Source organism: Polyodon spathula, chromosome 7 (genome assembly GCF_017654505.1).
Source record: "Polyodon spathula isolate WHYD16114869_AA chromosome 7, ASM1765450v1, whole genome shotgun sequence".
NCBI classification, from domain to species: Eukaryota; Metazoa; Chordata; class Actinopteri; order Acipenseriformes; family Polyodontidae; genus Polyodon; species Polyodon spathula.
Genome location: NC_054540.1, coordinates 43,388,423 through 43,532,601, shown reverse-complemented (window position 1 = coordinate 43,532,601; position 144,179 = coordinate 43,388,423). Strand labels below are relative to the sequence as shown.

General features: G+C 40.7%; 3 protein-coding genes, 6 non-coding genes and 1 pseudogene across 13 annotated transcripts; 2 read left to right on the top strand and 8 right to left on the bottom strand.

Annotated features, from left to right (window-relative positions):
- The first annotated feature begins 35,424 nt into the window (after positions 1–35,424).
- LOC121318638 (55 kDa erythrocyte membrane protein-like) lies at positions 35,425–64,501 on the top strand. Its single transcript, XM_041255532.1, has 12 exons — positions 35,425–35,851; positions 52,510–52,659; positions 53,336–53,414; positions 53,749–53,834; positions 54,711–54,779; positions 57,692–57,888; positions 58,317–58,423; positions 58,744–58,824; positions 59,353–59,433; positions 59,898–60,100; positions 62,088–62,162; positions 62,678–64,501. Exons 1-12 carry the CDS (start codon positions 35,729–35,731, stop codon positions 62,852–62,854), a joined length of 1,428 nt encoding a protein of 475 aa, XP_041111466.1. The 5' UTR covers positions 35,425–35,728; the 3' UTR covers positions 62,855–64,501.
- A 115-nt stretch (positions 64,502–64,616) lies between these two features.
- Positions 64,617–74,472, bottom strand: LOC121318637 (H/ACA ribonucleoprotein complex subunit DKC1-like). 3 transcript variants are annotated; one of them, XM_041255528.1, is made up of 16 exons: positions 74,377–74,472; positions 73,477–73,535; positions 73,184–73,270; positions 72,598–72,689; positions 71,541–71,725; positions 71,357–71,421; positions 70,861–70,987; positions 70,182–70,312; positions 69,557–69,700; positions 68,677–68,797; positions 68,113–68,231; positions 67,728–67,831; positions 67,349–67,391; positions 66,503–66,628; positions 65,752–65,871; positions 64,617–65,212 (listed from the first exon to the last, which is right to left on the bottom strand). In XM_041255528.1, the coding sequence occupies exons 1-16, from the start codon at positions 74,390–74,392 to the stop codon at positions 65,144–65,146; spliced, it is 1,608 nt and encodes a 535-aa protein (XP_041111462.1). In that variant the 5' UTR covers positions 74,393–74,472; the 3' UTR covers positions 64,617–65,143. The 3 variants fall into 3 exon arrangements, with proteins under 3 accessions (XP_041111462.1, XP_041111463.1, XP_041111465.1); XM_041255529.1 differs by having other exon boundaries at positions 65,752–65,868; XM_041255531.1 differs by lacking the exon at positions 65,752–65,871.
- LOC121319059 lies at positions 68,365–68,444 on the bottom strand. The gene has a single exon (XR_005950646.1). It is a non-coding gene; the product is annotated as a small nucleolar RNA SNORD83 (small nucleolar RNA).
- LOC121319061 lies at positions 69,274–69,353 on the bottom strand. Its single transcript, XR_005950647.1, has one exon. It is a non-coding gene; the product is annotated as a small nucleolar RNA SNORD83 (small nucleolar RNA).
- On the bottom strand, positions 69,940–70,079 carry LOC121319067. Its single transcript, XR_005950653.1, has one exon. It is a non-coding gene; the product is annotated as a small nucleolar RNA SNORA36 family (small nucleolar RNA).
- LOC121319072 lies at positions 70,453–70,640 on the bottom strand. The gene has a single exon (XR_005950658.1). It is a non-coding gene; the product is annotated as a small nucleolar RNA SNORD17 (small nucleolar RNA).
- On the bottom strand, positions 71,072–71,299 carry LOC121319070. Its single transcript, XR_005950656.1, has one exon. It is a non-coding gene; the product is annotated as a small nucleolar RNA SNORD17 (small nucleolar RNA).
- Positions 72,883–73,110, bottom strand: LOC121319071. The gene has a single exon (XR_005950657.1). It is a non-coding gene; the product is annotated as a small nucleolar RNA SNORD17 (small nucleolar RNA).
- A 1,689-nt stretch (positions 74,473–76,161) lies between the features above and the next one.
- On the bottom strand, positions 76,162–80,478 carry LOC121317852 (annotated as a pseudogene).
- Positions 80,479–96,873: 16,395 nt separating this feature from the next.
- On the top strand, positions 96,874–122,322 carry LOC121318635 (transcription initiation factor TFIID subunit 9-like). 3 transcript variants are annotated; one of them, XM_041255526.1, is made up of 8 exons: positions 96,874–96,942; positions 101,642–101,723; positions 103,576–103,712; positions 108,455–108,589; positions 109,078–109,165; positions 119,091–119,207; positions 119,793–120,001; positions 122,304–122,322. In XM_041255526.1, the coding sequence occupies exons 1-7, from the start codon at positions 96,907–96,909 to the stop codon at positions 119,957–119,959; spliced, it is 762 nt and encodes a 253-aa protein (XP_041111460.1). In that variant the 5' UTR covers positions 96,874–96,906; the 3' UTR covers positions 119,960–120,001; positions 122,304–122,322. The 3 variants fall into 3 exon arrangements, with proteins under 3 accessions (XP_041111460.1, XP_041111461.1, XP_041111459.1); XM_041255527.1 differs by lacking the exon at positions 122,304–122,322 and having other exon boundaries at positions 109,078–109,159; positions 119,793–120,536; XM_041255525.1 differs by lacking the exon at positions 122,304–122,322 and having other exon boundaries at positions 119,793–120,536.
- The last annotated feature ends 21,857 nt before the right edge of the window (positions 122,323–144,179 follow it).

Sequence of the window (144,179 nt, the reverse complement as noted above, 5' to 3'; positions counted from 1 at the left end):
AGTAGTTCACGCTTTATCAGTTCTTCAGAACACCTACTGCGGTTCCTTTTCAATTCGATGATGGCTACCAAACATCGTTTATGGGATATGCTCCTGACTATTGGTAGGTGTCATTGAGCTCTTACTATCAAAGCTGCCGATAAGCCCCCCTTCCCTCGATGACCTCCTTGGCCCCGCCTACTGAGGGAATAAGAACATAAGAACATAAAAAAGTTTACAAACGAGAGGAGGCCATTCAGCCCATCTTGCTCGTTTGGTTGTTAGTAGCTTATTGATCCCAGAATCTCATCAAGCGGCTTCTTGAAGGATCCCAGGGTGTCAGCTTCAACAACATTACTGGGGAGTTGATTCCAGACCCTCACAATTCTCTGTGTAAAAAAGTGCCTCCTATTTTCTGTTCTGAATGCCCCTTTGTCTAATCTCTATTTGTGACCCCTGGTCCTTGTTTCTTTTTTCAGGCTGAAAAAGTCCCTTGGGTCGACACTGTCAATACCTTTTAGAATTTTGAATGCTTGAATTAGGTCGCCACGTAGTCTTCTTTGTTCAAGACTGAACAGATTCAATTCTTTTAGCCTGTCTGCATATGACATGCCTTTTAAGCCCGGAATAATTCTGGTCGATCTTCTCTGCACTCTTTCTAGAGCAGCAATATCTTTTTTATGGCGAGGTGACCAGCACTGCACACAATATTCAAGATGAGGTCTTACTAGTGCATTGTACAGTTTTAACATTACTTCCCTTGATTTAAATTCAACACTTTTCACAATGTATCCGAGCATCTTGTTAGCCTTTTTTATAGCTTCCCCACATTGTCTAGATGAAGACATTTCTGAGTCAACAAAAACTCCTAGGTCTTTTTCATAGATTCCTTCTCCAATTTCAGTATCTCCCATATGATATTTATAATGTACATTTTTATTTCCTGCGTGCAGTACCTTACACTTTTCTCTATTAAATGTCATTTGCCATGTGTCTGCCCAGTTCTGAATCTTGTCTAGATCATTTTGAATGACCTTTGCTGCTGCAACAGTGTTTGCCACTCCTCCTACTTTTGTGTCATCTGCAAATTTAACAAGTTTGCTTACTATACCAGAATCTAAATCATTAATTTAGGAATAGCAGAGGACTTAATACTGATCCCTGTGGTACACCGCTGGTTACCACACTCCATTCTGAGGTTTTTCCTCTAATCAGTACTTTCTGTTTTCTACATGTTAACCACTCCCTAATCCATGTACATGTGTTTCCTTGAATCCCAACTGCGTTCAGTTTGAGAATTAATCTTTTGTGCGGGACTTTGTCAAAAGCTTTCTGGAAATCTAAATAAACCATGTCATATGCTTTGCAATTATCCATTATCGATGTTGCATCCTCAAAAAAATCAAGCAGGTTAGTTAGACACTATCTCCCTTTCCTAAAACCATGTTGACTGTCTCCCAGTACCCTGTTACCATATAGGTAATTTTCCATTTTGGATCTTATTATAGTTTCCATAAGTTTGCATATAATAGAAGTCAGGCTTACTGGTCTGTAGTTACCTGGTTCAGTTTTGTTTCCCTTTTTGTGGATCGGTATTACGTTTGCAATTTTCCAGTCTGTCGGTACCACCCCTGTGTCAAGAGACTGCTGCATGATCTTGGTTAGCGGTTTGTAAATTACTTCTTTCATTTCTTTGAGTACTACTGGGAGGATCTCATCCGGCCCAGGGGATTTGTTTATTTTAAGAGCTCCTAGTCTCTTTAACACTTCTTCCTCAGTTATGCTAAAGTTATTTAAAACTGGATATGAACTGGATGACATGTGGGGCATGTTGTCAGTATCTTCCTTTGTAAAAACTTGTGAAAAGTAATCATTTAATAGATTTGCTATTTTTTTTCTTCATCTACGATTTTGCCATTTGTATCTCTTAAACATTCCAAAACAATGTTCTCTTGCTGTTGTAATATTGGAAAAACATTTTGGAATTGGTTTTAGCTCCCTTAGCAATGTTCATTTCTATTTCTCTCTTGGCCTTTCTAACTTCCTTGAATAAAACCTTCACGCAGGGAAGGATCGACCTCTTTTCACTTCTTAAGTTGGTAAGGTAAGACCATCTATGTTGCACTGAGCCCTTTTATTACTTCAAAAGTGCTGCATTGAGCTTGCTGCTAGTTCGTAGCTGGCTTGCCGCTTTCACAGAATCAGTAGCTCCTAAATTATAGCCCTTTTTCTTTTTTATACTGCCTTCAGCACTTGCTCGCTTGCATTGCAGGCTGCTTTGTCTTTACTGTCTGTCGTCTATCGCCTGCCTGTGCAGTATTGATTTTAAAGAAGTGAGTGTGTGTCTTTCACCCTTTTTTACTTGGGAAAGATCTGTTTCTCCATCGGGGCTAGGCCTGCCTTGTCCCCGTTGTCAAATTAGTCCACTAGCTGCCTTCGGGCCGCCGGTCGGGGCCTTGTTGTTTTGATTGTGCTGCGCGTCCTCGCTGTGGGTTGCGTAGAGGAGTAGCTGCAGCGCGGCTGCTTACAGCCCAAACTAGCCCCGTTGCTGAGTTGAGAAATCACTTACCACCACGTGTCTTGGGCCTTACAATCAAACAGACAGTGTGCTCTCCCCCATCTGTACTGTACTGTATTATTGTATTGTGTATTTTGCTGTATTACTGTCAATTGCCCGCCGTAGCTTGGTCCTTGTTTCCTCATGTTGTACGGTAAGTGCTGCCCAGTTGTGTGACCATGTGGTTAGGGTAGGCACTGTTGCCCCGGTGTTTTTTAAATACCGCGGTGCTTGCTCGGCCCATGCTACTTCGGTACCACGGTGCTCACTGACACACAGTACCCGATACAGGCTGTTCGCCGACTCTGCCTGGTACTTAGTGCAGGTGTGCATGCGATACTTGGTGCGCACAAGGAATCCCCTTGCACGGTACCCGTTGTCCAGTGCTTATTGCACTCGGTGCGCATGGTACTCGGCGCTGCACAGTACTCGGAGAACGCGGTGCACATTGTACCCTGTGCTGCACGGTGCTCGATGCACACGATACCCATTACCCCATGCTTAGTGCACTCAGTGCGCACGGTACTGAGCGCTGCAAGTTACTCGGTGCACGAGGTACGCAAGGCACGGTGCTCGGTGCACACAGTGCGCATGGTATCCACCGCTTCATGGTGCTCGGTGCACGCGGGGAATGCTATACCAGCGCTGCACACTACTCGGTACACGGTGCACATGGTACTTTTGTGCTTGGTGCAAGCGGTGTGCACAGTAATTGGTGCATGTGGTGCATAGGGTACTTGGTGCCTGTAATATACACGGTAATCGGTGCAAGTAGTGCATGTGCTCCCCGTGTTATGCACTTCCGCTGTGGGCACCCTTAGCACACTATGCAATCCAGCGATGACGGACAGGGCTGGGTTTTATGCCTGCTTGGTCTGTTGGACTAACATCCTGCAGGAAGATAGACAGCATCTGCATCTGTGCAGCTTTTCAGCCCGGGGTGTGCGCCAGACACCTGGTGAGAGTTGCACGGGGCGTTCTTTATCCCCTGTAGTGAGTCCTTCACAGCCATGCCTCTTGATGCCGTCAAAGAGCAACTCCAGGGGGATTCCTTGTGCACAGGTGTCTGTGTCCACTTCTAAAACAGAAAGGGTTCCACATGCTGACTCATACTCCAGTCTGTCTGGCCCTGCGACTGGTTCACCATGGTGGACTTACTGGACACATATTTTCACGTTCCACAGCACAGGAAATATTTCCACTTCGCCTACCAGGTCAACACGTATGAGTTTTCCATGCTGACATTTTGCCTCTCCCTAGCTCTCGGTACATTTTCAAAGTGCACAGGTGCTATCCTCGCCCCCTTACGACTAAAAGGAGTCAGACTGATGAACTACCTCGATGACTGGTTGATCTGTTATCAATTGCGGGAGGGAGCGGTGGCACACATGGCACTAGACTGGGCCTCACTATTAACGGTGCCAAGAGTCAGCTGACGCCTGTGCACTGCACAAAGTCTGTGGGGCTCCAGCTAGACTCCACTACGATGCGTGCATACCTGTCGGACGACAGAGTAGCAGCTCTCCAGCACCACCTCTCCCTGTTTCAACATGGACTGAGGGTTCCCCTTGTCTTGTACCAGAAACTACTGGGTCTGATGCCTGCTGTGATATTGGCCATCAAGCTGGTGTTACTGCGTATGTGCCCGCTGCAAGCATGGCTCAATGCATTTCATCTGCATCCCAAGCACGACAGACACCGTCGGCTGACAGTGTGTTTTGCATGCTCGGTGGCCCTGCACTGGTGGAGGACAACCTCTCACCTGCGCCAGGAGGTCCAAATGGGAGTGGTTTCCAACTGCCTGGTAGTGACGACGGATGTTTCCAACTTGGGTTGGGGTGCAGTCTGTGAAGGTAGAGGAGTCAGAGGGTCCTGGTCAGGCTGCTGGATGTCCCTGCATATCAATATGCTGGAGAGGTTCTCCTTGCCCTCCAGAGCTTCCTACCTGTGGTGCGCAACAAGCATGTGTTGATCCACACGGACAACACTTCAGTGGTGACGTATGTCAACCACCAGGGTGGCCATTGGTTTTTCAGGCTTCAGGCTTTTGACTTGGGCCCAAAGGAACTTGCTGTCCCTTCGGACAATGCATGTCCCAGGTCTGGACAATTGGGTGGCGGACCTCCTCTCAAGGGAGGATCTGCACTAGTTGGAGTGGCGGCTCCACCCTCAGGTTGTGAAGCATATTTGGGAATGGTTCGGGAAGGTGCAGGTTGATCTCTTCGCATCGGCAGAGACGACACATTGCCCCCTGTGGTACTCCTTTAGCGCTTGGCGGTCCACTAGGTGTTGACGCCCTAGCCCACATATGGCCCAGAGAGCTCCTTTACACGTTTCCACCTCTGCGATTACTCCCGGCCTTTCTCGAAAAAATCCAGTCAGAGAAGATGTCAGTTCTCCTAGTGGCCCCCAGGTGGCCCAGGAGAATCTGGTTCTCGACCCTGTGCCAGCTATGGAACGGCCCGTCCTGGGAGATCCCACTTCTCCTGGATCTCCTCAGACAGGCGAGAGGTGCGCTTTGGCACCCAGAGCCGAGCAGACTCCAGCTGTGGGTCTGTCCCCTGAAAGGGACTGCTGGTCAGCCTTAGGGCTGCCGGACATGGTTGTGGGTAATTTGTAGAATGCTAGGGTGCATTCCACTAGATCGTTGTACACCTATAAGTGGAAATATTTCCAGGACTGGTGCCAGACTAATGGTCATGACCCAATCTCTTGTCCCATGCCTGTCATCTTGCAGTTTCTGCAAGATCTGCTTGAGGCTGATAGATCACCTCCCTCACTGAAGGTATACCTAACGGCTATTTCTGCTTGCCATTCCACCATTGACTCTGTGTCCTCGGGAGCGCATTTTCTGGCTTTGCAGTTTCTCCGAGGCGCTCGGTGGTTGCGACGTCCTAGGGCTACCGTGAGGTTGTGCTGGAGGCTCTCACGCAGGCCCAGTTTGAGGCTATATACTTCATTGATTGAAGAATCTGTCTATGAAGACAGCCTTCCTCTTGGCTATCACTGCCGCAAAGCAGGTTAGTGAGCTGCAGGCTCTGTCTGTGCATAGCTCCTGCATGCATATTTGGGATGATGGTAGCAGAGTGTAACTGCGTGCAAACCCTGCTTTCCTCCCCAAGGTGGTCACAGCCTTCCACATTAATTAGTCTGTGGAAATGAAGTCCTTTCATCCACCAATGTTTACTTTGGAGGAGGATAGGAAACTGAATTTCCTCTGCCTGGTTTGGGCATTGAGATGCTACGTGGATAGGTCGAGAGCATTGCGTCATTCTGACCAGCTCGTTTTCTGCCACGGGTCACGGAACCCTGGGACAGCACCTTTCGACGCAGCGACTGTCACACTGTTGCGGACATAGTCTCGACTGTGTATGATGGTGCTAGCTTACCCCCACCCGGGCAGGTAGCCACACATTCCACGAGAGATGTGGCCACGTCATGGGCCCTCTTTAGAGGTGCCTCCATGGCTGAAATTTGTAATGCGGCTAGCTGGGCTAGGCCACATACTTTTTCCGGTTCTATAGCCTTAATGTGATAGATCCCTCATTTCCTTCAATAAGCACATGGGTCCTGGAGGTTGCACACTCGCACCGTTGACCTTTGGTCAGGCAGGGCTGAGGTGTCCCTTGTGTGCTGCTGTTCTTCCCTCCCTCACGATGGCTCTGGTATTCATTTTTCCATAAATGATGTTAGGTGGCCATCTTTGAATTGAAAGGGAACGTTTGTTTACCTACCGTAAACCTGGTTCCTTGAAAGAGAAGTTGGCCACCAACTGCTAGGTCTCGTCAGTCATCATCACGGTTTTGTCGCGAAAAGAGGTCGATCCTTCCCTATGTGACAGTTTTATTCCCTCGGTAGGCGGGACCGAGGAGGTCATCGAGGGAAGGGGCAGGCCTATCGGCAGCTTTGATAGTAAGAGCTCAGTGACACCTACGAATAGGCAGGCGTGTATCCCATAAACAATGTTTGGTGGCCATCTTCTCTTTCAGGGACCTAGGTTTACAGTAGGTAAACTAATGTTCGCATTCCACTTGTTCTGCATATGGGAAAAGAGGTGTTCAACATATTCAGTTGTTGCAGGAATTGTCTATACAAATGAGAGCACAGACAGCATGTTTGGAAGGGTGTCAGTGGCTTGAAATATGTTCTTCCACTTAAGAGAAGTGTTTTTCAGCTTCCAATCATCTGTTTTTTCTAGTTTATCAAGAATTGTTTTGAATGTTGAAAACTCATCATACAATTTATCCATATCCAACTGTAACCTGCTCACTAGATGAAGTCTTTTAGCATCATTCTTCACATTTAAGTAAGACATCTGTCCAGCAATGTGCCGTGACAGTGGCTTAGAGAAAAGAGCCAATTTTCCTCTGAAAACTTTAACCGTTTGTCCAGATTTGCAACAGCACAATTCAGAAATGCTCTTAATTCTTTCTTGGCTGTGGCTGTTTGAAGGAGAAAGCCCAGTCATCTTTGTCTTGTGGAAGTATTCATGAATTCATCTTCCTTCCTTTGGATCAGCTTATCTCCTAGAGATTTCATTGTACAATATATTTCAGGAGCAGTTGTGTCATTTCTTTATAGTTTTTTTAACTGTCTCCTCAAATATATTCAGAATGTTGTTGCAGAAAAGGAGGTACACTTCCACTATGTCCGGTCTGTCATCATCTTGCACAGTATATGCATTTTCATGCAGTTTCAGCACTTTCTGGATCTGCTTTGGACAATCACTTTTAATGCTGATGAAATAAGACTTGATGGCAGTCCAGTTCTGCAACATTCTACTGATGGCTGGATTTAGAGACAGGCACCTGGTAGTAACATGATGCAGAATTTCTCTCCATTGCACATCCAGGAAATCAAAGAATTGCTTCAGAGTTTCTCTTCTCTTTGCAGATGTTGAGAACTATATTTTTAATGTCCACTTTTTGGCATAATACTTCATCAGTTATTGAGAGCTTTACTGCAGAAGTGGAACAATATACATTCTTTTAAAAAAGCGTAATTCTTCAAATCAGTGGTAATTGCAAAGTATATATTTTGTTCACATTTTTAACACAGAAATTATGTCTATGCAATATTACTAAAACAATATTAAATCAAACCGTATCTTCGACAAAAGTCATATATTCATTACAATGTTAAAAAAAAAAAAAAGTACAGGTACATTACCCAGTGCAGGATTTCATTATTATTAGAAGTAGCAGTAAAATTATTAGCATAAGTTTTGTTATGAAATGCATTATTATTTAACAGATGCATTAATATAATAATGAAAAGGATGTTATCAGTAAATTAAAAGAAGCAGAGGTGGTGATTTTATTTTTTAATAGCCAACTAGTATGAAACATACATTTAGTCTTAATAGTATTTTCTTTAGTTTTATTAAAAATAAATTGTGTATATCATATCAGTTAAAGGCATATGGTGATCGATTTAATTAAGAATCAGTGCAGTTTAATAAAACATGGTGAGATATAAAGTATGTTGTGTACTATTTTATTTGGACAACACAGAGAGGTTCTAAAAAATACTGTACGTTATCGGCTTCTGATGAACCTTCAGTAACTAGAAATTTGGAGCTTGAATTTGCTCCCTCGTTCTAGTGTTGCGAATGTGATTTTCTCCAGTTGAATGTTGTTTCACATCGCACACTCCACCAAGTGAAATTGAAAAAAATCCCTCTTACACACACTGCAGCGAGTTTAAATAAAAAATATCATGCACTTAGTCAAGAGACCTCCTTTTCCCATTCTTCCTGATATTTCTGCATTCGTCTCACATTTTTTCTTGGAGGAGCGGAAGTTGCCATTATATAAAACATTGCATTTAACCAAAAACAAGCCGTCGTTAAAAGCATCCCTCCCAGAGTCCCATGCGAAAGCCATGAAAAAGGCACAACTACAGGGTCTCTCCACTGTCTTCTCGTTCCCATCTCAGTGGCTCACAGTAAAATCTAAAAATTGCCACTGCCTCTTTTTAGACCGGTTGCTAGGTGATTTCTGATATAATCGAAAACGCTCTGCTGTAGCGAACAATTTCATCACAAGGGCTAAGACATGGAGCATTATCAGGGTCAAAATTAAATAGTTAATTTGTTAATTAATTAGTCAATTAATAAGTTAATTCATAAATTAATTATTGTATTTATAAATTATTTTTTATATTTATGAATTCTTAAATTTCTAAATTAATTTGTAAGTTAATTTGTCGATCCTTGCGTTAAATCGTAAATGAGCTGTTTGCCAACTGAACTTTCAATTTCATTTGGCAATTTACCTTTTTAAAGCCTGTGTTTGAACGTTGTCAGTCACACGAGGGGCATCTACAATCGATAGTGCTGCCAAATGTTGTTCTTCCTAGTATGGCGTCAACTGAATTAAAAAAAAAAAAAAAGTAAGTAGTATATTAATTTGTAAACCTACCACATGCATATATTTACCCCCAGGCTGTAACAGACCAGCATAGTTAGTACAAATGTATTTTAAGAAGATGTTTTGAAAACATTGATTAAATATTTTTATATAATATTATTTCATATAATATTTATATTATATAATATTGCTCATAGCGGTTATCCACTATTGCCATCTGTCAGATGCGTGAGCAGATTGATTCAGAGATAAGTCCATGGATGAGCTGCTTATTTTTTGTCAGTAAACATTTAAAATAACATAATAACACTATGGAAGTTAACAGAGCTAGCATGGATAATATAGAGGACAAGTGCCCTGTTCCACCAATCAGCCCAATCTATGCCAGCTGACTCACCTGTCAGGCCACACATAATACCTCACCCACAAGAGCAGGTGTTTGCTAAGATTAGGTGGCTGGTATTACCAGCTAATGACGCCTGCACTGCATTTGTGCACCGTGCTCATACCCCCACCTTCAGGTGAACAGTGGCGTCCATCATCTGAACAGACAGGTTCATACTGCTGGCATGATCACACAGCACTGCATCCCCGAATTCAATGCATTCAGCTGACCTCAGGTACATGGTGGCATTTTTAGCTGTCTGGCTCATCAAAGTAATTTGTGGGATAATAACCCGTGCTCCAATTACCACCCCAGTACTACTGATCCTGACCACGGTACCCTGTGGGTCCTGACTGGTGGTGAACGGAGCAACTAGAATAAAGCATACATCATTGTGTCTCCACTTGTCCCAGCACTCTGTTTTAACTACAATATTATTTTGAAACTGGCGAGACACTGGAAATCCTGTCCACTTGAGTTTCTGTAAAACTCCTTACAAGACTTAACATTCCCTTATACAGATCCCTAATAGCAATTATGACATTTCTGGTCAAGGCAGCTTGATTTCTATAACATCTTTCTTCCCTTGTTGTTAGATTCAGATCCTCAGATATAACATGTGAAATTACACGTAAAACATTAACAGCAATATCAACAGCTTCTCAAGGCATTTGTTCTGCCGTGGCCAGCTTTCGAATGGCATCGCCTGTCTTCAAAAACTGTCCATGGTTTTCTTGTTGTTGTTCGATATTATTTACAGAGTTCAAACCAGAATTCACAGCTCCAAACCACCCTGCCATGTCATCAAAGAACCCCTCTTCTGCCTACCACCAGCATTACGCTGATAATTCTTTATCTCCTGTACTATGGTTTTATTTAATATCTCAACTAGTGGGTTGAACTGCCCACATCTATTAGCATATTGCGTAACTACACTACGGATATCTACTCTAACTAATGTTTGAAGCCAGTTAATCACAGTATACAGGGGTTTCACCCTTCCTACCTTCACCAAGCCGCCAAACCACAACTTCATGCCTCCTATATACCCATGGGTCTCCCACGTATAAAGACAGATAGTAATCACCTTCTTACTCGTAATATTTACACATTCCCACCCACTGGTGCTCCCATAGTTGCAACCCCCCTGCCCCAGAGTTCATTTATACCTAGACTATATGAGCTTGTCCATTAGTCCATTCCAGTTCTCCTGATACCAGTTGATGCATGCAAGTCCATCACCATCAGTGTAGTATCGAGTGCATATAGCGTGCTAGGTGAAAATGTTCGCTTTTACCTCACATTTGGGGCATTGTATGTCTCAGGCTGCCCGCATAGTGATGTTACCCCATAGTAGACAAACAGGCTGCCATGTCTCTTCTATGTTACCCTCAAAAGGTAGCAGCCTTTGTCGCCAGCCATCACAGACACTCTGTCTGAGGAGCCAAGTGCAGTTGCCCCATGGAACACCATGGGGCAAATACACTTGGCCATTCCCAGATCCATGGATGCTGAAACCGGTCAGTGTATGGAATGACATGATACCTGAAACACAAATCATGTTAATCGTCACTGTCTTCACCACCAGTAAGAGAAGGTTGGTCATTAGTTTCAGGGTATTGTGTTTCAGCAGATTCAAAGTTTGATGTGTCTACTCGAGTGTAGCATTTGGCTTGTGACCAGTGAACCCATTTTACGTGGGGAAGTTTGAACGCTGGTGTGTGCTACCATCAGCACTACGTAGGGGCCATGCCATCTGTAATCAATTGCTGGTTTTGTGCCTGTGTATACAATGTTTTAAGATGCTTGAACATACTAATAACATAGCTTTGCAAGCTGGAATTAGCCAGCAATAAGTTAGAGTCCCGTCCAGTCCAAATGTCCGTGGGGAGTCTCATACGCCTCCCCATCATCAGCTCATAGGGCGTCAGCCTAGTTGCCCGGGAGGGTGTTGCCTGCATGCGTAACAGTATTGCGGGCAGCTGAACCACCCATCCAGTACTCTTTTCAGTCACCATTTTCCCTAGTGCCTCCTTAATTGTTCTATTCATTCTCTACACCACTCCTGAAGATTAGGGGTGATAAGGGATGTGAAATCTCTGCTTCACTCCCATCAACTTGCATACTTCTTTCATAATTTTGCCTGTAAAATGTGGGCCCTGATCGGAGTCAATTTCCAGTGGGGTTCCCCACAGGGGGATCAGTTTCTCCACCAGGAGTCGCGCAACAACCACAGCTGTGTTTGTTTTACGTGGGTATTCCTCCACCCACTTGCTGCACTTATCAACAGTAATTAAGCAGTACCTATATCCTCTAGAGGGCGGTAGGGGTCTATCACAAAGATGGCTGTAGTGGGTGACATCAGACCGGAAACAGGGCCAAACACAGAAGAGACGCAGAGAGGTGGAGTTTGGTGAAGCTGAGCACTTGCTTGAGCTCAGCATTTAATAAATGAACAGATAGAAAATAAAAGGTTTGAAAGGCAAAAAAAACACAGGACACAGCACTGGTAGCCAAAACAAACAGACAAACAAAACATACTAACACTAAACGAAACACTGACACACAGGGACAAATACTAAACAAAACAAATACCGTGCTGGTTCTCCAACACGAAGCAGCAATAGATGTTTTACTATTTTTAATTCTCCTTCTCCACACCCTTTCCTTCACCCTGAACACATAACCCCTAGTCAGTGAAAACATGCTGCTTTTATGGAGCTGTACTGAGACTCGATTGCTAATCAATCATTCAATTGGCGTCTCAGTAGAACTGCATGTGAATTAATAAAATGCAATTCCCCGTGCTCACATATTATTACATTTTACCTGCATGTGAAGTGCTGTGCAATCCTCATGCCTAAATGCAAATATTCATTTTAAATCACTTGTGTTCATAACCCATGTTTAACCCGTGTACCAACTACAATACACCAACATTAACACACTACACGCAACATACAAAACAAATAAATAGCCCAAGGGCAGGGCAGTTTGCCACAGAGACCAATAAAATCAATCTGTATTTTCTGCCAGGGCTCCACAGCTGGAATGTCATGACCCATCCCAGTCTTAATTGGTTTACCAACATTATGCTGTGCGCATATTAAACACTGCTGGCAATATTTAGCCACATCCCTGCCCATCCAGTGCCAACACCAGTCTCGTTTCACCAGGTTCAAAGTGGCATCCCGACCCAGGTGGGCAAGGGAATGCACTGCATGTATTATTGACCACCTCAGGCCGTCAGGGGCCACCTTGGCTCCCCTGTGTCGCCATACACCATCTCCCCTTATAATACACTTCAGCTTGGTCAACTGACCCACCATTTTTTGGCTATTGAATGCCGCTTGGGCTAGTTTAACCTCAATGTCTGGTATAGCCTCAGTTGCAGCCACCCTGCTGGTGCTGCTGGCAGGAAGCAATGCAGCTTCTTTAGTTAACCTATCCGGTTCCTGATTACCCAGGTTCAGCGCACCCCCCCCCCCCCATGTGTGCTCTTACCTTTGCCACCACCAGGGGATACTCACAGTTAATTGCCAACCACCAAATGGCCGTGATGAGAGGTATATGCCTTACATTTTCTCCAGTTGATGTCAGGAACCCCCTCAGGGCCCACGACCCCATATAGTCATGCACTATCCTGAAGGCATACCTGCTGTCCATATACATGGTCAGTGGTTGCTCTGGTTCCCACATGAGGGCCTCCTTAAGTGCAGCCAGTTGGGTCACCTGAGTCGAGTCGCCACCAGGAAGGCTACCCTGCCTCGACTGTTGCTGTTGCATGTTGTACACAGCCCACCCCCCTCAAAGGGTTCCTCCTTCACTACCCCAGGCATTTCCATCTCTTTACATTAACACATCTCCCTAATATGTGTCCCTGCCATATAATCGGCGGAGTTAATAACCGTATCTCAAACCACAGTTATATTTTCCCATGCTGTTAACCTGATGGTCCATTTGGCCAGATTTTGGCTTGACACATCCTTAACCTTTCCACGGATGATTCTCTCTAGTGGCAAGTGGGCTGTGTGCAAAATAATCTCCCCAAACCCAACTATGGATTCCGTTACATCCAGCACCCAACAAGCACACTCAACAGCTGATAAACAGGGATCCAATCCACGCTCCACTGAGCCTTTAATGCTAGCATAATATTCCACTGGTCTCAATCGGTCTCCGTCCATTTGGCACAGGACTGCATTGTAAAGCGAGCCTGTGTCACTGCAATACAAATGAAAGGCTTTACCAGGGTCAGGCAGCCCCAAGCCTGGCGCTGCGCTCAGTTCCATTTTAATATGGTTAAATGTTCGCTCCAACTCATCACTCCTCTCTAGCTTGCTCTGCGGTCAGTTAAGCAGTTTCACTTGATCTTGCAGAGGCTTTACAATACTGCCATATCCCCATACAAAATTCCTGCTGTAATTCAACACACCCAGAATACTTTGCAAATTAATCGGTCGGGGGAGGGACATAATGGACTCCCTCAGATCCACCGGCAGCTCTTTTTTCTTTTGGGACAGTGTGTGCCCCAAGTATACAACAGTGCTCATCCCTACCTGAGCTTTCTTAGGGTTAATCTTGAGCCCTGCCTCCTTAACTGCAGTAAGGACTGAATGCAACATCAAAGCATGCTCTATCTCATCAGGGCTAGCTATTAAATTTACATACTGCAAGATTAAACTACTCTCAGGGAGAGGGATTTTATTTACTATTTTCGCCATTTCTCTATGAAACATAGCGGGGTTATTATGAACCCCCTGTGGCATCCGGGACCATGTTAATTGATGGTGCCCTACAGTAAAAGCAAACTTCCACTGATCCTCACATCTCACTGGGATACTCCAAAACCCATTACTAATATCTAAAACTGAAAACACCTTGTGTTCAGGGCGCAATCCTTTCAATACAGTACTCGGTTTAGCTGCTATCGGGTTCATTCGTGGTAGCTTGCTATTTTGGTCAGGCGCCATGAGTTATCAGGTTTCCTAACAGGCCAGATGGGGGAGTTTGCTGGTGATGTAGTTTCATACACTATGCCCTGTTGTTCTAATTCAGAAACTTTTTCTGTCACAGCCTTGACAGCTTCTGGCCTGATTGGATACTGTTTCTGCCCCACCCCTGGGTCCCCAAGTATTTCTACTGGGGCTTGACGCAGTAACCCACAATCTTGTTTATGTTTGGCCCAAGCCTCTGGGTTAGCTGCACATATAGCTCCCCAGTGTGTGGCCAGCCACTGCTAGTCATATGACTTTATGGCATTTAACCGGGCCGTCTGACTAGCTCCTCAGTGTAACTTCATAGGCATATCACCCTGTCGGCAATCAATAATAGCTCCTATTTCCTGCAACACATCATTGCCCAGCACTGTCCCTTCAGCAGTTTTGCATACATAAAATTGCGTTACTATATACATACAACCTAAATCAACTTCAACAGCTTGTGATTTATATGCTTTAATTAGACCTCCACCTACACCATTCTTCACCAAAATACTCTCAGAGGTGATAGGTAACAGGAGGTCTATGAGAGAGACCGTTGCTCCGGTATCTATCAACATGTTGCACAACCGGCCCCCTAATTAATTGTGCTTGTAAATACCATCGGCCCTCCCTCAACTGTACCCTCCCTGCTGCAACTGGGGCCGGACGCCCCTATTCTTGCTTCATTTGCTTCATCATCGATATACTTGCTCCATAGTAAACACCAGACCATCACCACTCGTCCCTGCAGGGGGGCAGGGGAGGTGGCGCCAAAGGAACCATGGAGGGGTCTATCCTAGTTGGCCACTGACCCTCCTTTCCTCTGCCCTTAGCAAAGCAATCGCCTATCTGATGCACTAGTTTGCCACAATTTAAACACTTAGGCTTACTAGGACATTCCAACTTCCGAGTCTACCACACCCATGACAAACCTAACTACACTTATGTTTACCTTCTTCACATCCCCTTTCGCTTCTTTATTCTCCTTTCTCCAGTTCTCAACCATACTTCCCCATGCCATCACCACATCATACGATTTCCCGGGGTTAACTCCAAGTTCAATCGACCTTTGCAAGTGCGGTCCAAGGCCACTTATTAACACTTGCACAAACCCTTGATCCTGTTCATTGGGGTCGTCTGCCCCTAAATAATCTCTGTATGCTTCCCACTTCCTTACTCCATAATCCTGCACCAACTCGCCTTCCTTCTGCCTTATTCCATTATCAGGGGCCAGTCAATCTGGGACCCCTCAGTGGCATTCTCTATTGCTGCCTTCAAATGTGCTCGACTATCACCCACAGCACCATCAGCCAAATATGCTCTATTTTTAGTTGCCGGGGGTATTTTAGCCAGCACTTTCGCATCACATGCAGCCATGGTAAGGGTCCATACATCAGTTTATGCTAAACCGTTTAATTTTGGGCAGGCATGCCCTAATGATTGCTTTTCAAGCAGAGTCAGGGGGTGGATTACCTTCTCTTCCTCCCCTGCTGCATTCCTTCTAACTCTAAAGGGAGATAGTTTTATGCCTACTCCTCCCTTATCTTCCTTCTCTTGCTTCAGCTTGCTGCGGGTGTAGGAGCTGGGCCCCAAGGCAGCCGCTCCCCATGCCCTGCCCCATCCTACCACAGCCAAATGGCCCTGACTCTTGCACACCACCAGTTATATCCTCCTCGTCTCCTATTGCTGGCTTTGCATTCCGGTCACCCTCGGATTCCTCATCTGATTCACCCTCACTATCACCCCCCTCATCTTCATAAAAATCCCAAGCATCCTCTCCGTACTGGGCTGCTTCCCACTCCAGCCCATCCCAATCTATATCATCACTCTTTCTCTGCAAAACACTCCCCTTACCCAGCCCAGTGACTGAGCACACCCTTCTTGTTACCTTTTTTGCCTTAGTCATAGAACACTGTATAAACTTCAATTGCTTTCTCAACAGAGCATTTTCCCGTTGGCCCAGCTTCACTTTCTCCAATGCAGTAGTCAGTGATCCCTGCACCTGGGGCAGCACACTACATACAGTTACAATCCCCTTATCAATACAATGTTTATCCTATTTTAACCAAAATTCTCAGTGCTGCACTGGGGTCCATTTAGGATTCCAGCCACCCTCCAACATTGTTTTTTTGCCATTTCACATACTTTGTTACGACATACTTAATAACTTCAGCCATTTCGATGGTCATATCTTAGCACTCCTTAACACTAACGGCTACAACCCAATCTACTACACACACAGCCTGCCTGGATCAGAACCAGTCCAAACTACAACAACCCAGTTGGGATCATGTCCCATCTGTACACACCATGAACCAAATATATAATGAAGAACTCCATAGTATTTTCAGCTATTAAAATACATTTGTACCGCCTGGGGGTAAATATGTGCATGTTGTAGGTTTACAAATTAATATACTACACTGTAAAAAAAAATGTTGATTTTACTGTAAAAAATCAGCTGGTGCCAGTAATATACTGTATAAAAAAACAGTATCACAGTACAAAATATTACGTTAGACTTTCTTGATAACCATCATTTGTACAATAAAAAAAATGTTATCTGGTGAGCGAATTACCACATAAATAATGTTATTACAGTAAAACCGTGTAAAAATAGTATCATACTTCATGTCTGTACATACATTAGGGAAATCTTTTTTAGAGATTTAAAAACCATATATTTACAGTAAAATATCATAAAAACACATGATTAAAGATCAGCAAATTAATTCTTAATAAAAAGCAGCAGCAGGAAGTTTCAACCAGCAATAATCTCGATTTGGATTTACTTCATAGGCTACGATACTGCCAGCATTAAACTCAGAAGAGAACGGAAATATAAATAAAGGGAATAGAAGGCCAGCTACTCGAAGATCTGACCTACCACAAGATGGTGACCACACAAAATATGAACAAAACACATAAAATGGTGAGGGAACACAAATGACATGTAAATTTACATATAATTGTGCAACCGCACATCACATTTAACACACAATAACACAAATAACAATGTTAAAACACTACTATTTGCAATCAGCCCTGCAATGGATTCTGGGATTCCAGTTTTAACGTAATTAGATGTAATATCTACGGTATTTAACTATCAACGCTACCCATGTTTTTTTAAAAGAAATGTGGTCTGTTAAAACAACAGAAAATATCTGGTTTTACTTTTTTAATGTAAAAACCTGTTTTTTTAAAGGAAATGTTTTGTAAAAATAAACAGCTTTTCTTCTTTTTAGTATGAAGGCAATTTGCTGTAAATTGTCATTTTATAAGAGAAGGCAATTTACCTTCACTGTTTACTATAATTTTACCATTGAATTGATGGACATTTTTTACAGTGTACTTACCTTTTTTTTTAGTCCAGTTGACACCACAGGTGCTAACAATCTTCAGCTGTACAGTTCATGAGCCTCTGGTCTGAAGACATACACTAGGAACTATAGGTGTGATTTACATGGGGGACATGTCCCCCTCACTTTTTCAATGATGAGGAAATGTCCCCCTCACATTGCAGGAGTACTAAAACTTTTATTTCTCGATAATTTATTGATATAATCAAGTCGGTATAGAAGTCAGTGGGATGAAAAATGGGATCAGATCCGGGATCACTGGAGCTGAATCATGAGGTAGTGTTTTACTATGAGGATCTGGACCGGGCTCCACTGAGCCCTAATGTTGATCTGATCCTGGAACTGCACACACCTTAACTAGGGAAACTGACCAATAAGCAATGGACATACATGGCACGTAGTTTAAATACACAGACTGACAAATTTGTATACACCCTGAAATCACAGTAATGTCAGGGAAAAACGGAAATGGATGGACAAAATAAAGGATGCACTATACTTGTGCATCCAAAACACAGGAAAATGTTTTAAGTTTGTAATTCACCATAGCTTGTGTCATTTATTATTGTTATCATGCTGAGGTTTCTGTCTACTTACAGTGTAACTTCTCATTTTAAATTGAAACAATAAACTTAAAACAGCTAAATGACCTTTGTGCAAATAAATATAGACATCAATAACAACTAAATACATTCCCACTTTTTACACAATTATACCAAATTAATGACAATATATTACTGAGTCTAAATTATTCTGCATGTTAAAATACATCGCAGACTCTTGCATCTCTATTTCTTAATTAAAAAAAAAATTGTCATATTTTACTAAACATTTTTAAACTACACTGAACAAAAATATAAACGCAACATGCAACAATTTCAAAGATTTTATTGAGTTACAGTTCATATAAGGAAATCAGTCGATTGAAATAAATTTATTAGGCCCTAATCTATGGATTTCACATGACTGGGAATACAGATGTTGCATCTGTTGGTCACAGATACCTTAAAAAAAAAGGTAGGGGCGTGGTTCAGAAGTATCTGGTGTGACCACCATTTGCCTCATGCAGCACGACACATCTCCTTCGCATAGAGTTGATCAGGCAGTTGATTGTGGCCTGTGGAATGTTTTCCCACAGGTTGCTGGATATTGGTGGGAACTGGAACACGCTGTCGTACACGTCGATCCAGAGCATCCCAAACATGCTAAATGGGTGACATGTTTGGTGAGTATGCAGGGCATGGAAGAACTGGGACATTTTCAGCTTCCAGGAATTGTGTACAGATACCTGCGACATGGAGCAGTGCATTATCATGCTGAAACATGAGGTAATGGCGGCAGGTGAATGGCACAACAATGGGCCTCAGGATCTCGTTACGGTATTCAAATTGCTATCGATAAAATGCAATTGTGTTCGTTGTCCGTAGCTTATGCCTGCCCATACCATAATCCCACCGCCACCATGGGGCACTCTGTTCACAATGTTGACATCAGCAAACCACTCACCCACATGACGCCATACACATTGTCTGCCATCTGCCCAGTACAGTTGAATCTGGGATTCATCCGTGAAGATCACACTTCTCCAACGTGCCAGTGGCCATCGAAGGTGAGCATTGCCCACTGAAGTTGGTTACGACGCCGAACTGCAGTCAGGTCAAGACCCTGGTGAGACATTTTCTGACAGTTTGTGCAGAAATTCATCGGTTGTGCAAACCCACAGTTTCATCAGCTGTCCGAGTGGCTGGTCTCAGACGATCCCACAGGTGAAGAAGCCAGATGTGGAGGTCCTGGGCTGGCGTGGTTACACATGGTCTGCGGTTGTGAAGTCGGTTGGACATACTGCCAAATTCTCTAAAACGACGTTGGAGGCGGCTTATGGTAGAGAAATGAACATTCAATTCTCTGGCAACAGCTCTGGTGGACATTTCTGCAGTCAGTATGCAAATTGCATGCTCCCTCAAAACTTGAGACATCTTTGGCATTGTGTTGTGTGACAAAACTGCACATTTTAGAGTGGCCTTTTATTGTACCCAGCACAAGGTGCATCTGTGTAATGATCATGCTGTTTAATCAGCTTCTTGATAAGCCACACCTGTCAGGTGGATGGATTATCTTAGCAAAGGAGAAATGCTCACTAACAGGTATGTAAACAAATTTGTGCACAAAATTTATGAGAAATAAGCTTTTTGTGCATATGGAAAATTTCTTGGATCTTTTATTTCAGCTCACCAAACTTGGGACCAACACTTTACATGTTGCTTTTATATTTTTGTTCAGTGTAATACATAAACAATTACCATAACGAACATTATTGTATTCATCATAGTAAAGTTGAGTTCTTACCTGTAAACAAGAACACATTTAAAGTGTGAAACTCATTGTCTGGAGCTTGGTGTTATTCACATTATCGTCAATATACTGTGGTTTGAGGTTCAAGCTACAAGCACATCTGCATATTTTAAGTGGATTTAAGCTGCAAATACTTTTTAAAAAACATTCTTTTCTTATATCAATACATACAAGCGTCATTTTAATAGAAAACAGTATTTATCTTAAGTATTTCAATTGTGGGGAAACCCTCAATGTTTCTAGAAATGTATTTCAAGGGCAATTCTCATCCCTCTCATTAAATCGGCACTGGGCCACACTCACTCTAGTGTTCAATGCTCAGGGGCCTAAGGAATCTGATCCTGTATCCAGGCTCGATCTGAGTGGAGCTTTGTGCTCTTGAAGACTAAAGTCATGGCTTCGTAATTCCATGACTAAGAAGCGACTGAATACAGCTATTTCCCACACACATGACAACATTGTGCCAACAATGTATTGTTTTGAATGATTGCTGCAGGAACGTCTTTGGATCTTTTAATTAGACATACAAGGGATACAATGTTTTGTTTACTTGTTTGTAACATATTGTATTTTTTCAGACAAAATAATCTTTGACATCACTAAGGCATAAACAACCGTTGGCAGCAATATCGTTTGAGAACACCCCTCGTGTGATTGATAATTTTCAAACGTAGGCTTTAAAAAGTTAAATTGCCAAATTAAATTTAAAATTAACTTATAATTGTGGCGGAGTGTCCCACGTTTGTTAAGTGTTTTATGTTGTCTGTAGTGTGTTAATGTTGGTGTTTATGTACAAAATACACAGGATATAAATATGGGTTACGAGCACAAGTGTTAAAATATATTTTTTGTATTTATGCACGAGGATTGCACAGCACTTCATGTGCAGGTAAAATAATATGTAAGCACAGGAAATTGAACTTTTATTAATTCACGTGCAGTTGTACCGAGACTCCAATTGAATGATTGATTGGTAATCGAGTCTCGGTACAGCTGCATAAAAGCTACATGTTTTCACGCACTCGGGGTTGTGTGTTTGTGAGTGGAGAATGGGTGGAGAAAAATAAAGGAGAGAAATAGTAATTGCTAAGGCGTGCCTGAGGGTCAGCAGGGTCAACAGGAGAGAGAAGGAGAATGCATTAACAATTGTTATTTCGTGCTGGAAGTTCCAGCACGGTACTTGTTGGGTTCGTCCACGTTTGTTTTGTTTGTCTGTTTGTTTGGCCAATGCACCCTTTGTTTTGTGTCTTTTGTTTTGTTTAAATCTTTTGTTTATTTATTATTTATTATTTACAATAATAAAACAGAAACGGGACAACAGCGCTGCCAAGCGTCAGACCAGGAGTGTTTTTTTTTGTTTGTGTTTGAGGAAAAAAAAAAGGAGAAAGCAGCAGCAGCAACAGTAGCAGCAGGAGGTGCAGCAACAGCAGCCCAGGTTATGTCACATCTCTACCACTCCGGATGTTTGCCTCGCCTGTCTGGATGAAGAAGGGTGGTGCTTCCTGTGTGGCGAGGTCAGGTACCGCCCACTCAGCCAGAGCCACACATGGCAGGAGATGGAGGAGCCTGAGCATCCGACATCAGGGGGAGAGGTCCCACTGGCTCAGAGGCCAACAAATGCCTTCTCTACTGAGGGAATCTGGGGATGGCTGCTGGAGCCTAGGAGGAATGCTGAAGAGGCCCTCCCTGATGTGATCAACCTCCTGTGGGCCAGAGATGGAGAGCGATGGGAAGCCTGGGAAAAGCAACACCTCCCAGTGTGCTTCCCAGACATTGCAGATATTGCAGGGCTCCCGCTATCTCCAGCTCCATCGGGAAAAGCCCCGCTGCTGCCATCTCCAACGCCAGAGGGAGAGGAGCCATCACTGCCTTCTCCACCAGCAGAGGGAGAATGCCTGCTGGTTTTGCATCCACAGCCTGATGGGCAGGAGCACGAACTTCCACAGCCCAAGAGAAAGGATGCAGAGTGTCTGTAGCCCAAGGAAGTGAAGCCCTCAGATCCACAGCCCAGGATGAGAACAGTGGAGGAGTGCCTGCTGTTCCCACCTCCGCCAGCAGAGGGTGAATGCCTGCTGGTTCCACATCCGCCACTATGGGAGGACTACATGTCATTTCCACCACCACCACTAGCAGAGAGAGAATACCTGCTGGTTTCACCACCACCCTCAAGAGAAGAGGAGCAGGAGATGTCTCTGCCTCCATCCCTACCACACAGGGAAGAGAACCATGAGCTGCCGCAACAGAGCCAGCACTAACCCCTGAGAACATCTTCCCTGCACAGCCGAGCACTGACACAGGCACCACGATTAGATTCCCGGGATTAGAGGGAGAGCCGCACCAGTACCCCGCAAGTGAGGGAGAGCTGCACCAGGGGGAGACTACATGCCACTCCCACCTCTGTCGCCAGGAGACTACATGCCGTTCTTGCCTCAGTTGCCAGGAGATTCCACTCTGCCTCTGCCTCTACCTCTGGCTACATCACCACCGCCAGGAGCAGAGCAGCAGGAGCTGCCTCTGCTTCCGCCACCGCAATGGGAGGACTGCTTGCAGCTCCCACCTCCACCAGCAGTGGATTCCTGCTGGTTCCGCCCAAGGATGCCACATCTGCATCACCTTGGGTTGCCCGCTGCTCCGCATCGCCTGGGGAGCTACCGGTTATGGGGTATGAGGGAGAAGTGGAGCTCCCGCTGCCGCCTCTATGGCCACGGGCTCCCATCCCGAGTTAGTCGCCTCCCGAGGGTCCGCCGCTGCTGCTATCGCTTCCCGAGGGTCCGCTGCTGCTGCTGTCGCCTCCCGAGGGTCTGCCGCTGCTGCTATCGCTTCCCGAGGGTCCGCTGCTGCTGCCGTCGCCTCCCGAGGGTCCGCCGCTGCTGCCGTCACCTCCCAAGGGTCCGCCGCTGCTGCCGTCACCTCCCGAGGGTCCGCCGCTGCTGCCGTCGCCTCCCGAGGGTCCGCCGCTGCTGCCGTCGCCTCCCGAGGGTCCGCCGCTGCTGCCGTCGCCTCCCGAGGGTCCGCCGCTGCTGCCGTCGCCTCCCGAGGCCGCTGCTGCCGTCGCCTCCCGAGGGTCCGCTGCTGCTGCTGTCGCCTCCCAAAGGTCAGCCGCTGCTGCTGTCACCTCCCGAGGGTCCGCTGCTGCTGCTGTCGCCTCCCGAGGGTCCGCCGCTGCTGCTGTCGCCTCCCGAGGGTTCGCTGCTGCTGCCGTCGCCTCCCGAGGGTCCACTGCTGCTACCGTTGCCTGGGGTAGCCGGAACTGCTTTGCTGGGGGTCAGTGTCAGCCCTGCGTTTCCACAGGAAATACTGTGGCCGGAGCCCCAGAAGGCGGAGCTGCCAGCTATGAAGAAGGGGGTATGGGTCAGGAGACCCCCACACCCCGCAGCACTTTCGCTGCAGGGAATTTGGGGGCCAGAGGCCCCCAAGGGGGGGCTGCTGGCTACAAAGAAGGGGGAGAAGGTCAGGAGACCACCCCCAGAGACAGCCGGGCCGCGACCAGGATTGCCTTGGCTGAAGGAGCCGGTCTGGGCACAAGTGTTTAAAATGTATATTTGTATTTAGGCACAATAATTACACAGCACTTCACGTGCAGGTAAAATAATATGTGAGCACGAGGAATTGCACTTTTATTAATTCAAGCGCAGTTGTACCGAGAATCGAATTGAATGATTGATTAGCAATCAAGTCTCGGTACAGCTGCATAAAAGCTGCATGTTTCACGCACTCAGGGTTGTGTGTTCGTGAGTGGAAAACGAGAGAGAGAAGGAGAGTACATAAGAACATAAGAAAGTTTACAAACGAGAGGAGGCCATTCGGCCCATTTTGGTTGTTAGTAGCTTATTGATCCCAGAATCTCATCAAGCAGCTTCTTGAAGGATCCCAGGGTGTCAGCTTCAACAACATTTAAACAAAATTTAAATTACAATTGCTATTTCGTGCTGGAAGCTCCAGCACGGTACTTGTTGGGTTCGTCCATGTTTGTTTTGTCTGTCTGTTTGTTTGGCCAGCGCACCCTTTGTTTTGTGTGTCTTTTGTTTGTTTAAATCTTTTGTTTATTTATTATTTACAATAAAACTCTGGACATTGTAGTGTCTCAGATTCACCGCCCTACCTTTGTGGTTCTTCGTCCTTCTTCTGGTCTGACGTCACCCCTGCAAAGCCATCCTGTTCACAATAATGCTCCATCTTTAAATTGGGACTTCAGAAGGCTGTGATGTGTGCACATGAATACATTACAGTTTTTACCAATTGTTTACACACTAAAATTGGAACTTGAAACGCAATCACCGAAACCTGAAAATCATGTACCAAATCCCTAAACCAAGTCTGCAAAATTGCAAGCACAATTATTGCTTTACGCTCAGTTTCCAATTCTATATCACACTTTTTGCAAAACACTACACACAGTTCTCTACATTAGGCACAACATTCAAAATTAAAGTCTCTGTAGTCCCTTTGGAAAGCAACGCCAATCACAATGCCAAGCTGTGTACATCAATTGGCAGGACCCACTCCTCACAGGTGTAAACATTAGTTGCTGAATTGTTCACTTAGAAATCAGAGCTTTAGCACTAGAAAAGGTCACAGATGAGCTCTCCTGTTTTGGAGGAAAATGGAAGTCAATGGTGAAGCAAGAACTAGAGGTCAAGGAGTGAGAGGAAGAGGAGGAAGAGGAGAACGAGGACGAGAAAGGACAGTTGTCTCAGATGAGATCAGGGCCACATTGGTTGACCATGTGCTCAACCATGGATTGAGTATGAGGGAGGCTGGGCAGAGAGTTCAGCCCAACCTGAGCCGCTACATGGTTGCATCTATCATCCGTACATTCAGAAATGAGAACCGGTAAGTTACCTACCATCTACACTATGCTCTTTATGTATGTATACTGTAGTATACTGCAGTCCGACATATCAGTAGGCCTATGTTACTCAGTGATTGTTGGTCAATGTTACAGTAATGTAATTTCATATTGAAAGAAAATAGATTATTTTAGCTTACTGTAACCAATCATATCATATTTGTGGATCTTCTGCAGAACTGAGAGACGGCCAGGCCATGGTGGAAGACATCGGCTGTTCACACCAGAACAGGAGACTGCTATTGTGAACATGGTGGTGGCAAACAATACGATTAGACTACGAGAAATCCAGAACCACATAATTGCAGACAACACAATATTCAATAACATTCATCAGATGGGCTTGTCTACATTGGACCGTGTATTACAGTGCAACCAAATCCAGATGAAACAGGTCTACAGGGTGCCATTTGAGCAAAACTCAGAGAGGGTTAAAGAACAGCGCTATGAATATGTGCAAGTAAGTACTATACTGTGAATTTACTATCATATCAGCACTGTATAGACACATTACAGTACTGTAATCCAGTGTATTGTGCCTCACCATATTGACTGCTCTTGGTCTATTTCACATATTGTCTTGTTGACTGTTTCAGAGAGTCTTGGAGCTGGATGCCGCTGCAATTCAGCACGTTTATATTTACATTGATGAAGCTCGCTTCAACCTAGCCAAAAGAAGGGGATGGGGACGGAACATTATTGGCCACCGTGCCATTGTGAATGTCCCTGGACAGCGTGGAGGGAATATCACCATGTGCGCAGCCATTAGCCAGCAAGGCGTCCTCCATCACCATGCCAACCTTGGTCCCTACAACACCGCCCTTCTCATCACATTCCTGGACACACTACATGGCATCCTCATTCCAGCCGAGCAGAGGGGTGGACCAGAGCAGCCCAGGTATGTTGTCATCTGGGACAACGTGAGTTTCCACTGGGCTGCTCTGGTCCGCAACTGGTTCATCGACCACCCACAATTTATTGTTCTATACCTCCCACCATATTCCCCATTCCTAAACCCAACTGAAGAGTTTTTTTCGGCATGGCAATGGAAGGTGTATGACCGTCATCCCCTCCCATGTATGCCTCTTCTCCAGGCAATGGAGGATGCATGTGGAGAAGTTGATGTGGGGGCTTTCGGCGGCTGGATCCGTCACTCCAGAAGATTCTTTCCCCGCTGTTTAGCCAGGGACAACATCGTTTGTGATGTAAATGAGGTGCTGTGGCCAGACCAAAATAGGAGGCGGGCTTTTGTTTTACATTTTACATGTGTTTTTGTCTTTTTGTGTTTAGAGTTCTGAAAGAATGAGCCACTTTCATTTTTTATTTTTGTACAGAAAACCCTTTATCTTACTGGATGTTTTTCCTGGTTTTCTCCTGTTGGGTATGGAAAGTGTTACATACAAAACACAGGTGTTCAAAAATACTGCATTTTGGAAATAAATGACAATGTTACTGTTGTTACTGTATTGCATTTGTGTGTGTTTATTTATATATATTTGAGTAGGTATACATTACTGTGACAATTTTTTACAACCGGCTACAGTGTAACACTGAAAATGCAAAAGGCATAAACCTACTGATGGGATATTCATAGTAGTGTTTTGTGTTGAGCACATCAGTGTGTTGCTGGTTGGTAGACAGATCTATTCATGTGTCATTTTGATGCAAAAAAAACATTTTGGAAAGAGATAAAACAGTTTTGAATGCAGTGTTGGCTTTTGCTAGAGATTTGTAGAGTTTTGCATTTTGTGTTTTGTGTTTAGAGTTTTGGGAAAATGAGCCAAAAATTCAACAAACGTGTGTAAACAATTGGGAAAAACTATAATTATTCTAGGTAGTAATTGAGTTATTTAATCACTCACAGGCTGTAACTCCCAACTCCACAAACCAACCAACATTTTTGTAAATAGCAACAATAGTAGCGTAACTTTGTTTTTAAAAGTGTGTGGGGGGGGGGGGTTGGGTGGAAGTGTCTGTACCTGATACATGCGTAAAGATTATTCTGTCTGAAATAATGAAAGTGAGGGGGACATGTCCCCCGTGTAAATTTCGCCTATGAGCAACACATGTAGCTAATTCACAAAAAAAATTCTCTCCTCTTTCTGAGAGGCTGTTCTGAGAATCCAGTACATCTGCATACAAGCACTGTGCTCTCCTCCTCTCTGAGCGGCTGCTCTGAGAATCCACTACATCTGCATACAAACAGTGTGCTCTCCTCTCTGAGAGACTGCTCTGAGAATCCACTGCATCTGTATACAAACGCTGTGCTCTCTGAGAGGCTGCTCTGAGAATCCACTACATTTGCATACAAACAGTGTGCTCGCCTCTCTGAGAGGCTGCTCTGAGAATCCACTACATTTGCATACAAACAGTGTGCTCGCCTCTCTGAGAGGCTGCTCTGAGAATCCACTACATCTGCATACAGACACTGTGCTCTCCTCTCTGAGAGGCTGCTCTGAGAATCCACTACATCTGTATACAAACGCTGTGCTCTCCTCTCTGAGAGGCTGCTCTGAGAATCCATTACATTTGCATACAAACAGTGTGCTCGCCTCTCTGAGAGGCTGCTCTGAGAATCCACTACATCTGCATACAGACGCTGTGCTCTCCTCTCTGAGAGACTGCTCTGAGAATCCACTACATCTGTATACAAACGCTGTGCTCTCTGAGAGGCTGCTCTGAGAATCCACTACATCTGCATACAAACGGTGTGCTCTCCTCTCTGAGAGGCTGGTCTGAGAATCCACTACATCTGCATACAAACGCTGCGCTCTCCTCTCTGAGCAGCTGCTCTGAGAATCCACTACATCTGCATTTCCCTCTTCTACATCACTGTTTTGTTCTTGTTTCATGTATGGTGGTTGTTTAGAAAGCGCACCATTTATATTTCTGCACATTACATCAATCCAGTCTCTCTTGGAGAAAGATTAGTATTTTTGTCAGAGGTGATTGGGATCAATGTATCTATTGTCAATATGATTGTGAAATGTGACTTGGTATTGTTTGGGGAGTAATAGAATGTTCATTCTATTGAGAGAAGCGGGGCGTCCATTATGCATGGAATCATTTTGAAACTGGTTTGGTTGTCTTAACTTGCTGTGAACATGTAAGGAGAATCCTACAGGCCAGGATTCAAAAGCTTTCCTCATTCCATTCAAGGCATGTGACAGTGTGACCTTTCAACTCTGCTGTCTCATTTCCGGAGAAACAAAGTGAAATGTAAAGAATAAATAAAATGACATAAGAAATCACTTTTTTGTACTTAGGAAATGGTATTGGTACAGTATCACTGTGAAAGTATATAATCACTGCCGCCTACTGTAAATTTCTGGCACTGCAGCAACTAAATAACACTAAACACAAGAGAACTGGGCACTCTTCAAAATGTAACAGTTTCTCACTGTTTTAGTTTTGTATGGACAAGGTTGGGTTTTGTTTGGTGATTTTCACAGTTTTCTCAGAAATGAAAAAAAAACACACCATAATGTTATCAAATGAGAAATAAACTACTGACTATATTTATTTGGGTCAAGTAGTCTTCACTTGTTTCTTCTCCATTGTTGAAAAATGTTAACAATTTGAAGAAAAAATGCTCTCAGAACTCACAATAACAAACTGCAATAACAACAGTAAACAGCAGAGGGCATCGGTTCAATACAAATGATGACAAGCAGCCTAACTTCAACTATATTTCTCAGAATACAACGTTCAGTTATTAGGAATCAAGAAAAAAAACAACCAAACAAACATTATCCAATTTCTGGCTAGCTATGTTGTCTTTGTAGTGATTACAGAATAAGAAATATTTAAAACTACATGAAGCCAGTCCAGTTACAAATCCAGCTAGAACCATCGTCGGAGGCAACCGCTAAAAGAAGATGTCTATAGTATTAAACAAACTGTTTTATAACTTATTAATGCATTTCCTTATTTTATTTACCTGCATGGCATTATACTGTAGTTTTATCATGTTCACTGAGTTTAAGAACTTAATGTTAAAATAAAAGCAACATAATTCAGTGTGATACTGTACCTCAACAAAAATGTGCTGAGCCGATAAAGGACTTTGTAGAACACATATGGTTGTACAGGAGTTCAAAGTAACACTGCAGTTAAAATGGAAGGCTCTATTTTTAATGCCTACCCCACTGCCACTAAAGATTGTACAGGATTTATCAAGACTACTTGTGACTTCAAGGTAATGTTGTATTTTATTCCCTGAAAATACATTTTACTCTCTGTGTTAAAATTAGAGGGTAAGTTACTCCCAGACCCAAAACCTTATCTGGAAGGCTGATGACAACTGCAATGTATCTAAAACAAAACAAGCAAACAGAAAAAGCTTGATATCTCTTACTCAAGTGCTCCACTGCTATGAAAGAAGTGCACAATTTTGTTTTCTAAGAATGTTGACTTTTGTTTTTCACATTTCTATTTATTTATTTATTTTATACATGGCCTTTTTATACTGTGTAAAAATCTACTGAATAAACAGCAGTTTCCAGTGTTCTTTTGGGGTTAGGATAATACAGTAAAAGTCAACAGATAAATAGCAGTTTCATTTTTATTTTGTCTCATTATTGCTGTAATTATATCATGTGGCTCTTATGAAGATGCCTGGTATAAGTACCAGAAAAATGACTATGGGCTCCTCAAGAAAATTAGGAAAAATATGAGCAATGTGTGTTCAATAGCAGAGGCATGCTGTATACAGCACTGCTGTCTACTCTCAGATAGAAAGGGGGCTTTCCAGGGTGTGAAGGGCAGAGCAGCAGAAGGGTTTCCCAAAAAAAACACAATTCAGCAATGAAATAAACAGCAACAGACCAGTCAATATGAAGCAACAGGACACACAGCACTGCACGCACGCAGTGTATTTGGAACAGCATTGCGTGTACACAGTGAGTGTATTTGGGGGATCCAGTTGCATGTGTTTAAAAATACCACAGCAGCTGCTTGTCTAGTGCAGTTATTGTACAAGATGTGTGTCCCCACAGGCTTCAGCTCTATGGCAAACACAAGCACTTGAAGATGGAGAGATAATCCAGATTCCAGAATGGATGGTAACAATTGAGGCAAATGGTCTTTGTGATGAAGTGTCAATGAAAGAAGTTTGATCATTCCGCCACTGGGTGTTGTGTGCCCTACACTAACCTCTCTCAAGTCTCGTGTAATTATTCAAAAATAGCCTGCGGGAAACCGAACACATAAATCATCTGAATCTACTCCCTTCATACGCTATGCAAATTCTGCTTTGGTCATGGCAGTGGTTTTGTGAGTTTGTCACAGTGGAAATGAAACAGTTGTTTTTCTTGGATAAACGATCCCTCAGGGCAGAAGCAGTGCACTGAAACCCCTATTCCAGTTCCACAACACAGCGAGCTTAAACAGATTCACATAAATAGGCTTGCTGGCATTTATTATTTAGTAACACTATAGTACAGGTGTGATCATCCATAATTGCCCTGAATACAATTTGTTACAGTTTCCTTAGAACTGTACACTGTAGGTAAGGTTCAGATATGATTAATACGAACATATAGAGCCAGCTCTTCTTATTTTAGATAAAAAATATTGTTTTCTCCTTTTAAACAAATATTTTGTGACCCTGCTTTTGGCATTTAACAACAAGGTGAGGTTTTGAATCAAGAGATGTTTGAACTTCAGTTTGATCCAGGTTTTGCCTTTCAGGTCCTTTTCTCTTTCAGCCAGCTATCAAGGGTTCATGTTTGAACTTTTAGGCAGCCCAGGACTTTAGAGCTTTACTTCTTTCTAGTCCCTCTTCTTTCTGGGTTCTGTTTGTATAAAGCATTGGTCTCTTTGTCCTATTCTTTAAGAAATACTGAAAACAATAAAAACTAAAGCACCTGCCATAACACAGTCAATAAAGGCAGGTCCACTGAGGGCCTGTAGAGTCATCACATTTAAGATGCTTCCATATGAAACATCAATAATTTACACAGTCTTGAGCATTGAATCACCTGTCAACCAAGCACTGACAGCCTTCTAGAAAAGTCTTTCCTATCACAACTAAAATTAACTTGCAACAGGGATACATTGCAGAATAAATGTCATCTTTGCAAAACCAATGAGTCAGCGGGACAGCCAATATACACAAAATTGTGTGCTGTGAAGCAGCACTAAAATACTGAATTTATTTAAAGGCTGTGTGTTTTGTAACACAGCATTTATGATATAAGCGAGTGAAAAAGGACTGATGGCATGGCATAAATGTGACTGGCTGTAGGTTGGCACACATGCCAGATACTGTATTTGTATTGTATTTGAAAACACATTGTTTTCTAATTGGTCACTACCATAAGGAGCTAATGTTTGAATGGCTGGAAAATATTATTGAAATCCAGAGAAAAACAATGTGTAGAAGAGGCTTTGGTTACTTTTACATGTGAAAAAACAATCAGTGTTTACCAAGGTACAATAGGAAATGACAACGTTCCTTATGGCTATGACTAATTCATGGACTCACTGAACTCCATTAAACAGTGAAACTGAGCCTGGGAGTGGGGTTGTGTAAAAGTCAAGCTGAGAAGAGCAGAAAGTTTTAAAGTACTGTTGTTCTGTGTATTGTCAGCAGGTGGTACCAAACCATTAAATCAAAGCTTATATAAAAGAGTTACTGCTATGTGCTGCTATGTTGTACCTATGTTCTGCTGACACTAACAATAACCAGTGAATGGTAGTGTTAATAGACTATAATCTAGAATTGAAAAGTTCAACTTCGCAATGACAGGGAGAGCAGTGAAGAGGGCACTGACTGAAGCTAATAATGTCTTTCAAGATTAATTTTAAAACTTTAGGGACCACAGGCTACATTCTCTATGCTATTTACTTCAAACATCATGAACAAAGATTCTTCTCCTAAGCTAGAAACACACCCAATAAAGTACTAACAAACAACTTCTGAAAGTTGCTGTTTGTTTATACAGGGTTTCATTTCCTTCTTTCACAGGAGCATATTGTGCACAGGAAGTCATGCTCAGCAACTTTGCTCTGCCTGTGGGACACAGCCCTGGTTTAAATTCCCTTTGTGTGAAATGGAAGAAATGTGTGACGTGCTTCATCTTGTGCTCTTATGGTTTCTGTGTTTCATTTTGTTTCTGTCACATAGTTTTGTCTTTGTGAGAACAGTGCCCTGTGCTTACAAAGTCAATGGTGCAAAGGCAAATGTAAATTGTCAGAGGTGGAAAACAACTGTAAGGGTTATTTCAATAGTATAACACCAAAAGGAAAAACAAAACAGCTGCAGTTAAATTGTTGTTCTGAGTTGTTCCTTTACTTGATTTAGACCACAACGATAACACCAAATGATTGTATTCCTCCCTGAATTGTTGCCTTTTTCATTTACCGTACTGGGAGATGTTTCGTTAAGAAAGTACATCAAGGAGTGTTAGGTGTTTGGTGAGGCTGCAGCAGGGTCTGTTAAGATGTTTGGTGGTTTGTTCGTGTTTGGTGAAGCTGCATCACGGTCTGTTAAGGTGTTTGGTGGTTCGTTGGTGTTTGATGGGGCTGTACCAGGGTCTGTTAAGGTGTTTAGTGGTTCATTGGTGTTTGGTGAAGCTGCACCAGGGTCTGTTAAGGTGTTTGGTGGTTCATTGGTGTTTGGTGAAGCTGCATCACAGTCTGTTAAGGTGTTTGGTGGTTCGTTGGTGTTTGATGGGGCTGTACCAGGGTCTGTTAAGGTGTTTAGTGGTTCATTGGTGTTTGGGCTGCACCAGGGTCTGTTAAGGTGTTTGGTGGTTTGGTGTTTGTGGGGCTGTACCAGGGTCTGTTAAGGTGTTTGGTGGTTCGTTGGTGTTTGGTGTTTGGTGAAGCTGCATCACAGTCTGTTAAGGTGTTTGGTGGTTCGTTGGTGTTTGGTGGGGCTGTACCAGGGTCTGTTAAGGTGTTTGGTGGTTCATTGGTGTTTGGTGAAGCTGCACCAGGGTCTGTTAAGGTGTTTGGTGGTTTGTTGGTGTTTGGTGAAGCTGCACCAGGGTCTGTTAAGGTGTTTGGTGGTTCGTTGGTGTTTGGTGAGGTGTTTGGTGGCTGCACCAGGGTCTGTTAAGGTGTTTGGTGGTTCGTTGGTGTTGGTGTTTTGGTGCACCAGGGTCTGTTAAGGTGTTTGGTGGTTCGTTGGTGTTTGGTGTTTGGTGAGGCTGCACCAGGGTCTGTTAAGGTGTTTGGTGGTTGTTGGTGTTTGGTGAGGCTGCACCAGGGTCTGTTAAGGTGTTTGGTGGTTCACTGGTGTTTGGTGAGGCTGCAGCAGAGTCTGTAAGGGGTGTCTGCAAATTCCAAGCACAACTCACAGGAGTAAAGAACACACAATTGATAAATGAAGAGATTTAGTAAACTATTATATTATATTATTGTTGTAATGGCATTTTCAGTGCAACAACACAAATGGTTTGGAGGGATGGAGATTTTCTGGGACCCCAACTAAACACACCCAGGTCCTTTCTGAATGGATGAATGCAGGGGAGACAGACTTGATTCTTATTGTACACACATTGTTTTTATTAGAGAGATGCTAAGCCTGGCTCTCATGTTTTGCAGACACAGCTTTGCCTGGACAGAATCTCAGGTTTGAAGCTCTGGATCAATATCGCCAGTGTGTGTCCCTGCATTAGGACTCCTCAAGTTTGAAGCTCTGGATCAGTATCTCCAGTGTGTGTCTCTGCATCAGGACTCCATTGAAATACTGACCTTGAGATGTGCTCCCTGCAATGCCCTGGGTAGCTGTTTGACATGGTATGGCACCCTGAGTAATGGACCAACCATTATAACCAGAGGGGCATGGCAACCATTCTTATTAATTAACCTTTACACACCACATGTGGGTCCCATGAACCCTTGTAGCTAAAGCTAGAGGGAACACGATCTGGAACTTGGTTTCAGGACTAGGTGTCAGGTCACTGCATGGTAAGCCAGGGGAAATGTGGGGTTTGATACAGCAAGGTTGCTTAAAACTAGAGTCTTCCCATCTACTGGAACCAGGTTTCAAGCCACTGTTCCTTAAAAAGGCTTTGTGTTCCATCAATTGAAAACATAGCAGACTGATTATTAATCTGTACAGGGCAACTGTGTCACAAATGGTTGGGGTGTAAAGGGTTAACATATTGTACACATCATGTGAGGAATGAATATACTGCAATCTTGCAACAGCAATACTTGTGATGAAGAATAGAAAGCATGTCTTTCTTGTTGGGTTTGAATGGAAACAGATTACAGACTGCTTGTCAGCAGAAGTGGTATCTGGACACTCCAAGGGAACAGACAGGGCTCCTTCCTTTTACCAAACAGCTTGATAATGTTGCGCTTCAGCAGAAACTAAGGAAAATGTGCCCTAGAGTATCGTAAAACTACCCATAGTCAGCACCAGCACAATATAAAGCCATCAAGAAAGTTCCATTAACACCATTGACACAAATAAAATACAGTGAATTGAAAATGATAATTATTATCATTATTGATGGAACAGAAGTTAATTTATATACAGCAACACCCTGCACCCATGTAGTATCTCGATGTGCTTTAATTAATATTCTTCAGTGTGGAGCCTTTCTGCGGGCAATTAGCATAATTACTTGTACTTGTATGAACAGAGAGAAAATGACCTAGCCTGTCTGCACCGCCATGTGTATATCACATGGTTGTATTCAATAGTCAGAAGCATAACTGTGGCTTTCCCTTTCTAAAGGTTTACCACAGTGTTTTGTACTGTATTGTTGCACTTTTACATTGCTTTCCGGATGGTTATACTATGCATTTACCACAGCTTACCCTGGTTTTACATGTTTTTAATATGCTTTACCATACCTGTCTGTGCTTTACATGCTTATCTCTGCATTACCGTGCTTTACTACACTTTGCTAGGCTTTTACTATGGGAAACTTTTATAAGTGTCTGTGTTCCCAAGAAAATAATTATAGTAAAGAAATGTTCTCTTGAACTGGAATTGCAAAAGAAAAAAATAAATTAAACTGTAAGAATGACAAGGTTGCAAAACAGGTCTACTGTCAAGAGTCTGGACTTAAGACTGAAGACATACAGGAGCTCCTTGTCTTTCTGTTGTTTGGGAAACCGTCCGTAAAATGAGCAATGTAGGGGAGGAATCTCCATCGTGTACAATTTGTCTACAATGTGTTCACGTAATTATGTAATGCTGCAACTCCATTCAAGTGGTCGTGGAACTGCAAACCTTCAAGACATGGACATATTGTCATTTTCCTGGATTCTAGTGAACTATTATAGTACCTAGGGTACAGTCTACTGAAGCATAGTAGACCCAATCACACCTTGCTCAACTCGCTATCTGGTTCTGAAGTGACATGGTCCAGACACACACAAGGAGAGGACTCATCTTGGTAAACTCCATTAGAACGGGGTAGATCCGACAGAAAACAGCATTATCAGGTCTAAAGGTTTACAAAAAATAAACCACATTGGCTTTTGAGGACGAGTTTAAATGTATTCAAATACATTGTGACAGGAGGAATAACAGTGCATATATGATTGTGTTGCGTATGTGACACCTCCCCCACTAAGGCCAAGCTTGGTTGAGTCCTGTGCCTCTAGCACGTAACTGTGTCAAGGAAGCTGCAGTGAGCTATGAGCTTCAGCCCCCACCTCCGTCACTTATGTTTACTTGCTTTGTCAGCTGAGCTCGATAAGGTTGTTTTGTGTGCCTCCTCGCACCCTGAAATTGGACTTAGGACTTCAACCCTAAAGAGGCTTTATCAGCAAGTTACGGCTTGCTGACGGCCCTTTTCTCCCCTTCCTCAACGGCAGCAGCGCAACCGAACCAGCAGAACGGGACGCAGTGTACTCGATTAATTAATTACAGCCACTAGCAGTCTAGCAGCAACAGTAGCAATTGTATTTAACCTTTAACATGACACTCAAATCTAATAAAAACGAGCCCGCTGCCGTATTTGAGCGAGTCAATAGTGCGCATACCGCGCTTTCAGACCTGTACCTGGAGCATCTACTGCAGAACAAAACCAAGCCGGAAAAGGTAAGGGATTTTATATCTATTTAATCTAAAACAAGTATTGTGCTGATCAGAATCAATTGAGCAGTGCTGTTATGTACTACAGAATTATTAACCCATATGTAATTTGTTATACATACCATGGATGTGAATATTTGGGAATCATAACTGAGCTGACCCTATGCACTGAAGTGGAAAGTTAGGGTCTGATGGACCTGATAGCTCCAAGGGGTTATAACGGCTGCCCCTGTGAGGTTAAGGAATTGCAACATTCTGACAAAGCCATGACACAGCTGCCATTATTGGCGCGGGGATTCTCTCAGGTTATTTACTTTGTCTCCCGTTGTGTATCCAACTAGTCAAGTTAAAAGGAGAGTTTTACAGGTTATGCGTGTTTATTACACAACGATGTTTATTAGTTTGATACCATTTCACAAGGGTGATGCTGTAAATATCACCTTGCAGCAGTGTGCAGCTTTGATCGGTAGTGGTCGCACGTCCACAGGTCCGGTTTTCTCTGTACAGTACTTGTAATATGGACCACAAACCAATTTCACTGTACTATTAAAGCACTGTCACCATGAAGTTCAAATTGGCTTCTGATGTGATGGCTATGTTTCATTTTTTGCTTACACTCTTTCTACAATCCCCAAAGGTTTTTTATAAGTGGTGTACAGTATGCGCACTGATGGAATTAACACATTCTTTGAACCTCATTGTACAATGAGCCAAGATATAATGTTATATCGCTGGTCCAAGATGTATAATCATTAGGTTTAACTGTCAAAGATCCCACCATTCATAAAAGACAGTACTTTTTCTAATTCAAACCAGATCTAAAAACAAACTGCAAACCAGCTCTGTACCCAAAATGTGTGATTCAGTGCTCAAGTATTATCAAATGAAAACACACTGCTAAAGGAATTAGACAAAACATTTTTTCTGTGTTATCTTAGAATTCATGATTGAGAGTTGTGTTTGTCCCGTAATCAGCTAGCTTTCCCAACCCCATTATGCAGGAATTTTGTTTCCTTGCTGATACAGAACTGTTTCAGTCATTTATTTCTGTCACTGAAGTTCATTAATCCTGACATTCAGAAAGCTGTTACCTCCAGAATGTGACAGAAAACACTGAAAGCAGTGCTCTGTGGCTAGGATCTAAAGCTCGTACAGGAATGATACCTTATACCTGATGAGTAATCTGTGTCTGGTTTAAACTTGCTTGCTAGTAGCTGATTCAGTTGTTAAGTAGTGGTTGAATTATCAAGCATGACTAATATTCTGGGCTGTCACACATTTTATGCAATCCACAAGTGATGTAAACTCGGACACTGCTCAGTGAAAACACCCCCTGGTTTCCCTTATTGAGTGGTGTTGAAAAGGTCCCTTTATTTCAGTCACAGATTCCAGTTTAAGGGGCATGAAATATTAACTTAATTTAGGAATAAAATGTGAAATGTGTTACAGAAAGTAAGATTATAACAAGCACATCCTCATCATTACAGCACAGTGAAAAATGTGTCAAACTGTTCCCCAATATGAGAGATTAGATTATGCCTTTTACAAAAGCTTACTGTATTACCTGCATAAGCATAGCTTAGTGGAAGCCTGTCAAGCACAGGAAAACAGCAAAAAACTGCATGTTAAAAACATGATCAGGTATAGCGATGGGAAAATAAATTTGAGCAGAAAATTGAGCTATAGCAGAAAATTGAGCTAGTTATTCATTAGCTCACATTAAGATGAGAAGAATATTGGCATATAAAGACCTGCTTACCATTTTGTAAATATAAGGATTCCACTGTACTGCTATGGACAGAGAATTTTAGGACTGAGACATAATGTGTATTTATGTGTAATTTGGATCTTTTATTCATCATGTAATCATAAACTGCAAAATTATATTGCAAACGTCTACCGGTAGCCATAATAGTAATACAGTATTTCATGTTAGATTTTGAAATTTCACATTTTGTCAGTTTTTTGTTAAGTATATGGAAAACTACAAAGTATTATGTGATTAAATATGTTAACGTGACATTATTCAGAAGGTTTCATTAGACTTTATTAAGTAAAATTATTTAATTCTGTAAGCGATGCAAAACTTTTGGCCGTAACTGTACATCAGTGGCAGTGTTTTATTCCATTTTTTAAAATGAGTTGACAGTTCCCATTCCTTGTTCTGTGTTTTTAAACTGCACTGACTTCTACATCTGCCTCCACTTCTCTGGATTGTGTCATGTTAGACTGAATGAGCAGTCTTTAAACTCTAAAATGGACCGACTGTACAGTCTTTGATTGAACAGGAGAGAGTTAGTGTACTTGATTATTCGACTTACAGGAGCCTTTTTTTCAGGTTTCTTTCAAAAACAAGTGTGCCTTTGACAAATACAGTGCCTTGGTCTCTGCAGTGTTTTTAAGGAAGTGATGTTTGAATCATGCACAAGTTGAGTTAAGTATTTCAGGCTGCTTCTGCTGAGTTAGGGAAAGTGAAATCTTATCAGAGTACAAGTTGTATGGAAGGATAATCTTTTCCTAAGCAGGGTTGGTATTTTGAACAGAAAACAATCAAAGTAAGAAGATTACACAGCAGTGCTGTGGTGGTTTGGGAGCTGAACCCACTTTGTGTAAGTTCAGTTGAACCTACACAGTGGCGGGATTATGGGTTGTTGCAACAAGACTTTGGCAAGCAGCTGTACACTACCTTGTTTGCACACAATTTGTACCCACCAACTTGGGGCCTATAACTTCACAAACTGTCTCCAGCTCTTGTACTGTAACCCCAGAAGTGTTCCCACAAAGCAAAATAAACTTGCTTGTTGGTATGTCTCCAGGCTAGCAATTGTACCGTGGTTTAGCCAATGTCTTTGTGTCCAGATGGTGTTGTCTCACCATATGGGCACTTACTAGTCACTGTAGGTCGTTTGTTAAATGATCCTTAGTTGATTGGCTTTCCCCAAACACAAATGTGCACAAACAAGCCAGAAGCGATCCTCCAGACTGGCTCAGCCCACCTGTTTGCTTGGATTGTTTTAGTAGCTCTTAAAACAGATTTTATACAACATGTACATGTTGGACAAAGGGTGGGGTGAAGGGGGTGATTTCTGAGGAATGACAGAAACTAACATGCAGGGCTGTGCCAAAGGACTCGGAGACCGATATTTACTGAAACAACTAACCCCGTGGTGTGTTTACAACTCTAGATCACTCAAACTCTTGACCTGATGCCCTGCTACAAAGCATAACATAAAATAACAGTTCATTCATCCAGTCCAAGGCTGCATGTCAGATTTCCACAACCATCCTCCATTCAGTTGTTAGAGGGTACTTTTTGATATAACAATATGGACAGGCACTTAAATAATAAATTAATAATAATAATAATAATAATAATAATAATAATAATAATAATAATAATAATAATAATTGTATCAAAATTCTGACTGAAGTTAGATTAAAAGCTGTGTGACTTTATGCAGTTTTGGGTATGGATAAGTAGCCAGCCTGCGTGGCTAAACCCTGTCCTTGACTCAGGGTATTGTTTTTGTGTATGGGTAAGTAGCAAGCCTACCTGGCTAAACCCTGTCCTTGGCTCAGGGTATAGTTTTTGTGGCGTTGGTAAAGAAGGCTGAGGGTGGGCCGCCTTGGTGTTTGATAGTGTTGGTGTTTTTCCATTTTAAGACACCCATTAGACAAAACTCCTGTGACAAAACAGGTGAAATACACCCAACTTCTAGCGCTCGCAGCATCTGTTTCAGGGAAGACCCCTAATGCTTCTACATCTTGAGAGTGTTTCTTTCTTCACGCAATGCACGCTAATGAGTCAAGGCTTGTTTGCAATGCTTTCAAACCAGTTGGATCTGGTTTTATTCTCTTCCTAAGTCTTTATGCCTTTTTGTTGTAAAATGTTGCTGACGTTTCTTCAGAAGTTTAAATCTCTTGTGAACAGACAGGAAATAAAACAGTGCAGACACATACAGTCCAGAGGGCCCTCGTGATCAGATAATTGAATTGCATGCACCCCGAACGGTGTTTAGGAGGCAACGAGTTTATGCTAAAGTTAGGAGAAGATTAGGGGATGGTTAAGATAATGGCAACATCAGAGTGGGCTGGGTGTGGTCTTGTAGACTGGGGAGGGAATGAGGGTGTGTGAAAAGACGAGTTTCTGCTTGCTATCTATATAGGGATAAGAATAAGACTCCCATTGCATAGCAGTCAAAGCCACTCCATGTTGACAAGACACGTTTTGCTTATACAGTGGCTCTCAAAAGTATTCACCCCCCTTGGACTTTTCCACATTTTATTGTGTTACAACATGGAATCAAAATGTTATGTGTGAAGCTTGTGTGGTGTTTAGGGTTTGCATTGTTGCATTGTTATCTAGATGTGAATAATGAATAAAACATGACAGAAACTATGAAAATCCACATGTAGTTTTCTAGGTTCTGCGTGTACTGTAGGCTGTCTGATCCAGTGCTTGTGCTTTGCCTTTTATACATTGGCACTTTTTAATCAGTAGATGTCGAAATGCGCTTTGCTAATCTCAGTATTAGCTGAGCTAGGGAATTCTTTGGACTGGAGCTTGACTGCTTCCTTACTGCTTATGATTTCCTTTCAGGTTTTTGGGTTGGAACTGTCAGCACTTTCCTGGGAAGTTTACGACATGCACAGTGCAGATAAAGAGACACGTTTCAGTAAAGAGGCTTGTCTTGCTCTATAGTGCATTTTAAACAGGCTTCTGACTTTGTTGCTGGCTCGTGTTTGTAGCTGTAGACATTTCACATTATGTTGTGGCTGTTGGGTTTGCATGTCACTAATAGGAAAACTGTCAGAGACACAGATGTATTGTCTTACTATACAGCAGTCACAGTATGGTTTAATGGAAAAAAAGCAGTAATGATATAAATATTGTGCAACTAATATCTTCCTTATTTTCGGTGTGCAGTAACATGTGACATCTGACAGATGCAAACATTAGGTCATAAGTAAATTAAGTTGCACGGATTTGGAAATTGAAGATACAAAACTAGTTGAGCATTATGGGTTTGATACAGTCTAAAATCTGCTGTGGAGTACATTGCATTCTATGTATAATTAAACAGTGGATACAATGTCAAATTAAGGGTTATCTATGTAGGGAGGGCTACTTTATCAAGAGCTTGCACTCGGTTGTTTTGTGATCTCAGTTGTGTATTGCAAAAATAATAAGATGCAAACGTGTTGACCCAAAGGTTAACTAAGCAAATCTTATGTCTCTTACAACCGAGCCACGCCAGTCCCATACCGAGTCCTCACGGTGAGGTTAAAGGGAGCAGGAGTTGTTTTTCCACTGCAGAGCCATGCTACTGTTATTAATTTACTCAGTTTGCCAAAAGATGCACAAACAAATGGTGTTCAAAAATTATAGACCAACGGTATAAGGATAGTTGTTGTTTTTTAGAGTTGTTTTTTGTTTGGGTTCTAAAGCCTGCACTTCCTCAGTATCCCAAGGCTGAGCTTTTCTTTCATCACACTCGCTACCCGGCATGCTGTTTGTTGTTTGTCTTTCTGAGTGTACTGACTGACGTAACACCCACAACACTCCACACATAAGGAAAAAAAAAAAAAAAAGTTGTATTTTTATCTAAAGATTTAGATGGATTTTAAAAGTATTTTTTTTTTTTTTTTTTTCTAACTTTGTCTTTTGTACTGGTACTGACTTAGCTTGCTTTAAACTAGTCTAGTCACTACTTTTTATTTTTTATATATAATGTATAGTTATAGAACAAATGTTTTTTGTATTCTGATACAAAAATCAGATGTTTGTATTCACTACAAATGACAAATACCTTAATATACTTATTTACTATCTCACTAGAATTTGCACGACACTTTCAAAAATGCCAAATGAAAAGAGAGCTGAGCCATGTAATATGTGAGATTAATATATATAAAAAATGGTGCTGCTTTTGAGCGAGACAGAATCTCATGGGACAGAAAAAAATTATTCTGAAATGCCTCGCTTAAACACTTAAGCAGTGTACTCCGAGATGTCATCCCCTGCAGTGAGCAGTGTGCTCCGAGATGTCATCCCCTGCAGTGAGCAGTGCGCTCCGAGATGTCATCCCCTGCAGTGAGCAGTGTGCTCCGAGATGTCATCCCCTGCAGTGAGCAGTGTGCTCTGAGATGTAATTTGTGATTGATTTGGAAAGAATGTCTTCTTATACCAAACAGCATCGTTTTATCCCCAGTCCTGTAACTCCAGTCTATGTTTTAAATACATCTAGTCCTAAAATTAAGTGAATTGATTGAGCTAAATTTAATGTACAGAGTGCCAAATTCATAAAGCTTTAAAAGCTTGTCAGTCAATGCATGTACTGAAGAGAGAATTCTTTGTCATTTTTGTCTAGTTTTGTCATGGTCATATAAGACAGATGGAATCAGTAGATTATTTTTCCCTGGGAATTAGTCATGGCAACCAAATATTTGAAACAGAAGTATTATGAAATAATGTAGTGTTGTGCACTTTCTCCATTGTAAGCTGGTTTAGCAAGCTGTGGCAGTGCGATTGCCCTGCACAGTGGTAAATTAGTGTTGGTGTGGTTTATATGTGGGAATGGGTTTATTTTGTGACGTTTTGGGACTTGATTAGTTTGATTGTATTATTGTTTACAGACGGGCGCTCGATTGAGACTTGCTGACTGCTATGTTTGGTTGAGGGAAGGGCAGCAAGTGATTGGCTGTGCTGGTCCTCAATCAGCACGTGGGCGGGTCTCGACCGAGTGTCCATCAGTTTAAAAACATCCGCGGGGAGATTGCTCGGGGCTGCTGCAAGGCCTGCCGTTTTCACGGCACCTTTTGAGTTATAGTTTGGGGCATTGTGTTTTATTTTGCACTTTTTGTACAGTTTGCTGTATTTGTCCTCTGTGCGTTACCATTGCTGGTAACGTCACATGACCGCCTTTATTTTACTTTAGTTTTATGTTTTTGTTAATAAATCCTGCGCGCCTGTGCTGGCGTTTCAACACCACCTCAGTCTCTCTGTATGCTTGAACAGCGGCTACCCACAAGCGTGACTCGAGGAAGACCCTGTCACACAAGCGGACAGTGTTAATCATGGTAGGCTGATAGCGATAATCGATTTGAAGAGCTGATACTGTATTAGATTAACCATGATATACAAACCTTAAAACCGCTTCTTCAGGTGCAAATGGAAATTTACACTTGAAAATTCTTTGTTTTTTTTTTTTATAGTAAATGCTACTATTTTTTATTGTCCTTTTTTTTTGTAGGTTCTGCTCTTTTGCATACCGCTACTTTAACTCAGAAGTACTGGAGTCAGCCTCACTACATATCTTTTGAAGAGACTGCATCTGTGTTTCATTTAATTTCTGTTAATCAAGACTACATGTACAGTTCCCAGTGTGAAATTTAATTTGTTGTTACACAGTTATGTAATTACAGAATTAACTTTAAATGCAATGTTGTCAGGACAGCCATGTAATGCATTCTTGTGAGTAAGCCCATAATGCATCTCGCAACACATCATACTCCATCTGGGGCTCCTGTGGAGGTGCCAGAGCAAACTGCTGTAGGTGTGGAAGATGGTGTAGTTCTGAATATTGCTGTCCACAGTGCCATGCTATCGGTAGCAATAATTGTTTATTTATGTGACGAGGCGGTATGTTACTATGCTTTTTATTCACATGTCATTTAAGTGTCAGCTCTTGTATGCAGGTGTACTGGTAATCTGTACTGTACAGGTTTAAAGTCACCTGCACTCAGTCACCTTGCTAGTATGAAAACACAGCTGTTATCCTGGATACGTAGAAGAATAGGAGAGGTCCAAGCAAAAGTGCATTTGATATAGTTCAGTATTATTACAATATAATATTAGGGTCTTGTTCTAAACCATGGCAGATATTATTATTATTATTATTATTATTATTATTATTATTATTATTATTATTATATTTATTATTATTGGACCATCCCTGGTGCTTAACATATTTTTACAAACAGAAATAGACTAGAGGCTCGCATGTACAGTCCTGCTAGTGCTGCCTTAGTATCCCTGATTAAGTGTTTTTGAAGCTGCAAATGAATAACCTTTGTGTGAAGGGCCGCTATGCAGAGCAGTTGACCTGACCCTTCACTGTGTGGTTTTCATAGACGAACACAGCCTTCTTTCTGCAAATGCTGCCTTTTAATCCCAGTGATTTTGGGTCCGTCGGACCTCATTTGTGCTGATAAGGGCAACATGACTTGTCTTTTACTCTTCCAGGTCATAGGTGTGCTGCATGGCTGATTCTGGTTTATCTGAATGCAGTTGCAGCTCACTGAGTTGGATCTTCACACACAAGTGAAGCTGATAATGTGCATCCTGTGTCCTCGTCTCCATCAGCAGTGTAGGGATTGTTTTCCTCTGTTTTTCACGTTCCCATAAAGATTCACCTGCACCTGTCACCAATATGAACCAGTTTGGACCAGAAACTAGATTACTGATTTGTAGATTGTAATCTTTTTAATTCTGTTTTTGATACTTCTATGTCATAAAAAAAATGTGCCCCTGTGATAGAAAAATTACTGAGGTAGTTGTAAATCTTTTATACATGGACTGAGAAGTTTAATATTACAGTTTTTTAACTGTTATTTGCATTTCAGTGTACAAAAAGATTGGGGCAGCTGGTCGTAGTGGCCAGAACTAATGTAATCTGTCTGAAGTTCATTACATTGATGCTCTTTTGCAGTGCTATGTCACACGTTGTATGGGATTCAAACACTGGTTTGCTTTTTTGTGTCTGGAATGAATGCAAACTAGGTACAGTCAGCCCTCTTTATAACGCCAGGTAAGGGCCATGGGCAAAAACAGGCAATTAGCGAGGGTGGCGTTATAGTCTACAAAAAAAAATAAAAACACACACAACAGTGGAGTAAATTCAAACATTTTATATTTTAGTTATACAATTATAATTACTTTTGAGGAAAAAAATATAAAAATAAACACTAATTTAGTGTCAAATCACCCTAACAACAATTCCAATTATTTATTTATTTATTACTGTATTGTTCATTTTGAACATTAGTGTTTGTGGCACGACTGTAAGCCTGCTGAATACTCTCCCCACTGAACAATGCCATCTATTTATTGCACAAAGCAATTAAAGCTCAATATTTTTTTTAAGCATTTTAAAAAACATGTTGACTATGTACAGGCAAACACTTTATTTAAATGAAAAGTAAAAAAAGAATCTGCTGTTTACGAAACTGATGTTTTAGTTTAAGTCAGCCTTCATTTGTGCAAAACTTGCACGTAAACAAACAAACCTCTTACCGTACTTTTTTTTTAAACATTTACTGTGGTTTATAAAAGTCACTTATATTAGACTGCATCAAGCCTTTTTCAGGTTAAACAAATTGATCCATTCCATCAAGATAAGCGATTTGTTTTTATCCATTAGAATGTCTCCAATTGTCCTTCAATTAACAGTACATGCCTGTAACAAAGTGCCCGCCCCTGTGTATATTATCTGTTATGTGTTGCGTGTGGTGTGTTTAAATGTTGGTGTATAGACATTGGTACACGGGATATAAACGGGTCTGTGTAACACGAGTGTTTAAAAATGTATATGTGTATTTAGGCACGAGGATTGCACAGCACTTCACGTGCAAGTAAAATGTAGTAATATGTGAGCACGGGGAATTGCACTTTATTAATTCACGTGCTGGGATTCAAGTGAATAATTAATTGGTAATTGAATCCCAGCACAATAGTATATATAGATGCACGTTGTCACATACTGGGGTTGGGTGTTCGGTGAGTGGAGAACGGGATTGGAGACGGAGGAAAGAAGTATAGTAGTAGTAGTAATAATAATAATAATAATAACAGAAAGTATCTGCTCACCATGTTTGTCAGTGTCTGTCCGTGCACCGTTTTGTTAAGTTTAGTCTGTTTTTGTTTGTCTATTTATTTTGGCGTAGAGTGCCGTGTCCTGTGTTTTCGTGTTTGTTTAAACCTTTTATTTTGTAATAAACCGGCGCCAACAGGCGTCTTCATCATTTCATTTCACATCATCGTCTTTGTGTATTTCATTACTTTTCCTGGTTCTGACGCCGCCCACTTCGGCCGTCTCTCTGACAATGCCTCACTTAGGTGAGAAAACATTTGTGATGTCTTGCGTTTTTATGTTCAGATGCATACATGCAGATTGTTTTCTTTTGCTCTGGTGTTAAATGTGGGGTCAACTCGCCATGTTGTACTTTCTGTTTTGCTTTGGTAGCGGGAGTGTTGATGACATTGGTATGAACGTTCACTTAACAACGAATTAGGAAAGCGAGTCAAAGGTTAACTGCATAACTTTGCTGTTTTAATTGGCCATGATTTTTTGGCTGGCTCGAGAATGAGGGAAAGTACAATGCTTTTATTTATGTTTGCTTGGCTGGGGAAGTTGGCGGGTGGCGATATAACAGGTAAAAATAGCACTGTTTTTATATTGGTGACATTTGTTCAGAGAGAATATCTGGCGGTATGCGAGGGTGGCGTTATAAAGGGGGGTGGTATCAAATGGAACAACTGTATAAGCAGGCACTTGGCAACCCTAAAAACCATACCTCTTCTCTACTGCCCTGTGGCATTTCATGGTCTGGTTACTATGCAAGATTAGAGCAGTGGTCTTCTATAGGGAGGTACGTTTCCTTGTAGATGCCCTGCTCTTTGCAGTTAAGACAAGGGTGACCTAATCTATGGGGACTGAGGACAGGGTTAATTACTTCTTCCAATGTGTGGTCAAGATAATGCAACCAGCTGTCCAGTTTGAGAGACTGATTCCCTCCCCCACCCCCCCACCCCCACACACAGCCCCCAAGTCAGCTGGGTATTCAATAGATTCCTTAAGGGATTAATGGCAGCAGTTTGCTGCCATTAATCCCTTAAACTGGGTGATGCAGTGGATTAGCTGAGAGAATTAACGATCACTGTACACTCGAGTACAGAATCTCTAGGAGGCTCGGTAAACACATAGTACTGTACCTCCACCCTACTTGGGTTAGAGCTGGTTTACGGCAGGTATTAGAACAAACTTTTCAATAACATGGCATACATTCAGTTGGTCACTGTTTAGATTATCAATAAGAGGGAAGATTATAAAATGATTAGTTCATATATGAATGATTAAATTACATTTGTATTTCAGTCTGCTGCTGTTCAGATCAGGACTAACATAATTTTTACACTTTGTATGTTTACATAGCACATTAAATCCTTCTCTAATGTACAAGTTACTAAACCATGTGATTCAGAAGCAGGGTTGTGCAATGAGATTAGTATATTGGGTTATATTAAGTGTTGGATTTTGTAATCCTGTGTAAGTGCCTGGGGAGCCAGGTTGAGGAATCTTGTTACAGAGCACAGGCATGCTGCTAGGAGAGTGCTGTGCTGCGCAACTTCAGCTGCAGCTGAATAATGACTTCTAGTTTACATCAGGAGGCCACAGCTAACATTAAAGTGGAAAAGCATTCCCAATTCTAAATTCATTCTCTATTGAACAAGCAAAAAAGAATAGTCATAAATTAATATTAAGCACTCTTCAGCTGACCACATAAAACATTAGTGGCTCAGAACCATTATCAAACAGATTTTAAAATCCATCTGCCTTGCTCTCTGAAGCTTAAATGCACTGACTGGTGAAGGCATTAGCCAACGCTCTTATTTAAAGTTTTATTTCAAAGTGTCAAAACTTCTATGTGTGTGTGTGTGTGTGTGTGTGTATATATATATATATATATATATATATAACGAGAAAGCACTCTAATAAGGCCAAGTCTCAAGTAGTAATTGTGCGTGGTGCCCTTAATTTACATAAAATACGCAATGCAAATATTTTTAAAATAGTATGTTTACACAGATAACCATCAATAAACTAAAATGAAAAGTGTAGATAGCGTCTTGCTTTGTTTCAATTTGACAAATTGGTCAACACTACTCCGTTTTAAAGATCGCTCATCTCCAGTACATTATTCAGAGAAAGTGGATTTGTAAGTAAATCCCCGCCCCCCTGGGAGCTTACTATACGCAGCGCGCAGAGACTGTCTTCCTCTTTTGTTCTTCAGGCCGTGAAGGCTTCCGGAGCGACCTCGCGGCTTGATGGTTATTTTCTCTTCCAGGGAACCAGGGTTGCATCTGCAACCTATCATTCCCTTTCAATTCGAAAATAACCATCAAGGCATGGGAACAGTGTACCCAAGCCGTCGCGAGGAAGGATTCTCGGCAGTAGGACAGACTTACGTCATAACGCAACTGCGGAGCTGCGCCTCAGCGTCTATGCTCGCAATGACACCTGTCCTAAGGTGGGGTAGTAAACACTATATTAGCATCTTGAGGTGCCATAGAGTGTAGTACAGATGCTCCAAATAGTGGAGCAGAGGAATCCAGAACGTTTAATCTGTAAAACCTCATAAAAGTATGCTGTGTAGCCAAACTGGCTGCCACGCAAATGTCAGACACCGGCACCCCTCTAAAGAGGGCCCAAGATGTCGCCATACCCCTAGTGGAATGTGCCTTCAATTGCCCTGGTGGTGGAAGGCCTGCAGACTCATAAGCTAATTTAATAGCATCCACTATCCAATGGGAAAGGCGTTGTTTAGACAACGGCTGACCCAAGGTCTTAGAACCATGGCATATGAACAATTGTTCTGTTTGCCTCACAGTCGTTGTACGGTCAATATAACACCTCAATGCCCGCACGGAGCAGAGCATGTGTAACCGTTCTTCCTCTGGGGAAGAAAAAGGAGGAGGATGGAACGCCATCAACTCGACTGGTTGGTTCATGTGAAACAGGGATATGACATTGGGTAAAAACGCTGAATTTGGGCGCATGGAGACCTTAGAACCATCTTCTGCGAAGCGAGTACATGATGGATGCACTGACAGTGCATGTAACTCGTTGACGCGTTTGGTTGATACTACTGACAGCAGAAATGCGGTTTTAATAGACATGAGCCTCATATCCATAGTGTGGAGAGGCTCGAATGGTGCATTGGTAAGGGCTTCTAGCACCACGTCAAGGCTCCATGATGATAAACTGGTCGTTCACGGAGGTTGCAAACGTCTTGCGCCCTTATGGAACTGCAATGCCAGAAAATGGCAACCTGGTGATAAACCATCAATGCGTACATGGCAAGCTGATATGGCGGTTAAGTACACTTTAAGTGCAGAATGAGATTTCCCTTCATCTAACAGTTTCTGTAGAAACTGTAATATCACTGCCATAGGACAATATATTGGGTCATGGCCCCCTGCCAGACACCAATCTTGGAACAACTGCCACTTGTACGTATACTGCGACCTAGTAGAGGGCGCTCTAGCACTCTGAATGGTCGAAATCAGCGCCGTCGAAAGCCCTAAGACTGACAGGCACTCCCGTTCAGGGGCCAAGCCCATAGCTGCATGAGCTTGGGGTTCAGGTGCCAAAGCCGTCCTTCGGCCTGGGATAGTAGGTCTGCTCACAGGGGAAGCTCACGTGGCTGACCATGTAGCAACTGCACCAAGCTCGGAAACCATATCCTCTGAGGCCACCGAGGAGCAACCAGGATCACTGTCGCTTGCTCAACCCTGACCTTCTCTAAGAAGGTGGGGAGCATCGGAATCGGTGGTAATGCATATAGGAGCCCTGGCGGCCATTTGTGAGCCAGTGCATCGACTCCTAGGGTGCAGTCGAGGTCCGTCACCGAAAACCATAGGGGGCAATGCGTGGTCTCTCGCGAAGCGAAGAGATCTACTTGCGCTATGCCGAACCATTCCCAGACGCGTTCTACCACCTGGGGGTGGACATGCCATTACCCTGCAAGAGGGCCTCCTCTGGATAGATCTGCTGCATAATTGACTCTGCCCAGTAGGTGAACCGCGCACAGAGAGCCCATAGCAACAGCCGTGCTATCATCCGGTGAAGGCGAGGGGACCGTAGGCTGCCCTGGCGGTTGATATACGCCACAACCATGGTGTTGTCTGACCACACCAACACGTGCTTGCCTAGAAGTACTGGCAAGAAGTGTCGAAGGGCAAGGTCCACTGCTCTGAGCTCCAGAGCATTGATGTGGGCTGACCTCCAGGGTCCTGACCACACTCTGCGGATCCCTGAGCCGTTCCAGACTGCTGCCCAACCTTGGTTGGAAGCGTCGGTGGTGACCACCTTTCTTCGGAGAATGGGACCCAAGCTCACGCCCTGGTGGACGTTCGACGGAACTTTCCACCAGCGTAGTGCTTTCCAGTAGGTTCGGGATACCGTCAACCTGCGGTGTTTGTCTCTCCGTGGATGCAACGCGAAGGCATTGAACCAGGCCTATAGAGGTCTCTGGTGTAATAAGCCCAAGGGAAGGGCTTGCGAGGCGGCAGCCATCAACCCCAGCATGCGCTGGCACAGCTCCATGCTGACTGTTTCTCTCAACCTGAACAGGGAGAGACACCGTTCCAGGGAGGCAACTCTTTGTGTCGACAGGGTCGCTTCCATGGACACTGAGTCCAGATGCAGACCCAAAAACTCGATCTGTTGGCTTGGCATGAGGCGGCTCTTTTCTGAATTGATCTTCAGACCTAGCCGCTGAAGATGGTCTGTAACCATCACTGTGTGCTGTGCCAACTGCTCCTTCGACTGCGCACAGACAAGCCAGTCGTCTAGATAGTTCAGCAGTCGGACGCCTTGAGCCCGCAAAGGAGCTAGAATAGTGTCCATATACTTCGAAAAGGTCCGAGGAGTTAGTGACAGGTCGAAGGGAGGATACAAAACTCATACACCCTGCTCTGAAAAGCAAAGCGCAAATACTTCCTGTGACCGGGGCAGATGGGAACGTGAAAGTATGCATCTGTCAGGTCCACGGTGGTGAACCAGTCGCCGTGTCGGACAGACTGGATGACGTGCCTGTGTGTAAGCATCCTGAACGATAACACCTGCAGGTATTTGTTCAGTACTCGCAGATCTAAAATAGGGCAGGACCCGCCGTCCTTCTTGGGCACTATATTTGGAATAGAACCACTGGTCGAACAGAGCAGGGTCTACTTGGTGAATGGCACGCTTCCTGAGCAATGCCTGTATTTCCACATTACCACTGCCTTAGAGCAACACAACTAAGAGATATAATAATGCAGCTTCCCTGACTAGAGCAACACAACTAAGAGATATAATAATGCAGCTTCCCTGACTAGAACAACACAACTAAGAGATATAACAATGCAACTTCCCTTAGAACAACACAACTAAGAGATATAATAATGCAACTTCCTTTAGAACAACACAACTAAGAGATATAGTAATGCATCTTCCCTCCTGCATGCTCAGGGGGCTTTGTTTCTCATTTTCTAATGATTGTCCTTTAAAAAAAAATAGTAGTTACTTAAAGAATGGAGGAAACGCTTTGAAAATATTGCATTTTAGTCCCAAATACCAGTGAATGAATAAGCTGTCTAAACAGTCTCAACAGTCTAGTCCCTCTGGTGGCTGGTTAGTTCAAGTTCTCCTGCGCTAACCTTCATCATACCTAGACCTTGGCTAAATAGCTTGAGTCCCTCAAACCCTCTGGACTTATTGCTACAGGCATCTCAAACTAAGGAACGCGATAATGGAGTCTGTTTTAATGATGCGGGCAGTGGCTATACAGGACACTGCTGAAACTAGATGATTCCTCGCAATGAGTCTGTTTTAATGATGCGAGCAGTGGCTATGAGTTTGCTAATGGTTCATTTGTATTTATTTATTGTTTAATAAAAAACATCCACTGATTTAATGACACACTTTTTTTTTTAACTGCATGAAATACAAGTACAAAACAGTGAAAAGAGTTTGGTGAAAAACTGGTATAGAGAGTAAGAATCTAGTAGGCCTATGCAATGCATTTCAGAGAGGCTTTTATTTTAATAATGTAAGATAGTTAGTGGGATTCTGCGTTGCTACTCTAGTGCTTTTCAAAACAATAATCCATTTCAGACCAGCAGGCCAGGTTTCACATTGTCCTTGATGCATGCCCATGACTTCTACAGCAACCAGTTAAAGCTCTCACATGATGTGTTTAGGTGTTCCCATAGAAACTAAATTGCAGATTAAGCAGCACTTTCAATTTGGCTGCTGTCTTTTTTAAAAGCTAATGATGTGTTCAAAACCTGGATTAATTTTTAACCTGCAGCAGCCAGTAATGCTTCTTTAACTCTGCTGATTACATTTTTTATGGCTTGGTTCTGACTCCAGTGGAATTCTAATCCAAATCTTTAGTTGCAATGATAACAAATGTGTTCATTGTATTCACAACATGCTCACTCTGCCAGTGCATCCCGCTTAGCCATTTTAATGAAAAGAAATAAAAAAACGAACGTGGTACAGATAAAATGCATGGTTTGAGAGTCCACTGTCTGGCCGGCTGAATGAGGCGATAGATCCCCCTGTGATTTAACCAAGGGGGTGGTGATTGGGGGAGGTGGAGGGATGGAAATCAATTGCACAAAGGAGGGGTAAGTGATTGGTTTATTTAGACTCTACTGATTTAGTTGGTTGATATCATGATGAGTATGGGGGCAGTCCTTCCTCCCGAACTAAAGTTGTAAACTTGTATCTGTAAATGAGCATGGGAAGAGCATGCAGTCCTGGCTGCAATAAGGCTGCATGAAGCATGCAATCAGTTGGTGTGTTAGACATGCTTGCTCCGGTTCTCTTCCCCAGGTGGTGATGCAGACGCAGGAAGCCGCGGGAGAGGAGGTGTACACCAACGGGAGCCACCGATTGGGCAGCACCAATGGCCCTTCCATGAATGGGAAGGAGCTCACCAAGATGCGCCTGGTGCAGTTTGAGAAGAGCGCTACAGAGCCAATGGTCAGGACACACTCCGCATGTTATTTGAAGCTTTTTGACACCACATTATCATTTCATTTTTGATAAATTCTTAGAGAAAATGTCCTTTACTAAATGTAAATATTTTATTTAAATCACTACAATAAGTATTTTTACATATTTCTTTTATATTTTTGTAAGAAACTGACATCATTCACTTTAGAGGTTTATTTTTTCAAACCTTGATACACAAAGGGCTTTGTCCGCTATTTAGATCAATTGAATAGATCCCTGAAAATGTACATATTATGAGTACTTAAATATTTATAAAGGAAAATTTAGAATTACCCTTCCTTGTCTTTAAAGAAGATCTTTAAGAATAATTTGTAAGAATAAGACCATAAAAAAGTTTATAAATGGTTTGCAACACGGTGTAACATGGTTTAAACATGATACAAATATCTGGTCAGTTGCCTACGTTTAAAGCAATGCCCCCTACAAAGCAGGCTGGATATTTTCTTGCAGCATGCATCAGTTCATAGAGGTGTTGTTGTGGTAGTCCTGAACTACTGAATATATCTGAATTTGCTGTTCCTTCATTGAGTTCACCCTGAGACTTATTACCCCTGGTGGGTTATAGTATGTCTTCCCTTACTTGTTGTGCCATATCCTCTTAGAACCATCACAAATCTACATGTTCCTTCATACTGTTTTTCAGGGGGTCACACTGAAACTGAACGAGAAGCAGCGATGCACAGTGGCCAGGATCCTGCACGGAGGAATGATTCACAGACAAGGTGACACTGGAGAGGCACGCCTCTAAAAAACAAAAGTACAGTAGATCATATTTCATCAGACCTGCTATGGGGAGATGGGAATTGATACAAACGTGAAAAGAATTAAGATGTGATGTAATGTGTAATTTGGTAAATGTCAGCACAGCTACCAGGTTTTGAAAATCTGCTGTGGTGCTGAAATGATTAATCCAGGATTCCCTATGAATCTTTACTGGAAGACACAAAGGCATGAATCACACACAACATAATCAGACCTTTGGCATCTGTCATCCTAATCGAGTTTTCTAATGATCTACACATTCTAATAGGCATTCTAATTATCTGTATGTTTCAGGTTCTCTCCATGTGGGAGATGAGATTGCTGAAATCAATGGGAGCAGTGTAGCTAATCAGTCTGTGGATCAGCTACAAAAGATGTTGGTACGTGTTAATTTTCCTTTGGGGTGAAACGTCATTGAGAGATTTTCAGTAGACGTATTAACAGTTGTGGCTTGAGCTATCACTTCAAACAGACACAAGGAATGAAGGTCACTTTCTAAATAGTAAAATCAAAACCTGTGTGAATGTGTTACAGATTAATTGAGAATAGATTAATCCTGTTACTGTGACAGGAGGTGATGAAGTTGGCACGGCTAATTGTGTGCCTTTCCAGATTACAGATTTTGACAGATATTCTTTCACAATATGCAGCCATCGCCTCCCTTCTTTTTTTTTTTTTTTTAAAGCTTCAGTGTCTTTATGCTGTTTGTGAATATTTACTACATTCTTCCATAGTTTATACTTCCTGGGCGCTCTTACTTACTCAGCTTTCCAGTTTGTTTGCATTCAGCTGTAGGGGCACCAGCTATTTGACAAACTTCCAGAAGACACAACCCTGCAAAAGCAAAATAAATGAACACGTTAACTTAAAGCCTTAAATTAAACATGCACAGAGGGGAACATTACATTGAATGTTGACAGAGAGCAGGGAACAATGCTATATCTGACCCAAAGATGTTTCAGTGTTACAGACCTGCAATATATATATATATATATATATATATATATATATATATATATATATATATATATATATATATATATATATATATATATATATATATATATAATATGATTTTGAAAAGGTAGTCGCTCAGAGAAAGGAGTTTTCTGATATAGCTGGTATGCACAGAACTGAGCTGTCTTCATGGTACTGTATACCCTGTCACATTGCATATGCTGTTTTGGGCTTCCTTGATTGACAGTTAGTATCAAAGTCACCTTGCAGAAAAATATTAATAACCAGTTTTCTTACAGAAAGATACTACCGGAGTCGTCACCTTTAAGATCATCCCCAACCAGCAAGCCCAGTCCCTAGCATTTGAGGTAAGTGACAGTGTCACTGTGCAGCTCAATATCCACTTACAGCCTGAAGCACAAAGCTTCAACTCAGGAGTTCTTTAAAGAAACTGTTGTGAGCTTGTGTTGACTTCCTTGACAACAGTGTCTTTAACTGTTTCATTCATTCTAAACTTTATTAAATTCATCAAGACAGACTTTAATAAAAAGGTATTTTAATGATGGTACTTTTTCACAAACAGTAGACTGGTCCTGGGGGTTGTATTTTGTCTTTTTTGAGATTCACAAAGGGTGCTCCACCTTCCAGTACCATTTCAAAGCATGCACCACTTACAGCAGTGTGAGGATTGATTCACAGCAAACCAATTACAACACTGCAAGTCTCCATAAGCACGATAACCACACCATTAACATGAATATTTCTATGTGCAGGTACTGCGTCCTTTTAGAACCAAACTGTATATTACTGTACAATTAAAGCCATTGGTGTAAGGATCTGCTACGTTCTGCTTTTTTAAAAAGAGAAAAACAAATTTGGAGTTTCTGACTGGCTTTAATTGCAATACAAATCATCAGTCTTGAATCAGAGTCACATGACACTTCAGCTATACAGTATATTTGACTGGGCAGGACTGTCCTTTTTTTTTTTAGTTTTTATTTATTTATTTAATTTGGTAGTCGCCAATTGTTTTTTTTTTTTTTTTTTATAATTTTATCCCAATTTAGAGTAGCCAATTAGTTTTAGGCTCAGCTCACCGCTACCACCCCCGCGCACACTTTGGAGGGTGAAGACAAACACGCTGTCCTCCGAAGCGCGTGCTGTCAGCCCGCCACTTCTTTTCACACTGCAGACCCACCATGCAACCACCTCTAGAGCTACAACGTCGGAGGACAATGCAGCTCTGGGCAGCATACAGGCAAGCCCGCAGGCGCCTGATTAGACTACAGGGGCCGCTGGTGCGCAGTGAGCCGAAGACACCCTGGCCGAGCACCTTTACCGGGTGTGCTGCTCGGGAGCCCAGGAATGCCCTTTTGAAGAGATTATACCATTTCTACACATTGTGCGAGTCTGCAATAGTGTCATTGTTTTGTGGCTTGAGAAGGCATTACCTCATTATTAAGGGTAAAGTAGACCAGTGGTTCTTATCTTTCAGCCCCAGATTACAAGCACTTTTGTAATCTGTCACGGACCAAAGGGAGTAAATACATGTTTCTGTCTAATCAGTTCACACTTGTGGTTTACTGTCTTGTTCAACCTACTCGAGGCTGTCGATTTGATATTGATGAAACATGAAGCCTCTTTGTTGAAGCAGTAATTGCAACATAAACACAAGAACAGTGGAATTAAATTGGAAAGATGCAGCCACTGTTGATCTGGAAAAGAAAATGAAATTAGCTACAAATATTCTGATGACAAAGAGTTTGCTACAGTGCAACATTTTCACCACATTTGTTTTAATCAAAATACATAAAAAAAAAATACTTAAATTAATATGTTTTAAAACTAGAAATCCAAACTGCCAAACTGTGTTGATGTGAGTCTATGCTGATTATTTCATTTAAACAGTTTTCTGCACATGGTTAACCATGTGTGGTGATATGATAAAGGATTGCATCTTCTCTTTTTACAGAGAATTTAAATGTATACACAAGAGGGATTAAACGAGTGCATTTTGTCATTAGCAAGCTCTTTCCAGACTGAATTCAAACTGAGATTTAACTGTTTTTGTAACGGTGGTGCTTGGATCAGTTGAACAGACCCCACTGCCTGTCAGTGTGGTGTGGGTGTGACAGAGACATGCCACACAAGCACGCACTCTCAATCGATTTTTTTGCATTGTGATTGACTTTGCTCATTGAATGTCCTGTGTCTTCAACTAAAACTGTTCTTTATCAGGAATGTCTTCCTCTACAATGAACAGAAAGGTGACTATTCTCTCAGTAGAACAAACAGCAGCTTCTAGAATACTGTCATTTCATTCAGTCCTTTATTTTCAGCTTTAGAGCTTTTCTAATGTCATCTGCTGGCTCTTGAGAGTCCACCATGCATCTTTAGAAAGAAGGAATACATTTCTGTTCTATAAAAAAATAGATATAAAAAATTGGCATGGATATTGTAACCTAGATAAAATCAAAATGATAACATGTTATTCTCTAGGGAGCTGTTATTTAATGGCATCCGCATAGAGCTGCCATATCTATGGTGATGCTATATATACATATTTTATTTTTTAATCCAGACGTTATGTATCTGTTTTGTTTAAAAAAGGTGTAGTCAGTTTTACAAAAAAAGAGTACATCTTTGAGACTCTTTCACTTCCATGTTTTACAATATAATGGAGCACAGTCTGGCGGCATATTGAAGGATGCTTCAAGTGACTTTAGATGACATAAAAGCTTGACCTCTCATTCTTACATTACCCTCATCATGTAGACCTGGCTCGTGGACATCTAAGAACAAACACTAATAACCTAGATCCTAGTCAGATTTATTAGACTAATCCACTAAACCACCAGAGCAGTAGCAGCTGTAAATGTATTGATGTTATGAAGTATGGGTCTGAGTAAGCAGCAGGAGTTACTCAGTCAAATATTTAGGTGCTTCTCAACCTGGGATCACACAGATCAGAGGCCACCTAAGAGAAATACAGTACTTAAAGAAATATCTTGTTCCCCAAAACTTAAGACTTTGTTACTCTGTTCAGTATTTTAATGTTAACTCTTACCAGCTGTCTGGAGGTGGGGATACATTTTTGCGGTTTATTGAAAATCTTAAAACATTCCTACAGTTGTGTCCCCCTAGTTCCCAGCGAATAGCAGGTTAGTGCCATGATTCAGGAGGTAGGCTGCATTTCATTTAATGTAGAGAAAAGCGCCCCCGTACGTCCTTTTGCCTGTCTCCAGGGCTCCATGTCTGTTCTGTGTGTTTCTCTCTTCAGATGTACATGAGAGCTCAGTTTGACTACGATCCAATGAAAGATGATCTCATACCATGCAAGGAAGCTGGTCTCAAATTCAAAACAGGTGACATCATCCAGATTATTAACAAGCAAGATCCAAACTGGTGGCAAGGCAAGCTGGAGGGCTCAGATTCGGGGTTCGCAGGTCTGATCCCCTCCCCTGAACTGCAGGAGTGGTATGTCCTGTTGTGAAGCTTCACCTTTTTCATACCAAAGCAAAGAGGTTCTCACTGAGACATGCAGTGTGCAATGGAAGACTTTACCTTATCACAAGTCATGTGCACATAGTAATATAATGTCAATAGTCTTCTCAATCATTCTTTCAGTTTTAGAACAAGTAATTAATGCATTTCTAAGATCTAAATACTCAAACTGTTCAGTTAATTGAAAATGAAATGTGATATTTGGAAGCTAGTTCAGGTGTCATGTTTCAATGATCTAAGAGAGCCTGTGTCTAGCCTACGAGAATGTCAGTTAAGCACATTTCTTTATTTCTACCTGTCCTAAAGCCTGGCTTGCTTCAGATTATTAAAAAGTAGTGTAAGTAGATCTCTGTAACGATGTAAAGCTGTCACGTAACATCCCCTAATTTGACTTCTGACAGGCGCATAGCGAGCAAAACCAAGTCCAGCGAGCAGGGGACCCAGTCCTGCAGCCCCTTTGGCAAGAAGAAGAAATGCAAAGACAAGTACCTGGCCAAGCACAGCTCAAGTACGTGCAGGGTCTCCTCCAGTGATCCAGCACACGTTGGGAACCCCTTTTGAAAGCCTTGCCTCAGTACACATCCATTCATTGAATATCTGCTGTATGTAGGGAAGAAAAAAATACCACATGCATTCCTGTGCAGAGTGTAATGTTTCTCAGACAGTAGCTCATTCTTCTCATAATAGTGTGTGAAAGGCAGTATTTGACTATTAACATTTTAGGGGGGATTCAAGAATGTGTAACTTTTCTAACATTATAAATGTGTATGCATGTATTTAAATATATTTCATTCTACAATGGAACTCATTTCCTTTTCTTTTTGGTAGTCTTTGATCAGCTGGATGTCATTTCCTATGAAGAGGTTGTGAAACTTCCTGCTTTCAACAGGAAAACGCTGATTCTCATAGGTAACCTGACAATGCCAAGCCTATGGGACAAATACTGGGGTTAGATCTTCAGTACAGTGCTTCACATCCAGCGCTTATAAAAGTTGATCATGGTATTATTGCAGTTTTATCAAACTTTTTCCATGGTTATACTTCTGAATTTACCATGTTCTTTACCATGCTTTTACTATGATACACTTTTAGAGGGAGGAATCCCCTTATTCTCGTTCTGCAAAACGTATTCACTGACACAGTGTAATCGGCATCTCCTGCCATACCTTGCCTAGCATTCATGTCCAGCACAGCCTTTAGCAATATGTTAGAATTGAAGTACAAGGTCTCAATCAAGCTGTGTCCTTCTCATTTAAACAAAGGCTTTTTGTATGCTTTAAAAAAGCATGCAGTCCTAATGTTTCAAATGGATGAAAGTTATTCCATGTACTGCATCGTTTATGCTCTCCAGCTAAGTACAGTGGTATTGTAATTTTTCCTTCTGCCAATCCAACATGCTTTTTTATAGGCTGTTATTTTGTTCCTGTTTTTTCTCAGGTGCCCCAGGAGTCGGAAGAAGCCATATCAAAAGCACTTTACTCACCAAGTACCCAGAGAGATTTGAGTATCCCTCCCCTCGTAAGTCATGTTGAACTCTTATACTGGAGCTGCTCTGTGGTGCATGGACACTATTGGAAGATATTTCTGACCTATCAAATAGTGTAACTGTATTGGTCAGCGCTGTCTGTGTCAATACTGCTAAGCAATGCCGTTGAAACACAAAATAAGCTGGTACTGATTGCAAAATATATACAAGTACAATTTTTTTTTTTTTTTTAAATAAATTTCAAAAATATAGGCAAACTTGCACTTATGGAACATTCATTACCAAAAAAGTTTTCAAAAAGTGGAAGAAGTGTTCCACCAAGTAATTCTTCATTGCATCAGTGCTAAGCAACTAGTGTGCAATATTGCAAAGTAAGGATGACATTAGACAGCACTGGCTTCTTTTCATTTTGAAGCAGAAACAAAGGCTTTGCATGGTAAGCTGTGTGCTGCATGGTGATCACTGCTGTTTACAGTGCCTTTCTCTTTCTGTGCAGATACCACCAGACCGCAGAAGAAAGACGAAGAGCAAGGGAAACAGTACTATTTCATTTCTCAGGAATCAATGACAAAGTGCATCGCGGACAACGAGCTGGTGGAGTACGGCAGCTTCCAGGGACACATGTTCGGAACCAAGCTGGAAACCATCCACAAGATCCACGAGAAGGACAGGATTGCACTCCTTGACATCGAGCCGCAGGTACTGTCAACATAGGGGATTACATTGAGTTATTGAGCTGGGCGTTTATTCCACTGCCTATCCAAGCGCTAATGTGTGAACCAGGGTTTTGAAAATCAAAATCCAACAGCGCATGTGAGTATCTTCAGTGCATCTCTCTCTGTAAATATCTTTTCAGTTAGCCCTCTCGGTTTAGAGTTATGCTCGCCTCCACTCTCGCTGCCTCCTCTTTATTTTCATTAAGTATTCCCTCTAAGATGGCTGGTTTGAGCTTTCGTTTCTGTGTATTGATGCCATCTACTGGTGTAACCGGTGTAAAGTTTTCCTCCATTTATTGCCAGCTGTCTTACAAAATTTGCAAGAAACAACTTTAGGTTTTGGTAAAAGCAGTTAAATTGACGTAAATGAACAAGATGTTTAAGAGCTATTTCTATTTGTCTTTATTGTAACTCGCCCATTGTTCACTTTGGAAGGCTCAGTTTGTCACTCAGGGTTTAATATCAGCTGTCCACTTGCAGGGCAGATAGACTTCAAGCTTTAGTAAAATCTTGGAGGTATAAAATGGCATGTTCATTATTGAACACAGTCAGGTCTTTCAGTTTCCAGACCCCATAATGCAGATGTAAGAGAGAAATTCAGACTTGTATTATGGTGGCAGTAACTACCCTTACATTAAGGAAAGGATTGCATGAGCTACCAACTTGAAGTGGTCACAAATGTATTTTCCCACAGATTAAGTGCAAGACAGTTCAGACATTCAGCAGGAGTGGAATGTTGTGCACTCATCTGAATAGCAATATCCAAAATTATAAATCACTTCATTAGATTTAGGGTTATGGTACACTTCACACAAACTCAAAAATAGAAAATTCTGCCAATTTTTGTTCTTGTTAAGCATTAATTTTTAGACAAATAAAGTGAGGAAAATACAGAAACTATTAATTTATGAAATATAGGTTAAAACTTTACTGTTTATTGCTTTTTAGTTCAGGGTGGTGAGCGTCATATGTAGTAGCCACTATAGGCCACTAGAGGGTACAAAAGAAACAGTGTTGAAAGAATAGCTAGAGTTAGTTTGGTCGTGGCAGTTAGGTTTAGGGGTAGGGGTAAGGTTTAGGGGTTAGGTGTAACAATGTGGTACAGACTAAAGTTGCAGCTGTATTTAGTTTTTTATATTTTTGTAAATAACTTTAGAATTTTTTTTTGTCCACATTTTTTTTTTTTTTTAATTAATATAATAAAAGGTCAAGGATGAGAAATTCAGTAGAATTTTGTTTGTGTGTGTGAGTGAAGTGCACCATACCCTAGATTTAGTAGTACGATTATGTAGTATGATTATGTGGTATGACCACAAAAACAAATATGAGTAATGAAAAGAAACGTGCCAGTTATCTTAGGTAACCACAGTGCAGGCATCACACACACTGCCACAGCACTCAAACTGCTAGTGTTCACTTCTGCACCTGCAGCTTCAGTTCTAGTTTACACATAACTTTAAGCTCTATATTAACTAAACGTTCAGACTAAATATTTTTAACATCATGCATTTTAAATGTAAAAGGAAATCATTTTTAACATTCTTCATGTTAGAAATTCAGAAAAGCTTTGCTGTCCAGGGCAACTGAGACAGTTCAGATATTAAGCAGGAGTGGACTGGAAAACAAAACGGAGACCTCCACATTTGTTTACACAAGGTGAAACCCCCAAGCAGACAGTAAAGGGAGCACCAGACAGTGGCTGATAATTACCACATCTCACATTTTTAAGTTTAGTTCAAAGTATTACATGAATAATTATTTAAAGAAATTCAGTTATAACTATTTTTCTTATACAGGCAAAAGCAAAGACTGGCATAGCAGGTCCCTTTTATTGATCGCAGCAAAAACTAATCATTATTTTCCCATGTTGTGTTACTGTCTGAGAAACTGTGAGCGTTACAGATAAAGCTGCATGTTACTATTACTATTGTTAATGTTGTTATTAACTGATTAATGTATTTTCTTTTTAGATCCTAAAACTCCTTCGGACTGCAGAGTTTGCGCCACTAGTGGTGTTCATCGCCCCGACCAACACAGCCAATCAGGTGAGCGGCCTGCTTCTCCTGCACTTTGTGTTGCATTCTGAGTGCCTGTTAATTTAAAGCAGTGTGAAAGCGCTTAATGACTACTACTGGTCGAATACCCCACTACGGAGGATTCCCCTTTAGCGAAACTTTAGCACGTCTGCCTGTAGTGGCGTGGGTCAGCTGTTCAAATCCGGACTGCCTGAATGTAAAAATAAAATATTATAAATAAATAATAAGTACATAAATGTTACACACGTTCCATGTTTTATCGGAAATGCATCAAAGAAAAATATACATAAAATACTGTTGTGCTAAATTCTGATTATGTAGAGATGACTAAATATTAGATCTCTGTTTTAATTAAACAGTCATGTTTAAAAGTAGCCTTTTAAGTTTTTTATTGTTAGACCGTCACACTCATTTTTCTTGGGATGCTATTCTAAACTCTGGATATGGACAAACCCTCGCTTTAGCTGTTACATGGAATAATTCAGAAGGCTTTTCTATAAACAAGAACAATTTTTGTTTTTCAGTCTGAATCTTTGCAACAGATCCAGAAGGACTCTGACGCCATGCGCAGTGCGTACGGACACTATTTTGACCTGACGCTAGTTAACAATGACGTGGAGGAGACTGTGAAGGGACTGGAGGAGGCGATGGAGCGAGCCAGCACTGCCCCTCAGTGGGTCCCCGTGTCCTGGGTTTATTGATCACAGGTCTTAATAACAAAACATTAGCCTACTCCATTATTCAGTGTACCCCCTTTTTAAAGATCAGTAAACCCTCCAGATGTTTTGTTTTTGTTTTTCTTTTCCACTTTGCAAAGTTGCAGAATCCCATTCGAATACTCTTGTCTGAGAACTGTTTGCATGTGCAAGTTCCAATGAGTGACTAGCATGGGCTGAAGTTTATGCCTCTGGTAAATGCCTCTACAGAACAGATGAACTGGCAGCAATAATACTGGGGCCTCATCCCGGCTTCACTGCTTGTGTAACGTCAGGTTTTACAGTGGATTCTCAGGTGCCAATGGTGGAGACTACGCATCTATTAAAACTGGGCATGGTCCACGATACCAGTCTCTCCAGATTGGGTAAACCCAGGATCAGATCTCAGGGAGATTAACAAATCAGACTGTACAAGTGATAAGCCCCTTTTCACACTAGCACTGCTACCCGGGTCCAGACTAAACGGGTCACAATCCCGCCTACTGTGAAACCACGTACCTGGGTCAGAGCACACTTTGACCCGGGTTGAGTGGGACAAAATGCTTGACGGCCGATTGTGAACCAACACAATAACAGCCACGCATGCGTGAAGCTTTCACTCCACAAAGAACATTTCTATTTAGCCGTTTTTGTTGTTTGAGACACACCATGAGCAGCAGGAATGAAGAAACATTTGCTGTAATCAACATTTGGGCCAACAGTTCAATCCAAAAAAGCTTAAATGGAAACGTCAGTAACAAGGTGCTTCTGGGGCATTGTTACACACATTGTGTACTCGCGTCTGTCAGCCAGGTCAACCTTGCTTTATCAAAAGCAGTGTTAAATTGTGTACCCAACCCGCATTACAGCAGGTCCTGTCTGGGTAAGAGCATGCCAGTGCCAAAGGATGACAAGAGAAAATGGGAACCTGTAACTTGTTTTTTTTCTTTTGTTTAAGGGTCAGTTGTGCATTTACATTCCATAACAGTACAATTGTGTGGTAGAGATCCATTAAGTGTTTCAGCCCATGTTTTATGAGAACATATTTAAATGCATGCCAGTTAAGTGTATATCAGTTCAACACATCATTATTCTAGTAGAGAACTGACTCAATTCTAGTAAACTGTTGTTGAAATGGATCAGGTATTGAAAGGATTTGTCAAAACAAATGTGTGCAGATTGATACAAAGGATTACTGCTTGATTTTCACGTTATCCTGATAAATATGCAGTCCCTCCACGAGCTAGAGTACATATTTGTTTGTACAATGTGTATGCAAAGAAACTTGTTTAATTTATCCTCCATAAGTAAAAAATACATTTTGGTTTAGCCATGTTATTACAGCTTTTTAAAAAAAAAAAAAAACACATTTATCTACAAGTGCCTGCCTCCCTCCCAGTGAAGATGGCCCTTTCCCAAGGCACATCTTCCCATGAGCAAGTGCAATAACACTTAAAGTCTTGACCTTAATTGGTGGTCTACTTTGAGAACATTGTCTTGTGTAACACGCACATGTGTGGCTACTGAAATGATCCGATCTCCCTTTTATTTCGGGAAGGATATTGTTGTTTGGAACAGTTTGGTGTTGGATTGTATTTATGCCAGGACGTATTGTAAAATGGCTGTAATTTTGAATTAACTGTCTAAATGAAACATACATTCATTTTTTTTATTATATGTGTGTGTGAGAGAGAGAGAAAATAAGTTAAAGCTGACAGAATTAAAGCTTTTAGATTAAATAAACAAATTAAGATCTTACACTTATCAGTTCCATGTCCACCAGGTTTAATGCAATATCTGCTGGTTGATCATGATCAATTATATTTACATTACAAAAATAATAAACCTGGTCTTAAAATGCCATTACAATATAAAACAAAAACCATTTTGAGTTTACAGTATAAGATTGCTGGAATGAACTGCACAAAAGAGAAATAGAGTTTAAGGGACAAAAACAAACTGATGCACAATGCAATATTCACATTCAGTTTTGATTTATACCTTCAGGGTTGGTTAAAACCATAGATCAGAAAGTGGTAAAAAAACTCTTCCACTTCTGATACTCCTTTAAAAACAAAAAAATGAGTAGGGAGGCCAGCCCAGAACAGCGTGCCAGCTGCTAGAACAGATACAGGCTGCGAGTGACACAGCAGGGATCAGACAGGCTGCTACAACCTCATCACAGCTCACGTTCCTGCAATGTCTGAAACCAAGACGTTCTTGGCACTCTCAATCTCTTTCCATTGGACAAGGTCTGCTGATGCTTCACAGTTCAGTGGTGATTTGCTGTCAATATCACTCTGATTCAGTCTCCGCTGCCTTCTGCTTCTTTTTTTTCTTCTTTTTCTTGTGACTTTCACCCTCCTGTAGACAAGGAAACAAACAAGTAAATATTGCCTGTGTTAACTTAAGTCTTGCCTATGCTCTTTGACCTTCGTGTAGATAACCTGCTAATTGTTACAGTATCAATGCACTTTTAAAAAAAAAAAAAAACTGGGGGGGGGGATTTATTTAAGGGAGGGGCAAACACCAATTAGACACAATACATCACATGATTCATTTGAGCAGTCTTGAGTCAATCATGTGAAGGAAACCAGAAGCCAGCATCAACAATGAATGCAGACTGCAAAAGTCATATCAAGACAAGGAAGGGATAACCGTCTGCTTAACATCTTGCCACATCATGTGTATACAACACTCATTCAGCTACTGCAGCGAGAACCATTAGAAGACTCCTGTTGATCATATTATGATCTCCAGTAACATGGGAAGCTGTGATACTAAAAAAGAAAACATTTACATTTCCAGCAGAAATGGGTGCTTAGACTACAGGAGTAACTTCAGAGTTCTGAAAAGGTACAAATCTCTTCCAAACCTGTCTAAGGGGTTTATATCCAGCTTACCTCTGGTGCTGATTCAACCTTAATTTTTTTGTCTTTTTTCTTTTTCTTCTTGCTCTCATCAGCTTTAGGAGAGGAAGGTGCAGCCTCTTTGCTTTCACTATCGCTTTCCCTCTCCCTCTGCTAAAAGGAAGATAATCAGAATTATTAATGTGATCCTTCGTGCATGGCATTGCTTTAGTATACAGCAAAGGAACAAATACACCAAAGCAGAATATACTGCAGAAGTAGGGCATATTGAGGCACTTAAATGCAATTTCTCGATCTGAAGTGCTTCAGTAACTACAGACCTGCACTGCAATAATACATCGTCAATGGAGCATATGCATTATTTACAGTTAAGGCCTTGGAAAGTTTGAGATGTCGTTTGATGTGCAGATGGGACAAACCAATCAATGGCAGTTTAGTAATACGTAAAGGAAACTGGAACCAGCATTTACTGTTATGTGTTGGACTACAGCAGTCTCCTCATTGATCCTGCAGACCGACTCCCTCAAAAAAGTCACAAAGACAAGGAAGGGATAACTGTCTGCCTAACATCTTGTCAAATCATTTATATCCTCATTCAGCTACTGCAGCAAAATAACCATTAGAAGACTAATATGATTTCCTGTAACATGGGAAGCTGTGATACTAAAAAAGAAAATTTACATTTCCAGCAGAAATGGGTGCTTAGACTACAGGAGTAACTTCAGAGTTCTGAAAAGGTACAAATCTCTTCCAAACCTGTCTAAGGGGTTTATATCCAGCTTACCTCTGGTGCTGATTCAACCTTTTTTTTTTCTTTTTTCTTTTTCTTCTTGCTCTCATCAGCTTTAGGAGTGGAAGGTACAGATAAAGTTGCAGCCTCTTCACTTTCACTGCTGCTTTCCCTCTTCCTCTGTTGAAAGGAAAATAAAATCAGAATTTTTAAGGTGATCCTTACTGCATGGCACAGTTTTAGTATACAGCAAAAGCAACAGAAATACACTAAAGCAAAGTATGCAGCAGAGGTAGGGCATATTGAGACACTTAAGTAATTTCTCAATCTGAAGTGCTTCAGTAACTGGACTATAGCAGGAACCAGAACTTACTGTTATGCGCTAGACCAGGGGTCTCCAACCCTGGTCCTGGTGTGCTACTGTGGCTGTTTCAATCAATGTTGCTTAATTGAACCAATTACTGGCTTAATTAGTCAAAATGAACAGGTGTGCCAGCTCTTTAGACGCTGATGATGTAAAGACACCTACAAAACCTGCTGGATAGGGGCTCTCCAGGACCAGGGTTGGAGACCCCTGTGTTAGACTATAGCAGGAACCAGCATTTACTGTTGATGTGCTGGACTATAGCAGTCTCATTATTGATTTTGCAGTCTAACTTCCTCAAAGGCTACAGAATCAGACAAGAAAGGACATTCATCTGCTTAGCTAGCATTAAGAATGTTACACTGCTACTGCCCCTCCAGGTACTTAAGTCTGGACTTACAAGACTGGTCCAGCATTTTAGTTATTCAGTCAAATCCTGGCTGGTACACTAATTGGTTTCCCATTTCTAAAGATCACTGGCACTGGCCAGTAGCCACACTGCAACACTGGAAAATCCTATGGGGTTTATGGCATACCTTTCCCGTCTGCTCACTTTCAGCTACAACAGCCTTTGCAGCACTGAAAAGAAATACTCAGTATTAATGGCAGGCAGACTGTTTGTACAGACTATGAACAAAGTTCATGAAGTTTCAAGGATATGGAGAAACAACAAGGTAGCAAATATAAAAATATTAATAGGATAGAAATCAAATAGGTTTTCAAGATTAAAAAGTGCATACCATGAAATCATGTAAGGGAGACCAGAAGGCAGCATACAAAGACACAGTATGCTTGACTACAGCAGTCTCCCTGTTAATCTTGCAGACTGACTCCCTCAAAAGCCACAGAAACCAGGCAAAAAGGGATAACTGTCTGCATAAAGAACATGACAGGTAAGCCATCATTTCTCCATACCTGTAATCTACATATCCCTCCTTCCATGTCCCAGGAGTGCTTCCATTTGGCTTTCCGTGTTTGTCCAACAAGCCCTGCTTAATCATCATTTTCTTCTGGCTAGCCTGGGGGTAAATATAAATAATCAAATATTTGCTGTCATTTTAGTCTGTTACATTGTGCAATATACTAGGGGCAAGCTGGTTCCTATAACGATGCATGAAGTACACTTTCAGGGGAAATAATGATACATAACAAAGAAATCTGGGGAAATTACTCTGACATGTAATTCAACTAGGAAGTCTCTGTTTGAAGTACCAGTTGTGGGTACAGAAATACCAACCCTGCCTAAGTGAGCACAGTCAGATACAAAAGGATTAATAGACATCTAATCTGCAAGCCTCACCTTTGGTCCCAAACCCCACTTGCGAGGATAGGTGTCTCTCTCCATGATGACTCTCTTGATCTTTGCTACAACACCATGGTCGCAGGTAGAGATCACTGCCGTGGTCATGAGTGCAACCGCTTGAGGGGAAAAAAAACATTTTAAATCCTAAAGATTTGGTTCGTCAGAAAATCAGCAGCACGGTTTGGAAAGGATTCATTGTTCTGACCAAATACTTTCATGCATTATCCTTAAACTGCCTGGTTTGCATAGAGCCATCAGTCATGGGTGATAGATAATGGGTCATCTTTGCACAAAGTGCTAATGCAATCTATACAGAAACATCATTTGGCAATATGGAATCCAGGCCTTCGCGCCAGACCAGCTTAACTACAATATCCACTTAAATACAATCTTGAGACCCTTTTTGAAGGCATCAGAGCAATACACACTTGTTTGTGTGAAATCAGTTGCTTAGTCACAAATTTGTTCCATTAAAAGATGATTATCTTTGCACCAGTAACCCAAATATTCCTGTCATTCTTCTTAAAAGCCCACCCAAAGCACAGATATCCCAGGACTTACCAATGCAAATGGCCTCTCCCTTAGTTGTGATGACAACTATCTCCTGGTTCATTTCTATTCCATCTTCATAACGGAGAACACCAGGTAGCATTATCTTTGCACCATAACAGATAGCATTCACCTGTAAAGACACATTATAAGTACAGAGACCACTAGAGGCAAGTCGGATATCATAGGAATGTATTCAGACTATGCTCATTTTTGAAGTAAACAGCTTGTATTCAAATCAAAAGCCTTCAAAACTTATGAAATTGGCCTCACAGGTATAAGTTAAGCAAATTCTGAAAGTTTGGTGGTTTAAAAAGGGTAGGTCTTTTCTAGATGTAAACCATGACATTTAACAGTTACAACAGAAATGAAAACCAGTGAAAATAGAGTTAATCTCTATTCAATGCAAATTTGCAGCTAAAACTAGGGCTGCAGTAGTATTGCTAACCTTTAGCAGATAATGGCCAGTAATTAAACTGTATCGAGTTCAGGGGTATTGCATTGCAAGTGAAACAATACACTGCCACCGCATCAACTCTCATGATGAAATGCAATTGAGGACTACCAACATCCCACTGAATATCAAGCATCACAGCTTGGTTTCCAAAAAGCCATCAGTCATGGGTGATAGATAATGGGTCATCTTTGCACATAGTGCTAATGCAATCTATACAGAAACATCATTTGGCTCCTTGAAATCCAGGCCTCCGTAAACCAAAGAATGCATTTGGCTATTAGTTTTTATGAGCAGAAGATAGAATCATGAACATTTGATGAATGTGCCCAGCATTCACTACATCCAAGTAGTAAAAGTAAAACATGCATTACTTCACATTTAAACTAAAGCGTGGCGCAAGGTCCAAAAAAAACTGACTGCATCGAAGAGACATACCGCGCTGTCCTTCATGACAAGCCGTTTGTGGGACACAAGCAGCTTCTCCAAGGGGAAGATAACACGTCTCAGGTAGGTCTCATCCTTGTTATTGTCATACTGCCACTGCGCATCCATTACGTCATGCATGGTCACCAGGTTATCCTTGGAAAGCAGACAACATGGCAAAGAACCAAAACACCTCCATCAGTACTTCCATTGTATAAACCCGTTTACAGACCCTACTCAATTTTATATGTAAAAAAACATTTCATAAAAAAAAAAAAAAACAAAGGAAAAGGGAATACAATTGTGTGCTCAGCAGCACACTTCCCAGTCTCTGTTTCAGTTAATCTTAATGCTGAAACCCTGACTATGCAAGCATTCTGCAACAAATTTGCAAAACATGTAGGCAGGAGGTTATAAATGGAGTGGGGTGCACACAGCCACACCAAGTACACATTCTCCCTTGCCACTTGCTGTACCAAAGTTTAATTACCAGAACAAGGGGGAACAGCCCTGAACTGAACTCAACACTTTGGAGACCACATTGCTAATTCTGCTTCCACACGTGCTGCAGTGTACAAAAACACTTCTTGGAGATGCAGAATTACACACACATGCAGGAGATTTATTTATTTCTCACCTTTTCTCCCATCACACCAGATCTGACTCTCCGCAGTTCTTGCATTTGGCCACCGACTCCCAGTAAAAGGCCTATGTGAACACACAGCGTCCGGATGTAGGTGCCCGCTTCACAGCTAACCCAGAAGATTCCTGCAAAAACAAGACATACATTGTGGTTTCAATAAATGCCTTCATCAGTGTGCACAGAAGTGATTAAAACATTTGTGAAAACACTGCACCAAGCAAGTAGAGAACTGAACCTCATGCCCATTCGCAAGTTTCTGTAAGTGATGATCATATTGTATCACTCGTCTTCGCTGAGGTAGATTCTAGTTCTGCCAGACCCCCCTATCCTGCAACAGCTCATCAAGCCCCAGTAGAACACAGGACTGCTAGCTGAGGGACTAGAACAGACTCTGGTGCTGCAGAGACAGGAGGCCAGCAGCACTCAGAGAATGGATAAACTTATTCATCTCACAGAGCCAACCACAAGGCTTTACGGTTTTGTGGAGATACATGTTTGTCCAGTTACCTAGTGTCTTGAGTAAACAAAATGGGATTTAGGTTCAACCTCCTATAGTAATGGAACACAATGATATTAATAGCAGGGTGTTTTTTTTTTTTGATGCCAAGATCTTACATTTTCAAGATTTACGAGAACAGGACTAAAGGTAAGCAAGTGGGCAGAACTGACTTACCTAACCTCTTCTCTGGATCGTACTCAATCAGCTTGCTTTCATAAATGGTTCTCACTCTTAGCTGCCTTTTAACAGCAGAAATGAGAGGAGGGCGCTGAAAAAGGGCACCAGTCAGGGTATCCATTGCCTAAGAGGGAAGACAAAATGAGGATTCTAATGCAACATACAAAACACGTCATTCCCTCAAGCCAACTGAGCAGAAGTTTTGTATGTGATCAGATTGTATCGCTCGTCTTCGCCAAGGTAGATTCTACCTCTGCCAGACCCTCCTATCCTGCAACAGCTCACCAAGCCCCAGTAGCAGCAGCCAGTAGAACACAGGACTGCTAGTACAGCACCTGGGAGCTGAGGAACACTCAGGCCTAGAACAGACACTGGTGCTGCAGAGATAGGAGGCCAGCAGCACTCAGAGAATGGATAAACTTATTCATCATCTCACATCCAGGATTTTTTTCTTCAGTATTTACGATTTGTCACATGCTTTTTTAGAACTCACCCTGCTAAGCTGAAGCTCATTCTCAATAGCATTGTGCAGCCGAACAATTCCCACATACTCTTTGCCTAAAAGCAAAGGAACAAGAGTAGTCAGGAGGGGCCACTTTTTCTGTACCACTTGTGTGACTTCAAAAAACAGCAAACGCAAGAATAATTTAACATCGAGCTACAAAAATCCCCCACACCTGCACTCTGCTGAGACTTGACGAGGCGTGTTGCTCGCTCCACACACACTATCAGACAGCCTGTGACTTTGGGATCCAGCGTGCCACTGTGCCCGGTCTTCTCCACCCTCAGGATCCGGCGGATCCAGGCAACTACTTCATGGGAGGACGGATTGGCGGGCTTATCCAGGTTGATATAACCGGTCCTGCAGGACAGATTGCAATTTGATTTATAATGTTTGCTTAAAACTTTGGCTTTAATTTAAAACCACCATCTAGCTTAGCATAATTTTTGTATTGGTGAAGTGTTGACATTTTTATATACATTTTATTTTTATTTTTATTTTAATTATGAAGGCTGGAAGTCAGCAGAGGGCAACTCAAATCTAAGATGGCCACCTGGTATTAAAAGTAGCTGAATTTGGTGCATGAACTACATTTTACAGGAAAAAACATGACTTTTGGAGTTCAGATACATTTAACTTAGGTAAAAATTAAATGCAATAATACATTGTTTGTTAATCTAATATTTGGGTTGACCACTGTAGTCTCACAACATCATTTTGATTTTGGACAACCGGTTTACAACCAAGATGGGGGTAAAAGTCATGGTTTACAAACAATATACATTTAATTTTAAAGCTATTCTTAAGCACAATCTTCATTTGTGTTACTTAGAATGAGTGAATACATCACTAACACAGCTTGAGCAGCCAGAACCACTCTGCTTTGCTTCACAGTCCTCACAAAAACTCCACATCTATTATACAATGGGACACTCTCCACACTATGCATTAACAATGTTGGGCCCTATAGTTTCACAAGTGAAAATAATCTGAGAATGCAATTAAATGCAATATCTAACCCATGCTAAACCATTTGAGGCATGCATAAACAGATCTGCATAATACAAGACTGGCAACAATGGATTTCTTTAGAAGACTTATAAAAGGATATTCAGAGGATGAAGGAACAATCCTAGGACATTAAGTCCACACATCCAGTCTTGGAACAGCAGTTTACTGACCAAATGGAACCAGATCTCCTGTTTGTTCAGAGATTGGTTTGCTTTGGTTACCTGACATAATCGTGGATGTTCCTTTTCAGAGGATTAGACCCATTAGGCAGAGGTGTGTAATGTGCCGTCCGTATATTTAGCTTGTCAAAATTCTGAAAGACATGGCATAGATTAGTGAGTGTCACACTGACAAACCCAGGTCTGCGGATTTATATACTTGCATTCACATGTGATGTGGGTAGGATTTAGACATTAGCATGAAATATTCTGCTTGGATGGCAAAGCAAAAAAGAAAAAACAAAGCACCAGCATGAGGTCCTCAAGCCCATTAGCAAGGTACTGCATGTGATCAGATTGTATCGCTCGTCTTCGCTAAGGTAGATTCTACCTCTGCCAGACCCTCCTATCCTGCAACAGCTCACCAAGATCCAGTAGAAGCAGCCAGTAGAACACAGGACTGCTAGCACAGCACCTGGGAGCTGAGGGACACTCAGGCCTAGAACAGACTCTGGTGCTGCAGAGATAGGAGGCTAGCAGCACTCAGAGAATGGATAAACTTATTCATCATCTCACAGAGCCAACCACAAGGCTTTACATACACCTTTCTCAGCATTACAGAATGTTGCACGCAAAGTAAAGCAAATACCTTGAGCAACAGAGGCCACTGCGAGGTGTCCAACGATGCAACTTTGGACTCTGGTTTAATAAGGAAGTCTCCCGCCTCTTGAATGTCCTGTTAAAATACATGGAATGATACGTGTTCCTACGTGGCACCGTTAAAAAGACAACTACTAAATTTATTTATTTTATATACTTATATATAAATATTTATTTTACATATTTTATATAAACTAGCACACACATTTCGACATGCCCCTCCAAAACGTTCTAAATGTGTTATACTAGACACCACACATTTAAAAGGATTTGACAACTTACCCCGATATCGTCGGCTACTTGCGTTTCCTTCTTTTTCTTGTGCTTCTTAGTCGTTGAAACTTAAAATGTAAAAGTTGATGTCAATTTGCAAGTCCGGCATATCGCTAGAAGTCCACAATGTGCGAGCACGTGTTCGTCTTTACACCACGTGGCAACTAAAAGCTATTTTACCTCAACCAGTAACGCAATATTTTAAATCACTTAAATTCAAGTGGTTTAAAAGCTTCCCCAATAACAAACAAATAAACCTTGCAATCTTCAAAAACAAACACGTGCTATTCTAAATTTTTAGGTATCAGTACACTTTTTTTTTTTTTTTACCAATTCAGATACAAGCCAATTACGGTACCTAAACTTACATTTAGGATATATATGTTTTAAATATAAAAAGGTGCATCTCGTTGCCCCATTTCAAACATTACGCAAACAAAGAAATCGATACGCAATAGCAGCTTGTATCAATAGAGGAATACCTACACCCTCTCCCCGGCTTGCTGTGGCTCACTTGCCTGTTGCAACCCACCTCCCCCATCCCATGTGCTCTCTCACACACGCACATGGGAAATCCGTATCACCAGTCTGAAAATGCTTATTAAATACAAAACACCGTATCGCCATTCAAAACGGCCCAGCATAATCAATTCAACCGATATGGTCTGATGCTAAATGCAACCTTGCTTTTAGCCAGGTAATGCAAACTGTGTACCATTTATAACACCACGTCAGGATCAAATGTCCCTTCAATGTATCTCTGCTCGTTCCCGTTTAATAAGAAGCCCCTTCATTCACGTTAATTGTTTCTAACACAAAACACTCTGGCACACGTTTCTAAAAGCACGACATCACTTCTCGTGCAATATTTCTTAAGCAAACGTGCAGCAAATAAATGTCTTTACTTACAGACCCCATCCGCCATCTTCACTCTCCTAACGTTGAAACCAAAGGAAAGAACCCGCGTGGGACTGTCTTCTGATTACCCACAAAGCACAGCAAACACCCGCCCTCACCACCATCACATGATCAGAGTCCAAGATAGTATTTTAATGACGTCACTTTTTAACCTAAAATCGATTTTTCAGAATATATATATATATATATATATATATATATATATATATATATATATATATATATATATATATATATATATATATATATATATATTTTTTTTATTATTTTTTATTTTTTTTAAATGTGAGCAAAAGCAGTGTGAGATGTGATAAACCTAAATACTGTTCCGATGTGCGCATGCCCAGTTAGCCAGATATGACGAAAAAATGGTACAAGGTAGAGCAAACAAAGTAGGGAGTCATTGTGTTAGAGTTAAAATAAGCCTTACTTTTCTGCATTAACGTTAGGTTTAATGTATGCAATGCCTCATATCACATATATTTCTAACTTATGAAAAAGTGTAACGTAGATCTACTTAGTAAAAAAAAAACTGTGAAATAACAGTTTGTAATCCATTATGTACGCACGCTACGTTTCAAGGCTTATATGATAGTTAAACCTTGCATGTTTTTCCATGTGAATGGGATAACAGTAGTATAAGATGAATATCATGTGTTGCTTGTTAGTTCTTTATATCAGAAGCACTTTCTTAATGTCACATAATTAATCCTCACGTTCATTCTTTTGTAACCCTTATACAAAATATAAGCCCTTGTACAGCTTAATATATATATATATATATATATATATATATATATATATATATATATATATATATATATATATATATATATATATATATATATATATATATATAATTTCAATGTATTTAAAGTAAGGAACTGAATGTTATCTGTTGTTCATTATATAGTGTATGATTAATTGGGTGTGTAATTATGTAAATAAACTTAGTTTTTTCCTGTCTTGTCTCTTTCATACAGATCCTTTATTTCAGGAAGTGTGTTTGACAATGTGTGATTTAGATCTGTAGTACTCTTGTCGGTTGCATACTGTAAACGAGTATTGAAGAGGGCAGGACAGGCACGCATATTTTACACTTAATATGTAAATGAGAATTAATTACATGTACATGTTATATGTTGAAATGCAGTATACAACTAAATATCATTCGATTAAATTGTATATAGGTGATAAATTAGTAATGTGTATATATTTCCACGGGGTAGACATTATGTATAAGGCAAACAGAAAGCCAGTCAGGGAGGATAATACAGCAGTACTGGGTCCAAATGTCCCTCTGGATCCTGAAGCTGTCATGCCTGACAATCTTTCGGGGATGACCTTAGATGGGCTGCTTATTTTTGATGTTTTAGGTGGCAGTGATACTCGTTCCCGTTTTGATCGTGATTTTCAGTATAAATGGAAAACATTATGCGCTATTTATCAATCAATTTAATAAATAACTTAAATCTAATAATTATTTCTGGGGTTCACACCATGGTGGTGGCCAGTCACAGGATGCATCCCCGAAATTAACGCGGAGTCCTGCATTTCGTTTTTTTTTTTTTCACGTCTGAGCAGCCTTAGGTAACACATGGTTTTAAAACATTGCTTCAAACACCCTGGCCTATTTGTCCACTGTGGACAACTTGCAAGCAAACTGCACAGCAAATGTATAAAGTGGGTCATTTTCCCACAGTGGAAAATCATAACATAACCATTATTCTGTATGTAGACACAGAACATAAAATAAGACACACCCAAATTATTTTTCTTCAAAATGACTCTTTATATTTCTGGTAATTCACATATTTACTGGTTACCACAATGTAATGAGTACCATAGGTTTGCCACTATGATTGAAACTTTCACAAGGAACCATCCTGTCTATGTTTCCTTTGCTTTACTTAAGGCAGTTATTTTACATTGAGGACCTTTTCCAGTTAGATATTGTGGGATCTTGGTCTGAACTGTGATGCATTGGTACAGCTCAGTCGCAGAGCTCAATTACAGAATGGATGTTTGAGTCACACATTCTACTCCAAAACAAAATAAAAATATATGTCATGCTTTATCCCCACTTGATAACAGTTACTGACACAAGAAAGTAGAACATGAACATCAGTATTTCACAGATGACTTTCATTTGCTTTTGTCAAAGCTCCTTTTGAAAGGAGCACTGCTTTTTTAATCCAGATTCCCAGCTAGTCAAACTAAGGCAGAATTACTTTGTTTTCACAATCACACAGAACACTGGCAGACTGTTTACACATTATTACAACATACATCTTCCTCTGTTATTCACACACCTTAATGTGAAATGTACATATAATGACTGTGTAACTCAGATGATTAGCCCCAGCTCGATCTGAATAAAGGAATTCCCTTTGCTGGTCACAAGCTGTTGATGTACGCAAATCCTTTACAACTATTACACACTCAATTGTGCTGAATGTAGAAATACTCAAATACATTCAATGACAAAAGTTTTGACTAGAATTATTTTCAATATCTTCAAAATTGTCATTTCATTTATTACGTTTCTTTTGATATATGCATATACTGTAGCACTAGGTAGCTATGCCTTCCAGTCACATTTACAATCATTATCAACAAAACATTTAAAAAAAATTAAAAACAAATAAAAAACATTATATTGTAGTTTTGAGTAGAGAGACCTTTGGTTCCGTTAAGCTTGCTCCCCGGTCAGGTTCATGCTTTGAGCCCCAGGGACCTGGCTGTGTTGAGGACGTCGTCTCGGGTGAGGTAGCAGCCGCAGAGCTGCCGCAACCCTGTGAACGACTCGCGTTCGTGAAGCACGCGCCAGTTATCAACGAACAGCACCTGCAACAGCAAGGAGAAACAGCTAGCAACTGCACAACTGTGTGAACACTCAGGGAGGAAAGGAAGGACTGGAAGGAATCACCAGGACCTACGTCTACTCTATGAACCAGTAAGAAAGTAACTCTAGTTTTGTCTGTTAATGTGATGATGTACATCACAACTGGCTAAGACATACTGTGCAGTGCATTATCAAGACATTGCCAAGGTGATGAGAGCAAACAGCTGAGCGGCCTCCTCTCATTTATACATTTTTTTGTTCTTGTGTTCTAGTCTTACACACATAAAATAAAATAACAATATCTCTCCCTGACATATATTTTATTAGTTAGCATTTTAGATTTAACAGAATCAAAATGAAAAAACATAATCACAGTGTCTCTGATGGTTTGTACCTTTCCTGGTTTGAGTTTCACCCAAAGCTTATTTTCAGGTTTCCTCAGCTCAGTGGTGAGTGCTCGATGTGCAACATACCAGCGCTGCACAGTATCATGAGGCGCTGTGTTAATGACAGCTCGGTCGTAGTTATTGTACCTGGACACAATTAGAGAAAGAAACAAACTTTATAGCAAATAACTGTCCATTGGAACAGATTAAAAGAGGAATTTACTTGTGAAGAGCTCCGATTCATGAGATCTCTTTTTACTGTAAAGCGTGTTCCTCTTCTAAACAAGGTGCTGTCACTCTGCTAATGAAAGCTGCCACTCCGGGACTGCCTGAAAACGGAATCGAGACGGGACTCTGCCTGAAAACAGACCCAAGAAGAGGAAGCAAGCTGCAAACGAGTCAACGACCACAAACAACGAGACTGAGACCCAGCTAGAGGACTGCCGTTAAACTTAGACAGACAAACCAGTCTGGGTCTGCTGTATACCTAAAACCACAGTATCCAAAATAAACTGAGATTTAAGAATAAAGATTCAGCGAAAAGAACAGAGCGGATGGGCGCTGTTGTTGATCCCATACCGAGGTCTGAAGTTTGTTGATTCTATCGAGAACTGAAAGCTTTGTTGCCAAGTGCGATCGAAGACGTCATTGCTAAGAGGAGAGCTTTTGTACTGGACACTTCAATAGATTGGGTTTCCAAGCCAGCAGACCAAAAGTCTAAGCTTCAAGGAACCGCTGAGTATAATTCCAGTTGCATTTTCCTTTCATGGAACTAAATAAATTAATTGTAACACATTCACATAGAACTGAACTTTTAGTTTGCACAATTTGCGTCTGAAATAACTTTTAGTGAAACCTGATGAAGTAACTATATGTAATCTACCTCATATTGTTATATGAAGAATTTCTTTAAAAGTAAACATGCCATATACTTAATTTACATACCATTAATATGCTTAATGTGATATATTCTAAGATTGTCTGCCTCATCTCTAGTTGCGGCTGTGTGCTTGGATATGGGTGTGTGTATGTGTGAGCAAGACACTACGTCACAGCTTGTTGCTGGTGTGTGAGGAGACAGTCGGTGTTATATTTCAATTGCCTGCTAGTCAAGTTAAGGCAGTGAGAGTTTTTGAACTGTGTTTGTGCTTAGTGACTAAGAGATTTACTTTATAACTTTTCTGATTTCGTTTATTCCTTGTGTCTGTGCGTGAATGTGTTCATAGTAAATCCTCGATCTTTGTAACACGTCAATTTAAATATTATTAGTAAGAGAACTAATCAACCCAGATAAACATTAAATTATCAATTATTGAATTGTTCCTAAAGCAGTGTACACATGTATTACAACACTCCAATGCTTCTGTAGTTTTGATTTGTTGTGCATGTACAATGTAGCCACTGGAACTGAATAAAATTGTCAAAATAGGCAAAAGAGTGATTGGCTAATTTAATTGATGACTTTGAAAGGTCACACATGTAATACATTTAAAATAGTAAGAGAAAAGGAACACATAGGCACAAACGGTAAAATGCATGAGATTTTTTAGATGTTGTTTAGATGCCTAAATAAAATCACAAAGTGGTCTAACCCTTTCACACATGAGTGCCTGTTGTTTCTCTATCCCTCATTACTGGCCGCAAATTGAAATTCATACATGCACATGTTTTCATGACAAATCTAAATGTGCACACCACTGTGATACTGTGCTACTGTACAGTGTGCTCACCCACAGGGTTCCTGGAAGTATGAGGGGTCTGTATGACGATCTAATGCAAGTTTAGTATAGGCTGTGTCTCCTCTGGAGAAATCAGATGTAAAGTTCCATACTCTGCCATATATAGTTTCCCTGAAAAGCACAAGAGAAAATACACAAGTTTGTATGCACTGTCCAATTAGAGATGTTGATTTTTTAAAAAACATCACATTTTCAGTGACCTAAACAAACCAGAACAGGTATTATAGTGTGCCAAGTGTGAATTTTTACACTTTAGCATTATTTATTTATTTATTTATTTATTTATTTATTTCACAGCTTTACTTTATCATAATTTACTTAATTGTGGCTCTAGACCTGGTCATTTTAAACTAGTTATGAAAGCAGGTCTGGGTTCAGGAAGAGAAGAATTTTCATGGAATTGCAGCATGCCAACAGGGGAGTGGCGAATAGAGTAGTTTTTATGGATAGTATACTCAAGGACCTTTTCATTCTATTTTTTTATTGTTAAAGTAGTTCAAGACGAGTGCTAAATGGGGACAATCTTTCGTGTGAATCCCAGGAATACGAGCAAAGCTAACCTGATGAGGCTGACTCTCTGAGCAACAGTCTCAGTGGCCTCTAGAATTGGGAGCACATCTTCCACGAAGACAATGCCATACAGCAGAAAGGTTTTTAGGAATTGTTTCAGCTCCTTGTCGGAGGTCAATGAAGCCCTCACAGCTGACGGCAGGCAGTTTTGCTTCGTTGTAGATCTCAGAGTTCCAGAGAATCCGGGGCTGGACTGCTCTCTGTTTCTGACCCTCATAGCTGTTCTGCACAAGCCAGACCAGGTTGAACCGGGTCACGTGACTGTCTGGCCCTGGGAATCCAAAGACAACACTATTGAAAACGTCTTCATTGCCACAGTCAGCCGTAATCTATAGGACTCCTGTTTTATGTCAATTTGCCAAAAGGATATTCAGTACAACATGCTCTATACAGGGGTTCACATAACTGGTATGCAGGTACGCATGTGCACCAATAAAGAAAAATGTGGAGTTCCATATTGTTCTTTAAGACGCAAAGACCGTCAGTACATTTTTAACAGGAGAGCATTTGTCATAAAGGCAGCAAGGGTGCTCACTTTTGCAAGGTGAGCCATACCTGCCTAACCTCTGGATTTTATCCAGAGCTATGTCAACGATCTCTGGGAGGGTTCCAATTTAACTACTGTCCAAAGTAGTGATAGCTGGAACCACTCCAGTTCATAAGATCAATAATTTTCTTTTAATGGGCACTTGAAACAACCAATGATAGAAGGGATCCATGGGTGAAAGTGGCCAATGATCATTCTGACATAATTTTTTATGTTGATAGTTGAAAACCAACTTTAAAAAAATCTAAATTATATTAGCTTTTATAGATAAGCTCTGGACCAGTATCCTTTCTTATTCAGTAACACGAGTCAGTTTTGGTATCTATAAGTGAGTGTTTCACTCTAAAAGCAGTACAACAATTCAATGTTTTAATCAATGTCAGAAGCAATGGTCAAAGAATTTTGTGTCCAAATCATAGGCGCCTAACTTTGTTAAACAGTAGAGGGGCAAACTGAAGAATTAACTATTGAGCGTAGAAAAGTAAATGTTTATTTGCTATATTACTTTTTTACAATTAAGAAACCAAGCAAACCTTACGTACTTATTGAGCATGCATAAATACAAACACAGGCAAGTATCTGCACAGTGCTACATTTAGAATTCCCACATGTAGTTTATTAAAGGAAAGTATACTGTTCTTTAGAAGGTAGTTACTCTCCAAGTAAGGCAGTTCAAAATACTTGCCATGTCAAAAGCACTGTTTACTATACAAAAAAACAATTCACACTGAAGCAAATGCAAAGATTTTACACTATGGTGTGCAAGATCTTTAATTGAGCTCTGTACTTTTGCCCACAGCTTATTTAAGTATGTTTTATTTGAACTGTGTAAGCACAAAGTGTGAATCATTCCCCTCAGCCCACCCACTTCCATCGAGGAAATCGGGGCATGTGCTTGCTGTTTCCGACATGTTCACCTAATCACAGCTAACTTTAATTGGAACCCAAAACTGACTGTCAACAGACGAGTTCTGATTGGGGGCTCCGAGCTTTACAGAAGGACCGACCTGAAGTTAGTTACTTGTTCCTGAATTGAGGGTTAGTTACTTATTCCCAATTTGAGGTTGAGGTTAGTTACTTATTCCCGATCTGAGGCTGAAGTTAGTTACTTATTCGCACAGTTGCGTATTAAATATTAGCTCACATTCTAAGGGGGAAATCACATAGATAGGTTGGATGTGCCACCTCAAGTAGGGTATCATTTTAAAACTTGAGCATTTCTCTTCAACATATAGTAGATTGCAGAGTGGCACAAGTAGGCATTCACAGGCTATGCCGTGAAATACAGTACCTTCCAAAAGTATTGGGACAGTGAAGTCTAAACTGGGATTTTCACTATGAACTCTAATAATCATTTCTCCTGAAAAAAAACAAAACATGACTGATAAGTACAACTCCTAAGAGTTATATTTTTAATAAAGTCAATTCAGTTCTACCCTCTTGTGTCAATTAAACAAATTCATAGTGTTGAACCTCCTTATTTTGAAGGAGCAATAGTATTGGGACAATTGGCTGACAGGTGTCTCTTGCTGGGTAATTAGGCACTCATAAAAGAGCTGTGAACATCCTATCAACCTGTCTCGCATTGACATCAGTGTTTGGAGTCCATAGTCGAAAATCAATATGAAAATCAAAGGACTTTCTGTTAAAGAAAAGCAGTCAATTTTGAAGCTGAAAGAAAAGAAAAACTCAATCAGAACCATAGCACAGAAATTGGGCATACCAAAATCAACAATTTGGAATATACTGAAGAAGAAAGAAACCACAGGTATAATTACCATATCAGAGCTGTCCAGGAATACCCTAAACAACTGTCAGTGAAATCACCAACAACATCCAGAGCGCAGGGGTGAAGGTATCAAAATGCACAGTTTGCAGAAGACTGAGACATCAGAAGTACAAAGGCTACACTGCAAGATGTAAACCTCTCATCAGCACCAAGAACAGAAAAGCCAGATTAGAATTTGCTCGGAAGTACAGAGATGAGCTAGGAGAGCTTTGGAACAAAGTGTTATGGACAGATGAGACCAAGATAAACCTTTACCAAAGTGATGGAAAGGTTAAACTGTGGAGAAAGAAAGGAACTGCAGATGCTCCAAAGAACACCACCTCATCTGTGAAGCATGGTGGAGGTAATGTCATGGCCTGCAAGCATGGCCGCCTTTATTGACGATGTAACTAATGATGGTAGCAGCAGAATGAATTCTGAAGTTTACAGAAACATTTTGTCTGCTTATGTAGAAGAAAATGCTTCCATACTTATTGTTCGGCGCTTCACCATGCAGCGTGACAATGACCCAAAAGACACGGCCAATGCAACCATGGAGTTCATCAGGAGAAAAAAGTGGAAAATCTTAGACTCAAGTCAGTCTCCAGATTTGAATCTAGCCGAGTGTGCATTTTACATGCTGAAGAAAAAAATTAAGTTAAAGCACCCCAAGAATAGACAAGAACTCAAAATGGTTGCAAAAAAGGTTTGGCAAAGCATCTCAAATGATTACACAAAGAGTTTGGTGAGCTCAATGGGTCGCAGACTTCATGCAGTTATTGCCTCAAAGGGATATGCAACCAAATACTGACTTTGACACCCTGAAAGTTTCTTAAAGTGAAAGTGTTCCAATACTTATGGTCACTTGAAATAAGTGGGTTGAACACAAAGTATGTTTTTGTTCTAATATAATCAAATGTATGCATGGCATTACCCAAAAATAAAACATATATAATTGTACTTATTATTTATATTAATCTCATGATCATAAATACAAATTGCTTGACTATAAAGCAAAAATAACAGGTCAGACCTCGCTGTCCCAATACTTTTGGAGAGCACTGTATACATACACACACCCTTCTTTTCCTGTATATTAGTGCACATTGTGAAGGCTTTGCCACCTCAAACTGGGTATGATGTTGAAGGTTGTGACGATAGGTAAATGTGTCGGTTTGTCTAGCTATATTTTACTTGCTGCCTTTTAAGAAAAAAATAAATAAATAATTACGTAACGTTGGGATTGCAGGGCAGGGATATAAAGCTAGCACTGTTGGATGACGGGAGGAAGTTGTGCGCGAGGTGTGTTGCGGGAGATATGAGCTGAGCAAGAGAGAGAGATTGAGAAAGCAGTTTTGAAAATACGGCAGTACGTTATTGAAGACAACAAGTTTAGCTGTGCTTTGTTTATTTTTTCAAGCATAGCTGTTGGATGTTTTATAGAATACAGTGAAGAAAGAAATAACTAATTAATCGAGTGAGCTGTGGTGCAGTGGGAGCTGTGGCTGGAGTGCATGTGGAACCTGTGGCGACGTGTTGCTGCCGAATCTACATCGGGTTTGAGAAAATAAACTTTTCTACTATTAGTGTTTCTTAATCGGGACAATTGTTTTTTCATTGAACTATCTTAACTTTCATGCTGATTTAATTACGTTGGAAAAGGAGAACATACTACCAGCTTAATTGCTTTAAAGCTAATGGAAATTTACTATGACTCATTTTTACGCCCAGATGTATTTTATTTCTTCTTTCATCTCTCCTGTTGCTTTGGATAAAAGTGCTGGAACTCTTGCGCAACATTTAATGAATATATTCTGTGCTGGGTTACATGTTATGAAAGTGTAATTTGTTTAATGTATTGCAATGCATTGCAACCTTATTAGTTATGCTATATAGGTTTATTATTTATATTTGCATAGCATAGGTAAGCCATTGACTTTAGTTTTATTGAATATTGCAAGTTAAGAATAGTGTTGAGTAAGACAACAATTAGAAACAATATAGCATAATGAATGGTGTTAAATCATGATGATTTTGATCACTTGAGATTTTGAAATTGAAATGTTGCTTGTGCTTTTAATTTGGTGGTTTGAGACAATCATTAGATTTGTTTTGTTTAATTGATGGTTAATCTTTCATTCTCACTGTTTTAAGAAACGTTATGTGCAATATGTTAGCTACTTATGTGTAATATAACAAGCTTATTAAGTGTGTAAAAACATATTCATATGTAATTGGTTCAATATCTATGTGCAATATATAATAATGTGCAATATAATTTGTTGGGCTCAGTTTAGTTAATAGTGTGATTGGTAGATTGAGGTAATTGACTAGTATTTTCATTTGTTAGATCCCTGGGTCAGTAACCAAGAGGCATGCTTGTTACTTTGAGTGTAATAAAAAACTTGAGGACTGAATGGTTCATTAGTGCTTCTTTAACTGTTTTTTTCCTTCCTCTGTCCTGTTTATATATCTTAATTAGAGTTATTATTCCCTGGGCATATATAGGGTGTAGTGGTGTCACATATAGAAAAGTGAATTACTATATCCTAGTAGCGGTTTGGTGACAATTAAAAATGGTAGATTATGCATTTGCCTGGCACCCCAGATAGCCAACTGTTACAGAATTTGGCACCACAGATGGGACTTTTGAACCTGAAACACTTGAACTGGTTCTTGAACCTGACATTTGTGTCACATTATGCCAGTCCGCAGGAAAGAATTGGGTCAGCTCTCTTCCCTAAAGCTGTCCTGAGTCACAGGTAAGTGCAGGATGGGCTCCCTCTCCTGGAGTGTTCCGATGACTCGGGTAAGTACAGGATAGACTCCCTCTGCTGGAGTTGTCCCGAAACACAGGTAAGTGTAAAATAGGCTCCCTCTGCTGGAATTATCCTGGAACACAGGTAAGAATGAGATAAGCTCCCTCTGCTGGAGTTGTCCTGAAACACAGGTAAGTACAAGACAGTCTCCCTCTGCTGGAGTTGTCCTGGAACACAATACAGACAACCCCAGACGTCCAAAGAAGTGAACAACGATAGAATTAGTTATATCCAGGCTGTAGAGAGGGCACTCCGGCAGCCAACTCCCGGTGGTCCACGGAAGCAAATTGTGTTCCTTTTAAAAGCCAGTGTCCTTTGTCCCTATGTTAACCATATGCCCAGTGTCTCGTGTCTGTGTTAAAAATAAACAACGTTTTGCACTTCCAGTCTCACGAGTCCGTTCTTACTGGTTATTCACTGTCTCTGCAACTCGTAAATGATCAAAACCCCTCCAGTTTATAAAGCGTATAATGCAACACACTCCTGTTGTGACGGCACACAACTGCACAGCACTGAACACCGCAGGTCTCTTTTTAATTTGCTAAGAAATACACTATCTTCAAATAACACCCGACAAAAGAACCAAACAAAAGAGCTACCTCAACAAGAGGAAACTTAGTTAAACCTAAACGCCGGCTATGTTTTAACACAAATGAAAACTTTATCTTGCTATCTTTTTCCAACACACTGGAGTTATACGCTACCTCCTTGTAGGACAGCAGGGCCGTGTTCCCCCCCCCCCCCCCCCCCCCCATGGCTCTGCCCTGCTTCCTTTTTAAACCCAGAAATATCCTATATGCACACACACACACAATCCTGTTATCTCTACTGGACCTGGCAATTCCTTCGTTTTGTACAAGGAATGCACCTGGAAAGATATCAGTAGGAGAGATTTTATCTTGAAGTTGGCCACAGTGCTTCAGCAGAAACATTTTGGCCAGAATTGCAAAGCTGCAGGCTGCAGCAGCTCAACATGGATTCTATGCTGCACCAAATAACACATGCAAGAGCTAGCACATGTTACTTAAATTTTTACAGTTTTGTATGTACATATACCCATTTACACACTAGTTTATTTTAAAATGTTTCTTTAATTATATATTTAATTTTTTGAAGTAGTGCTTTATATGTGGTAAGTTAGAAAATAAACTCTTTTGTTTAATTGTTCATTTAAATATGGTGTTTTGGCTGTGCATAGGTTTGAAATGATGTGCTTGAATAAAACTTTTGCGTTGTATTGGGTAGTTGTTGTCTTTCATTTTAACATTGATGTTGTTTAACATAACTGCTGGCGGTGGTTTTAGGTATGAGTATAACCGTGGCTGTTCTAGTGTTAACGTGGTAATTTTTGTGGCGTATATGTAGAATATTATTGCCTGGCATAAGGTTCAAGTACTCGAGTATTCTAAACTAATGCTCAAGTACTCGAGCCCTAAATTACTCGAAATTCCCACCTCTAATAAATATATATATAGACACACACACACACTTTTTGGAGCAACAGTCAACAGTGGAAACCACTTAATCTCCGTGAAGGAGTAATTTGATTTTTATATGATGGTCTAAAGTAAGACTTCCAGAAAATTAAGAAAAAAAATGTAAAAAATCACAAAATAAAAGCTGCAATGTAATTTACATCCTGGTGTGAGTACCGACATAAGCAACACACTTTATAGTAACACTAGAGAAACTTAATTTTCAGAAATGTGGTTCACTGCATGTAACAGGCTACTGTTAGATAACATATGTGTTGTTGCATCATGTACAATTTCATTCAAAGAAGAACACAAGACATATTTTAATAAGTTAAATGATTGTGTACATTTAAATGTTTTATAAATGAGTATTTCACATACTGTATTTGTTGCTTTGTTCAAAACAACATGTGACTTTTTAATTAAACATTATCAAACAAGGCCTTTTTTTTTACAATTCATAATAAATGCTTTAATTTTCATAGAAAATAGCACTTAATAGTACTATACACTATTCGCAAGACAAGTGCTTAACCTTCAACATCACTCCCTGCTTGAGGCGGCAAAGCCCTCACAATGTGTGCTAATATGCAGGAAAAAAGGGCGTGTGTATATTTCATGGCATAGCCTGTGAATGCCTACTTGTGCCACTCTGCAATCTAATTTCTGTCGAACAGAAATCCTCAAACTTTAAAACGATACCCTGCTTGAGGTGACACATCCAGACTATCTATGTAATTTCTCCTAGAATGTGAGCTAATACTCAATTCGCAACAGTGCGAATAAGTAACTAACTTCAGCCCTCGAATAAGGAAAAAGTAACTAACTTCAGTTCTGTCCTTCTGTAAACCTCAGAGCCCTATCCAGAACTTGTCTGTTGAGAGTCAGTTTTGGGTTCCAACTAAAGTAAGCTGTGATTGGCTGAAGAGCATGCCCCAATTTTCTCGACTAAAGTGGGTGGGGCTGAGGGGAATGATTGACACTTTCTGCTTGCACAGTTCAAATAAAACATATTTAAATAAACTGTATTTAAATAATCTTACGCACCCTAGCATAAACTGAACTTCAATTTAAGTGAAGCTGTTTTTTTGTACACAGCCCAAATAAAGAACTTAAGCAACTAGGGTAAATTGAATTTCAAATAAAAGGTATGCTGTTTTTTGTCCTTGGGTAAACTGAATTTCAATTTAAGGTATGCTGTTTTGTTGTTAATAGATTAATTTGTTGTTGATAGATGAGTTTGCATTATATTATTTACTTTTTGTTACTTTTGCCTCTCATATGACAGTGCGCAGAATGGCAGGGAGAGTATAAGCAAACAGTTTAATTAGCTTAAGATCCAGATGCGTGTCTTTAAAGTAAGATTAAACTACTGTAATTATTTATACACAAATAAGCTGCAGATCTCCGCTCTCCAATGGCAAGCTCTTGGCCGGAGCCTGGCTAGCTTGATAGTGGCTCGTAGATAGCTGTGGCTGTCACAAGCCAGAGTTCCTGATGCGGATAAGGCTGCGTTGCTTGACGCGCCTAAATCCCCAAGACATTTGGGCCAGCCGTGGAAGAGGTTTTACAGAGATCCCACTGGGAATGCGAGGCGTCCAACCCAAACTGCCCCGCCTCAGCAGCCGGAGCAGGGCCCCCGAAGGTTGGCGGCCTCAGACCCCCTTCTCGGCACAACAGCTGCAGTACTGGTGTGCTTGCACCTCAGACCCCTGGGTGCTCGCCGCCGTGCTAAACGGTTACGTGCGTCAATTCCGTTTGGGACCTACAACCATTTGAGGCATCACGAATACTTTCGTGACAGACCCTCTCCAGGCCTCAGTGGCTGCCTTGCTGTGCAAGAGAGTCATTTGTCTCGTAGACCCCACTTCCCACGTGGAGAGGTACTACTCAAGGAATTTTCTGGTACCCAAAAAGGAATGGCCCAAAGCATTTTTGTACGCTTTCCCGCCTATACCGCTACTCCCGGCCTTTCTCAAAAAAGCCTGGTGAAAGAAAGCGTCAGTTCTCCTAGCAGCCCCCAAGTGGCCCAGGAGTGGTTTTCGACCCTGTGACAGCTGTTGTACGGCCAGCCCTGGGTGATTATATTTCGCATGGATCTCCTCAGTCAGACGAAAGGCTCTCTTTGGCACCCGGAACCGGGCAGGTTCTGGCTGAGTCTGGCCCCTGAAAGGGACCGCTGGTTAGCCCTAGGGCTATCAGACACTGTTGTGGATACATTGCAGAGCACTAGGGCAGACTCCACTAGGCCCTTGTACACCTATAAGTGGAGGTATTTCTACGCTTGGTGTCTGGGTAAAAGCCATGACCCCATATCTTGCCCTATGCCAGTCATCTTACAGTTTCTGCAAGAACTGCTTGATGCTGGTAGGTCGCCTTCCATCTTGAAGGTGTATTTAGCAGCTATCTCTGCTTGCCATGCCCCCATAGATTCAATGTCTCTGGGCATGCATTTTTTGGCTACCAGTTTTCTTAAAGGTGCTCGGCGATTACGCCCTCCCAGGAGGACTGTTCTTCCCGAATGCAGCCTTGATATTGTAGTGGAGTCTCTCACGAAGGCCCAGTTTGAGCCCATACACTCCATAGAGCTGAAGTACCTGTCTATGAAGACAGCCTTCCTCTTAGCTATCACCTCCGCTAAGCGGGTCAGTGAGCTGCAGGCGCTGTCTGTGCACAGCTCCTGCATGCGTATTTGGGAGGATGTGGTGTCTCTATGCAGCAACTCTGCTTTCCTCCCCAAGGTGATCAAATCCTTCCATATTAATCTGTGGAGTTGGAATCCTTCCATCCACCTTCGTTTGCTTCAAAGGAGGATGAGAGATTAAATTTCCTCTGCCCAGGGCGGGCATTGAGAAGTTACATGTATAGGACAATAGCTCTGCATCAACCTGACCAGCTATTCGTCTGTCACGGGACACAGACCCTAGGACAGTCCCTCTCTAAGCAGTGTCTGTCACGTATGACTAGTCTCGACTGCATAATAGTGCTGGCTTGCCCCCACCTGGTAGGGTGGCCGCACACTCCATTAGAGGGTTGGCTACATCTTGGGTCTTCTTTAGAGGTGCCTCGATGTCTGATATTTGCACTACAGCTAGCTGGGCTACCCTGAATATGTTCTCCAGGTTCTACCATCTCAATGTGGTAGACCCTGCCTTGCCTTCTGTAGGCACAAGGGGCCTTGAGGGTGTAAGTTCACACCGCTAACTTCTGGGTTAAATAGCGCTTGTGCGTCCCTAATATGCTGCCATTCCTTCTCCATCGCGATGGCTCTGGCATACATCGTCTTCAAATTGAAAGAGAACGTTAGGTTACTTACCGCAACCCTGGTTCCCTGAAAAGAGAAGACAACCACCAACTGCAAGGTGATAGTTGACAGTGATAGGATGATAGTTTTATCCCCTCGGTTGGTGGCAGCTCTGGTATAGACAGCTCAGCAATACCTACCCAATGGGCAGGCGTATCCCATATGTAATGTCACTGGTGGTCGTCTCCTCTTTCAGGGAACTAGGGTTACGGTAAGTAACCTAACGTTACAGGGAGTGACATTAGGGAAGTTTGCTTCACAGACTGAGCAGGGATGAGAGGAGGTTTCAATGTTGAATGCTGTTACATTTAAATACGAGTTTAAAAAAATACATTTTACTTAAAATAACATATATGTTCACCCTCAGTTCTATCCTTCTATAAATACCATTGTACAGTCAAGCTAACGTGTTCAACAGCACCAATAAAGTGAAGAAGCATTTGGGTTTTTGCGTTTGAATAACCAAGGCAGCAGTATGGTGGTAGGATATTCAAATAAATAGAAAATGCATGATTATTTGTTTAACATTGTAATAACCAGAAATCTGGACTCCTGCTTAAACATTCAGAAACTATTGTTGTGGTATCTGACACTCATCCCAGTTGTTTAAACTGTCAGAGGAGGAGATGGAGTGAGACAGTGACTTTGTTGATGACCCCTAATTCTGGTGAGTACCAAACCATTTCTGCTGGTGCACACATAAGAACCTAATGTTAAAAGTTATGTGAACCCCTTGTTATATATCAATGTACTTACCTATATAAACATTACACCTAATGCATATGGTTTATGTTTACAATGTTAGTAACAACTCTACCAGAGATCTCAGCCAAGACCTACAAAGTATAGAATAGTGCTTTAAAGTACGATGCAATTCCCTTACTACTCATAAACTTAAACAAAACCAGTAAACACTTCAATTCCTCAAGGCTCTTCAAACTCATCAGAGCTTTGTAACTTCTTTTCCATGCAATTATGTGCATTTATCCTTGTCAATTAAAAATAACTCACAATTGGCAATAAAGCAATCTGAGGTCATAACAGGGTCCAGATTTTGATCTTTGGTCTGGCTGTTTACAGTCTGTAGGCATTAAATGAGTTGGAGTGAAACCAGATTCACAACATAGTCATGTACCACAAGGAAAATGGAACAGATTACACTATCGACAACAAGCTTAATACAGTAGTAGCATATATCCCCCGCCACAGATGTAGGCTACTGCACAGTACGTCAAAGTGGGACATAGGCATGTATATATAGAGTCTATATTATAGACGGACAGACAGCCACCTCCTTATATCCCCAGATTCTGATACTCTCGTCAAAAACATGTGCTTAAGAATCCTAGCAGGTTTTATCACAGCTGGATAAGTAGTCATCCAGATCTATGTAGAACTCTACAGTGTGACATGCAGACACACAGCTGCCTCCACTCCTGTATAGCTGCCACAAGAATTAATAACCAGGAAAAAGTACTTGTCAACAGTATTTTAAAATTGACTGGCCTTCAAAACTACCTGACCTACAAACAGTCTTCCAATGGGTTAGAATTTTTGGGAAAGGTTTTAAAATAGGCTTGAATTAAAAAAAGAAATATGTAACAGTATTTATTTATTGGGGGAACTAAGAGGAAAGAATAACATGTGCACTGTTCAAACAGGAACACAGCACTCATTGAGGGGGTAATGTAACCCCTGTGCTGGGATCTGAAGTGCACTGGGATCGTGCATACAGGTTCATGTTTTGTGAAGACCACACTGCAGTGGATACCACTTATTGTTAAGAGTTTCAACTTATTATTAGGAATTCTGTCAATTTACTATTAAAGGGATGCAGCTCTTAACACTATTGTGCCCTATATCTTGATATATTCTAGTGCAGCTGGTAAATAAGAATGTGCTGTTTAAACTAGTCATCAGATCTGGAGATTAAACAAATTGACACATTTTACAAAGTTACTGTACAGCGTCCCTTACAGGTGAGGAAGAGGGTTTCTTCGTCCACTCGGATGTTTGAAGGCCGGATCCCCAGTCAATAGTATATCACTAACAACTCTAGTAGTGGATCACTATAACAGCTCTAGTAGTGGATCACTATAACAAGTCTCTCCTTCATGTCCCAAACTTGTGAACAATCCAGTGCATGTTTATAACATTGTCTTTATAAAGAAGTAAAATAGAATAGAAACTATTTTAAGAGTAGCTTGAAACTAGTTTCAGTATTTTGCTTTACTGACCCCATGCTATTATTTCAGTCACTCTAACTGTGTTGCAATTACTGAAATACTTGAGTTGTTTTCAAGGCACATTGATCCTTGTTCAGCAGTTGTTCACATGTTCCAGCTGCCTGCTATAGTCACATGTTACCCAGGCTGGATCATCCAAAGTGTCTTTACAGCATTAATAACTAACTCAGTGTTACCCAAACTACTACCATCACAAAGCAGTTAACACCGGGCTACAGTAAGTTAACACCTGTTGTTTTCTAAAAAGAAACAAAACGTTGATATAAAATTGCTTCAATTAAAAACTCCTAATAATAATGCAGAGAGTGGTAGATGTATTTAAGGGACATAAGTTTCTTACCAAAATAGTCTCGCAGCTGCCACAAGCAGCTTTTTGAATGTGAGGCCGTGTGCTGCCTGCGGCTGGCTGCACAGGGGCACACAGCTGGAGGCTGGGCATTCCTCCTGGGAAGGCGATGCAAGCATGTCCCAGGGCGGACAAACATGCGAGTGAACGTCATCTTAAAGGAAGAGGCAACAACACAGGAACAACGTGAAGGTAACAAACCTTTAGGCTACACATGAACTTTATTATGTCTTTCTTTAGTTCTCCATACTTGTTAATGGTAAGTGAAATTAAAATAAAAACTGCCGCTGGTCTTTTTTGGAGGGCATTTCAGGCATTTTACTTGAGATTGTTTTGTGATCCTGTTTTTTTTTTTTTTAATTTAATTTCATGTGTATTCTTCTATCTTTCAGGAAGGTCCTTACCAAGGTGATAGTTTTTATTCAGTTTGCTATTTGATATTTCTGCATTGGAAATATCAAATAATCAAAACCCACCCTTGTGCCAAATTCTTGGTGTACTGCTGGATTGTAAGGCCTGGCTGTTGTTATTACACACTTGGATTGCCAGTGTGCCCCTCCCAGCAGCCCAGATAACCTTCCATGTGAGTCAACTAGCAGTAGAGACTGAACATTAGCTCCAGCCTACTGTGAGTGGAATGCATTCCCCTCACATTATTATTAAAGCAACACGACCCTGATCGGAGGGCATTGCCAGCTAATATGTGAAGGTACAGAATAAACAAAGTTCATGCCCAATAATTCTGAGTTTACTGTGATTAGAAACTGGTAACATTTTAAAACTTTAATTTACAGATGCATTTACCTTTTCATTGATTAGCTTTCCTTCCGTTTCACTTTTCTCAAGCTGCTGTGTGTTAGCGCCCTGAGAAGGAACTTTCTGATTGGTGGATTCCAGCAGACAACACCCCTTTGCCCCTTTGATTACATGTATCTCTTAACAAGAAAATCCTGTAAATGTTTAACATGAGTGTATAAAAAAATGTACGAAAAATAACTTGAACAAAACATTCCGAGTTAAAAACACACGGTAGACTGTCAATGTACCATTTTCACTAATTGAATTTGAGTAACTAATGTCAGAAAAATAGATAGCGAATAAAAGAACGTAATGTCCTGCTGTCACGTGCCATATGGTTGTTTTGCGTCAAGACAATAATAACACAAGTCTTACTGCACGCCACGAAATTGTGCTGTATGTTTCCTATACCTTGCAATTAGAATTTCAAACGGATACGTTTCCTTCGTAAAAACACGACATACCCTAACTTACTGTCTAATGCACATACCTCTTAATTTCAAGTACTATCCGCCAGTAGCGAAGCAATTTTAAACTTGACCCTCCTGTCTCTTGGATCTTGTTTAAGGAGGACTTCCATTCAGTTTTATTGGTGCAACACGTACTATTCCAGTATAAAGTTAAACAGTATTAATAATTAAACAGGACATGCTATGATGATGCTGTTTTATTACTAACACCAAAACGCCCGTTTTATAAAAAAAATAAATAAAATCCTCTTTCTGTTTTAAACTTTCTGCTTAGTCGTGGATATGCTGCCAGCACTGAAAATATCCTAATAGGGTCCAGATGTACCACCTGGAAGTTGGTTACTTATTCCCGGTTCCTTATTCGCGGTGAGGTTGACAAAGCAGCGTGTCCTTTTTCTGTGTTATAAATTAATATGTTGCTACTATTTGAAAAAAAACAAATATAAAAAAAATAAATATATAGTAATAATCTGTATCAGCAGCATAGCGGTACGCTATATTACCTGTTTGTTTTGCCCCATTTACCCCTTAGACGCCTTGATCACTAAATATCAAAGTATCTCTAGATCACCCACTCTTTGTAAAAACATTAACGATTTTAGTTAGCAAGCAGTACCAGACGAAGAGCAGCACCCCAAAATGTAACCCATTATAACCAACAGAATTCACGAAGGCACGTCTTTTGATGCCACATTTACCCCCCCTTAGACGCCTTGCTCACTAAATGTCAAGGCATTCCTAAATAGGTTATCGTATCTTTGAAAAAAATACCATAAGACGTATCCCACGAGCAGCAGCACCCCAAAGTGTAACCATTGCCAATAAAAATGCATAGGAATCTCTTTGCTCTTACTTGTTGATAAACGGGGTCCAAAGTATGACGCTAAAGTTGGCTTCTTGTTCGCCAGCTTCTTCTTCGGCCAGCTTCCTATTCACATTACAGCTTCTTATTCGGCCAGCTTCTTATTCGCATTCCAGTTTATTCGCATCCCAGCTTGTTATTCGCATCCCACAAATATAACACAAATTGGATAAATTACTAGGGTATTTCAGAGGTTAAATCGTTTTGAGCCACTTATTTCAAAGCTGATCTTCACACAGAGGGATCCCCTCTATGTCACCCATATGTATTTATATTGGCCCAAAACGGATTTTGATTCAAAAACAAAATCCGTGCAAACATGGCAGATTGCAAGTTGGACAATAGCGCAAACTGAATAGTAACTGGGGTATTTCAGGGGTTAAATCGTTTTGGGCCACTTATTTCAAAGCTGATTCTCACACAAGGGGAACTCCTCCATGTCACCCATATGTATTTATACCTAGATAGATATCTAGGGATACCTCGATATTTAGTGAGCAAGGCGTCTAAGGGGGTAAATTAGGCATCAATGACGTGCCCCATGTTTTCTAAATCGGTTATAATGGGCTACACTTTGGGGTGCTGCTACTCGTGGGGTACGGCTTGCTCACTAAAACTGTTAGTGTTTTTGCAAAGAGGAGCTGATAGCCTATCTAGGGATACCTTGATATTTAGTGAGCATGGCTTTTAAGGTGGGTACATGGGGCATCCAAAGACGTGCCCCCATGCGTTCTATATTGGTTATAATGGGCTACACTTTGGAATTCTGATACTGGTGGGGTACAGCTTGCTCACTAAAATCTTCAGTGTTTTTACAAAAGGGGGTTATAACTTATCTAGGGATACCTAGATATTTAGTGAGCATGGCTTTTAAGGTGGGTACATGGGGCATCCAAAGACGTGCCCCCATGCGTTCTGTATTGGTTATAATGGGCTACTTTGGAGTGCTGCTGCTCGTGGGGTACGGTTTGCTCACTAAAATATTTAGTGTTTTTGCAAAGAGGGGGTTATAACCTATCTAGGGATACCTCGATATTTAGTGAGCAAGTTGTCTAAGGTGGGTAAATTGGGCATCAAAGACGTGCTCCCATGCGTTCTGTATTGGTTATAATGGGCTACACTTTGGGGTGCTGCTGCTCGTGGGGTACGGCTTGCTCACTAAAATGGTTAGTATTTTTGCAAAGGGGAAACGATAAAATATCTAGGGATACTTCGATATTTAATGATCAAGGCGTCTAAGGAGGGTAAATGAGGCAAAACAAACTGGTAACATAGGATACCGCTATGCTGCTGATACAGATTTGTTATTAATATTTTCTTTTAAAAAAAAAAAAAAAAAAAAAGGAGCGATTGTTTTTTAAATAGTAGCAATATTTTAATTGAGCATGATGTCTAATAAGTTAAAACACACAGAAAAAGGACACGCTGCTACACTGTAACCAACTTCCAAGTAGTGTCCAGATTTAGGCTTCTTCCAGTGCATAATGCAGTTAATTCACAGTCACAACAGTCCATGAGCTCATTGAACGTTTTAGTTTAAGGCCTTTTTATATATAGCAAACTGTCTTTCTCAACTCCTGGTTTATTTAGTTACTCGACTCCTTAAGCTGTAGATCCTGGACTTCCCTGCCGGCTAACACTGTCTCTGGAACCTTCCTAGCTTCCTTTTGGGGTGCTTGATAAACTTTAGCTGTGTTTGGTTGGTTGGTTTCACCTGGTCTCTGTGACGGGCTCTCCTGCACTTCTCTGCACTGCTTGTCTGCTGAATCAGGAAGAGAGAGCACCAACACACACACAGGCCTTTTGTGCTGGTAACTGCACTCTATGGGGGTGGAGCCAGGAGGATTATTAAAGGCGCTGTCCCTTACATGTAAACACATAGTAATGCAGCTAATCTTTCAGCCACCACTAGACAGCATTTGTGGGACGGACTGCTCATTAAAATCTTTTGCATACTTTTAAAGAGGAGACAGTTATCTATTAAGGGATAGCAAGAGTAGTCTGAGCAAATTTATTCAGCAACAAACTCACCCTCCCCGCTTGTGCGCTTTCCTAGAAATAGGAGAACATGCTGGGGTAGCATGCTAGTCTTTCTGTAAATCACATATCGTTTCCAAACGTTTAAACACTACAGTATGTGTACACTTAAATAAATAAAATAAATAAATCCACATTTTCAGAATGTAATCTCACAAATTGTGGTTACCTCTGGTCCCTGGCCTGTATGTGTGGTAAATGTCGTAGCAATGTACTTTGAGCGCCATCTACTGTTGATTTGCAGCGTACAGACCAACCCTTGTAGCCTCTGTTTGTTCTCCATGAAACAGGAAGTCAGATCTGGACAAAATGGCGGCGCCGAAGGTTGTACCGAAAGATGCTCAGGTACAAAACAATATACTTTTTCCAAGATTGAAAGGATCAGGTGATGAAGTTATCGAACGTGCTGACAGTTAAAGTATACCAAGCTCAATGCACTACGTATTTCTAGCTTTTTTGCGCATACAGTGTCTCATTTCCATTAAAAACAGTACGCGGGTAACAGTGTTTTCGTCAGTGTAATTTTACAGCAGATGGATGTTTGCCGTGAATTGTCCAGGTGTGAGTCGATATTCCGTGAGCTTTTATGTTATGAAATTAACAAAACGGGAACTATTATCTTTTCTTGCCGTGATAAAAAAAGTCCCGTGTCTCAGATTCCTCTAATTAAATGCAAGGACACTGGAACAAGTTCACGACTTTTCTCAGTTGACGTGCATGCGTTATATATTACCGCTATTGCGTATATTCCTTTGCAGAGAGTTAAAGTAGTAACTGCAGTACCCTGTAAACTAGTAGTACACATTGAAGAACAAAATAAAAGCGATGCTATCTGACTGCAGTCATTATGTCCAGCTAATGGCACAAAAGCGATGATAATTTATATTTGACTGCAGTCGTTATGTGCAGATGGGTCATTCTGCCAATAGAGTGCCTTTTGCACCTTGTAAAAATTTTGAAAATCATTGTGTATTTAAAAAAAAAAAAAAAAAAAAAAAAGTTTTAGCGTAAAACAATAAGTTAAGCAGTTATTTTGTTTGTTTTTAACATGTTCACACAGATGTAAAAGTCACAAATGTAGTTGTCATACAATTTTACAAATATTAGCATTTCTGAGTTGGAATAGACAGAATGTTGACTTACTATAACATTAGTGCATACTTTTTTTTTTTTAAACAATGCAACTGCAATCTTATTCAACATGTACCTCTTAACTGTGAGGGGCTCTATGTATTATCAGTGTTGTTGTAGAATACAAACTTTATAATGTTAACAATACACATACTGTAACAGCACTGTTAAACATGCACATTGAAAACACAGCATTTTGAATTTTATCAAGTTCAAAATCAATATTTAGATGGGTAGAAAAAAAAGTTCAATGCATAAAATAGAAATATATTATTATTATTAGGCTTCCTAGCCAAAGGCTGAGAAGCCTATTGTTATTGTTAGTTTAAAAATTAGTATTATTTTTTTTTCCCCCAAAATGTTAAACTGCTGCTGTTTCGAAGCTGTGTGACCGATCAGGTTCTGACTTGGCAGAAAAGCGCCTTTAACAGCAGACTGCTTTTATTTGAAAACCGCCTGACCAACAGACCCCTACATTTTTTTCTTGTATTTAAAACTACTTCAGTTTAAAAATGGTTCACTTGAGACACTCCAAACTTGGAAACCACCGTGCCTGTGTTGGTAAAATTTACATTTTTAAAAATGGAATTTGTGCGTTAAACAAGATGGCTGCCTGATGCATTTTTGAAAAAAAAAAACTTTCAAAATCATCTTCTGTGGAACTGTTAAAGTTGTTGGCATATTGAGAACTAAACACGCTTAGACAGGTACTGATACTGGGGCTTGGGAGCTGTAAAACTGCCTGGAAGTTCTAGTTATTATTATTATTATTATCATGAATATTGCCAGTATCCAACCCATCAGCAAATTCAGATATAACATAATTATTTTAACATTGCATTTAGCAATGCAAATTCTGTCAGTAAATGACATCATTGAATAAGAGAAGCCAGGCCCTAGCAAAAGTAAGGAAGATGTAACATATGACACTGTACACATCAGCAATGTGTTACTGTTATCAAAGTGGAAGAGCTCAACAGTGTCTTCAACAAATATGGCCATAAAACAGTGTTTCGCAACCCTAGTCCTGGGGATCCCATGTGTCTGCTGGTTTTTGTTCCAACTGGGCTCTCAGTTATTACTAATAATTTGCTTAGACTATTTTTTTTTTACTTTAGCTTATAAAAAGTTGGAGATTTCAAGTTCCTTATGCAATGTTATATGTAATTTGAAATCTCCATTGAATAAATACATAATTTAAATGCTCTGATTAGGCAAATTATTAGTTCAATTAAGGGTTTGATTAAGTAATTCTGGAACTGCATCATGGCGTGCACGGTAGCGCCGTTATTTTTCTGCAGCAGTAAGTGTCATTGATCTAAATCTACCTGTAAATAAAGATATTTGGTTAAACCAATCATTTAACGTTTTCATGATCTAAAACCTTTAAATATAATATATATATAAATCAAGAAACGTTATATGCAATTTTATATATATATAATATCTAATATATATTATAAAATATATATATTATATATATGTATCACAACCCAGTAACAGTATATCTATATTATATTTAATTGTACACATTACACACATACATACAGTATATATAAATAAAATGAGCAACAACAGGGTCATTTTAATATTTTAAAATCAACAGTTACCTTAAGTCAACAGTGTTACTCTAAACTTGTTACATAGTTGACCGGTAACATGGTTGATGTACATAACAAAGTTTGGCCTTCTTCTCATGTGGTAAAGGGCATGGGAGCACATGGTGTGCTTCTGGTGAAGGCTTTTACGGAGTTTATAGAAACTAATTATACATTTTTGGATTTCTTTTTTTTTCTACTAAACGCAACATAGTTCACGTTTGTAAAAGTACCCTATGTACCCCAAGACAAGGTAGCTTTAAAAAAAAAAAAAAGATGTAAAACTGCTTAGACACATACCTGAAGTTATTTCCAGTATCATCTTCCTTGATAAGTCACATGCTGAAAATCATGTGACTTGTGGAATCATCCATTATTCTGCAGGGGCATTTCTCTCCGGTAGCAGGGTTGACAATGGATTTAGGGACAGTACTAAATATTTTAATTTATATTAATAAATATACATTGGTTGTACAAATTTATAGTTGAAAAACAATGTACTAATTTGTGTTATGATAATGGTGAGATTTTAAAAATACATTAGGATTTGGTGAGTTATATTCTTAAAGGACCTAGTTAAAAGATGAATAGTGACATTGCAGAATTCAGATTTTTCCTTTAAAAATAAGATGTATTTTTTTTCACTTTAAATGCAATTTGGTGTCTTTTTACTAGTGATTGTGTATAGAAACTACTTAATACTTTATGATGTATTACTTCGAGTAGAATCAGTTATTTATCCAAAATATGGCATTGGGACATAAAAGGCACTGTATTGGTAGAATGACCCAGCTAATGGCACAAAAGAGATGCTGTTTGACCTGCAGTCGTTAAGTGCAGCTAAAGCTGATTCCACACTGGACGCAAGCGACGTCGCCGAATGTCAGTCCACCCCCGACGCGACTTGGAAACGATCCAAAAGACTGGAAATAAATACATGACCCCACCCATGCATTCCTATTGGACATGCTAGAGATGAGCTGTCCTATTACACAACAAGTGTTTCTTAAAACAGGTGTTTTATTAATAAGCAAATTATATATTTTTTTCAAATTGATATTTTGTTATATTAGTTCGAAGATGGCTGATCGTGGCAAGGGAGGTAAAGGACTCGGAAAAGGGGGTGCTAAGCACCATCGCAAAGTGCTTCGTGATAACATCCAGGGCATCGCCAAGCCTACTATCCGCCGTCTGGCTTGCCACAGAGGAGTGAAGTGAATCTCTGGGCTGATCCATGAAGAGACCTGCGGGGTGCTCGAGGTTTTTCTGGAGAATGTGATTGGGGATGCTGTCACCTACACTGAGCACGGCAAAAGAAAGACCGTCTCCGCTATGCATTTGGTGTATGCTCTGAAGCGCCAGGGTTTTTTATTCTATGGATTCGGAGGTTAAAGATTTGGACACAAGAACACTACTGGTACCATGAAAAAAAATACTACGACTACAACTACAATTACTACTAATGATGATAACATTAAAACTTGGATATATAGGGGTGTTCAATAACTCTGATCTGTAGATTTTACAAGTAACCTTTATTTTACAACAGAGTTGCCAGAGGTCAGGGTGGTAACCTTTTATCAAAACAAGACCTGTTTTGTAATGGACAGTCCATCTCTAGTATGTCCAATAGGAATGCATGGGTGGGGTCATGTATTTATTTCCAGCAGTGTTTTGGATCGTTTCCAAGTTGTGTCTGGTGTGGATTGGCATTCGGCGACTTCACTCTCGTCCAGTGTGGATGCAACTTAATGGCACATAAGTGATGCTATTTGACTGCAGTCATTATGTGCAGCTAATGGCACAAAAAAAATGTGCAAGTAGTGTTTTTGTAGGATTTTTTTTTTTTTTTCAGTCTAAAAGCATAGCAAACTAAGCACAGTAAAGCATAAGTATTGAGATTACCGAGGTGTGGTAAAGCATATTAGCAAACAAAAGCATGGTAAAACTACAAAAATACCATGCTGAAATAGCATGGTAAACTTTTATAAGGGTGGGGAGTGGGACCAACCAATCTAGGCTCTGTACGAAGTGATTTAAATGTTGACACACTGGAAGACTTTACTGTAATGCTATCTATCAGATGTGCCGCCAAACTAAACACATCAGCTGCTAACAATTACCTACTATTTTTTTAAAAATAATTTGTGACTTCTGTGGTATATGAAAAAGTGACATTTTTGAGTATCTGAGAGTTTTAGAAAAGTGCCAATATTTATTTGTCTTTTTTTTTTTTTTTTTTTTTTTTTTTTTAAGTGCCATTACTGCATTCATTTAGGCAGGTATTTGTGTTTTTATTTGTTCCCCACATTTAGGTTATGACCCAGATTTTGAAGGATATGGGTATCGCAGAGTACGAGCCAAGAGTAATTAATCAGATGCTGGAGTTTACCTACAGTGAGTATTCTCTGTTAGCTCCTGGATCAATCGACATGCATTGACCTTGCTGTCCCAAATATTTGTCTTTTTTCACCTGTTATTGGTACTTTATGCTTTTGCTCCAGTATAGTGGTGTTCTTCTAAAAGAAAAACAATGCAAAACAAAAAGCTTGTTACTGGCTGAAAGCATGTCAGTCAGTGGGGAAAGTAGCCAGTAAATGGGTGGGCATGATCTCTCTCTCTCCATGTGAAATGACCCATCTAAATGCTTGGCTTGTGAGTTTTTGTGAGTTTTTTTTTTAATTAATTATTATTTTTTTTTTTATAATTTTGTGTAATTCCAGATATCAAGTTTTGAAATTAAAATACATGTTTGCTATAACATGGTTTTCTTTTCAAAAGTGCATATTTGAGACCTATGCAATTAGTATATGTGCATGCAGGAGAATTTTCTGGAACTATTTTGTTTGCTATAGTTACTTTAATGTTCATGTAATGTATACACCTTATAAATAGGGGTCTACTTAAATCGCTGCGAATTTACGTATTTTTCGTGGGTAAGTTATGGAATAAAATTAGGATTTCGCGGACCTGCTGAAATATTAAATAAAAATAGAAATATTTCCTATAAAAGCCTAAAAATATAAAAATAGGTGTACTTAATTTGTTGCTAAAACAGTGTCGTCATTTGTTAAAGGCAGGCATGCTGTTGCTGCCTACATTCTCCGTCTCTGGTGTGAAGACTTGCCCATACATTGAGACTGCATGTTCTGCATCCTCTGATTTGGTTAGAAGTGTATGGCAACACTTTGACAAGTTATACAGATGCGGAAATAGGTTAGAAACAGTCCCAAAACTTGGTTACCCTCAAGGGCATCTGGTATTTTTTAATAAAGGCCTATATGCAGCATGTTCATTGTCATGTTGTTTGTCCCGTCTAGGAATTTATTATTAGTACAGAGTCAAAAGAAAGAAAACTTGCCTATTCGGGTCTAAATTCTAACTGTTTAAAAAGCAGTAGGTTGTTTGAAGCGAGGTGGCTGTGCTAGATTGTACCTGTAGTATTGATTTAACTTAGATACAAACCGGCAGGAATACTTTTTGTCTGCGCTGACTTTCTAGTTTGTTTTCTGAAAGCTGTTTATTTTACGTTCTGTTTAGCAGTCTCTGCAGTGGCCGTTCGTTTTAATATGTGATGTGCAAAACAATTTACTAGCTCCATCTGCATTTTAAGTTTCTTTGGGAAATGTCTTGACCCGATCCTCAGCCGAAATGTACTTCACCTTTTTTGCTTTGTCGTCCACTTTTGGTATTTGACCTCCAATGCTGAAAACAACTAGATTTTAGAAACCTACATCAAAATAACAAAGCAACACTGACTCTGTTCCACCTCCAGCTGTACAGTACAGGTCACAGAAAAGCCAGTACAGACACACTGAAAGACTGATTAAAACATTGTTGTCATGTGAACAGTAAACAACAAACTTAACCGCTTTGGAGTATTTCTTTTAAATGTTATTTGTCCAGACTATATTTATTTTGTATTTTTACCTAAGTGCAAGGAATAGCACAGCGAAGGAATAAAAAAGCCTATCTACAGAATTAAGATAAGTAGTTTGCAGTCACTTGCAGTGTGTAGTAGTTAATTTTAAATTGGGTTTCTTTTTTTTTTCCCTCTCTGTACTAGTCCAGTATGCATTGGCCCCTAAAGTTACATTTTGCGATGACCCCACAATTACCTTATTTCTACGAATTAGGTAGACCCCTACTTATAAACTCCCAATTCACCTTTGTTTAAAAATCTTCCAAGGGGTATACAATTGTAACCCCCCCACCCATTTTTAAAACTAAAGGCTTGCTTTATTTGTAGGATATGTAACAACAATAATAGAGGATGCAAAGATCTACTCAACACATGCCAAGAAATCAAACGTCGATGCCGACGATGTGAGGCTAGCTATCCAGTGCCGAATGGACCAGTCGTTCACATCACCTCCTCCGAGAGATGTAAGTCATGTGAATTTACATTCAGTATCCAACTGGTTAGGGGTACAGCCTTCTGGTGGAAGTGGCTTTGGTCTGATCAACGCTTCTTATGCTAAGAAGTGTTTGACCTGGTCAGTGTTTGAGTAGAAGACACTGTGTTATATGAATTAGCGTTGGTGGCTTTAGGCATCATACTTCCCTGCCCCTCTACTCTTCCAGTGAACCAGCATAGGGTAGGTGCTATCTGTGTTGTTAATGGAGCAGCTTTAAGACAAGTGGGTCTGTTCCAGGGGTGGCCAAATATCCTTACCCTACGAGCTGCACGGCAACATTTTCATATGGTCGAGAGCCGCAAGACACGTACTGTAAAACATGAAGTGTTTGCGAGAGCGAGACATTTTAGATACTAGCATTGTTGTGTAGTCTGTTTTCATACTTGAAGTCAATGCTCCCTGCCTTGGCTCCCTTGTCAGGGTTTTCAAAGTAAGCTGGTGACCGGCGCAATCTACCGTCTAAAATTATATTTGCGCTGGTTACTTTTAATTAAAAATATTACGATTATTTTCGGGTATTATCATTCAGCGTATTCCTTTTATTATATTGTAAAATATGTACCAATAGGTGCTTGTCATTCTAGTATATTTTATGTATAGCGGCTGTAAGCCTTTAAGAAAAAAGGTGGGATATCAGCTGATCCCTTGTCAGCTGATGATATACAAGTGTAGAGCAGTGGTAACCTCAGTTTCTTGCAGCAGTTGCGATGGTGACCAAACATGTACGAATAGTACCGTTGTGTAAAAATGTAGCTTAAAATGAACAATTGAATTCAAGAAATTTAGAACCAGAGCAGCGAAAAAAATAAAAGTACCTAGTTTGTGTGTTGGACACGCGAAGTTAACAAAATGCTGTGAAAATAAAGATTTATTTTTTATTTTTATGAAGTGCTATAATGAACAGATTTATTTCTTCTGTTGCATCTTCTTAGAAGCCACAACTATCCCAGGAGTTTAAGGATGATTGAATTGTGCAGCAGGTTCCTTAGTTAAATAATGAGCTGATAATATCTCAGCTAAAGCAGAATGCACAGTAATTTAAGACATTTGCATAATGAAAACAGGATGGAGCTGAGTTTTGGACTGAAGTAGGGTCAGCTGTTGCAGGAAAACAAAGTTTATTTCTTAAGCTGACCATTGTAAGGTGAAAGCAGAATGTAGAAATAATTAAGACTATTTCGGAATTGTACTGCTGAGAAAAAATGAAAACATTTTGGGAATTAAAAATGAAATGCACTGCAGCGTACGATTGCAGTAAAAAAAAACAAAAAAAACAAAAAAAAACACATTGACTAAATTAGCTCTCGGATTGTGCTAATGAAAATATTCATAATGTATTGAAATGTGTTTGCTGTGGTGTATTTAATATAGTTATTAGTAGAAAGAACTTTTTACTGAAAAATAAACCGTAATTTAATCATAAGAGCTGTCTGTGTTACATGCTGTTAGATCAGGACTTTATTAACACTGAGCATGGGAGCTGCAGCATGCTGTCTCCCATATTACAAGTGGACACAGTTAAAGGTGCGGTCACCAATTCCACACACATTTTCAGCCTGGCTTGTATTGCAGGGGCATTGATGAATAAATTTATTTTTGTTGATCTTGTCTTGCTGTGAGCAGTGCTGAAATAAAGCCCAGTCATTGCACTAATGGTGTACTTTGTCTGACACTACAAGCAGACCACTACTAGTCTAGCATATGCTGAAACCATGCAAAGATGTGTCAGAATGTACCATTTTAATCCTTTTTAAAAAAAAAAAACTTCCACTGGGAACCCCCCTCCCACAAACTCCACCCCGGCGCTACACGTCTCTGAGCTGGCTTCCTCCGACTACCTTAGAAATGCCACGTACTTTAAAACTAATTGAAAACCGTGCTTTATACATTTCTCACAACCTCAAGCCCCTGTGAAGGGAAGGGCGGGCATTCTTCAAATAAGATGTTGTTTCTCAGATTACACATAAATAATTGAATACTACCAGGGCTTGCAAAATTTTGGTAATGGTACTTGCCCTTCCGGCAGTCCATTGTAGACATTAGGTTCTCCAAAAAAGTTAAGTTACCCATAATTGACCTATGGACTGTGATTTGTACAAAGTACACTGTACTCAATATAGGTACAGTATCTCAGGGTTCATACACTTTTTTAACATCAAAATTCCATACTTTTTCCAGACTTGTGTTTTAGTTAGTTTCTAGTAGTTTTTCGATAGTTATCAGCATTGGGTGGCAGCCGCAGAGCATTATAATTTTTTGATCCAGAGCAGAAGTTGCTCCTGGTTTTCTAAAAGTATTTGTCAGAATCTGGAGGTGAATATCTAGCAAGAGGTAATGCAGGCATGCAAAAGAGAAGTAAGATGTCGAATATTTCAGAACTACATTGCATTATTTACAAAAAGAATATACACAGTTGTATACTGCAAATAGAATATATAGAATAGTATAATGGTACCAATAGTATATTAAAACCAGACAATTTTGGCACAAGTATACTTGCAGTATATTACTTTTTTGTAAGGGGTGATGTTGGATTGTGATCCAAACTTCTTTATACCCTATGTTAAATGTTGAACACTATGGGATGTGAAAATTGACAAAAATGAAATAACATATTGTCACAGAGACGGCCGGAGTGGGTGGCGTCAGACCAGAAGCAGGAAATAAACAGAGTTGGAGTTTGGTTGAGCTGAGCGAATGTTTCACACAGCATTTAATAGATAGAACAGAAAATAAAAAGGTTGTACAAACAAACACAAACACAGGACACGGCACATGTCGCCAAAACAAAAAGACAAGCAAAACGGACTAGACAGACAGACATGGTGAGCAGATACTTTAACTACTATTATTATTGTTATTCCTATGATTATTACTTTTACCTCCGTCTCCTATCCCGTTCTCCACTCACCGAACACCCAACCGCGAGTATGTGAAAACGTGCATCTATATATACTGTTGTGCTGGGATTCAATTACTAATTAATTATTCACTTGAATCCCAGCACGTGAATTAATAAAGTGCAATTCCCCATGCTCACGTATTATTACATTTTACTTGCACGTGAAGTGCTGTGCAATCCTTGTGCCTAAATACACATATACATTTTAAACACTCGTGTTACACAGACCCATTTATATCCCGTGTACCAATGTCTATACACCAACATTTAAACACACCACACGCAACACATAACAGATAATATACACAGGGGCGGGCACTTTGTCACACATATGTGCACACATTATATATTAAAATGTGCAAGTGTTGTATGTTAAACAAACAAGTCAAATACTAAATACAGTACATCCTTGCTCTAACAACCCTGTTTGGGTCCAAAGCCTTTTGTTTGCTATAGTAAGGACAACAAAAGTTAACATAAAATAAATATTTTTATTTTCATAATTAATATATTCATGACAAAAGAGAAACCCAAGACGAACAATATAAGCTGCTGCGTGGATAAATTTTATTTTTATAAAAATAAATTATTAATTATATTAGTACTGTTTTATTCTTTGATTATCACAGTATTTGCCACTACTACCACATCATCATCATCATCAAATAATAATAATAATAATAATAATAATAATAATAGCAATGAGATTGTGAATAAAAGTAGAATTACAAGTACAGTACCTATTTGTGGCATGCTGCATCAGGTATTCTGGCTATATCCTATTCATTGAAGAACACAGTACAACACACACACACCCCCCTCAAAAATAAAAAAAAAAAAAAAAAATCAGCAAAGTTTCAGTTTTGTTTCAATTGCAAATGTTAATCAAAAAAAAAAAAAAAAAAAAAGTTGCTTTGCTGTGCCGGTTGCACACACCTGTACGAGCAGTTATTTATTTTTTGTCAGTATTTAATTGTATAATGAAGGCCTATAGCGAGGATGTAAATATATCTACACTCGGCTGACGGTTTGGACCCGAGTCTGTTGCTGCACTCGGTACAATAAGTTACAAGCAAGCACCATACATTTAAAATAAAATTACTGGTACATTTTATTAATCGCATTAAAGAAATTTAAAAAGCGATGTTAACATGCTACGTGCTAAATCTGGGTCTGTGATAATTACCATCATATTCGATTTTATTTATTTTTTTCCTGGGTTGGGAAATAACATTAACGATTTAATAAAGGTAACAAGATAAACACATATGAATCTTGATGAGCAGAGTACAGTAGCTTGTAATTCCAGTATGTAACTTTATTTAAAAAATCATAGCCTTCAATATAAAAGTATATACTTTGGCTGTCGTAGTACCCATTTTACCCTTTATTTTACTGGAGCAGACACAGTCATGTGACATACCACCAGCGCACTGACTAGATAGGATTGCTTGAGTTGTCAGGGGTGTTACACGGGGCAATCCTCGCGGGATTTGGTCACAAGCAATGTGTACGTGTATGTCACCCTAGAAATCATTATCAATGAAAAACATTGATGTTTTACCTGGATGATCTGTGAGCGGAATCTCGATTGAGAAACCGCTGTTTGATTAAAGCACAGAACATTAAGTTGTATAGAGTAAAAAATTGGATTGCCCGTCGGGCAAGCAGCCAAAAAAAATACGTTGTCCGACACATTTTTTTGGTTGTCCCGGAACATCGGGCTAGCAATTTTGCGAGCCCTGACTACCTACTTCTACTACTACTGTTAATCATAACAAAACACCCTTTAAACACTCTTTCTTCAGTTTCTACTTGAGGTTGCAAGACAGAAGAATCAGACTCCTTTGCCATTGATTAAGCCTTACACTGGACCCAGACTCCCTCCAGATAGATATTGCTTAACAGCCCCGAACTACAGACTGAAGTCCCTGCAGAAGAAGGTAAGTACTGAGCACTTAACAAACTGATGGTGTTGTTCGCTAAGTTTAAAGAGTAAGTAGCGGAGTTCCGAAAAGTATAGCGTTATGCTATGCCACGACGGCTTAAATAGTGTACCTGTAATATTTATTTTTATTGTTAACGACGACTTTTTACACTTGTAACTTTAAAGTCTGTTTCAAAGCTCTTTTCAAAATGGCGGTTTGTGATCTGTCTTCTAAATTGCTGCAGGAAGAACGCCCCCTCCACCCCCCCCTGCCAAAATAACATAGCAAATGTTCCGTACCACATTATGGATTGTTATTGCTGTGTTACCTGAATGACAGTGTGGGCAGTAATACTTACACTGTCTGTGCTTTGAAACAGACTTTAAAGTTAGATTTGAAAAGCTAGAAGGATTCAAACGGTTATGCTCTAGTCATCTTTCAATCACTTCATCTTACTCTTTATTTTGCTTTTTGTGTAATGAGTTGGAATCTTTTTTTTTAAGGTCTCGTCTTCAGCAGGAAGAATCACTGTACCTAGACTGAGTGTTGGAGCGATGAGCAGCCGTCCCAGCACTCCCACTCTGGGTAAGGGTAAGAAACTTCCCGCACACCACTGACACCTTAGTGTGAGTGATACAGGCTCCACAGGGCTAAACACCCACATTAAAGCAAGTGGTGGGAGAACAAACGCAATCTTTGCCTCTGATTCACCTGGACATCCCACAGTTACCATTCTGTCTTACCCTTACCTGAAGCGTCTCGTCTCCCTTCAATGAAAGGTACCAATACACAGTTCAGATCAGTCCCTTCTTTCTCATGACTCATAACATTTAACAGTACAAAATTTTTAAATGAAAATCACACATTTGCACTGTTGAAAGAGATTTGTATTTGCCATGTTAATCAAGGTAATAATGACAATTTATGTAAAGGTTTGATACTGTTTATTAGATTAACCGTGATATAAAAATCACATATTTGCATTAAAGTTAGTTTTTACATTTACAATGGGTTCCATGGAAAATGTCCCCGGCACCGTGGTGCACTTGTGGTACCTCGAGTCACGTCACGGTGTACAGCAGTTATTGTGCACTACAGCTTGAAGTGTAAAACTAATACTTTGTTTTTTCCAGCAGAGTGCGCCAGAGATCTTTTAGGAATTGAATGGGTTGCATGCTGTTGTTCCTTAAGATGATTTCTGCTTAGGATTTGTTTAGTACTCTCCTCCCTTTCTTGGGTACTGTATTAACAAACATACTGTGTTTGTTAAATTCAGTTGCTGATTGGCAATGAGACTAAAGCAAAAAAAACTTCCCCTGCCTGCATTAACTGCTATTGAAATTAAAATGCTGTTCCCCATTCACGAAGGTTAGGAATACAAGTTCTGATTTTAATGTTCATTTTTTAATTAAAAAATAATCGGGAGAAGTTATTTTCATTATAAATGCTTGAAAAATGGTTCAGGTGGTTTTTCAATTTATTTTGTCCATCACTGTATCACCAAAACCATTAGATAAAAAAAATGATCTTTGGGAAATGTAAAACACAACACATAGATATGTTATAGGTTGTTTATTGCAAATTTCAAGTTGAGAGTTTGCTCAGTAAACAGATCAATAAAGAAGATTTCCACGGGGTTCTCAGCAGCTCGTTTGTTCTCAGAAGAGCGAGACAGAATAATCCCCAAAACCTTTAAACAAACCAAAAAAAAAAAAAATCATATTCAGTGAAACTCTGAGTAATGTAGTGGGTGTGAGTTAATGTACTGAGTAATACTGTACTGTAATTAGTAAAAAACTAATTAATAAAAAAAATACAGTACAATAATACGTTATAGAAATAAACTGATAATGATAAAAATAATATGCAAGTCAATAAACATTACCATACAAACTGTCAGTTCAGGTACAGTACAGTAATCACTGCCTGTACGTTGTTTTAAGTCGTCTTTTAGGCCCTGCCCACATTTGCGTTTTAGAACCGAGTTATTAGCAAGTTAAAGGTTTTTATTTCAACTTTTAATTAAATTAAAGAATGTCTTATCTGCCCCAGATTTTCCCTTTGTGCAAATGCCCACCTAATTTATTTACTATGGCGTGGGCATTTTTTCTCCCATAAAAATGTATTCGCTTTTGATTACTAAGGCACTTTGTTGTAGCTCTACCGGTCTGCTCCCGTGTTCAATGAAAATAAACAACATTTACGAGGGGGGAATAAAGAAAGTGTGTGTGTACATTACAGTGGTTTCTGGGATAGTCATCCAGCAAAGTTTTTTTTTTTCAACAGCTGGGTTAAACTATGGCATTATGGCAATCTGGACGCTGTAACAATGTTGGGCTAGGGTTCAGGTAAATCGGTTTTGAACTTGGTTGTCAATTTATTTTGCTCTAATGTGGACAGGGCCTTAGATGATTGCCTCAGTGACTGCTGCTTTTTAAACTCGAGCTCTTTGACGACATTGTTCTCGCTGCCTTCGTCCCTTTAAGATTTATCCAATAATGTACAGTTTGTCATTAAGTGAAATTGACGATCGTTTAGCGCTGGCCATGATAGTGCTGCATAAACTGCAATAATAGAGAGCAAGGTCAAGTTCAATCAGCAATAAGTAGGCCTACAAGTATGCAATATGCACAGCACAGACCACTGCGTGCCATCGCGGTGCATGCATAATAACAGGAAGTATGCACTGTCAGAGTACGTACTAAAAGGAGAATTTAAACATGATACTGGTTCTTTATATCGGTGTGTGTTATATCCCAGGTACATTGTAAATGGGTTTGACTGTATTAGTTAACTGCAGGGTTGATTTAAAATCAGTTGATTTAAATCAGTCAATTTTATATATTTTATATAGTTTCTCAATGAAAAGACATGGACAGTATGTTTTAAAAACCTTTTAACACAAACATCTTAATGTCTGTAAACTAAAATTGTGGCTGTATTCTGATCACAGCACAAATGCCAGTACAAGCGTGAATGGCACTTGCCCCTGATTCTGTGGTGCATAAATGAAGCAAAAACATAAAAAAAATAATTAAAAAATCCTGCACTGAAATGGTATTTTGAAGACCTGTCTTGCCCTGTTATAGACTGCCTGCCCCATCATTAACATAAGAACATAAGCATCTTGTTAGCAGGTTTTATAGCTTCCCCCCATTTCCTGAAACCATGCTGACTGTCAACCCATACCATATAGGTAATTTTCCAGTTTGGCTCTTAATTAGTATTTCCATAACGAAAATTCAGGCTTACTGGTCTGTAGTTACATTGTTCAGTTTTGTTTCCCTTTTTGTGGATCGGTATTACGTTTGCCCATCTTGCTACGATTTTGCCATTTGTATCTCTTAAACATTTAATCTCCTCTTTGAATGTTCTCTTACTGTTGTTATTGGAAAAACATTTTGGAATTGAATCTTTTTGAAGCATTTGCAGTTCTGTGTGTTAAAGACCCATTGAAACCAGGTTTACTTAGTGGTGCAATCAGGAACTAACAAATGAACACGCTATAAAAAGCAAAGTAGTCCTAAGTAGCAACTGCATGTGTTTGGACTGACACAGAAAGATGAAATGAAAGAAAGTAAAAGAAAAGAATGACTGGGATGAGCGAGGGGTGTTTTTCTCTGGCGTATTCCATCGCCGAATTCTTGTAGTTCACTAATTGTAGTTCACATTTAGGGGATGCCACAATGATAAATAATTTGCTTTATGTATGTGTTCATTATAGATTGAGTAATTTAGTTTGGTATGTAACTAACTATTCACTGGGATTATGCCTGTTGAATTTTTGTCTACCCTATTCTGACGCCATAATTCTTGGTTGGCTCTTTTTTTTTGCCATAAGTTGTTTAATAATGGGCTTTCAGCTTATGACCAACCACCATTTCCAACATCCTTATAGTTTGGCGGGACTGTGGAGCTACAACTACGGTACTACAAAAGAAAATCCATAATTTAAAACAAAAAAAAATCTCAATCTCAATTTCAATCAAGTCAGATTTTTTAAATTTTTTTTTTATACCGCCAACCCTGGTTAACTGTGCTACTGATACGAGATACTAGTCAAATATAGGCCAATAGTAAAGTTTAGATCGTTTGTACATTTTTGCAAAAGTGTTTAGTATAATAACTGCTTTCCACGTGGCAGCTTTCTTCTGTTTAGTTTGGAACACCTTTGTCTTAAGGATAAAGAAAACGCTGATAAGCCACTAGACTAAAACAACATGTAGTTCCAATCGAAGAACGTAAGGGAGGCCTATCCCTAAATCACTGGAGGACTGTAACATTATCCCACGGAATGCTTTTAATAACAGAATAAAAATAGAGTACAAAGAAATGAACCCTGTACTCAAACTTGGAAAACCACATGGAAATGACTAGTCAGGGATTGGGGTGGAGTTTAGAAGCACTGCACAGTGATTAGCAATACTAGGGTGTACTGGGAGATTTTTTACTGTATGTGAGCATCGCCATGTGAAAGTTGTGTTCTTATTCATTTCATTTTCATAACTATAGGTATACAGTAGCTGGCTATAACACTGGTTCCCTTTCAATGGAATGACAACCATTACCGAATGGGAATAGCCCTAGCTCACCGCCAATCACTGAGCATATATAAAAAAGCTTGCCTATCAGGGCCCTGCTGTGAGGGGGAAGTCCCTTCCCACCTCCTGCTGAAGAGGGACGTCCTCACAGTAGCATATCGCCATTTTCTCTCTCGTTTCACTGATACAGGTCACAGATTGCTTCGTGCTTTCTTTGCCTGAATTTGGCTGGTTTGTCAATTTTTCCATGGTAGAATCACGTTTTCGAGCATTTTTGAGAGTGCTACTACCTAATTCTCGCATCAGTTTACTGACTAGAGCTGGTTTCGACCCCTCTTCGGGAGATTGGTAAGCGGCCATTATTCTCTTTTCACTGCATGTAGTTTTCAGATACCGTGTTGAGAGCTGTTCTGGTGCTGTAAGGATACCCCGCGGGCTCGCGGCGTCGTCCTCTACACCGATTTAATTGGCCACAGCAATCAAAAAAAAAAAAAAAACTGCGCGGGCCTAGTGCCTCTCTCAAGCCTCGGGCTCACTCAGCACAGCTGCGCTTGCCCTCGGCGACCACGCGACTGAATCGGCTGCATTTGCCCCCGGCATCGACCGCAGTTTTCCCGCTGACCTTCAGGCTGAGAAAAACAGCGCCTACCCGGCGCCTATCTGCACTAGTGTAACCATCTTCGGCGCCACCTATAGCCCAGCGCCGACCGCGCCTACCATCGGCACAGACCTCGGAACCATTAGACTGTTCGGCACCGACAGCGCTTTTCCTGACGCTGATCCCAGCGCCGATTGATTTGACACTGGTGAACCTCTTCGGAGCCATCTACAGCCCGGCACCAACCGCGATACCCATCTGCACTGACCACTTGATTTCGTCACCAAGAGCAGCAGCCTCGCCTACGACGCCATGTCCGTGCAATCGACTGGGTCCTCCGCTGGTTTCCACCAGTGCGACCAGTGCGCGGCGAAGCTGCCCAGGCAAGACGAGCACCGGTCCTGCATCAGACGCTTAGGGCTAGACCATGTGGCCAAAGCACTGGCAGGTGAGCTGGACTGCTCTCCGTGCAGAAAGTTCTCTAAATGAACTAAGCGCAGGAGAGCAGCCCTATCCCTAGCAGGGTCTTTCTCCCAGAGTCAAGGGAGAATGAGGTCAGTGGTCCAAGGCCCTCCGCAGGTCCTCTAGGACCCCCCCTGCTACAATGACCAGAGATCTCTCGCACACACCTGTGTCACCCTCCCCTTCCCCACCACCGGTACAGAGGCGCAGACACCTCTCAGGGGAGGCGAGATGGTCACTGCTGAGGCGGTACCGCTCGAGGGGACGCTCACCAGGTGACATGTGGTCGGCACGTATGCACCACATCCCCATCAGAGTTGCCTCGAAGGCGCCCAAGCTCAGCTGAACTGCGCTTTGCAGAGCTAGCGGAGACTGTAAGGGCTCAGCAAACCATGCTATAGACCCTACTAAAATCGCAGGGCAGACTGCACCCTACCACCGGGCAGACCCAACTTCCACAGTCTCGTTTCCCATCCCCACTACCTAGACCTCCTAGCCCAGGTGAGCTGCCCTTCACAGCATCGAGATCAGACGTCTCGGACCCAGTCACTTCCATCGGGCAGGCCACAGCGGAGAGCTCCTTACTGCCCCTGCCGCATGTGTCGCGGAGGGAAGAGTTCCGGGTGCTAATGCAGCGTGCAGCTGCAGCTACAGTCGTTCCCTAGCCGGCAGAACAGGAGGGAAAGGGGAACTGCTTCCTCCAGAAAAAAGGGCATCCACAGCAAGCCCTCCCTTTGTGCCAGGACTTCCTGGAGCAACCCAGCGGCTGCACCCTCAGCCTCCAGAAGAGCAGAGTCTCTGCTACACACTGCAGGAGCCCAAGAAATGGGCAAGGTCGTGGAGACAGAGAGGGTGGTGTTACTGGATGCCCCCATTACACCAGGGCAGACATTTGGAGCGACTATTGATGTGAGCCTACAGAGGTCCCACAAGGCCACTGAGGTCGCCTCCAGATTCTCGCACCTTCTGGCTTACCGTCAGCGCCCAAGGTGGCATTCACAGCCTGCTAGGGCAAAAGGGACTGAACACCGCCCTCCACCCCAGAGCAGACAAGCACGTAGAGGCAGAGCTGGCGGCAAGGGACCACTGCCGGCCAGGGGTAACCGGTTCTCTGGCTGGACATGTTGACAGCACAGCGTATCCTCCGGTCCGTCCAGCCGGGCAACTGGTTCACATCGATCAACCTGCAAGACGCCTACTTTCACATCCCAATCCGTCCCGCGCACATTAAATATCTACGCTTTGCCTTTCAAAGCAACGTGTATGAATTCTGCGTGCTGCCATTTGGCCTCTCGCTGGCGCCCTGCACATTTTCAAAGTGTATGGATGCAGCACTGGCTCCACTCAGGCTGTGGGGTATTCGGATCCTGAACTATCTGGACGATTGGCTAGTTTGCACACATTCCAAAGCATGCGCGGAGGCGCACACAAAACAGGTCATAAATCATGTGACGAAGTTAAGGCTCTCGATACATCAACAGAAGAGCAACTTCGTACCATCTCAGTCCACATTGTTCCTGGGGATCAAACTGGGAGCATGCTTGCCTCACTGTCGGAAGACAGGGTTCGGTCGTTGGAGGCCACACTCTCCCTATTCAGAGAGAATCCTCTCCTACAGGTCAAAATATATCGAAGGTTGTTTGGGCTGATGGCAGCCACCTCGAGAATCCTTCCACGAGGGCTGCTGAGAATGCGTCCGCTTCAAGCATGGGTAAATACGCTCAAGGTGCACCCGGTCTGAGATCGGTACCGGCTGGTGAGTGTGTCCAGACAATGCCGGAAGACACTGGAGTGGTGGCTCCGTCCTGGCAATCTGCACCTCGGATCCCCTCACAGAAGGGAAGTGGTCACTACAGATGCCTCCAGCCTGGGCTGGGGAGCAGTCTGGAACAGGAGAGGAATAAGACGTCAGCGTAAGGGACATTTGGCAGCAAGCGCACATAAATGCCCGAGAGCTGCAAGCAGTGAACCTGGTGATCTCATTTTCGCCAGCAATTAGCGCACAAACATAGTCCGGACAAACAATACCACCATCGTAGCCTACATAAACCACCAAGGCGGCCTGCACTCGCTGAGCCTTCACCACGCAGCACACAGACGTCTGTTCTGGATGCACAGAAACTTGCGTTCCATCAGGGCGGTTCACCTTCCTGGTCTGGACAACAAGGCAGCAGACCTCCTGTCCAGAAGCGCTCCAGACAGCTCGGAATGGAGACTGCATCCTCAAGTGGTGAAACAGATTTGGGAGAGGTTTCGTACCGCTTGAGTCAACCTCTTTGCACAGCTGAGTCCACTCATTGCCCCCTGTGGTTCTCCGTGGAGAGAGACATGGGGGGGGGGGGCTCACCCCTAACCACAGGGACTCTTCTATGCGTTCCCTCCGCTACCATTAATACCCCTGACACTAGAGAGGATCAGGGTGGAGAGAGCACAGGTTTTGCTAGTTGCACCCTGATGGCCGAGGCGCCCCTGGTTTGCTCTCCTCTCCGACATGTTGTCGGGTCAGCCGTGGCAGCTTCCGCTGCGCAAGGACCTCCTGAGCCAAGCAGAGGGACTATTATGGCACCCGAACCCAGCCCAGCTCCAACTCTGGGTCTTTCCGTTGAACGGAGCCGTCTATTCAGACGAGGTTTGCCAGATGCAGTAGTAGAAACACTACAGTCTGCTAGGGCGCCGAGCACTAGAGCCCAGTACTCATACAAATGGAAAGTTTTCCAAGACTGGTGCATTGCCGAAAGTCACGATCCTGTGACCTGCCCTATTGAGACGATATTAACCTTCATACAACACTTGTTTGATGCAGGAAGATCAGCGTCTACTTTGAAGGTATACCTGGCAGCAATATCAGTGTGCTACGACAAAATTGACTCTGTGTCCCCTGGGGCACATTTCCTGGCAGTGCAATTTCTTAAAGGGGCTCGTAGGCTTCGTCCTCCCATGAAAAGTATGGTCCCCTAGTGGAATCTAGAACTGGTACTGTGGGTCCTTATGGGTCCCCCGTTCGAGCCCATGGCGTCAGCAGAACTGCGCCCAGTTTCATTGAAGGTGGTGTTTTTAATAGCCATTACTGCCAGACGAGTAAGTGAGCTGTCCATTGCATGGTTTTCACGGGAAATGACTTTCAGGTAATATTAACAACAAATCCATCCTTTTTGCCAAAGGTGGTATCCTCATTCCATATTAACCAACCAATGGTTTTGTAAACTTTCAGACCTCCCCCGCACAAGTCAGAGGAGGACCGTAGACAGCACACGGTATGCCCACTTCGGGGTCTGCGCTGTTATCTGGTTAGGACGGCGTCCTGGAGACAGTCCAACCAGCTGTTTGTCTGTTGTGGGTCCTGCTCTAGAGGTCAGGCCCTATCGAAGCAACGTCTAGCGCACTGGGTGGCAGATGCGATACGCTTGGCGTATGAACAGACGGACTCCCCGTTACCAGGGGACATTATGGCCCATTCTACCAGGGGCCAGGCAACTTCGTGGGCTTTCCTTCATGGTGCCTCCTTAGATGAGTTATGCAATGCTGCTACAAGGACAGGTAGTCAGACATTTGCGCGTTTCTACCGCTTTGATGTTGCAAACTGAGCGAGACCCTCTCTGAGCTCTAGGGTGTTTCAGACGGCATGCCCTTAGGCTTCATGAGGGCTCTGTGGCTATCGCCGTGAGGCTGTACTGTTGGTAATCTGGAGCCACGACAGCTTTGGTACAGCTTCCTATTCGGTAATGGTTGTCATTCCGTTGAAAGGGAACGTTAGGTTATTACCATAACCCTGGTTCCCTGAAAGAAAATGACAAGCATTACCCTTCGAGGTCGTGTCCCCAGCTGACCTCTGTTTTCGAAAGAAAATGGCGATGTGCTACTGTGAGGATGTCCCTCTTCAGCAGGAGGTGGGAGGGACTTCCCCCTCACAGCAGGGCCCTGACAGGGCATGATTGGCGGTCAGAGAGGGCTCTTCTCATTCGGTAATGGTTGTCATTCTATTTTAGGGAACCAGGGTTATGGTAATAACCTAACGTTAAAATACATTTATATTAATGAGTACCACTTGTTCCATTGCATTGTAGTTCAAATCAGTTTTTTCATTTAATTCAATACACTTGCTCCGAATTCCAGTCGTGTTCAAACAACACATTTTTGCTAAAACTCCTCTTCCCCAGTATTGCAAATCTGTATTGAGATGATTCCCGATCCCTAACTAATTTCCATGCGGTGTTTGGAAACCCATCAGTACATGAGTTATGGTTCAGGCTAATGTAGGTTATGTTCAGTGTTATTCCTGTAATTTATGTGAAACCTCTGGTGCACCAGCAAGTCAAGGTAATATCAGTAAGGCATTACACTAGTTTAGGCCTATCATACTGTCTGAATATCAGTAATTCTTCTTCTTCTTATTATTATTATTGCAGAAATACACCCCTTTCACTGTTGTAACCATAAAAAGAATTTACTCTCCTTGCATATTTTTTTTTAACCTAAGACTGTAAAAACATATACAGTACCAGTGTATTATTTGTATGATAAAATGAAGACCGAAATATATGCTATAGTATTAGCTATAATAATATTGAGTTTGTTTTCTAGCCATAAAGCAGGCATACAGGTTGTAGTGTATTCATGCTACATTTGGTTTTCAGCATTTTCCACTAAATCAAAGTTTTAACCCTTAATTTCAGTTTGTTCCTTGGAAAGGGATGAAGTGCTGGTGAAACACCATCTACCCAGAATACTATTTTTAAAGTTCTAAATAACTTTGTGCCACCTGGTGATTCTTTGGTGCACTGCAGATCCCCAGCCTAATGCGGGACCAGGGACCGTTTCTATGGAAGCCACTGTATGCTGAGTGTAGTATTTGATTTGATTGTGGTAACAGTATTCTGATGGTACTACCATGTTCGCTTCACTTTTGTACCCTCAGGTACGCCTGTATCGCAGTCAGTCACGCTCACCACTAAGGTAGGAACACCTGTGTCATTGTCAGGGCAGCGCTTCACAGTCCAGATCCCTTCATCACAGTCTTCAACAGTGAAATCAGGTAAGATAGTATTTCATTTAATTATCTGTATTGTAGGATCCCTCATTCACACGAAGCCTGTCATGCACAGACTGCTAAATGTTTTCTTGTACCCTAGAAGCTGGATTCAGTGGTGAAAGGCTGTAATGTGAATCCACAGAGGAATCAATTCTCAACACAATATATTTGGTAGCCACATAGAGCCATCCACACTTAGTGTCACCTCATGTTGCTGTGTCAACTCTGCTGCCTGATGCGTTCCAGCACACAGCTGCAGGGCTGGCCTTTGTTCTCCAGGGGCTGGTAGCTTGACAGTGTCTGCAGTAGAGCTCCTGGGTATAAAGAGGGACGTGGGTATCGAACCTTCAGTTCTCCTAAGCTGTTGTGGGGAGATGCGTCGGTTAGAGGAAAAAGGGAGTAAAATAACTAGACACAGAGAGAGAGATCAAAATAACAGTGAAGTTGTGATCTGCTGAGGCTGCACAAACTCCTGCTGGTAACCTGTATGAGAAACACTGCATTGAATTATACAAATAAAATGAAAAAGCAACTGTAACACCTTGTTAAACATTGATCCAAACTTCTTGAAATTTCTTTCATTTACAGCTATGCCCTCCACCCCTACAGTTCAGAACGTGCTCATCAACCCCTCCTTGATCGGTTCCAAAAATATTCTCATCACAACCAACATGGTGTCGTCACAAAGCTCAGCCAACGAGTCGAATGCTTTGAAGCGGAAGCATGAAGATGAAGATGATTACGACACTCTATAACTGGGGACAGAGCCGCGCCATGGAAGTAGCTGCTGGGACAATGTAAATAATGACGCTTCACAACTGTTTAGTGCATCTTCGTTTATTTTTTATAAATGCTGTTTACATTTTCTGTCTGATCGATTGAGAAAGTATGTAAGCATAGAACCATATATCATGCACATGTTGATATAAAAGACCTACTGTGTCACCTAAGCTTTGTATTTGTAATGTAATTCCTGTAGAGCTTTGCATCTAGTGATGTCCACAGGGAACCGCTTGTGTTAAGATTAGGCTGTGAAAACAATCCGATTCCATCTGATCTGCCTGTTCAGACTAACCCTCGGGTCGGTCCTGGACTTCCTGGGCAGGAGCTGTCAGATCAGTTTAGATAGAATAGCTTTCACAAGACCAGATGAAGTGAAGTAGGAATAGACTGATCAGTTCTGTAATGGTTTCCCTTTCTAAAAACACTGTCCAAGCAGGTGAACCTGTGTGGATGTCCCTGCATGCCTGATTTACAGCCAAATACCTTTTACATATTTCTACATGTTCCACTTTCACAAAGACACACTTAATAAATGAGATTAGGATATAACATTTGTATTAAAGGTAGCAGTATGTGCAATTGATACACATTTGTATTAAGGATGGATTTTTAAAAAAATTATTTCATACTTTATTTGTTTTCATTCATTTTATTGTTCTTGTCATTGACTTTTTTTAATTTGGCAAACTTCTGTTTTCTGTCAGAAGATCTACAATTGAAAATGGTCCCCATAAGAGAGTGTTTCCTTTTAAACCCCCTTTCACAGTGCTTTCCTGTTAAAAAAAAATATACCAACGGTACGCTTGTGTCTTATACAACAATAAATAAGTTTACATTTTTTTATTGGTCCACATGCGTACCTGCGTACCAGTTATGTGAACCCCTGACTATGGATCAAGAGGGTACAAGGCGTTGGAAAGACATATTCTCTGCAGAAAACATGTAGACATTGTAAATACTTGTCGCAGTAACTACAGCCTGTATCTGCATTTTCTTTTTGACCTGATGTCAAACTAAACATGGTGATCCAGCGAATTATAAAATACACCCCATGTTTAAACAAGCATCTTCTGAAAAACAAGAAGTTGCCAGACTTTCGATTCCCGTGGAAGACAGAGTGGAAAATAGAGGTCATTTTAAACTTTATTTACAGAATGTTAAGATTTTGTTTAAGTTGTACACAGACCCTAAAGATTAAACTTTTTTTTTTATTAAACTTGTGTGACATAAGCAATTAGTGTTTGTTTTTATTAGCACTATATTTTCTTACTTTTTTTTTTTTTAATGTAACATAAAATGAAGCAGAATGTCAAATTTGTGCTTAAAATAAACATTTACAATATTAAATACTTAGTATTGCAAATAAGCCCAAACAAGTGGATGATTAGCTCAAGTTCAAGAGCTCTTGCCTTGTGTGCCCACACTGAAAGCATTTTTTATGGCTTCTTTTGCAGGCTCAATGTTTAGGAATAATAATACAGCTCAAATAACAGGAGGGAAAGGAAGGTGCCACAAAAATAGAAATTAACAAGAACAAGTGAAAGTATACATAGTTCTTTTTTGACCTTTAACAATTAAAAGGAAGTGACTTTCTGATGTAAACAAGTTGCATTTGGGATCCAAATGAACAAGAACATTAAAAGAAAAGCTGTACAGCATTTATTTCAGCCCTAGTTGTGCACAGGTAAGAAAAAATAGATTTCACTTGAAACTGAATATATATTTTACCTCAACTTTATTTGACTGGATACTTGCATCAAGTTTCACAGACCCTTTTTACTGTCCTGACTTGTCAAAAAGAAAACATGTACCTAATTTTGCTTGGCAAGTGCTGTTTTGTCCAATCTCAAGTATTGGCATCTCTGGGTTTGTGAAACCAGCAGTTAAAGTATAGCTAACTAGTTTGTATACACATTCTAGTTTCAGGTGTAATCCAAATCTTAACTTCATTCATTTTGGGTTCCTGAATAACACATCCAACACTGCAGTGGATCCCAGATTCCTGCCGCTTTTCAACTTTTTCTTTTTACTTCTCATTCTGAATAAAGAAGTCAACTTCCCTCTCTGTATGAAGTGGATTGTAACACCAGATGCAAAGGTTTCAGCAGCTGACAACAGTAATCGTGCATTGTAAACCGCAGTGAGCAGTGCCTGTCCTAATTACATCCATCCATAAGCTAGAGCTAGTCTGAGGACAGTAAACAGACTTTGTGTACGACTGATTTCTGCTGCAATCAACATCCAGTTTAAAAAATGATAAACACTCCCATTATAAATTCATTCACCCATTATCATTAACCTCTTAATCCTTTACAGAGTCTAACCCGGCAGACACAGTGGGGCATGGCGGGAGTACACCCTGGACGGGATGCCAGTCCATCGCAGGGTAGCACACACAAAAGGGCAATTTAGAGTGACCAATCAACCTGAACAGCATGTCTGGACTGTGGGAGGAAACCGAAGTACTCAGAGAAAACCCACGCAAACTAAGGGGAGAACATGCAGACTCTTATCATCTCGCAGCAATTAATGTGTCTCTAAAATAAACAAAAGCAACAATAAATCAAACATCAAATCAAATGATGGCCCTCCATAAAACTGAGTTCATCACCCCTGTTAGATAGCAATATCATTATGTCACTAAATAGTATATAGTTTTATACTGTATAAGTACAACCTTTATGTAACAATACATTAGGCGCTCTCAAGCTGTAGCATTTTGCATTGAAAGCGTTACCTCATCCCTTCTGAGTTAATAATCATTTCACTTGCTCCAAGCCATTTGGAAATTATATTTCTATGTATTTATTTAAATGTTATTTGAAAAATCCATATAAGCTGCAAACAGCTTGTTTACCAAGGTGTCCCATAGAGGAAGGCAAGTTACAGTTACACACATGCATACAGTAAGCACAGTTTTACAATCCATGTATTATTGTACTCATTTCCATCACATACAATAACTAGGCTGGTTCAAATAATCAAACACTCGTGCAATGAGAAAGTAACACAATGGATCTGAGTTTTGTGGGTAGTTTATTATAGTGTGAGGGGACAGCAAAAGCAAAACTTTCCTTCCAATAGCGCTCACTTAATTGTTTCATTTACTAATATTTAAAAAAGTGTGTTGTTTTTTATTAAAGTTAGGTATTTGGCTTAGCTGGAAACTTTGACATCATGTAAGTACACAAATACTTTGTAAGTGGATATTGAAAGTTAACTTTCTTAGTCACTTAGTGCCACTGTATAAAGCACAGCTTAATTTAACAAACCTGTCCTATTGTGAGCTAGCTGTGTTTAGTGATACTGTATCTGTACTTTTTTTTTTTAATCATACACTTTAGGTTCATCTAGTTTTAACAATGCAGTACTGTTACATAGACTGCTGTTGTAAAGACTGTAACTCTTAGACTTGTGCTGATTAATCCTGTCAGCAATACAGTGGCCCACAGTCATCAAGAATGCACCATCTTAAACAGAACAGACCATTATATGCTGACTTTTGAAATAGCTCTGCTGAAGCGATGCTGCCTGTCACAATTCAGGATTATCAAGATCTTTTTTTTCTGGGTGAAATAAAATTTAAAAATCTTTGAATCTCTTAAAGCTTCCTGTCTGTAATATGCTTCTGGTGCAGTGCAGCTGTCTTGTGATTTTCACACTTTTCAGCATAGCTAAGATTTGTTTTTACTGCATTGTAACGACCCAGGCATTTGCATTGCATTTGTGTTGGTAGCCAGTCTGTCCAGGCTCACCAATCCTGGAAATGCATTTGCACCCTGTGGCAGGGCGGAAGCCTTGCACATGGGAAATATGTGGTTTATTGTATATTTTTGAGTTAATTGTTGTAAATAGATTGATTTATTTAATTGTTTAGCTGCTGTGACGCTCCACCAGGGACGATTACCTGTCTGTGTGGAGAAGCAACTGAAAGCAGTCAGCTGTTCCAGCACGCAGGTGGGCGTGTCTCAGCGGAGCGTCAGTATAAAAACATAGCGATTACTATGATCGGGACTGCTGAAGGCCAGCCGTTTTCACGGCACCTTTGATTTATAGCTTGTTGTATTGTGTTTTTTAATGTTTTACAGTCTTGTACCGTCCTCTGTGTGCTACCATTGCTGGTAGCGTCACGTAACATTATTGTTTGTTTTTTTCTTGTATGTGTTAATAAATACAGAGCGCCGTCACTGCACTTCTGAGTCTCCGTGCCTCCATTCCGGCTCTCATCTGCCCGTCTGCCTGCCTGCTTGCTTCAGTGCGGGAACAACACGCAAGAATGCCACAAAATGCTGGCGGGAGATTTCTGCGCTACACTGGCAGCCAGCTGGACCTTTGCACGTCCCAGGAGGCCAGGCCCTTGCCTTAGTCTACCGGGTGGGTCCAGCCTACCTCCTTGGCCGGGGCAGGGACCCCTTCACCTGACACACACAGCCAGCCAATGATGGAATCCCCCAGGCACCTCCTGGACAGCGACCAAAGCCCCATCCAGCCTGGCCGGGACCCCGTTCTCCCTGACAATCGACGGCGACACACCAAGGAGCCAGGCCCCTGGAAAGTACGCCCGGGGGACCCCAACACCTCCCCAGTGCCAACACCGCCAGGATTTGGGACCACAGCCTCTTGCTTCGGCCACCCAGGTGAACTCAACACCTGCCTAGACTCGCCGCTGCCAGGGATCCAAACTAACCCCTTCTGCCCACCAGGTCCAGTCCTCCCAGGCCTAGCCGACCAACCCACCAGCCACTCCAGCCCTGCCGCCGCCGCTATGTAAGGAGGGTACAGCTTTGGCAGGTCTCCTGACCTCTCCCCCCCTTTTCCAAGCATCCTCGGGCAAAGCGAGGCAGGGAGTCAGGCATGTAGTCTCCTGGCGGCAGAGGTGGGAGCGGCGTGTAGTCTACCCTTATTACAGGGGACTGGTGCGGCTCTCCCTCACTTGCAGGGGAAGGTGATGGAGGCAGAGGAAGCACCTGCTCCTCTCCTCCAGGTGGTGACGGTAGGGGAAGTGATACCAGCAGGCACTCACCCTCTGCTGGTGGAGATGGGAACAGCTCTCTCAGGCTTTGGATCCCCGCTGTCCCCCTGTCTGGGCACTGAACCCTCGTGGTCCCCCCGTCTGGACACTGGATTCTCGAGGTCCCCCCCGCCTGGGCGCTGGAGACCCTTCTATTTATAGCTGCCTCTAGGTAGCAGAGGACCAACTCCACACCTTCGTCCAGGGAGTCTGGGGTGTGTTCCCTCTAGTACGCCTGTCCATCAGCCACAGGACCCAGATAGCTATGGGCATGGACTAGGCCTCCAGCCCAGCATTGTCCCGGATCCAGTACCTCAGCCTGACTCTGTCTTCTGACATTCATTTTTTTTTTTTTTTTATTCCCCCCCCCCCCCCCCCCCAAAAAAAACTGAGTTTCCTGCTCTGGTCTGTGTCTGAGGCACTGGTAGTCCCGTATTCTGACACCACGTGTCACAAAGACGGCCGGAGTGGGTGACGTGAGACCGGAAACAGGAAATAAACAAACAAAGAGGTGGAGTTTGGTGGAGCTGAGCGAGTGGTTTCTCTCAGCATTTAAATGAGTGAACAGAACAGACAGAAAATAAACGGTTGAAACAAACAAAAACACAGGACACGCACATTCGCCAAAACAAAAGGGACAAACAAAAAGGACTATCACTAAACAAAACACGGTGAGCTTCTATATTTCTTATCTTTTACAATTACCTCCGTCTCCAATCCTGTTCTCCACTCACCCTACACACAACCGAGTGGGTGAAAACATGCAGCTTTTATGCAGCTGTATCGAGACTATTGCTAATCAGTCATTCAATTGGAGTCGCGATACTACTGCACGTGAATTAAACTGTAATTCCCCATGCTCACATATTATTACATTTTACTTGCACGTGAAGTGCTGTGCAATCCTTGTGCCTAAATACAAATATACATTTTAAACACTCGTGTTACATAGAACCGTTTCTATCCTGTGTACCAATGACTATACACCAACATTAACACACAACACAAAATACAAAATACACTCAGGGGCGAGCACTCTGCCACACATACCAAAAGATACTGACCACTCATCTGAAACCCTCAGCTACAAAACTTAGTTTAAAGCGCAACTGGGCATTGCAACACAACAGCGATCTAAAGCACACATCAAACTCTACTTCATAATCAAAGAAGAATAAAATCAAGGTTCTGGAATGGCCTCGTCAAAGTCCTGATCTAAATCTGATTGAGATCGGATTTGGTATGATGGCTGTGCACAGAGAAGTCCTCGGAATTTGAATGAACTGGAACCATTTTGCATTGAAGAATGATCAAAAAGCACTAAAGAATCATGGCTAACGCCCATTGGCAAATATCCTATTTGTTTAAAAGAGGTTATGATTGCTAATGGTACCTCGACTAGCTATTAATTTCATTTTCCTTGTCAGGGTATGACTACTTTTTAATTGGCATTTTTGGGAGCTTTGCAAAAAAATTGCTGAAATAAATAATTGTAGACATCTGTTTCTTGTACTTTTTTTTTTCCTCATCCACAAAACTTTTGATACAAAATATTTTTTATAATTCGTTTGAGAAATTTCTAAAAATTATACATTTCCATTGGGGTATGTAAACTTTTGACTACAACTGTATGTAACAAGGGCATAAGCAAGGTTAATATTATCTGTTTTTTTATGCTTTAGTTTTTATTTGCGACATGCAGATTTCTTTATTTATTAATTTTTTTAAATGGCTTAGCAGACAGCAACAATATGTATTTGAATGGATGTATGCTATTAGTGTGTAGGCTATACTGTGGTCATTTTGAGGACTTATCTTATTTGAAAGAACTCCTTTGCTATATTGTACTGTGTCCGAGTGTGCTGTGTCAAAGGATAACAGTGTGCCATTTATTGTTTTTAATTAGTCATTTAGCTGACACTTTTATCCAAAGTTACATACAGAAACTAGGTAGGGGGTGAACTATGTATCCACAACTGCAAAGTCACATGAAATAGACCTAGTTTTTTACATTTCATCCAAAGGAGGGAACACAAGGAGATTCAGTGACTTGCACAGGGTCACACAAGTAAGTCAGTGCTGAGTTTGAACCAGTAATCTCCAGTTAACCCTTTTTTTAACCACTGAACCACCAAGCTGCCTTAAAATTTGATGTTCCATTTTGTAGACAAAATATCTTTGTTATCCAATTTTAAATAATCCTAACAGCTGTTTTTTTTTTTTTTTTTTTTAAATGCTTACACAATTTTTTCAGGGAACAGTTAGGAGAAGTGAATAGTCAGATTGTTTTCCAAATGGTTTCACGTGGGTACATCCGGAATTAACATTTGTGAAAATTCAGTATTGCACCGAATATAGCCTTGCAGCCAAATATTTCACAAGAACAGGCAAGGATAGCCCTCCTAGTTTAGAGAGTGAGAGTCTCCTTTTCTTTATTCTGGGCTGGGAACCTTCCAGAGAAAATCCACCCAACAGAGAGATGCAGCATTTTCCAGTTCAGCAAGTTTGACTATTAATTCCAATTTAGTATACTGATTATTGGTAGCCAAAAACTTCATAGTAGTCTTCACATAATATAATGATTTACATGGAAATGAACATTTTCCCATCGACCCAACCTCTCTAAATATTATCTATAGATCGCTGCTGTAAATGTGGAAACAAATCTCGAGGAGCTATGCACCTGAAGCACATTTGAGGCATGATGGGTCCCAAAACCCCTTGACCATAGGAAAGCATGCACCATTGCATAACCCTGTGAGTCCACTTACTGTTTTCTTTAGGAGTCTAACCATGCTACCAGGGGACAGACTCTATAACAGCAGCTGTCACACAAGACTGCCTGTGACAGGTGCACCTGGTAGTAATGACGTGATGCCTCAAATGTAGTTTGCTTCCAAATTACATAATACTATGAGGCTGTCTTTTGGCAATCCTAGAATTTGCATGAAGGCTCGCATGCTTCATTAGTGAAAGAGCAAGCCAGCAGTTGTCAGCAGGGAGGCTAGGAAAGGGGTGGGAGGTAAAAATACTCTCTTACCTTTAGTCTCGGAGTGATGACACAAAGAGCCTGTGTGGGGAATTAACTAGAAGCAGGTTTTAATGGTCTTTAGTAGAAAAGAGTTTTCTATGAACTATGATCTTTAATAATGAAATTTAATAATGAAAAAGTCAAGGATATAATATAAAGCCTTCCATTCTTTATTTTTATTGCATATATGTTTATTTTATATTTGTGAAAATGAAAAACAGAAGCAATATAGAACTGCAAACCAAATAACCTGAATGCCATGTGTGTAAGAAAATTATGTATTAATAATGTAATATTACACCCTGTTTATTGTAGTTGCTTTGACTTGGCTCTAGTTGCCAACAGACATACATTGTTTCTCTGGCTGTCCACTAGATGGCGCTGGCTCATACTTCTAAATTGACACTGACTGATGAGCTCTAGAACTGAGGAGCAGCTCCTGGTCTCCACCTTTAAAAACACAGTAGGGTGCTATTAGAAGCACTCAGGTTGCAAACATAGCAAAGGCGGGATGTGAAGCTGCTTACTGCTGCACCTTCACACTTATTGCGCTCTGCACATACTGAACTATGTAAGGAGCCCTCACGTTATATTTGCCAGGGTTCTTTCTGAGCCCCATCACACATAAACAAAGACAATCATTACCTGACTACAACGAAATCCATGTGCTTCATAGCAGTAATTTCGGAGGTATTTAATGTGATTTTTTTAACCTCTTAAAACTTTTACTTCCTAGTCCAAAGAGTGTTATACATGGCTAATCACAAGATTTAGAGAATGGATTTGTTTATCCCACTGAGATTTCTCCTAATCCCTTTTACTGCAGCTACTCGAAATGTAGCTGGTGACTGTCACAGACACCTTCAATATTTTATTGGGCAGTTCACAAAAACAGACACAAGATGGTACTATTGATTCAAATAATTGTCTAATTTAGCTCTGCATTTGTTTTGAGTGATGCTGTATAATTGACCAAAATTACAATTAATGAATACAGTAAAGATCTCTTTAGTTTCTCATTTTGATCACCTTTCTGAAAGACTTCAATTTGAAAAAATGTCCAATATATATAATGGGTCTTTATATATTATAGACTGATATACTAAAAAATGTCTAGAAGCATATAGTATAGATCTACTTTTATATAATATATATATATATAAACGAAAACGAAATCTCTGACTAGTGAGACTGACTCTTGTGAAACATTGGTAATTTACACTTGAATACAAAAGCACCAGTCAATAGAGCGTCTACTATCGTCATGTTATTCTCTGTCTAATGCTTTAGTCACAGTAATATAAAGACATTTGTTACATTCGGCAATAAAATACTTTGACATTCTTTCATAATAATGGCAACCCCATATACTCTAGATGAAATGATCAAGGAAGTGCAGGACTACCTGAAAGTGCAGCTTACAAACAGATATATTTAATCTAGATCATATCAAACACCCAGACTGTGAATGGTGGACCATGACTGGTAAAATCTATAGCATTATTTTGATAGTGACAATCACTAAGTATTATATTCAGCATCTGTTTATTTCCATTTGAATTCGGAGCCCAGATGCCTAAGACAGCGTGCTGTGTAAAGAGTCAACACTTTAAACGACTGACACTGAACTGTAGAGTGAAATAAAGATCAATGATCTTTCCCTACGCTGGAAATAAACAACCCGACACCCTTGTGACCGAGTCTCCTCATTTCGAGTTTCCACCAGGGTGACTTTCACTTTTATAACACGTAGGAGCGAATGACTTGGAGTGCTCAATAGCAGTAGCATGATTTGCAAATTCAATGTCCCTGGAGCTGCAATGCAAAACAAATGATGGAGCTGTTAGCATAATGATCTTCACATGCTGCTCTCCCATTTCTCTCCTATTGAAAGAGAAACACTACTAAAACAGCAGCTAAGCTACAGTAGCTCTCATTGAAACCTGGTAGAAATTCTTCTCTTTTCCCTCAATGCAAAAACCATAATAATAAACAAGTTATGTCACTGTTCTAAAAGTCATTCTTTAATAGTTTGCCTCAGTAACTTCAAAACTGAGACCTTTCAATATCTGGTGTCTCTTTTCCCCTTCCAGCCAGATTCCACTTCATTCAGGCTTCCTTCAGTTCTTTTCTAAGTAACTTTCTAGCAACTTCTGAAGCAACTTGTTGTAGACAACATTAAGAAATGCTCACCATGTGAATAGTTCAAGCTACAGCATTGACCCAGTGCCCCACAAACACTAGATCTGTACATTTCTAAAGCTGAGGAATACACAGCTACTGCAAGTTTCTTGTAAGTTTAAACCTTTGTTTATATGTGGATGGTCGGTTCAATAAGTTACATTAAAATTCATCCCAAAGTTGAAACCTTTCTGAAAACCTGGTCTGTAGCTTCTTGGACCAGGCAGACTTCATGCTTGATCCCAGTGCTGAACAGAACAGATAGGCAATGCACACAAAATGGATCCCAGCGGTTCGTACACACGTGTGTTTATCTTCTAGTTCCATTGGCATCACCTTAGTAGTTGAGTTTGTGGAACAGCTTTGCAATAAGTACATTTCCAGATGGTTTATTTCAGTGCACTGCTAAATTAAGCTTCAAATGCTATTTCTTCAGAACAGACTTCTAAAATGATGGAGCTGGAAAACTAGTAGCTTGGCCCTGGCCTTCAAGTTTGTGAAAGAAGTCCCGGTTTTAAAATGGAGACCTTCAAACATCCTACGCTGTTCTCAGTCTCCGAGTTGTAGAATTGAAATTAATGCCAGTTAAGGTTGTCAGGAGGAGCTCTGCACCTGATCGCCCTCTGATATGTTGTATGGTTGAAAGAATCCACATTAAATGAAATCTATTGAAGGAACAAAAGGCCCTGGAGATTTGCTCCACTGCTCAGGGTAGGCAGAGTCTGTCAAATATATGGAGGTTCAAAGAAATAGAACATGACATCCTTTCCACAGCAAGAATACACATCTTCAGCAGCAATTTGTTTGCTTGAATATACGTGACAGTAAATAACTGAGGAAGTCAAGTCCAATAGCAAAAGCAGGCCAGTCATGAATACCTGGAAACAGGGATAAAATTCTCAGTAAAAAAGTGCAGGTATTCGCCGCCAGGTGTAAACATTTAAAAAATGGAGACAATCTGAGTGACAGTGAATAAATATTAAAAAATGTATACATTTTTAAATACAAAATATAACCAATTCACCATAAACAAAGATGTTGAAAATACTGAAAGCTTTGTACTCCCTGCTTGTGTCACTCAGTCATGTACTGTAATATAACACTTAAGTTAAACCTTAAATGACAAGCATTAAGAAATATTACACTATGCAGTAACTGCGGTAGAGGGAGTTTTGTTTCAAGATATCCTGAAAAAAAGGATTGTTATAAAAATGTATACAAAAAACAACTGCTGTAAAAAATTATACAAAAAGGCCCAGTTAGCAGTGCATAACAGGGGCTCAAATGCCCCATGTAATTTTTGATGCAACAGGCACTATAAAGGAATTAAGAGGCCACAATGATAGCCTTTGATTAGAATATAGATCCCAGTTATTTTTATTTTGTTTGTACTTATCCTACAGTAATATTTTATGTGTGCTTCTCTGTTGTGATTATGTGTAGCTTCATTACCATGATCTATTCCAGAAAAAGCTGAACAAGAGGAAATGTGATGAAATGATGTCAGTGTTACACATACTGGATACCTTCTTCAATTGATTGTTCATCATAACAATCCTGCTGGAGTTTAATTTAACACGACAACACTTAGGCAGCTATCCTGGACACAAACATGACTAGAATTGTTATCTTCATGGGAGTATGTAATAGAATACTGGCAAGTGTGTGGGTCGTCACTGAACAATACTGAGGCAGACACAGAGCACTGGGTGTTGACATGCCATGCAGATTTAATAACACAAGTGCTGACACTAGGCTACAGCAATGGTAGACCTAGTGTCACATTTAATAAACAGATAAAAAAAATCTAAAAATAAAAATTTGTCACACAAATAGTGAGTCTTGCTAAAGGGTCTTGCTAAAAGAAACATCCCGCTCAGAACCTACCACACTATGCAAACCCTCTCTACACTGTTTTGGATCAACATCCTCTAAACTGACCTACTTCTGGGCTCCTAGAGTCCCGGCCTCCTCATGGCAGCTCCTGCCTCTTCACATAGCCTTGGCTGGGCACCATCTTGCAGTTGAAGGGTTCATAGCGGTTCATCCTGCAGAGCGGACACTATTCTTGGTTGTGGTCACGTGTGCAGGGGTTGATGCTTCTGGGGTTAGCGCTGGCTCCATAGCTCCAGCTCCTGGGTTGATACGAGTCTGCAACACGACACAAAATGCAGCAATCTTTCGCTCAGTGCCTGTCTATGTGGCTATTGCTGTGCAGTAGCTTAGAGCTGAGGCACAGATGCTTTTTGAGCTCTGCGTCGCCTCCACGGGCAAGCCCCCCAGCCAATCCAGAGCTCCCGATCAGCTCAGCGTGGGGCTAATTATTTCCTCAGTAGTGAATCTCATCTTGTGTATCCCAGATGCTTCCACAAAGGCTCACATGCACCAAGAACCAGCGACAGGGTTTCCCTGTCAGAGAGCAACAATAAAAAAAAAAACAATTTTTAAATGGAGCCTACATTAAAAAAATTCTAAATGATTTGTCTTTAGCTGTTCCAAGAATGCATTGTTACACATACTTTGTTTAAATTGACTTTATTTCACATGCCCCAGAAAATGGCTATATTTTAGAAATTCCATTAATTTCATTGTTCTGAAGGTTTAAAAGAAAAAAAAAATAACCAGGAGACTAAATTAAACATTGCGTAATAGTAAGCGAACTTCAGGATGTCAATGAACAACCATCTTTTGCTTTCCATTCCTTCAATAGAGCATTAGTAGTCGAGATCAGGGGAGGGTACAGCATGATTTTGATAATGTTATTAACCAATCATAAGTATAACCTTGGTGTATTTCAGGTGGGCTGGAGCCAAGACTCCCCCCCTGTGTCATCCCGCTGAAATACACTACCAGTCAAAAGTCTTAGAACACCTCAATTTTTCCAGTTTTTATTGAAATTTAAGCAGTTTAATGTCTCAATGTACTCTGAAATTAAAGCATAGAACAAATAAACAATTGGAGATAAAAAAGAAATCATGGAATTATTTTGTTTAACAAAATTTAATCTAAATTTTTAACTCAAAGTAGCCACCTTTTGCAGATTTAACAGTCGAACATACTCGTGGCATTCTTTCTACAATGGAAATCAAATATTGTTCAGAAAGTTCTTCCCAACACTATTGCAGAAGTTCCCAAAAATGTGTTGCACTTGTAGGTTGCTTTGCTTTCACCCTTCTGTCCAGTTCATCCCAAACCAGCTTGATGGGGTTTAAGTCTGGAGACTGTGCTGGCCATTCCATGATTTGAAGCCTACAGTCTTGTTCTTTTCTTCTAAGGTAGTTCTGACATAGCCTGGAGGTATGTTTTGGGTCATTATCTTGCTGTAGGATGAACCCCTGACCAACTAGGCATATACCAGAGGTATTGCATGGCGCTGCAAAATGCTGTGGTCGCCTACTCTGGATCCAGCAAGAGAGCCCCAGACCATCACGCTTCCTCCTCCATGTTTGACAGTTTGTGTCACACACAGAGTAACCATCCTTTCGCCTACTCAACGGCGTAAAAAAACCCTGCGTGATGAACCGAAGTTTTCAAATTTCGGATTCATCGGTCCATAAGACCTTCTTCCAGTCTTCAGCAGTCCACTGGTGGTGCTTCATGGCCCAGGCAAGCCTCTTTCTTATTTTGCCATCTTAGCAATGGCTTTTTTACTGCCACTCGACCTGTCAAACCTGCAGCTCGAAGTCTTCTCTTCACAGTTGAAACTGAGACTTGCTTAATTCGACCAGTGTTAAGCTGTGCTTGAAGCTGTTGTCCTGTGAGCCGCCTATCATGCAAGCTGTTGACTCTCACAAACTTGTCCTCCAATTCTGTTGTGACTTTGGGTCTGCCAGACCTCTTCCTGTCAGAGTTTCCTCCAGTTTCCAAGTGCCTTTTGATGGTGTAGGAAACTATACTCACTGACACCTTGGCTTTCTTTGCAATTTCTCTAAAGGAAAGACCTACACTTAAGGGTTATAACGGTCTGTCTGTCTTCCTTTGTTAATTGCCTTTTTCTTGCCATTATGATTGCAATATACTACTTCCTGCAGTATAGTACTGTCCAAATAATGCTTAAGAGGGTGTAGTAACACAGTCTGCTCCAACACTGCTTTTATACAGACAAAGGGTTTGTAAGTAATCAACAAAAGTTGGGACCCCTGTAGGAATTGTTAGCATCAACTTTCAAGGCTTAATTTACTTCCATTGCTGCAGAACTGTAAGTTGTTAACCCATTACTTGTTCCCTGAAAAAGGCCTTTTTGTATAAATCTGAAACATTTCAGTTTTTGGTAACCTAAGCTTTTTTTTTTTTTTTTTTTTTTTAACCTCTGGCAGTTTTCCCACTTACCTTTGTACCATTTCTGAAATCCATCCATCTTACTTCTCCTTTAACTGACATTGCTGCTGCTTCAATCCCTGTGACTGCTGCCATTACTCTTTGCCGCTCTAAACACATCAGAGCTCTTTTCAAAAAAAGGATTGCCCATTAAAGCAGGGCGCAATCAGGCTGCTTTATTTGTTTCATATTGGAATTCCATATCGGCCTCCTCAAATGTCTCAGCGCCGCCCCCTGCTGCATTGCAAGCTTCACTTGCTTCCAATTCAGAGACTATAACCCTTCAGTTTTCAATTTCATCTGATCCTTGCTCCAATTTGCGTTATCAATTTTTTAAAAATATCAAACAAACTTATTCAACCTCTTTCTACAGTATCTGATCACCTGGATGCACTAGATAGCAGGATCACTCATTTGGAACCGGCAGCCATTGCTTCCTCACCAATGGCAACAGCGTTCGTCGCTCCCACTGCTTTAGCCATGCCCACACCTACTCTTGAGTCGCCACTCTAGCGACCACTCTCTCACCTCAAATGAGATGCAATATTACTGAAAACAAAGACGCTCAAATTTGGTCTCTATTCTTATTACAACCACAGAATTTCTGGATCAATGTAGCTGTGGAGATCCATCTGTTACTTTAAAATCTGAGGGATGCGTAAAAAACTTACTCTTGGATATTTTGTGCTTGCATTTTCTGTTTTTCGCAATGTCCTTTGTGGAGTTTATGCTCACCGATGACAAGAACTAGACTTTTTTTTTTTTTTTTTTGTTGATGAGTATCTTAAAGCCTTTTCAGCCAAAGCTGCTTTTTGGTTAGCATTGAACTCTTTGTAATCCATTTATTCAGCGCTTGTCAGGCACGTCAGATCAAATCTTTTTCACATGTGCTGTCTATTTTACACTCACCGTTTAAAATATTTTTTCAGAGGAAAACAGGTTTAAAAGGCACTGCTTCGCAAAAGGACACTATTTCACTGTATTTTTCACATACCTCAAAGTCGTGCATAGTGATAAATTCTCCTGATCACTTGTTTTCTCACCAAACTCCTCAATGCGATCCAAGTCATTATTTTATTACTATATCAAAAAGCTCTGCAAATGTCTGTGATATTCTTTGAGTGCTGGATGCAGAAGCAGCTATCTTCTCTGTTTGTGTCCGTGTTATTTCTGTAGTGCAGGGGCTATGTGTATTGCTCAGACACAGCCATTGAAAGGTTTTTTCTAGAGAAAAAAAAGACTAGAGATCTGTGCTTATTGTTTCATTGATGATGTCGGACAGGGTCCGACATTGGACTGGAAAGGGAAAATTGTAATGCCGGACCTGGTCCGAAATAGGACCGCAAAGTGTCCAAAGAGTTTCTTCAGCAGTCTTGATGTAACGCTTGTGGAGTTTCTGCTTCCACCTCTCATTCCACACCTCTGTCTCCAAACACAGCCTCTTCATCTGCCTCAAACTATTCTTCCCCTCAAGGTAGGACATTTATTTCTCATCTTCTAGATCTTTCTACAACAGCTAAAAATCTGTTTTACTATGACTGATTAACAACGGGGGTGCTAGAGTGTGAGGTTTTACCTACGCAAGATCGGTTTTGGTTTTTTTTTTTTTTTTTTTTTTTTTTTTTTTTTTTTTTTCAAACTATTCTTCCCCTCAAGGTAGGACATTTATTTCTCATCTTCTAGATCTTTCTACAACAGCTAAAAATCTGTTTTACTATGACTTAATTTCTGCCCCCCACGATCTCACACTCCAAATGGATGCTTCTCTGCTGGCTAATCTGGATTTCAGTTCCAATAATTTTATTTTGAAAGCCCAACACCTTCCTGGTATTACTAATAACACTACTGATGCTCTTTCTCATTTACAGATCACACAATTCAGACGTCTGGCTCCCTCAGCTCAACCCATTCCTCCATTCAGTAAACTGGTTTTCAACTAAATTCATACATTCACAATCTTCTGTCTTCAGCTCATTCTAAGCGGTTCTTCCTCCCCAATTGCATTCTCCCATTCATCCATATAGGAGCAGCAACATCAGCAGACATTCTTACATTCATTCTTCTCTCCTTGATATTATTTGCACTCAAGTATTGCCAGCATTCCTCCCACAAAAAAGGCAGGGTTTTTCCTCTCCACCGAATGGTTATTAGTTAATGAGATTATATATATATAAAAAAATCAAATTTGTAATTGCTAACTTTCTTTTCCAACAAACAAATCTCTCTTTTTTGCATTGGTGGCACAGTTGCGGGGAGCTGGGGGACAAGTGAAGTTCACTTCCTGACCTTAGAGGCCAACTACATAGCAATCGCTTCACCCTCCAAAAGGAAGGTTCCTGCTGGCCAGAGGGGACTCCCGGCCAAATAACTAACTATATTTTGTTTTCCATTCTGCTTAAATCTATTAATTTGCAACCATGCCAGTCATTTGACTCAACTTATCGAAGGCGGCTCTTACAGTTTATTTTTTATTCTCTTTTCCAGTGCTTTTGTTTTCCATATGTAGATCGTGAGGCTCTCCATGCGGCCTCAGAGCATTAGCAGAGTCTGACCTCAATTATACATCTCAATAAGCCAGGGAGACCTTGGTTTGTCCTCCTATCCTTCCTTAGTTTCCCCTTCGGGGAAGTCCGTCGCTTCCCAGCCTTGGAGGTCATTGGTTTGGCCTCACCTCCGTGAGGTTGCTTCTTCGAGTAGCCAAGGGGAAACCCCTATTCTACTACTAAGTCATAAGCACTTTGTCTTTATTCTAGTAGTCCCTTTATGCAGGCCTGGCTCCTGCGTCGTGAAATCCACAGCCGGAGTACACTGACCAATTGGCTTAAAAAAAAAAAAAAAAAAAAAAAACTTGTCCTCAAGATTTTGCTGCCAAGACTGTAAATAGATCATCCAATGGTTAATTTTGATGATGTTTTAATAATTGTTTAGTTGCTGTGACAAGTCCAATACTTACTAGTGGCCACACTAAAATACTAAGTACATCATATAAAAATAAAGACAATGCAGTATACACTGCAAATTGTTTTCATTTATTTCTATAACAAAATCAAAGTGTTTCTCACTTTAAAAACACAGCAGCCCCTCTCAACTCTATACTGGATCCTAATTCCCTTCTTATAATCAACTGGAGATATTGCTAGACTTTTTATATTGCTTTTGTGTGAATTAATAAACTAATCAATCATATAAATTGATAGAAATGAATGCAATACCTAAGCTGCAGTACATTACTAATGTATTGAAGTAAATAAAACAAAAACTACTTTCACTTTCCTGTTTCAATCACTTTCTGCCCAATTCCCAGCTAAACCTAACAAGTGTAATGATTTCCAGTGCTGTTATATCATAAAATGATATTCAGAACTGTAATAGTCCAGAATAGGTTGTGAAGGCTTTATTTTGCCCCACTGAAACAGTAGTTAAAGTTACACTTTTTTTGCTTGTGTGTATTTCAGGGAGAAACAGTATAAAAGTCGACATCACTTTAGTTTTTTTATAATCCCTGGCATTGTGGTAAAAGGAACAGTGGCAAGGAACCCTGTACATGTATTTATTTATTTATTTATTTTAGAACGGGGTACCCCTCCACTCCTGCGCAGTTTATTATTTTGTGTTTGTATTATTGTTTATTTATAAATATGTATGATGGCGTAGCCGTGCATTTTTGTTTTGTTATTGTTTTGTTTCTGGGAGAGGCTTTATCGTTCTCTGCCAGTGTGGAAATAAAAAAATTTGTGCAGATTGTGGCTGAGTGGTAATGAGGTAATTGATAGTTAACCCCTCAGCCGTAGTAAAGAATATCCTGCAGCTCTCTGCACTCGGGGTGGGAGTACAGAGGAGAAGTATGGGAGAGCGAGAGGAGAAAGGAAACTGTAAAAGAAAAACCAAACATAGTAACAGTGAAAACGATCTACCCAGCTTGACCTGTGCTTGGCGTTTTTGTGTTTGAGATTTGTTTTTACTCACAATTTTTATTTGGCTCTGTGAGCAGTGTTTTTGTGTTTAAATATTTATTTTGTTATTTAAATAAATGACGTACGCTGTGTCTTTTTGCCCTGCAGTTACTTTGTTTGTTTTTTGTTCCTGCATGCTGGCCTAACAGCTATCCTATCACAGATGCATTTTAATAAAGTAATATCATTACTGTGTGTACTTGTCTTTTTTTAGATGTACACACAAGTGAAAACTCAAATGTAACTTGAATAAACTCTTCAAAAAATAAATGTATAAAAGGGGCTACTGTACAAAGAAAAAAACTTTTACTGTCCTCATAACAGAAAATAGGATTAGTACAAAACATGGAGCACACCTACACCCCCCAAATTGGACTCAAATCTGAAGCAACACTGTTGAGTCTATTTTTTTATGTTATTCCCCACTGTCCCACACATCACTTACCATTTTAGAAACTTTCACGCAAATTCTGGCAAGGTGGTAAATCTGCAAAAAAGGCAAAACATGTTGCGATAATCATTTCTAATATTTATTGACTATGCTTCGAATTCATGTGTAGCAGTGTTCATTAAAAAATTCAGGTAGTTTTTCCGCACTAAATAAAATACTACTCCATACCGCTGTTTTGACATCATACTGCTAAAGTCTTCTCTTCTTGATCAACCAATGAGCACTGACACAAAGCAAAATGGGCGGAGATATGTATGTGGAAATAAAATCGGACCAGAATGAAAGCTCGGCCAGCCAACGTGCAGTGATTATACTGACATTAATGCGTGCCAATTGCAGCGAACAGAAACAGAAGCAGTATGAGGAATCAGAATGCAAGCAGTATGAACTGCGCTGAATGAAAGCTGTATAGCTATGCAGATTAAGATCAAGGTTGATTGAGAGGAGTTGCTGGGGGGCTGCTTGGGCTTTGATTAATTTGTTGTTAAATCGGGAGATGGTCACCAGTATAAAACCCTGCAGTTTTCCCGGTTTTGGGGTGGAGTGTTTTAGAGAGAATATTGAGGTGGTTAAAGAAAATAAGTGAAATGAAAACAAATGCTAGACGTGCTGGCTTAAAACCAGAACAATACTTGTTTTGCTAATAGTTATTTGGCTGTTTTTGTTTTGATAAAGTGTTTTTGTTTCTGTTTAAACCTTTTAATTTTTATAATAAACCAGTGCAATTCACTCAAGTCCCGTCTGCGTCCCGTCTACTTCCTGGCCTGATGTCACCACAAACGTCATCTTTGTCACACAGCTAAAGAATGCAACAACCTGAAGGCTCTTTGTCTTCGTTTTGTGGAGGACTTATCACATGAAGATCACCTTATCAGGAAAAAACTTGGTCAATGATTGAAAATGCCAGGAAAAATAGCCAAAGAGCTTAATTTATTGGATGCAAAGCTTTCATTGACGGAGCCTAAGTATTTCTTTGATTGGATAATTGGAAAAAATCTAGTGTGCTTCGTTAAACAGTGACATTGTATCAGAGGTATTGTGTGATGTTTTTATTATCTGATATTAAAGCAAGTCATGATTCGATTGTTAACTATTAGCAAAATGTTTGTACTTTAGTATTGCTGATACAGGGTTCCACTCTAAATACAAAATCTCCAGATCCTTACTTATTAGCCACTTTTGATTTGTTCTTTTAAAACACTTAGTTAATTTTTTTATCTTCTATTAACGTTAAGCGAAAAGCTTTCTTTTTGTTCTACAAAAAAAGTAAAGCAGATTGGTATTTAATTTAGGAATCTCATTCACTGGAAAATGGAGATCCTAATGAGGCAACAGTATCTGGTTGGTTCATGGGTCAGAACACTATGCAGGTGTTGGAATCCTTAAACAATTTTTATGGAAACATTGTGCATGCAGATTTAGACAGGTCACTGGGCAATTCTAGTAGTAGAGTATAGAAACATTTTTTATTCTACTTAATATTTGTGGATATAATTCAAAGCCTGGTAATACTGGATTATGATGCAATCTTGCTTTGCGAATTTAAAAAAATTAAATCTAACTTTGGCAACTGTAAAAACTTAGCTGGGGACTTTAATGCCACTAGTGATAATTCAATAGACAGATGGCCCGCCAAGCTGAATAAACAGAGACGATTCTATAATATTTGTAATGACTTCAATGTTATTGATGCGCGGTGGGAAAAGTTTCCAAATACAAATGCATGCACCTGAAGTAATAATAATAACAATGCATTCTCCCATATTGACTTTTGGTTAATTTCTGAAGATTTGTCTGACAATGTTAATTATGTTACAATAGAACCATCTCCTTTAACAGATCATAACTGCATATCTATTGAGGTATCTTTGGGGACCCTAAGTGTAAAACTGGCCAGAAAGATTATTGGAAATGTAATATGTTATTATTAGCACTAGAACCTACTTGAACCTTTTTAGCAATTAAAATTTATATTTCTCTGCGTTCGTGAATTTCTCGTGTATGTCTGTTATTAAGTGTTACTAAATATTTGAATTAAATACCCATACGGTGTTTCAGCTGCAGAATCTTAAATTAAAAAGTTATAAGCACTTACTCATTAACACATCAGAGCAGCTTTAACCCCATATTGAAATCAATAAAATACAGCCGACAATTTAGTCTGGCCTTTGTAATATAATCAAAGCCATTGTGAAAGAATGTATTATAATCCTGTTGAGTGTTTGAAACTCATCATATATTATTATTATTAATATTCTAAGCTCTCTGCACAGATCAGTGACTATTGGGACTGATGCCAGAAAGCCAAAAGCCAGAGACCGTTGCATTATACAACGCAACAAAGTATGGTGTGGATGTACTTGATCAAATGGCACTGCAGTATTCTGTCAAAGGTGAGTCTCTCAGGTGGCCTGTGGCTGTTTTTTAGAATGTTTTGGACCTAGCTTTTGTTTTGTATAAAGAGTGCACCGGGAACACAATCACTCTGAGGGACTTCATTTTGCAGCTAGCCCTGGAGCTACGGCAGAAACATTGTGATCACAGAAGGGCAAGCTGGCTTGCAAATACCCCTCAACCTTCAACCAGTGCTGCGCCCACTGGCACACGTAATAAGACAATGCCAGGTTGCTAAATGCAATAAAAACAGAACTTTGGAAGTCTGTGGTACATGCACTGGTAACGTTGAAAAGCGTGTTTTCTGTGTGGATTGTACAGCTGTAATAAATGTGACTTAACCCTGTTTCCCTCCAAGTGCATTCACATCGCATAAGTTGTTATTTGTTTTGTGCTACTTTTATAACTAGTTATTTCTTTTTCATAAAGCTGTATGTGCATACAGCTTTCACACCTGTTTACACAGAGTTTGTGTAATGTTTTTTATTATTGTTTCATTTTTATGTATGTGATCTTTTTGAAAAAAAGTTACATTTCCAATATATACCATGTTTTTGCTGTGCAAATGTTATAAATGATGTTCATAAATATAAAGTTGAATCAGATTGTTTGCTTTTCATTTTCATATCAAAGCTGTTTTAAAATATACACTAAATGAACCGCTGCGGTGGTTGTAATTAGTCAGAGATTTCTACGGTTCTAGTATTAAAAGGCAATATTTTTGTAGGAAATGTTAAGACATTAATTGGGGAACATCTTAAAGCTGAACAGGAGAACAAATTTGGGAAATATTGGGAGCTCTAAATATGAAATTAGGAAATTCACAATAAAGTTAGGGTCTGAAAGTTAAACATAATACATAGAAAGAAAATAAAATTAAAGAAATCCTTAGCATTACCAAAGACTACCCTCACATTTAACAACCTGGAGCTCAAAAATTGATAGTTGATACGTTGTGTATCCGCCAGTCACATATCCACCCTGACCATTTATCCGCCATGATCAATCTCTTCAGCAACGTTAGTTTATTATTCACCAGAGAAGATTAGTTCAGAGATTGCAGATCCTATTAAAGTTTTCGTACACTGTGTTGGTAGTGTCACGTGAGCTGCTCAGTGTGTTGACTTGATATGTAAATAAATCCTCTTCACCTGCGTGTCAACATCAACCTCCGTCTCGCTTTCCCGATGACTTTTTACATATCCGCCCTTACTCTGGTCCCACAGCAGTCGGATATTCGATGGATTACTGCACCTAGCTGGATCTTATATTTCATCAAAAAGCAAAGGGGGCAATTACTGGATCAAGGACGAGGTGGCTTGAGGAGGGGAGAATACTTTTAATTTGGAAAAAATAAATGCCAAACAAATCTATTACCAAATTAAATTGATAACCAATTATCTGAGGACCCAAGAATTATTGCAAAATTAATAATTCGTCTAGTCCAGAAATTAATTCAATCTCCTATTTACAAAAAAAACTGCAATATATATTACTATTATTTCAGAACCCTTTAAAAAATATTACAATTCTGATTTAACCATATTTCAAAGTACGAGACATTTCAAATTAATACATCTCCTGGGAACAATGGTTTTACATCTGAATTCTACTTTTTTACTGATGAAATTCAGTACATAACCTTTCCATTGAAGCTACTGAAAGAGACAAGGCTGTCCTATTTCTCCTTTTCTTTTCTCCTCACTGTTCAAATTCTGGCTATTCAAACCAAAGTCACTTGAAGGGCTAGCTGATTATGCCTTTTTTTTAAAAAAAAAAATAAAGCTGAAATACAAGTAAGAGTTGCCAATTAAACAATGTCAACGTAATGAGATTGAAAAATAACTCGGTCAAACATGCAGTAACTTATTTGGGGGGGGGGGGGTACTAATAGATAAAAACCCTACGTTAGTCAGTATCATAAGAACATAAGAACATAAGAAAGTTTACAAACGAGAGGAGGCCATTCAGCCCATCTTGCTCGTTTGGTTGTTAGTAGCTTATTGATCCCAAAATCTCATCAAGCAGCTTCTTGAAGGATCCCAGGGTGTCAGCTTCAACAACATTACTGGGGAGTTGATTCCAGACCCTCACAATTCTCTGTGTAAAAAAGTGTCTCCTATTTTCTGTTCTGAATGCCCCTTTTTCTAAACTCCATTTGTGACCCCTGGTCCTTGTTTCTTTTTTCAGGCTGAAAAAGTCCCTTGGGTCGACACTGTCAATACCTTTTAGAATTTTGAATGCTTGAATTAGGTCGCCACGTAGTCTTCTTTGTTCAAGACTGAACAGATTCAATTCTTTTAGCCTGTCTGCATATGACATGCCTTTTAAGCCCGGAATAATTCTGGTCGCTCTTCTTTGCACTCTTTCTAGAGCAGCAATATCTTTTTTATAGCGAGGTGACCAGAACTGCACACAATATTCAAGATGAGGTCTTACTAGTGCATTGTACAGTTTTAACATTACTTCCCTTGATTTAAATTCAACACTTTTCACAATGTATCCGAGCATCTTGTTAGCCTTTTTTATAGCTTCCCCACATTGTCTAGATGAAGACATTTCTGAGTCAACAAAAACTCCTAGGTCTTTTTCATATATTCCTTCTCCAATTTCAATATCTCCCATATGATATTTATAATGTACATTTTTATTTCCTGCGTGCAGTACCTTACACTTTTCTCTATTAAATGTCATTTGCCATGTGTCTGCCCAGTTCTGAATCTTGTCTAGATCATTTTGAATGACCTTTGCTGCTGCAACAGTGTTTGCCACTCCTCCTACTTTTGTGTCGTCTGCAAATTTAACAAGTTTGCTTACTATACCAGAATCTAAATCATTAGCGGCAGTTAAAGGA

Bases quoted from the DNA above. Each gene is read 5' to 3' on its own strand.
- LOC121318638 (XM_041255532.1), top strand. From the start codon at position 35,729: ATGACACTCAAATCTAATAAAAACGAGCCCGCTGCCGTATTTGAGCGA. The intron at 54,780-57,691 runs GTAAGTGACAGT...TTCTCTCTTCAG, and splicing joins CCCAGTCCCTAGCATTTGAG to ATGTACATGAGAGCTCAGTT. The intron at 59,434-59,897 runs GTAAGTCATGTT...CTTTCTGTGCAG, and splicing joins ATTTGAGTATCCCTCCCCTC to ATACCACCAGACCGCAGAAG.
- LOC121318637 (XM_041255528.1), bottom strand. The intron at 71,422-71,540 runs GTGTGGGGGATT...CTTTGCTTTTAG, and splicing joins CAAGTCTCAGCAGAGTGCAG to GCAAAGAGTATGTGGGAATT. The intron at 66,629-67,348 runs GTATGCCATAAA...TCCTTTCAACAG, and splicing joins AAAGTGAGCAGACGGGAAAG to AGGAAGAGGGAAAGCAGCAG.
- LOC121318635 (XM_041255526.1), top strand. From the start codon at position 96,907: ATGGCGGCGCCGAAGGTTGTACCGAAAGATGCTCAG. The intron at 103,713-108,454 runs GTAAGTCATGTG...CTCTTTCTTCAG, and splicing joins CATCACCTCCTCCGAGAGAT to TTTCTACTTGAGGTTGCAAG. The intron at 109,166-119,090 runs GTAAGAAACTTC...TTGTACCCTCAG, and splicing joins CACTCCCACTCTGGGTAAGG to GTACGCCTGTATCGCAGTCA.